Source organism: Zalophus californianus, chromosome 7 (genome assembly GCF_009762305.2).
Source record: "Zalophus californianus isolate mZalCal1 chromosome 7, mZalCal1.pri.v2, whole genome shotgun sequence".
NCBI classification, from domain to species: Eukaryota; Metazoa; Chordata; class Mammalia; order Carnivora; family Otariidae; genus Zalophus; species Zalophus californianus.
In genome coordinates, this window is record NC_045601.1 from 146,005,230 (window position 1) to 146,139,966 (window position 134,737).

Below are 134,737 nucleotides of genomic sequence, written 5' to 3' on the forward strand. Positions count from 1 at the left end.
CAGAAAGAGAGAGAGCATGAGCAGGGGGAGCTGCAGGAAGAGGGAGAAGCAGGCTCCTCACTAAGCAGGGAGCCCGATGCGGGACTCGATCCCAGGACCCCGGGATCATGACCTGAGCCGAAGGCAGACGCTTCACCGACTGAGCCACCCAGGCGCCCCTCTATGGGCTCTCTGCCCACCTTTCTACTCTAAGTAACAACCAGTGTCCCCTGCCTCCAATTCACATACCGCTCTTCAGGTAGCAGTGATCCCTGCAAAGACTGTACCTGTCTTTCTTCCTCTACAGCACCAGCAAGTACTACCCCCACATTTCTCCCCACCCATCGCAGAGGCCACTGTACTGAACACGGCTCTTGCACAGGTTATTTCTCAGGACTTCTCTGAGGGCAGCAAAACTGAAGAAGAATAAAGTTGGAAGACCTTTCGAAACTCTTTTGACTTCAAAACTGGCCAGAAAGTTACAGAAATGAAGAGAGTATTGTACTGGTGAGAGAACAGATGAGCAGAATAAAGAGCACACAAATAGAACCACAGAAATATAGGCGGCAATCTTTGATAAAAATGCAAAGGCAATTCTTTTTTTAATATATATTTTATTTTTTTATGTAATCTCTACCCCCACTGTAGGGCTCAAACTCATGACCCAGAGATCAAGAGTCACATGCTCTCCTGACAGAGCCAGCCAGGCACCCCCCAAAAACAAAGGCAATTCAGTGGAGAAAGAACAGTCTTTTCAACCAGTGGGGCTGGTACAACTAGGTATCCACATGCAAAAAACAAAACAAAAATAAGGAAGGAAGGAAGGGAGGGAGGGAGGGAGGGAGGGAGGAAGGAAGGAGAGAAAAAGAAAGAGAAAAAGAAAAAAAGGAATCTAGACACAGACTTTATAACTAGCACAAAAATTAACTCAAAATGCATCACAGACTTAAATGTAAAACACAAAACTATAAAACTTCTAGAAGATAGCAGAGGGGGAAACCTAGGTGAGCGTGGCTTTGGTGATAACTTTTTAGATACAACACCAAAAGCATGATCTGAGAAAGGAAGAAATTGGTAAGTTGGCTGCATTAAAACTAATAACTCTCGCTCTGCAGAAGCCGCTACTAAGAGAATGAAAACACAAGCTTAGCCTGGGAGAAAATATTTACAGAAGATGTATCTGACAAAGGACTTGTATCCAAAATATACTTAAAACTCAACAATCAGAAGACAAACAACCCAACTTAAAAAATCAGGATAAGATCCAAACAGACACTTCACCACATAAGATACACAGATGGCAAGTAAGCATATGGAAAAGTGCTCGACATCATACGTCATTTGGGAATCGCAAATTAAAACAATGAGATACCACCATACATCTATTAGAATGGGTAAAATCCAGAAAAACCTGATAATACCAAATGGTATTAAGAATGTGGAGCAAAAGGAACCTTCATTCACTGTTTGTGGAAATGCAAAATGGTACAGCCACTTTGGAAGAGAGTTTGGAAGTTTCTTACAAAGTTAAATACAATGTTACATATGGTCCAGAAATTGTATTCCAGATATTTATCCAAATGAGTTGAAAACATAAAACTTACACATAAATATTTATAGCAACTTTATTCGTAATAAACCTGGAAGCAACCAAGACGTGCGTCAAAAGGGGAATGGATCAGCAAACTGTTATATGCATAAAAAGGAATATTATTCAGGGATTTTAAAAAGTTATCAAGCCTGAAAAGGCAGGGAGGAACCTTAAATGCATGCTTCTAAGTGAAAGAAGGCAGTCTGAAAGGCTGTGTTTTCCAACTACATGACAGCCTGGGAAAAGCAAAAGTACAGAGACAGTAACAGGGTCAGTGTTGCCTGGGGCTCAGTTGAGGACAGGGGGAGTGAGAACCCCAGGGCGGTGACGCTGCCATGATGGACACAGGACATTGTGCATTGGTCAAAATCTACAGAACTGTACAGCACAAAGGGTTGAGCCCTAATGTAAACTATGAACCTCAGTAGATCATGTATCAACACCAGCATCCATTGTAACAAATGCGCCAGGCTAATGCAAGGTGTTAGTAAGGGAAATCGTACTGGGAAGAGGAGGGGGTATGTGGAACTCTGCACAGCGGACCCCCCACTGCACATAAAGTCACTCCATGCCATTTCAGCATATGGCACTCCTCTCCTCTCCCACGCTGAACATCTAGAGGACAATCTCCAGTCCCCCACTGTGGTAGAGAAGCAATCGTACCCAGCAGTGAGGAATGGGCCGGAGACCCCAAATCTAAGTGCTTCTTAACCAACTTTAACTTTCCTTGTTTTAGCAGCCTGCTGCACTCTCACTCCCGGACATAGCGGCTATTGTCTTAGGGGATCCCATTGTACGAACTGAGTTTTGTCACCGACAGAGAGTTTGCAAAATCAATTGGCCTTAGTCAATATTCTTTCCTGCTTCTAAAACTGTTAACTGCCCTTCCATTTTTCCTTGCCGTTGTGAGTTTGTGCATTTTTTAAAATCTGTTTTAGTCTTGTCTGGGAGGGAATTAAATTAGTTGCTCTAGTTATCATTATCTTTACCCATATGTTCACATTTCTGGTAATAAATAGTACAATGTGCATTTTAGAACGATACCACACACTCAGCAACTTCCTTTTTTCAACCAACATTGTGCTTTTGAGCCCTATTCTTGTCAACAGCCACATAGTTTATTTCCTTTAATTGCCATATTGCATTCTATTGTCTGACTGTAATAATTTATTCCTATATTTGACATACTTTTTACAAAAATGTTTTCGGGGGCACCTGGGTGGCTCAGTTGGTTAAGCGTCTGCCTTCGGCTCAGGTCATGATCCCAGGGTCCTGGGATCCAGCCCCACATCGGGCTCCCTGCTCAGTGGGGAGTCTGCTTCTCCCTCTCCCTCTGCCGCTCCCCCTGCTTGTGTTCTCTCTGTCAAATAAATAAATAAAATCTTTAAAAAGATAAAATAAAATAAAAAATGTTTTCAGTTTTCATTTTGCACACCAGCACTTGGAGCCTGCCAGGCTTGCTATACATTATACAAGTGTGTGACACACAGACGTTGTGTGTGAGTGAAAGGGAACATGGACAGAACACCAGTAGGAGGAGCATTCAACTCTTGATGTTGGGGTTGTGAGTTTGAGTCCTTAAAGTTTATTTAAAGAAAGCGCTATACCCCTACCTTGGCTATACCTTGGGTATAGCGCTTTCTTAAAATAAACAAACTTTAAGGATTGGGAAAACAAATAAACTCAAATTGCACTAAATACAATATGGTTTAGTCAAAAGGAATAATTCTCACAAGACCATAAGCATTCTGTAATAACAAAACATTATCATGAAGGCAGTTATATTCATTTTCCGTTAAACAAGCTGACCAAAACCTGGAATCCAGTCTGATCCCTGCTTTTCTCTTTAAGTCATTAAATATGAACAATTCCCTTTCCTCTTTTTTTTTTAAAGGTTTTATTTATTTATTTGAGAGAGAGAGAATGAGAGAAAGCACAAGAGGGAAGAGGGTCAGAGGGAGAAGCAGACTCCCCGCCGAGCAGGAAGCCCGATGCGGGACTCGATCCCGGGACTCCAGGATCATGACCTGAGCCGAAGGCAGTCGCTTAACCAACTGAGCCACCCAGGCGCCCCCTTTCCTCTTGAAGAGTCCTGTTAGAGCAAGAGCACCCCACCTGAGGGGAATGCAGACCCTGCAGGAGGGGCCTTAAGCTCCCTTCAGATCCTCTATCAGAGCAAAATGCACAGCTGCTGGCCATTCTGGTGGTTGCTCCGTGAACAGAGCTGCTCGGCATCAGGATCAGGGAGCTCTTCTGCTTTCAGCAGGCACGGGATGTCCCACCCAGCGTCATTCCATAGTAATGCCGACACACTTGGCAAACGTGTGATCGCCCCCACCGCGGGCAGCAAGGATGTCACCGTCACCTGGTGTCCCGTGATCAGACATTCAGTACCCATGAGAAGGGGCCCCGAAAGACAGTATTTTATCTACAGAAAATAGACAGGAATTGTAACTGATTTTTCCCGTATGACATGGTCCTATGTGAGAATTTTAAAAGTAGACAATGAAAGGAAAATATTGAATTGTGATCCCTCATTGAAATTTGAAGGATTACAAAAAAGCTTAGAAAATCTACCCATTCCCCACACAATTATTATTATCTGTGCTTCCAAATGTTACCCAGGAAAATCACTTCTTTGATAAAGCCTGGCTAAAAAAAAAAAAAAAAATTGGGCGCCCGGGTGGCTCAGTTGGTTAAGCGACCGCCTTCAGCTCAGGCCATGATCCTGGAGTCCCGGATCAACGCGGGTTCTGCTTCTCCCTCTGTCACTCCCCCCTCTCATGCTCTATCTCTCTCATTCTCTCTCAAAATAAATAAAATCTTCAAAAAAAAAACCCTAAAATTAAAATAAAAAGGGAACTTTAAACTTTGCAATCTCTGAATTTGGGCATAATATAAACCATGGGATATGAATTTATGAAATCTTTCTGCTGCCAGTGTCGCATCTATAATGGCTGATCAGGTGGTCATTACTTTCTTGCATTTTTCTGTATAACATCATTCATGATCGACACCAAAGTCAAAATTCACGCAGATCACTTAGTTTGCGGACAGTACTTAAAGATGTTAGAACATGTAATGGGAAAAGGATCCCCATTATAACAATAAATGCAAAAAAAAAAACTTAAGAAATGTGGAGGGTCTCTATTGGGAATTTTTTTAAAAAAACCATTGCCTTATAAGAAGGAAGCCTTTAATAAATAGAAATATATGCCTTGTTCTTAATCTAGCAATTCAATGTAATCCAAATATAAACACAAAAAATAATGGATGGACTGAAGGAGGGAGATAACAGAATGATATTAATGTTCATCTGGAAAAACACACACATACTAATCAGAAAAGCACTGTTAGAGAGCAGTGATGAGGACAAGCCTTACAAGATACTAACAATATAGCTTATAAATAAGATGAAAAAGAGGGAGGCAAACCACAGGAGACTTAACTCTAGGAAACAAGCTGCGGGAGGCTGGAGGGGAGGTCGGTGGGGAGATGTGGTAACTGGGTGATGTGATGAGCACTGGGTGTTACACGCAACTGATGAATCACGGAATTCTACTCCTGAAACTAATAATACACTTTATATTAACTAACTTGAAGTTAAATAAAAAAATAAAAATTTAAAGAATTTTTAAAAATGTATTTTAAAGCTATGATGATTACAACGCATTAGTCCTGGAGAGGAAATGGACCAACAGGAGGAAGTGGAGTCCACCTGCCCCCACTGCTCGCTACCAGCTGCTCACCGCGCACTGTGGCCTGGCTGGCTATGGAACTGCAGGTAGTCCAGGGTCGACTTGCTACAGTTACAGTTTGGTCTGCCCTGACTTGTATCAGCCGCCTCCCCTCCTGCCTCCTGGTGGGGTCCCTGAAGTCACCAGGATCTCACTGATCTAACTTCCTCAGTCCAGGACTGTATAGATTTTCCTGTGATTAGGAAAATTCAGTTACAATGACTTTATATCTTTTATAGATAAAGCCTATCTTTCCTTGCAATATGTATTTACAAGTAAGATAAAATCATTCGGGGGACGCCTGGGTGGCTCGGCCGGTGAGGCATCTGCCTTCCGCTCAGGTCATGATCCAGGACCAAGCCCCACTGGGTCTCCCTGCTCAGCAGGCAGCCTGCTTCTCCCTCTCCCTCTGCCGCTCCCCCTGCTTGTGCTCTCTGGCTCTGTCAAATAAATAAATAAAATCTTAAAAAAAAAAAAAGATAAAATCATTCATACTGACTTTTTAAAGCGGAAGAGCCAAATATGTCACTATATTTATGTGAACCCTTAATGAATATTTAGGGCAATGTTTTCTTGATAAAAAGCAAATACTAAAGGCAATGCAAAATAACACAACGAGTTTGGAAATCAGTTTGGCAGTTTTCTTGTAACGTTAAAGTACACTTACACCCAACTCAGCAATACCACCCCTAAGTATACTTACCCAAGAGAAATGAAAGCATATTTTCAGACAAAGACTAGACCAATCCAAATGTCTATTAACTGGCAAATGAATTTGCTATACCCATACACTGAAATTCTACCCAATAAGAGGAAGGATTACTGACACACGCAACATAGTACTACACAGCAGTACCTCCAAAGCATCACTGTTCAATAAAAAAAAGGGTTTCTATGAAATTCTAGATAAGTAAACTAAAGTGACCTATAGTGAGAGAGAGCAAACTGGTGTTTGCCAGTGGTCTGAGAATGGGGAAGGACTGACTTAGAGGAGCATGAAGGAACATTTCTAGACTATGAAAACATTGTGTGGATAGTTTTATGGCCATTGATTTATTTGTCAAAGCTCATTAACTTGTACTCTTAAAATTGCTGAGTTTTATCGTGTATCTCAGTCGAGCCGATTAAAACAAGAGCAACAGGAACAAGCCACTGTCTATGCCTGCAATTTCTCTGGGCAGGACGTCCTAGCCGGGGTTTGTGGTGGCTGTGCTTCTGGTTGCACCAAATGTGAGTCTCTGTCCCTGCACACACTCTAGGAGTTACCAGAACACCGTGTTCAGAAAGCTGACCTTGAGCCTAGTGACAGGAAATGGCACAACAGCAAGAGAGGTTCATTTCCATGCTGAAAAGGTCATTTTCTGTATTCATTTGGTAGCTGGGTATTTGCTCAAGCAATGTTCTACTATTTGCTTCTCTTCCTCAGGACTTCAATTAGAGTGAAGAACCTGGGATGTAAGAGAAAAATCCCTGAAAAATCCTAACAGGACAAAAACAAAATCTGAAGGTAGTGGCTCTACGTTTGTTTAGAGAAAACTGAGAGTTGCCCACTGGGCAACTGCTGGGTAGCCTCCCCCCCCCCCCCCCCCCCCGGCAGAGCAGGATCTAAACCCCTCCCTGAGGACCGGTCCCATTCTCTCCCACCTGTTCTCCTGGCTCATCCCGCACAGCCACCGCCTGCTCCCCGGTCTCGGGGTGCTGCTCCCGCACCCGGGCCTGCAGCTCCTCGGGCAGGATGGTCAGGAACTGCTCCAGCACCAGCAGCTCCACGATCTGCTCCTTGCTGTGCGTCTCGGGCCGCAGCCACTGACGGCGGAGCTCCCGGAGCCGGCTCAGCGCCTCGCGGGGTCCTGTGGTCTCTGGAGAGCAAAACTGAAGCACCTGCAAAAGATCTCCCTGGTATGCGGTTTCTCCCTTCGAATGCTGGAGTCTCCTTTCCAAGTATGTTCATCTTTCTCCACCTTCAGGGTCACAAGCCCCACCGGGTCCTCTGGAACTTGGAGGGTCCAAGGTCCAGCTTCGCTTGCTTCGTGGTCTGCTGGATTGAAATAACCCGACAGAGTGTATTACACGCTCTCCGTTGAGAGATTCCTCTCGAGGTTCTTCAGTGTGGCAAAGAAGTAGGAAACCCTCCGAAGAGCTGGACAACCTAGATGCCAGACACATTCTTACTCACGAAACAATAAGGAAATAGTATTAGGGGAAAAAATACTAAAATTATTTACATGCTACCGAAAGACAATTTCCATAGTAGTTGTCCATAAGCAAAGCAAACTTGTAAGAGACAAGAGATCACCAACTCGAATTCCCAGGTAATGAAAGATTCTCGCTTCTCCTGCTTCCCGGCGAACGGGCGGCCCCTTCCTCTGTGATTGACAACCAGCATTAGGTGCTCAGCACCTGTTGCGCGCTGACCAGGCGATGTTACTAATCGTTCACACGTCTCTCTCCACCCCTGGAGCCGAGGCCCCCGTCTATACGTCACATTTACACTGATGAGTCCCTTAGGGTTTCTGAAGCGCGACTGATACCCAGCAGGGCCCCGGGCTCGCCAGGCAACGGAAATGGACAGGAGGCCTCGTGGGTCCCAGACAAGGCTTTACAGGGACTTTTGCTCCGCACAACAGAGGCCGCCGGAAGGAAGGAATTCTCAGGCTGGCTCCCCGAGGGGAGGTCAGGGAGCGTTTTTTACAGAAACTTCGGTGGGGAAAGGGTTTAGTACAAGCAGGTAGAGGCGGGGATGTATCCGCACCTGCGCGCGTGAAGACCATGCTCCTTCATGCGTGGCATGTCTACTTAACATGTTAAATGTGCACCCGCAGGTGTGACTTCTAATGTCACAATGAGGGGAGCGTCCGAGAAAGTTCAGCGCCGGGGTCGGTCCTGGTGCAGACTGGTTTGGTCCGGTGCTCGCCAGACTCAGGGGTCAGCACCCTCCGTCCGCACTCCTGCAGGGGACGCTCTGCGGACGCACAGAGGTTAGTTTTGTTCTAATGGAGACAGCTACAGAGGCTGGATTTTGTGCTCAGGGTCGAGAGGACCCGAGTCCAGTCCCTGCCCCCTTCCACCAACGTCCTCTTCATGTCACAACCAATCAGGATGAGCGCTAAAAACACAAATACTCCGTAATTCCGAATAACTCCAGGGCTCCGAAAAGGAAGACACAGGAAGGTCCCGACTTCAAGCGTCTTCCTGCGATTCTTGGCGCCCCGCACAGCGCGCGGCCTCGCGGGAGCTCCGGCGGCCAGCCTGGAGGAGGGGGCGTGCGCGGGGCCGCGGGGAGGCCGCGTTCCGAGCCGAAGGGCGCGCCGGAGGGGCCCAACCAGGCTGGGGCGCCCCCCCTCCGGCCGTCCCCCTGCGGGCTCGCGGCCCCCCCTTCCGCGCCCCACCCCCGCAGGCTCGCTCTCCGCCGCCCCTCAGGCCCCCACCCCTGCAGGTTCGCCGCCCCCTCTTGAGGGCTGGGCCGGCCTCCCCGGAAGCCGGGGCCGCGCGCGCCGCGGGAGCGGAAGTAAAGGTGGGCTCCCACGGACCTTGAGGAGGCGGGTCCTAGAGCAGCCGGCGGGGGAAACCAGGGTCTCTCTGGAGGGCTCTCTAGGACGCGGGCGGTCTCGCGCTCTCGGTGGTGCCCGTCTCCGTTGGCTAACCCCAGAGGGCTTCCAGGCTGTCCAGCTAGGAACACTGTGCCCGTCCTTCCAGACTTAAGTTCGCTTCTCCCAGCAACACTACCCATGGCACCTGCAGACCCCTTTCGTTGTGCCGGGAAGAGGTGTGCACGTTGCAGACATTATCTCATTTGATCCTGGAAATAAGGCACGAGGTTAAATGGTCTACTGATAGTCAAAGAACTTTAAACTGGGAGGTGGCCTTTTGCCACAGACCTTCACAATTTTACTGAGCTGCAGTGATTTCGCCCCACCCCTATGATAGAAGAATTCCACGGTGTGATACCTTTGAAAAGCCATCACTTGATTGTCTAACTCATATTCCACAACTTCTCTAGACTCACCTGGGCTCTAAAACCTGAACAAACGTTAATTGCTCCCCTGACTTTAAGTAGATGAAGTAATGGATGAAACTCCCAGAAAAGGCTTTTGTAGAATTTTGAAACTTGTAAGAGAGGAAAAAAGAATTTTCCCTCTGCCCTTCTAAGTTCTTGGCTGGGGTCCCGGTAACAAAAGAGATGAATGAGAGAAAAACACAAGTTTATTAACGTGTATATCTCATGTACACATGGGAGAGACCCAGGGAAAAATGAGTGACTCTCCAAGGTGGCTTAGAATTCAGGCTTGAATACCATCTTCAGCTAAAGACGAAACAAAGAGGGTGTCAGGCAGGTCAGTTACCGGAGCAGGCTGGGAAAAGTATAAACAGGAGTAAGGTCTGTTAGTATCTTCTTGTTTCTTGTGATTCGGGGTCATCCTTCTCTTCCTCATAGAGAGGGAGACACCACTACAAAAAGGGTCACTTGTACTCTGTTTTTAGAGCTTCTCCTGAGTCTGCTGTTTCTCAAAATAATCCTATGCCAAAAAAAAAAGAGCCTATTTTGCTGCCCTTCAAACTCATGCCTTATTCTGATCCCTTTTCTTATTATAATCTCTTGATTTGTGACCAGATTTTGAAAGGAGGGAATAATAATCTTATACCCTCTTCCTTCATAACATGTAAGGACATCTTCCAACTTCCTTGAGATGTCCAGATCAAACTCCCTCTCTAACAGGTTTCTCCAGGTCAAGACTACATATATACTTTTTTGTTTTTTTTAAAGATTTTATTTATTTGACAGAGAGAGACACAGCGAGAGAGGGAACACAAGCAGGGGGAGCGGGAGAGGGAGAAGCAGGCTTCCCACGGAGCAGGGAGCCCGATGCGGGGCTCGATCCCAGGACCCTGGGACCATGACCTGAGCCGAAGGCAGACGCTTAACGACTGAGCCACCCAGGTGCCCCAAGACTATATATACTTTACTTCTAATTTCACTCTTTAATTCTTTCAACTGATACAGGCTGTAGACACAAGATCACCTCACCCAGCCAAAGTCAGGATTACAAAATCAAGAGTTTGTAGGGGGCACCTGGCTGGCTCAGTAAGTAGAGCATGGGACTCTTGATCTTGGGGTTGTCAGTTTGAGCCCCATGTTGGGTGTAGAGATTACTTAAAAATACTATCTTAAAAAAAAAAAAGGATGTCGACCTCAGAGAGTCGGGGACCTGGGGCGGCGAAGGAACTGAGAAAAAGAGACGACAGTAGAGCGAGGCACAGGGGACCCCGAGCTAACAGCCCGAGGTGCCGAGGTTTATTTTCCATAATCTAATATACCTTCTACAACGATACAGATCTATAATGATTTACAGCAGGGGCTTAGTAAGGCACATTCTTCCACGCACACAGGGTTAGTCAAGTGAAGCAGTGGGAGTGGAGAAGGAATAAAGAAATCTGTAACTGGCTGTGATCAGTTAATCGTAAACACCATTGTACTCGGACCTTAACACAGGATAAGAGAACAACGAAGGGAATGCACAGTGTGCTGCTTACAGCTGGCCTCCCATCTACAAAGCATCTTGTACATGCTGTGTGCTTTAGAACAGACCACACACATCCCAAGGGCGTTTCACTCTGATCCTTTCGGGTTATTTTTAACCCTGCAGTCTTGAGTTTTCTCAGAGATCTCAGAGTCTGAACGAGCATGCACCAGTGGTCGTTGTGGCGTTCTGTTTCCCACAAAAGGATATTGATTGACTAGAGAATTATTGCAAACTGGAGGGTGCTTGCCAGGATGTGGTGAGATAAATGCCTATTCTCCACTTTTTCATAAATTCAGATCTAAAACCCAATTCCATATGAGTGTACCAGTGAAATAAGGAAGATGTTTCAGTTTTGAAGGTTGTGATCACATGCACCTCCACTGTGATTTTTGTCAGGAAACATTTTCAAGGAGTTTGAAATGGATGGCACAAAGTTTCCAAGGTACCTTGGGTAGGATGACTGTCTTAGTGTGGCTGCTGTAGCAAAATGCTGCAAACCAGGTGGCTTAACTACAGAAGTTTACACCTTAGAGCACCAGAAGGTGTAAAATCCCAGATCAGGGTGGTCCACGAGGTCGGGTTCTGACGAGGGCCCTTTTCAGTGTTTCACAGGGTGTCTTCTTGCTGTGTTCTCACATGGCTCAAGAGCACAGTGAGGAAGCAGGGTCCCTCAGGATTTTTTTACAATGACCCTAATCCTATTTTGGAGGCCTCTACCCTCATGACATCTAAACCCTACTTACCCTCCCCAGATCCCATCTCCTAATACCATGACATTAGGGGGTAGGGTTTCAACATGAATTTTGGAGGGACACACTCAGTCCATAACAGCGATTTTCATTGGTTTTGAGCGATCTCACAACTCTGAGTTGTAGGAAGCCGGTAACAGTGCAAATAATTTTCATCCACAGAAATGCAAATGAAATTGTGTCCAGGAGAATGTGAATGATCATTGTCCCGGAAATTGACAGTTAAAAACAAATCTATTCGTAAATTTGCTTCAGCATTCCAGATTGTCTACAAATATGTAGTACTTCGAATTTTTTTTTAATTTGTTAACTTATTTTTTAACATTTTTTTCTTTAAATTCAATTCATTAGTGTATAATGTATGAGTGGTTTCAGAGGTACATGATTCACCATGACTTTTCTTTTGAGCCAGTTGTAACATCTTCCTGGTTGTTACATGATCCGACACATACTCATTTTCATTTGTATGAGAGTCACCAATTTACTTTCTTTTTTAACAGTCTTTTAACCCTTTGGAAACTAGGGGTACACACCAGTGGCAGAAAGAAAATACGAACTTGTGGCTGGCAAATGTACGTGGACGAACACGGTTAGGGTCTGAAACTCAAGCGGGCCAGCGCCACCCGTCCGTCCCATGTCTACACCGGGGACCCGGCCGACTCTGAAGGCACAGGCACTCGGTTCAACAGCAGCGCAAAAGCTGAAGACGCCACAGGAGCACAGCTGAGCATCGGTGTCGCCCAGAATGGGGGTCAAAGAAGGAAAACCGATACTCTTCCTCCGATTTTTCTTCCCAGGGGGAGGGTAAAGGAAAGGGTAAAGCCGGTTGAGTCTCTTCCCGATAATTCCAAGAGGCGTCAGCGAGGGAGGCAGGAAGGGGAAGCTCCTCTCCAGACGCAGCTCTGTACCAGTTCTGGGACCCGACCCCTCCAGGGCGCACGGCCACCGTCTGCTCTCCCGGCCACCACCGTTTCTCTAGCTCGGCGGGCTCTCCGGAAGAAGCCCCGAGGCCCCGCCGTCCTCAGAAGTCCCGTCACCCGCCCGACGGCTTCCCGGCGACGGCGGCTACCGTGCAGACGGGTCCGTGCGGGTGCTTCACGGCGGCGGAGTCCCGTCCGCTCGGCCCGCTCTTCCGTCTCGCGCGCGGGGGCGCACCGAGGGCAGCGGCGCCGGGCGGGGCTGTCCGGTGGCGCGCGCCCCCGTCGGTGCCGCGTCTGACTTCAGACGGGCGCCCGAGAGCGGCCCCGAGGTCCCGGCTGCGGGACCAGCTTTCGCGCGCCCGCAGCGGCCCTCGCGTCGGGAGGCTCGTGCGCGCTCGGGAGGAGCGCGCTCCCGCGTGTCCGGACGCCGCGCCCCACGCCCGGGGCCGCCGTTCCCCGGGGACGGGAGCGGGAGCGGGGACGTGCCCTGAGGCTGGCCAGGCCGCGCGACTGTACGACAAGCACACGGGCCGACGTTTATTTGGTTCCTTTCCGAAGTCACTTCCGTGCCCCAGTGTGAACTTTAGCCGCCGCAGCCCAGGGCGGCACCCTCCGGCCCCGAACGAGCACTCGCGGAGCATCTCCCGGACGGACAGTAATCCCCGCTGGGCCTGGCGCCAGCAAAAAGGCTTGACCGGAGTAGGGCCCGTGCAAGGGGCGAGGTCCCGCGGCGAGGAGCCCCGGCGGAGGACGCCGTTGGCGGGGACGGCTCGGGGTGCGGGGCCCCCGCGCGCAGGCGGGCGCCGCAGACGTGGCCACGCGACCGGGAGCTCGGGGGAGGGCCGAGCCGTCGGGCCTGGCCCGGTCAGGGCGTGCGCGGGGCGGACGAGGAGGCCCAGGCACGAGGGAAACCTCGGGCGCGGCTCCACGGACGATGCGCGCGGGCCCTCCTCCGCGGCGCGGCGGCGGGAGAAGCTGCCGCAGGGCGGAGCCGGGCGGGGACGGGGCCCGGGCCGAGCCGGCCGCCCGGGATCGCGAGGAGGGCGCCGCCGTCGCCCCCCCCCCCCCCTCGGCCGGCCGGCCGCCGCCAACCCCAAGTCTCGCGCTTCCCAGACATCTCGCGATGCCGTCCGCTAGGCGTCTCGGCTCCCTTGTAAATCTGCGCCAGATCGCTCGGCTTTCAGAAGGTATCGCGGTACTTTCGCTTTTGCTATTTTCGGTGTTTTAACAGCCCCTGTAAGAAAATTTTAAGTCCGTTTTTAATACTGTAGGTTGGTAAGACCTCTCTTCCTGCTGCTCCGATCGGCGTAGTTGTGTAGGAAATTAGGGGGAGGAGGAAAAAAATGATGTGTCAGAAGTGGGATTCGAACCCACGCCTCCATTCGGAGACCAGAACCCCCAGCGCGGGGAAGCGGAGCTTGAGTCTGGCGCCTTAGACCACTCGGCCATCCTGACACCCTGCGGAAGGCGGGAGATTTTCCGCTAAAGTAGATGTGGAGGAGCGCGCTTCTGTGACGTGCGCGCGTCGGAGGGAGCGCTGACGACAGAGGCGCCGCCGGCGGAGGACAGAGCCCCCTGTGGATCGGCCGGGAACCTCGGCGGAGGAGCGCGGGTGCTGGGGCGCGAACGCGGACACGGCTTCCCGCGGCCGGACAGCGGCGGGCGCGCCTGGAGGACAGGGCGCCGGCTCTGAGCCCTCTGCTCGGCTCCCAGCCTCTCGCCCTCACCCGCGTCCCGGAGCGCCAGTGGTTTTCATCTGACGAGAGAGGAACGACAGCACACGGAACAGAAGCCCCCAATTCCGTGGCACGGCCCCCGCCTCCCCACGAGGGCCCCGCACTGGTCCGGGAGTTTGCTGGGCTCCGAAAGCGCCTGCGCCCGGGCGCACGTCTGCAGGGGCAGGGGCAGGGGCAGGGGCAGCGGAGGGTACAGGAGCGGGAGGAGGGGCAGGGGCAGGTGAAGGGGCAGGGGCAGGTACAGGAGCGGGAGGAGGGGCAGGGGCAGGTGAAGGGGCAGGGGCAGCGGCAGCGGAGGGTACAGGAGCGGGAGGAGGGGCAGGGGCAGGTGAAGGGGCAGGGGCAGCGGAGGGTACAGGCGCGGGAAGAGGGGCAGGGGCAGGTGAAGGGGCAGGGGCAGCGGAGGGTACAGGCGCGGGAAGAGGGGCAGGGGCAGGTGAAGGGGCAGGGGCAGGTACAGGAGCGGGAGGAGGGGCAGGGGCAGGTGAAGGGGCAGGGGCAGCGGCAGCGGAGGGTACAGGAGCGGGAGGAGGGGCAGGTGAAGGGCGAGGCAGGGGCAGAGGCAGGGGCAGGTGAAGGGGCAGGGGCAGAGGGGCAGAGGCAGGGGCAGGGCGAGGCAGGGGCGGGCAGCGGCGGGGGCCCTACTCCCGGTCCTGGGGCCGCTCTTGGCCGCTCGGAGCCGAGCCACGCGTCCGCTGTCGGGTCTGGGACACCGGTGGCCCCGCGCCACACCGCCCGACGGAGGCTTTCCCCGCTTTGTCAGCTGTCCTCCCGCGGGACGGAGAGCCCCTGGGGGTCCGGGACACTGCGCAGAAGAAACCCCCGCAGGCCTGCTGCCGGCCCAGGACGCGGCCTGCGTGCGAGGCAGGGGCTCAATAGATGGATCCGACCACTTGTTTCGGCCGCTCTGCTTTGGGCTAATAGAGACGGATTTGAGAATGTTAAGTACATTTTGTCCCGGTGGGTTATTTTCTGTATTGACACAAAAACGTTTTTCTTTCTGTAAGGCAAAGGTTAGGTCTCTTTTCTTCATGAAAAGAGAAATAATTTGAGTTTTGGTAGCCCTAGCTTAGATTTCCAGATTGCCCTGGGCAACTTAATTTACATTTTCGCAATCTGTGGAGATAACTAAAAGCCCAGTTAAGTATTTTATAATTTGAGGCCACTTAAGCCATGCTTGGGATGCTGTTTGAAAGAAAGAAAAATACACTTCACATATTTCTGCACCTTCACCTTTGCTCCTAAATAAACCCGTGGATGATCTGATGAGGGGTAAACGGACATATTTCGTGTACACGCATACCAAGGACATACTCGTGGCCGAAGTGAGGTGATAATGTTGTGCAAAGGATAGTCGTCACCAACTCATTTCTTTAGGGTCCTTAATGAAATAAACATCTTGTATACTGTTAATTCCGTAAACAGATGCATGTTCAAAATCTCCATCATGATCTTGTAATCTTAATATATTTTAGATATTTTAATTTTTTCCCTCTTGGGGAATACATTCAGTATAGTGTAGAAAGGACTTAATGACATTTTCCTACATAAACATAAAATTTATTGTAGATAATTCTTTAAACCAGACATTTTAATCTAGGACTTCAGTTTAATCTATTCCTTGAATCTATTTTTATGTAGCCCTTAAAAACATATCCAAAAACCCATTACTAATATAGCGATAAAAATACTTTGGGTATTGCAGTGTTTATATATAAAATTGCAAACTTGAATTCATATTCTTTTCTGTAATATGTTATACTAAAATCAAAATGCTTTTGCACCATTTTTTAAAACAATATTTTCTTTTGATGTTGGTACCATATTTACTGTAAATGCTGCTCTGGGAGTTAGACATTTTGTTAGTGAAGATACAGCCAGAACACTAAATTATGGGTAAAAAATTCAGACTAGGTGGCATAGGTAAGTATTTTTAGGCTTCATTCAGAATTTAATTATCATACGATGCAATTTTTTCTGGAAAGGAAAAAACATGGTTTGTTTTTCATTGTTAGGTTGTATTTTTCTGTAGGAAAGAGGAATTTTTTGGTCCATGTTGTAAGCCTCATTCATACTTCAATTTTAAAGTTGTCTTGTGTGTATTTATAGCAAATAGACGACTTTGAGATTGGAGTCTCCTAAGAGTTTGATTTGCTCATTTTTCCCTAAAATAAATACTGTCTTTCAAAAAGAAGGGAAGGAAGGAAGGAAGGAAGGAAGGAAGGAAGGAAGGAAGGAAGGAAAAGAGAGGAAATGGTAGTGAGGAAGACAGGAAACAATGGTTTCCTAATTTCCCTCCCTCAAAGATGTGAGATTTGCTGTACTGTCTTCCATAAGCTATAGTTCTGTAGGAAGGAAGTTACCCCAGAAGTGATTCTAGAGGTGGCAGTTGTAACCTCTTTAAAATGTGTAATTACTACTGCTTTTCTAATTGCAAGCTACTGCAGATACCCCATATCAAACCGCTACAATTGAACATCGCATAATTTCTAACTTCTCTCTTGTCAGCAACACTCTAAAGAACATTCTTATGTAGATAATTATTTTCAAATACCTATAATTATTTCCTTAAAAATTTCTAGAAGTAAAATCCCTAAAGTTTATCCAGTTTTAAAAGCTTTTGATACGTACTGTCCAACTGCCTACCAGAAAATCTGAAGCAATCTAGATATCGCAAACCTGACCAACAAAGGGTACTATGATTAAACAACAAAACATTTTAATGGGTGAAAGGTGGAAAGGCGTTGTTCCATAGCTTTATTAGTGAGGTTCAACATTCGTGTTTGCAGTTAATTGCTTATCAAATTTTTATTGAGGTGTTCATCTTTCCTTATTGATTTGTGAAACTCATTATATGAAAGATAAACCCCGGTGATAGTTTCTATTTACCAAGAACACAGGCAGAAATTCCTTTTGCTATATATATATTTTTTAAAGATTTTATTTATTTGAGAGAGAGAGAGAGAGAGCGCACATGAGAGCGGGGAGGGTCAGAGGGAGAAGCAGACTCCCCGCCGAGCAGGGAACCCGATGTGGGACTCGATCCCAGGACTCCAGGATCATGACCTGAGCCGAAGGCACTCGCTTAACCAGCTGAGCCACCCAGGTGCTCCCCTTTCGCTATATTTTATCTTTTAATCTCATTGTCCCTTATTTACTCAATTTTCATCTCATAAAACTATAAGCTATAAAATTAACAAGGTTCCCTTAACAATCTTTAAAAACCAAGATGTGGGTCATATTTGTTTCTCGTCATCATGCTATACATTTACTTGTACTCCTGGTCACTTTTGTCCCATCCTTATTTCTCTTTCTTCTTTTATGGCATGTCAAACTCCTGCTCCTTTCTGGAATAAGGTGAGGTATAATTAAATATGTAAATATTTCTACTATTTACTAACATTTATTGTGTAATAGGACTCCCCATCCTACGTTTTTATGAAAACATCTTCCACAAGAGGGACTTTGAAGGGCCTGAAAATTTTAAAGGGTAGAGGGAACTAAAAAGAAAACACGCTGACAGTGGTAGTCTATACCAATTTTAAAAAAAGAATGTGATTCCCAACCTTGAAATGAATGTTTTATGTGAAGATCATAAACACATCTGATTCTCTGATTATCATGTCCAAGATTGGCTTTAGAGTAACAGGGATAGGGGTGGAAATTCAGAGGAGGCTATTTTGGAAATGGAATTGGCCATAAATTGATTGTTGAAGCTAGGGGATGCTATAGGGAGTTCACGGCATATTTTCCTCATTTTTGTGTGTGCTTAAAGGTTTCCATAGTGAAGAGTTCAATACAGGGGGAAAAAACCATCCATAATCTCATCAAAAGCATCTGTTAATACTTTGGCATATTTCTTTCCAGTTAAAAAAAAAAAAAACACCGTGTAGGTTGAGAAATGTGAAATCTCTACACTAAAATAAATTATCTCCTCTTTTTCTATTACATTCTTGTGCATCACAAACCCCAAACTGGATTTGGCAGCTGTATCCCACACTATTATCCAGACAAATCCTGTGCGTTCTGAATGAGGAATTGGGGGAGGAATGTACCTCATTTACCTTCAAATGCCCTGGTTACATTTCAATCTTCAAATGTGAAACTAAGCCACCAAATAAGCCAAATCTGAGATATTTATGCTTTCTCTCCAATAGGGAGAAAGGGAATGTAATGGCCAATACGGTCATACTCAAGTACCATCTGGAGTTTTAAACCCAAGCTACTTGATTAACACCCTAGCAAGCCAGTCCCCCGTAATCTACCCTGCTGCGGCCGGGCTTCCTCAGGATTCCTGAGACCTCATGCAGGGGGAACTCCTGGGTTAAAGGAGGTGCACAGGTTTCGTGATTTAGTTACATAATCAAGCAAAACTTTTATTGCCGGCCTGAGCTAGTGAGTACCAGCCTCTCAGCCTAGGAAGTGGGGCCGTGGGATTTCGGCTCCTCAGACCACACCGGTCTGCGGCGCACATTTCACTCGCCCACAAAGCAGCTTTTGTTGCTACTTCTGTTTCATTTTATTTTTTCTCCTAACTGACTTTATTAACTTTTCCAAGAACAGAAGCCACCTTCTCTTGTATCCTCCCGGGGAGTCAAGTTCAGCTGGGGTCCCCAACTCGGGGTAATTGTGTCATTTGAAACAAAGAATCATTGTCCTTCGTTTGTGAAGAGGCAACATGCCCACCCACTGCGCTAGGAAAGAAACTTTGAAGTGTTTCTGTTTTGCTGAGAGGAGGTGTGATTTCCGAGCACACTCTGGTTGGGATCGCAGGTAACGACGGCACTGACAAACGGCGCGTCTACGCTGGTGACAGCGACTGGCTTTCAGTCTCACACCTGTGTTAGGCGGTTATCCCCAGGAGGCCTCATCTTCTCGACTGCACACTCTGGACGGGCAGGATCCACGTTCGGTTTCCTTGTACTCTCTGCACGGGCCTCTTCCACACCTGTCTGCTCTTGGGGGAGGGGCTCCTCTCTGCCTGCCAGGCCGGTGTCCCCAAAACAGGAGCAGCTGAAGATGGACCGCATATAAAGGACCGTTGTTGAGGTCCTAATGTGTCATTAACCTCCAACGTCGAGGGAAGAACCAGACAGGAGCCAGAAGGATGGTACTGGGCCCCCCGTTTGCCTTGAGGGGCCCAAATCCCAGTTCAGCGAATTCAGATGTTGCTTACCTTTCAGCGGATGAGTAAATTTAGAATCATTTACAAGTTCATTGAACCTCATCCAAAATGGCGGGGTTTTTTTTTAATTAAAAATTTAAATAATGTTTAAATACCTAGGAACCCACCACAAGAACCAGAAGATAACCAGTAACATACGAACCTGTCCCTCCAGGTCTTTGCCACCCTCCCACACATCCCACTGGTAACCAGTCCTTTTGTTCATATTATAAAAAGGGTATCGTAAGGTAGGTGGTCTTCTGACTTTTTCTAGCTGCAGCTGAAGTTCCTATAAATGCTGCCCCTAGAGCACTGGGTCCCCTGGGGAGCCCCTCTAAGCCTGGACACCACTCCAACACTGGCCACAGGACTGGGCGTCCACGCCAGGGACACATTTTGCGGGTCCTTATTCCTCCTCCCTGCCCTTGTGCACTAAACTAAGTGAAACTGGAATGCAGGTTTGACTGGGACTCTGCACCCAACTTTCCAACTGCAGACCCTTACATCTCGAGTAGACAGTTCCTGTTTAGGCAGGTACCCGGGTCAATGGACAGCACTTGAAGGCTTCCAGCCAACGCTCTGCCTTCCCACACAGAAAAGCATAATCCACACATCCTGAGGGGAAGGACAAGGCGTATGTGGTTAAGTGTTCCATCTTTGTCTGAATCCTGGCTCGGCTGCTTCCTAGCTGTGCACCTTGGACGAGCCACATGCCCTCTCTGTGCTGCTGTTTCTGCATCTCCAAACTAAGGGCAACCCTACAAAGTAGGGCTGTTAGGACCATTCAAAAACTACTGTGTACCTTGGTCCGTGTCTACGTTAGTAGTATTTTACATACATACACCGTCTCCTCGTGGGAGCCCCTCTCTATAGGTCCTGGTTATGTTATTCCCTTTAACAGAATGAAGAGATGAATAAATTAGGACATGATATCCCAATTCATGATCTTCAGCCATGGAACCTCAATGCTCTGTATAGGACGGAGTATAGACCATACAGTCTTGTCTTCTGAGGCCACGTCCAGATGCAGCAAAGATGCAAATCCAAATCCAAAACAGCAACGAAGCTGTTCTCTCAGCCTGGTCTTGCCTCCTCGGCACGTGGCAGCCTTTGCACCCCCAGGGGCTTAGGCTGGTGGTCTGGGCCCTCTGGTCTCTGCCAAGCATTGCTGCATCATCCCACTGCCAGTGATAAAAAGGACTTGAGAGAACCCTTTCCTGGTGAAATTGTGGACGGACAACACTACCTTCTCAACACCGTGGGACAGTGACGTGGTACTGCAAAGTAGCTTTATCATCCAGTTTGAAGTACAATATTGGCCAGAACAGGATTCTGGACCCTTAGCAGAAATCAACACCATCCACCAACCCCTTCAATCCCATTCCAACCTCTACGAACCCAATCCTACCAAGACCCAGAAAACAACAATGTAAACAACATCCATACTCACTTTATTTTCAAACAGAGGGCCACGTACCCAAAGGGAAGCAGGATTAAGAACCACTGTGGTCATCTGCCTTAGACTTCTGGCCCCAGAATGCCTCGTGACCCAATGGCTATGGGGATGGAACTGCCCCTTGATGGTACACATATCAGAAAGGTCAATTCCCCCATTCCCCAAAGGAAATGGAGAAAAGGAGGCAAGAAGTCAGGGAGTCCCCGGAACACTGCCTCAGGATCATTCCAGGGACGGTGTATGACTGACCGTCAGTCCACAAACGTGAGTGGGAGGGGATCTAGGAACAATGGATGGTGCTGGCAGAAAATTATCCTGGATGACGTGCACCCGACACCAGGATACACCTTTCATTAGAATGAAGGGAGCAGACAAAGCCCTCGGAAAAGACACAGAGGCAGAGAGCACATTGATTAGAACATTATCTCGTAACAGAGGTGGGGCCATTTCCCACCATTATTGTAGAATAACTGTAACTAATCAAAACACATATAGGCCTCTTTAATGGAGTTAATAAAACTACGGCAGAATGGGAACTAGGGGTAGAGGTACTATTCCCAAAGGAAAAACCGGGTTAGAGGGAGCCATGCTGACAGGCCAGGTAGGTCCACTCCGAGTTCTTAGAAAGGAGCCCTGGTCCGGAAAACGGCAGATATCCACGACCACTATGTGGGGCTGAACCGGGGGAGCCAGGCCGAGCCACAGGGAGGCATCCGGATGGCTCTCCAGGGGCTATATCCCTACTCTTTATACCCCTCCAGTAACGTGTAGAACCGGAAGTGTGGCAACACCGGGTTTTTATTTCTGGGCAATCTGACAGTTTGCCTGGGAAGGGAAAGGAGAGTGGACACCCGTCTCCCACGGCAGCTCATGGGGAGTGGCCAGGGCTTCCAGCCGTGACGAGCGGAAGGAGGCAAGGCAACAAGAGGCCTTATGCCTAGGGTAGGATTATGGCCAACAGCCCTCCTGGCCCAGGGTCACCTCCTCAAGGGGAGGTCTCCATGGAATGAGCATGACTGCCAACATGGCCAGAAAACCCATCGATGCCGCTCATGGGGCAGATGATGAGAGGGGCTGCGCTCTTCCCTCCCGAGTAACTCAGACTGAAGTAGGGCCGGACAGGCCCACAGAAGGTAGCGTGAGAGAAAGTAAAGGTGTGACACCTCTCTGTCACGTTGTAGAAGGAGACCTCGCCAGCATCATAGTCCAAGAAAATCCCCACCCGCTGGAGAGGGGTCCGCAGGGGGAGGGCAGTCATTGGGGAGGTAAGAGCCCAGTATTCCTTCCCATACCACAAGGACACTGCCCAGAATCCATTCTGGGGGGCCGAAGTGACTCCACCTTTTCTGCACACCGAGTCTTCACAGACACCTATGGTCCACTTGGCTTTATCTCCCACCTCTACCTCCCAGTAATGTCTCCCAGCGATGAAGCATGGAGAGCCCAAGACACAGGGAAAGAGATTGAACCGCTCGGGGTTGTCAGGCAGGTCCTGCTGGAGGTAACTGTACCGCACTTGCCGCAGGTTATCGGAGAGGATCAAGCTGGGGTAGGCTGTGTCTGGGTCCAGAGTCACATCCACTGCAGAGACACAGAGGGGACGGGGGGAGGGTCAGCCGAGGGCCAGGGGAGCACACCGGAGGACACCCAGCTCGTTCCTACCCCCCCCCGAGAACACAAGCATCCCACGAGAGGCTGCATTCGTCTTACGGAACTCATCCTGCAGTTTACATTCCAAAAATCATCGTCTGGAATAGCTGATTACTTTCCTAAGCCAAGATATATCGAAGGTACTGAGATTTTACCTCCATTCCCTCTCTTTTAAACATCTTAAGCCACAGTATCCATTATAAACTGAATTCCCAACTTAAATTTTGGGGTTCTGGCTATGTGAATTGGGGACTGAAGCCTGTATCACTCTTCCGGGGGTGCCTGGGTGGTGCAGTCGGCGCAGGTCGTGATCTCAGGGTTGCGGGATCGGGGCCCCTGACAGGCTCTGTGCTCAGAGCGCTATCGGCTTGGGTTTCTCTCTCCCCCTCCCTCCAGGCGCGCAGGCACACTAACAAATAATCTTAGAAAGAACCACTGCTTTATATCCTCCATTCCATGAGATCTTTACTCAGCTGTGCAAACCCCGTTCATCTTTTTCTAATGTCCCATGCAACACCCACGTTGTCCTCAAAAAGCCGCTGTTAACCAGCCACCCCACTCTCCCTCTCTCCTAAACCGGCAACTGCCACCCATGTCACGGGCTCGGGTGCTCAGTAGTACAACATCTTGCATCCGTGTGCTGCCTTCCTGCTTTAAAGCCCCGGTGTGATTCCCTCAGCTGCTGTTCAAGCCGTGCTCAGGAGGAAAGCTCCCCAGCCTCTCCGGACCTCGGCTCAGGCAGGCTAAGTGACTCCCACAGAAGGGTCATGACGGGCAACCGTGGAGGCGGCCAAGAGCCCCGGGCACCAGGCTCGTGGTTCAACCATCCGTGCATAGCCGTCACTGAGCTGTCCCCCAGGTCATGGGTGTGCCTCATGCCCCCAATCAGACACCACACTCCGAGCTCTCCTGTTCCCCCATAGAAGCCCGCACAACGTTAGACAGTGTAGGACTTATGCACGGTATCCAGCTAATACTTGCTGAAAGAACAAATATGGATCAGTGGCAGAAAGAACACCTGATGTACATCTCTCTTCACGGATGATTCCAACTAACGATGGGAAGTACACACCTGAGATTGAGTACCCCTGGGACCACGGATGCACCCGGTCTCCCGACCCTTCGGTGACGGTGACCACCAGGGGGAGCTTCGATTCCTGCCCCAACAGAGAGTGGATGACCCGAGATCCCTACGCTCCCCAGCACTCAGAGGAAGAGGCGGGCCCCCTAACTTTCTGGAAGGATGACTGCTTTTTGCAGAGCACACACTGGGGACTGCAGCTTCTACTCAAGCACCTGAGCTTGATTTCCGCCTACTTCAAAGGTCATTGGCTTCAGCTCTGAGGCATTCTGGGAGGCAAAGATATTGTAAACATATAGAAACAATCAATGGTTTTTTTTGTGGTTGCTGTTTATGACTTTGATACACGTAATCTAAAGAACCCCAATTCAGGCAATTTCCAAAATCATTCACAACAGTAGTTAAGTCTTTAGGACTTTTACTCCTGTTTCCATATGGTTTTGTCCCCATCACCTACCTGAGTATAACTGAGCTTCTCTCAATTCTGAAAGAACAAAAGAGAAAAAGTTAGGATGTGTGAGTATTTCCAAGGACTACCTAACTGAAGGAGCTCCCGTTAGAGTTCCCATAGGCTACGGTCGCATTAGACAGCCCGGAACTGCCGTTGTCAGTCGTGTGCTGACTTTATGCACCATCTGACTCCATCGCTCAACCAAGAGCCCTAAAGGAACAGGGACAGCCCTGCAGGGGGAAACACGGTTCCAAGTCCACGTCATACGCAACTCTCGGCTTTCATAAGCCACCTCTGTTCTAGAGGCTGGGTGGATCAACTGGGAGATGCCCACTGCCATGCTGGGGCAAACAAGACCACTCCAGAGGCACTTAAACAGTGGACAAAGCATGTTCACAAATAAGCTCTCACGAGCCTTTTAAGTGGCAGGGGAGAAGGAGAAATCAATGAGAGCCTGATCAAGGAGTCATGCCTTCCGGTGTCGCCCACGGTGTCTAGTGCAGTTTGTCCCTATTTGTTTGATGGTGGAAGACATTCGAGTGTCCCCTACATATGTATCTGAAGAGATAAAGTGCAAACAAGGTCTTAGGATACATCACACACGAAATCACCAGAGATTGTGGGGATTTGTGATGTGTAACAATTAAGAAAAGGGTTTACCTACATACAGAGGTTTCAGATCCTACTAGACTGTCCAGGAATCTTAGCACTTAGGATAGAGCCAACTCCTAACCGAATGTGGCTCATGAACAGAAAATTTCACACGTAGAAGGGCTTCCCTTGAATACCTAAACCACTTTACCTAATAAGCGCTGCTTGATCCCCCTGTCCTGACTGGCACCAAATGCCCACGAGCAGGAGGAGCTCGGCAAATCATAACTTTAAATACCGGCTCAAGTGAAATGCAGCTAGGATAGTTTCTGTTCATTCTTTATTCTGGATTAATTCATTTTTGGACTGCCTGTTTTTACCCCCCATCAAAACAGACTGAAAGCTGAGTACATATAAAGGACTTCATATTCAAAGAAGAGACTATTAACTGAAACTTAAATTAAAGCAAAAGGAAGATGCAGAAGATCCGAGGAGGCTGGCCAGTGAGTGTCAACCCCCCTCACACTTCCCCCCACTTTTAAAGGAGATGTCCATCTTCCCAGGAAACTTCAACATCAAGGGGCGCCTGGGTGGCTCAGTTGGTTAAGCGACTGCCTTCTGCTCGGGTCGTGGTCCCGGGGTCCTGGGATCGAGTCCCGCATCGGGCTCCCGGCTTAGCGGGGAGCCTGCTTTTCCCTCTGACCTTCTCCCCTCTCATGCTGTTTCTCTCTCGCTCTCTAATAAATAAATAAAATCTTTAAAAAAAAAAAAAAAGAAAAGAAACTTCAACATCAAAAGCCCAGTAAATACATGAATTTACCTTGGATTTTCTCCATATCTGACTGCATTTTTTCTAAGGAGAGAAAAGACGACCATCAGTTTGCATCCCACATCTGGCTGGTAAATATATACCCCTCTCAGTCAAGACACAGATATTCAGAGCATGAATGCATTTCCCCTGATGGACCCTCTCCTCACATTACCTGTGAACTGCTTCAGGCTCTCGGTCAAGAATAGACATTTTTGTGCAAAAATGTGGATTTTCTCTTGCAGATCTGGAGGTGTGATCCAGGGCTCAGGGATCCTGATTCTTTCAGCTCTAAGTTTAAAAAAAAAAAAAAATGAGTAACTCCCTCCCCCACCCCCGCACCTTGAGGGGCCCAGACAAAGCCCGGGTTAGGCTGACTGGCGGGTCCTTATAAGCAGCCACCACACTTCTCTGTCCTCCTAGACTGTCATCCTCTAGACAAGAGCGGAGAAACATCTTACTCATTTTCATTGCCCCCATAGCACCTAGCTCATGGATTTTCAAATGGCCTGTCCTCAGAAAGGTTTACTGAATTAAACTGAACGTAAGGCTGACCTTGCCAGAAAGCACTAGATTCCTAGACAAAGTCCTGGAGATTCATGGTGGGCAACAACCCAGAGCCCTCGGCTTCCCAAATAGGGTGAGAAGCCCTCCAGACAGGTACCCGCCCTGCTCAGGGGGTCCATGGCAAAAACCGATTGCCGGCTGCCTCCCCAATACCCCATTTCCCATCTTCCAAGTTATATGGGGTTCGTGGCTGCCCAGTCTAGATGGGACCTTGTGACCGAGTTCTGGCCAATAAGAGGTAAGGAGTGTCTCGTGGTAATTTGAGAAGCCTGCTTAAAAAGGAGTGTGCTGTGATTTACCCCCCCACCCCCCCCCCACCGCCCCGGGCTGGCTGAACGATCTCAGACTGCCAGATCGAGGACCAGGACTCAGGGACGGCAGGAGAGTGAAGGGAAGGAGACCAGCAGCCCAGCCCAGGGCTACCTACCTGCACATTTCCTATATGGCAACAATGTCTTAAATTACATGTAAGTCTTAAGCCAATGAAATTTTGGGTTTCCTCTCTCATATAGCCAAACCCAAGCATTAATGTCACAAAGTGCGAGGCTCTGAAGATCTAGCTCCCTGTGCTGGACCAGAACGAGACTGGCATTGAAAAGCAAAGGTAACATGTCAGGGCAGTAATCTCTGGGGCCATCAGGCTGGGACTGGACACGTTCTAACCCCTCTCCCTCAAACCCCTCAATTTTACCAACATAATCTACCCACATGGCACTCCCAGCCGACCCAACCCATCTACGAGGCCCTGCCCCAGCCCTGCAAAGGTTCCCACACAGCCCGGCTGCATTCCTCTGGAGGGTTTTCACCATTCGGTATCTGCACCAGCTTCAAAGTTCAGCTCCTTCAAAGTCAGTCTCTGTCCCTGTGGGCTCTCCTGCACAAAGAGCATGTTCCCAAGGCCGACCCTGCCTGCCCTCACGTCTGCCCTGCAACACAAGCGAGCCTTGCCATCTGCCCACTTAGAGGTCTCCCTGCTCCCAGAGCTTCTCCTCACCCCCAACCTGATGACACAGCCGAGCAATAATGAGGACGAGAGCCAGAATCCAGGTAACCCAGCACTAATTCTGTAACTCTGAGCCAGTCACACTCTTCTGAGGCCATATTTTCCCCTTTACGGAATTAGGGGGCAGTAGCAGGAGGACTCGGAAACCCTGAAGCAGCAATGACCACAAGAAACCGTGCACTTCGCCCAGGTGTGTGTGAGCCTTCACTCTCCATGGACGCACCCTCACAAACCATGGTAGCCCCAACCTACCCTTACCCTCCCAGTTCGCCAGTAATTCCTGAGCTTTACTGAGAACAGGTCCATCTAGCTCTTTGCACACAAGTGACTTGTTCACAGACGGGCAGGGTATGTGTCACTCTAGTAAGATGTCCTTCTCAGGGCTCCTTCCAGGATTTATGAGCACGAGGGAAACATCCTCCTGCACTTGATTTAACACTGGGGAGGGAGAACACGGTACCTGCTCAATGTGTCCCCGATGTCCTACAAGAGAAAGGAAAAGGGTAACCATGAGAAGTCGTAGAAGTTGTAACTTCAGTCTGCTTTCAGATGTTTGCTGAAAACCCAGCTACTGGGTGGCCCTCCTGCGAGAAGCCAGGGAGACAAGCAACAGGACTCACAGTCAAGGAGCCAAAAATCTGGGACGCACGCTATTCCTACCCAGCCTTTCCTACGTCCTGCTCCTGCCCTACTGGCCAAGGATCTCACGACTTCAAATTTCCAAACAAGTACCCCACCCTTGGACCACAACTGCCTACTTGTCCTGCTTGCTTTGACTTTTTATTGTGAAGTAATTTCAAATACACAGAAAAGCTGCTAGCACAGAGCTCCTGTATCCTCCTTCTCAGACTTACCAGATTATTATAACCACGTTTATATTCAGAACCATTTGAGAGATCACTCTTCCCATTATATAATGTATCTTTGCCCCCTTAGACTTCTGCATTTCCTAAGGGCAAGTACATTTTCTTACACAACTACAGTCCAGTTATCAAATCCAGGAAAAGGAACATTGATCTAATGATCAATAAATCAATGATCTAAATGAACCTTTCTCTAACCCACAGCCATAGTCTAGTTCAACCAATAAAGTTACTTGCAGCTACCCACCTCCCCGCTCAGTAGTCCATGACCATTCTCCACACTGAGCTATCACCACACATACCTGGAATCGTTCCTTAGCACTGATTTCTTTCGTGGCACTGACGTTGGTTTAACACAGGCTATTCATTCTCCAGGAGGCCGTCCCTCCTTTGGAGTTTGTCAGCCATTCCCCTCGTGATTAAGTCCAGGCTGTATCATCTTTGACTAGTGTATGGTATGTCCTTCTAAAGGTACGATACTCACTTGCCCCTTACTGGCCATATTTTGATCACTGAATAGCTACTATCTTTCCTTTTGTAACTAATAAGCAATCTAAAAATGATACTTCGAAATTATGTTAATACTCTAATCCTTATCAAACTTCCTCCCTTACGTTTAGCATGCATTCATAATTACTGTCTGAGTTAGCTTTTACTGCGATGAAAAGGGTCCTCGGCTAGCTTCAAAATCCCTTCTATGTTACTTAGTCAACGTTTACTACAAGGAGTAATTTCCCCATGTGTTATCAGTATGGACTCTGTTACTTAGTCAACGTTTACTACAAGGAGTAACTTCCCCATGTGTTATCAGTATGGACTCATATATTCCTACTTTATTTAACAGGTTATAACCCATCACTGTTCTTATTTATTTTGGTGCTCAAAAAGTCTGAAGGCGGGGCGCCCGGGTGGCTCAGTCGGTTGAGCGTCTTCAGCTCAGGTCATGATCCCAGGGTCCTGGGATCGAGTCCCACATCGGGCCCCTGCTCAGCTTGCTAGTGATCTCTGTGACTGTCTCCGCCCTCTAATAAATAAATAAAATCTTAAAAAAAGTCTGAAACTTGGCCAGAGAGTCTCTGTCACTTTTTAATCCTATCCTTTTCACCCCATTTTCCCCATTCCCATCTGGTCTACCCCTCCACTGTTTCCTCTGCAAAAGTAAGCAGATACATGATGTTCCAATTATCTTTTTTTCTTACAAAAAAGCAGTACAGTCCATATTTTGCACTATGATTTTCACTTAACAACACATTCCCGGAAACCACTCTTATCGGTTCACAGTATCTTCCTTACTCTTTTGTACAGCTGCATATTAGTCCACGGTACACACACACACAGTTGATTCCACCACTCTTCTTGGTTTGGAAGATGGGTTTTCCCCAATATTTTGCAATTACAAACAATGTTACATCAAGTAACCTTGTATGTATGTATTTTTGTACATATTTTCATATCTTCAAGGTAAATTCCTGAAAGGACTCTTGGTCAAATTCTAACTGCATGTATACTTTTGTTAAATGCTGCCAAAACAATGTCTTCTCACCAGCATATGAGATTCACTCTCTCACATCCTTGCTAACAGTATACTGAATTAAGACAACTTTGCTATTCTAACGGGGGAGAAAAGGTATTATAGTATGTTTTTTAATTTGCATCTTATTAAAAGTACAGAACACATTTTCACAAGTTCATGGTCCAATTTTACTTTTCTTTTGCAAATTGCCTGTTCATATCTTTTGCTCATTTTTCTATAGAACTTGTCTTCAACCCCCCTCAATTTTTTGAACGTTCTTTATATACTATTTCTATTATCCCTATTTGTGATATTTGCTGCGCTTTTCTTTCAATTTGGCACTAGTCTTTTGAAGACTTATTTATTTATTATTTTAGCGAGAGAGAATGTGCATGGGAGCAGAGGGAGAGGGAGGGAGAATCTCAAGCAGACTCCCCACTGAGCACAGAGCCTGATGTGGGGCTCGATTCTAGGACCCTGAGATCATGACTTGAGCCAAAATCAAGAGTCAGATGCTCAACCGACTGAGCCCCCCAGGCAGCCCATGACACTGGTCTTCTGAATGGTTACAGTGTCTGTGTTTTTCCGTTGTGCGATTACCAGCTGTCTTAGTTACACAGGCATTATAGTAAAGGCTTGTAATTGTTTTTATCTAACTACCCTGGTTAAAACCTCCAGTACAACGTTAAATAGGGGTAGGGAACAGTGGGCATCTTGCTCTGTTCCTGACCTCAGTGGGGTTGCCTCTAATTTTCCTCTTTAAATAAGATTTAGCTTGCTTTTCCAATGACAGCCACCGTAACCCTCTCTCCCTCTCATTCCACGACCACAACCCCTCTTTCTTCAACAGACCCCATCTGTCCAAAAATGTCCTCACAAGTATCTTCCACCTTAAAGAAAAAAAAAAATTAAAACCTCCAGTGCTCACTTTGGCAGCACATATACTCAAACTGGAACGTGCCCGGCACAGATGATGCCACAAGCTGCCAAAGCATATCATGGTGTTAATGTTCACAGAGCACTGCTAAGAACCACCGAACGGTGGAGACAAAGCAAATGTCCGTCAGCTCATGAATGCAACACAGGGAAACAGCATGTGGTGTTTATCCATACAACGGAATATTAGCCAGCCATAAAAAGGAGAGAAATACTGATCCGCGCTAAAAGACAGATGAACCTTGAAAAAAGTATATGGAGTGAAAGAAATTGACACAAGAGGCCACATATTATAGGCAAACCCCCAGAGACACACAGCAGATTGATGGCCGCCAGTCGGTGGAAAGGAATAAGTGACCACTGAATGGATACAAGGTTTCCTTTTGCGGTGAGGACAGTGTTCCGGAACCACACAGTTGTGAGGACTGAACACTTACTTGCTTACTTACCAAATGCAACTGAGTTGTACACTGTGAAATGGCCGAAATGATGGAGCTGATGCTATATATGTTTTATCACCATAACAGAACAAACCAAACCCTCAACTCCATCTTATAAAGCCCTAATCTGGGATGCACCTCACTATCTACTTTCCCTATGTCTGCACCAGAGCAGTCATGGGCTCAGGAAGCAAAGCTGAAAAGAAAGTCACACAAGGCAGACTGGCCCCAGTACAAACTGACGGTCACCCACCAAGTAATCCTACTGTGTCTCACAAACCACCTGGTTTTCCCATATTCGGAAACAGTAATTTCAAAACTTGCCCGTATTCTTCAAAGCTAATGTTTTCCCTAACTCCTGCCCAACAGCAGCAGGGGATCCTGCTTTCTCACGTCAAGAGAATAGAAACCGCTGGATTTCTGCTACCAAACCTCAACCTGCCTGCATCCACCTCCCCGACCCTCCCTTCCTCCCCAAACTACCTCCTCCACCTGTGCCTTAGTCCCCTTGCCTTGTCTTCTCAGGCACGGAAAGAGTGGTAAGTCCATCAATCTTCCAGCTTCGGTGATTCTCCTCACCCGCATCCTTACAACAGACTCTCCTCCTGCATATTCTTTTCCGGAATGTTCAGCTCGTTTCTTTAAGCATTCCCTCCTCATGAAGCCCCACAATCCCACCTCACCTCTGAGCATTTTCTTACCTCTCCTCATGGTCTTCCTCCTTGACAGTCAACTCCTCCTGCAGTGGCCGCTCACCCAGCCAGTCCCCACTCTCCCTAACGTGGCTCCTGCCCAAACTGCTCACCGCCGGCAGTCCTATCTGAGGGCGTCAGTGATGCCCACAGCTTTAAACCAAATGGATGTCGGCCCTCAACTGCATGAGACTCTGCTGTCCACTCCCTCTTTTCTGGTCACACTCTGCTTCTCTGATCAAGTGTTCCTGTTGCAAACTCTTCCTTTTCTCCCTGGCAGTTAAATATTGGTGGTCGTTAAGGTTCCAGGCTAGGCTTCTTATGAGTCTAAAGCAGGAGTCAATAAACTTTTTCTTAAAGGCTAGACAGTACATATTTTGGGTTTTGTGAGCCATGCATTGTCTTGCAGTTGCAACTCTGCTCTACAGTGCCAGTAGAAAGTAACCACGCGCGGTTCATAACGGTATGCGTATGGCTGAGTGCCAATAAAATGGACAAACGATGGAGCTTGAGTTTTATATAATTTCACATCCTCGAAATAAAATTCTGATTTTTCCAATCATTTAAAACCGTAAAAACCAGAGGCGCCTGGGTGGCTCAGTTGGTTAAGCGTCTACCTTCGGCTCAGGTCATGATCCCAGGGTCCTGGGATCGAGTCCCGCATCAGGGAGCCTGCTTCTCCCCTCTGCTGTTCCCCCTGCTTGTGCGCTCTTTCTCTCAAAGAACTAAAATCTAAATAAATACATAAATCTGTAAAAACCAGGGGTGCCTGGGTGGCTCAGTCATTTAAGCGGCCAACTCCTGATTTCAGCATCAGGTCCTGATCTCAGGGTGGTGAGATCGAGCCCCCAGTCGGGCTCTGCACTGACTGTGGAGCCTGCTTAAGAAGCTCTCTTCCCCTCTCCCTCTGCTCCTTCCCCACTAAAAAACAAACAACAAAAATACCAAGAAAACAAAGAAACAAAAAAAACCCAGAAAAACTCCCCCAAAGCCGTCAAAACCAGGCTTAGCCTGCAGGACATACAGCAGTTTGCTGACCCCTACCCTGTGCCATCAACCCTTTTAACGGCATTTATCAGCACCCGTTGTCCCCGCTGTTCACTTCTTCAACTGTCCGCCCTGGACATTAGAATATAAATTTCAGGAGAGCTTCTTCACCATTTAATCCCAGTGCCTGGAACAGTGCCCGACTCAGGACAGACAGTTCGTATACAGTGAACGCACAACAGCTCACTTCCTGTGGTCAGCCGTGTCACCTGCGGGACACCAAGCTGAAATCACGGGACCTCTCGGGCCAACCGCTCCTGCTCAAGTGCTCCCTGTTTTGTGGCTGGGCCAACACGCACACAGACGGCAGTCTTTAAGTGGCACGGGGCCGAACCCCTCATTCCATGGGGTCGCTGAGGCCCGGGGAGGTCAAGAGCCTTGTGTGTGACCAGACCACGCGGCGCAGGACGGGCCTGGGCCCTAGGACCTCCTTCTGCCCTTTCTGTGAGACAGTGCAACTGCCCGGTCCCAGTTGTGTTGGCCAGAGCCCCCAGGAGGCGTGCTTCCCTTGGCAGGCCCAGACAGCTGAGCCAGGGCAGCAGGGCCCCCCGAGGTACGGCCAGAGAGAAGGAAGGCGCAGGGCCGGGTGCGTGGGGGCTCCCAGCCTACCTGCAGGAGCTCCCTGGTGGGTTGTTGTTGCTTCTCTTCCAGCTGGGCGATCAGGCCGCTCAGGTGGGAGATGTTGCAGGAGAACTGGGCGACAGCGCCATTGATGCTGTTGTAGATGGCCAGATCCAGCTCCTCGAGGCGGGCCAGGAGGCGGTACTCATGCTCCTTCAAGGAGTGATAGAGCTGCTCGAACTCCCAGACAATCTTCTCCCTCTCCATCTGGGTCAGGCTCTGTGCCGGAGACAGGGACGGGCACTGAAGGGGGAAAGGCTCCCTCCTAGAGCCCTCTGCGTCTCCCCCCCCACCCCCCGCACCTTCTCCACCCGCTCGTGCTGTCAGGCTTTACCGACTGGACACTCAGCGCTGAGAGGTGAGTTACCCCGGGGATAACAAAGAACTCTGTCCTGGGTGAGTAAGCACAGACAGTGCGAGGACAGGGCGGCCTGCCCTGGGGGAAGCTGGCCCAGCCTTCCCGGGAGCACGGCGGACACGGGCGTGTGGGAGGACGGGAGTGCACCCTGTGCTCAGAGAGCAGACAGGCTTTCCTGGCAGGAGGAATGACGCTGGCAAGGAGACAGGGCCGCACCAAGTCTGTCCCGCAGAGCCCCTGAGCGCGGAGGGGAAGCCAGAAAACCTAAGAGGGCAGAACAGACCTTGTCTGGCAGGCCGAGTGGGGCAACACTTTGTTGCAACTGGGAGCCATGAAAGGCAGCCAGGGAAGGGAGGGGTTGGCCATATGCCACACGGGGCCAGACTGGAACACTCAATCCTCGCACCATGGCCGGGACCGCGTCCCTGAGGCCCTCCCCGTGTGGCCCGTGCTGGCTTCCGGCCTCTGGGAGTGTTCCTCAACTACCCTCTCCTCACTGTCTGTGGGTGTGGTTCCCTCTGGGTGCAAATTTGTTTCCAAAGCTAGTCTGCCCTTCCTTCCCCACCCCTCTCCCACTGACAGGGCACTCCGGCTCCGGCTCCGGCTCCGGCTCCGGCTCCGGCTCCGGCTCCGGCTCCGGCTCCGTGCTCAACAAAGGGTCAGCAACAACCTTTGCTTACTCCTGGGGAATGTAGTTTTATTGGGGCACGGCCACACCCATCATTCACATCTTGTATTTAGCTGCCTTTGAGCTATGACAACAGAGTTGAGTGGTTGTGACAGAGCCGATGTGGCCCACAGAGCCAAAAATCCTGTCCAGCCCTTTACGGAAGACACCTGTTCTCCACTCCCCTCCTCCTGAGAATCTTCCCCCCATGAATCGTCCCTCACTCCGCCCTTCCTAAGCACTCACTGGGCTGCACACACCTTCGTTCCAAACCCTTTTGGTAAAGTCATAGCTCTCCTTAGCTACAGTCCTTCAAAGACATAAGTGATACAATGTAACCTTAGAAATGGAACATTAAAGCTGAAAGAGACCTTAAGGAGCAACTGATTCTGTGCTTCTGGAAGGGGCTGCCCCAGGCGCGCTGGTGGCGGGACAATTGTGCCCAGCATGGGATGCCCTTGCAGGGCAGGACATTCAGCATCTCTGCCCTCCCCTCCCCACTCAGTTCCTCAAGTGACAACCAAAGGAACACCCACACGCCACAGGAGGGAAGGAGAGGGCAGCACCAGCCTTGCTGAAAAACCACAGGTCAAGCCCAACGTGCCCATTTCACAGAGGAGGAAACAGGCCAGAGACGGTGTATCGCTCTCCCCGTCCATCCAGCTGGCTAGTGTCAGAGCCGAGAAGTATGTCCAAGTGTCTTGATTCTCAGAGAAAGGCTTTTTCTCCTCTGACAGTCCTCCCACAGAGGACACAACGGTTGTGTGCATGGGGATTCCACTCAGGCACATCAGATTATCCGTCCGTCAGCCCTGCTTTCAAGCTAGGGGAGCTGAGGTCTCAGGGAGGTGTGCGGGCAGAACAAATGGTGGTACCTGAAGACATCAGGAGAATAAGTTCCCTGCCCAAGAGTTCCTTACTACCCCCTGGCCATGACTGACAAAATTTCACAAGATGCTGCTAGTCAATGCCAGTCTAAGAGTTTGCTTTTCAGATGCAGGCACCTCTTGGGAATTTCTCTGATTTTATTTACTGTTAAAAAAAATTGCTTGAGCACCTATGTGGTGGATATAAGAATATGTTATAAAAGTCTCTGTACTTTTTGTTTTGTTTTTTTTTTTGGTTGTCAAAACAACAGCCCCAAATATCCCTATCACAAATGAGCACATCAGTCTCTTGCTCAACCACTGTCAGCATCCATCTGCAGAATGTCACCAAAGGAGGCTAACCATGCCCAAGACCCTCACCCACATCAGCGGTGTCAAGGATCCACCCTGATCTATACAAGACTAGCAGGCTAAACGTTTGATAGGTCAGATCCCCAGCGGTTCCAACGTCAGCTCTTCTATCCCTTCCCCCCAGCCTTGTGAAATCCCTTGTTTCTCCAGGTGAGTTCCCCACCGCCATCTGGGGTTGTTTCACCCACACCTGGAAGTTCCGGGTGACCTGACTGGCTAAGGTTAAGGGAAGTCACACCAGCCTTACAAAACACAGAGTGGCTAACAGAAGCGATACTCTCTGTGAATTCCAAAAACCCTTACCAAGAGTTCAGCCCGCGCTTGCTCTCCCTGCGCCCGGCGCCTCTTCTTCAAGTCCTTCACTCTTTTCAGGTGGTCCAGCTGGTTCTGGATTTGCTCCTGAGAAAAGCAAACACAGGTGTACAGTTCAAGATTAGGCAGACCTCAGCATCAGCATGGCTAATGTGTTTATCCCACGGAGCCCGCGTTCCCTGCTCAGAGCCGGTCCTGGGACTTGGGGACATCCGCAGGGCACAGGGGGTCTTGCACACTCTCCTTGGCAGTCTGTGTGTAGCTCGAACTGGTGGGTCACCTGCCTATCCCTGGAAGGGTACTGCAGGGCTCAGTGGAAAGGGGAGTGGCCTACGAGGCTTAGAGTTGGGCTGTGACTCCACAGAAGCATAGAGAGAAAATGCTGTGACCCCTCATTTTCCTCAAAGGCGGCATGGAAACACCACCTTCCCAACCTACTCCAGAGTTATTCCAGTGTAAAATGATACATCCGGAAGTGCCATGAATGCTAAGTGATTAATTATGCACGAATGTACCCACATTTAAACGTCACTGGGCACCTTTCTGTCCTGCAACCCTCCAACACAGAACACAACACAGCGCACGCGTTCCTCCCAAGCTGCCTAACAACTGTTCCCGTCAGCACTTCGCTTCCGTGTCACTGTTTGGCTGTGCGGTCTGCAGATTCCACCGTTCACAAAGGGCTACCCGCTCCTTTTATTTCGTTTAATCTTCATGGTAACTGTGTGATCTGGAGTCTCACGGCGGTTAAATGACTTCAGCAGGAAAGAGCTGCTCTTTTCCGTGAGCTTCTAGAACAGGACGGAGCACAGGCAAGTGCCGGGGAAACGCTTGCAGACTCCGCGATGGGCACCTGCCTGGCGCGCACACAGCCAGTCAACGTCCGTGTGTGTTTTGCGTGAGATCATCTGTGATCCGACAGGCGCACGAGCGTGGCGATGTGTGCTGGTTTTACGCACATCCTTTCCACAGTCAAGGGAGGGAGGGGTCTCCGCGTGTAAGGTGCCCGGGGGCCTGCAGACACCGGGGCACCTGGGGTGGACGGGTGGGGGTAGGGACACCTCTGGCTTCCTCAGCAGCTACAGGTTCTCCCAAATCTGAGTGCCGAGGCTCTGGAGCGGACGGAGAGGAAGTGACGGCTGGGAAGCACACGTCCGGCTCAGCCATTTTCTAGGCGGAAAAGAGGAAGCCCCTGGGCTCTCTCCCCCCTTTGTCCGCCGGCGCTGCCGCCCCTCCCGCGCCGCGCGGCCCTCACCTTGAAGCCGTCCACCGCCTCCTCGAGCGGCAGCACGCTGTGGCCGCGGTGCTCGCGGGAGCGGTCGCACACCACGCAGATGGGCATCTGGTCCTGCTCGCAGTACAGCTTCAGCGGCTCGCGGTGCTTCTCGCACACGCCCATCTCGCCCCCGGGCCCCGACGGCCGCTCGGTGCGCAGCTGCTTCACCAGCTGGGTCACGTTGGCCAGGTGCCGGTTGGGCCGCAGGTGCCGCTGCGGGAAGGTCTCCCGGCACTGCGGACACGACACGTTGGTCTCCGCCGCGCCCCAGCAGCGGGTGAGACACGCGCAACAGATGTTGTGGCCGCAGTCGAGCATCATGGGCTCGGCAAAGTACTGCAGGCACACGGGGCAGGTGGTCTCCTGCTGCAAGCACTCGGCCACGCTCCCGGAGGCCATGGCGCGGGCCCGCGGGGGCGCACGGGCATGGGCCCCGGCGCCCAGCTCTGCGCGGAGCCCAACTCTACAGCGCGCCCTCCCGCTCGCCGCTTCCGGGCGGCGCGGGGAGGCGGGCGGGCGGAGGGCGGCGCCTCCCGGCCCGGATCTCGGACGCGCGCGCGCGGGCCCCCGCGTGTCTCGGCCCTCCCTGCGCCGCGGCGCCCCGCCGAGCGGGCGTGGGGGCGGGTCCCGGGGACCAGCGGAGCCCCGCTGCGGCGCGAGGTGGGCGGCCGAGGGGCGCCACCGGCCGCACTCGCGGGGCCGGCGCTCGCGGCACGCAGGACAACGTGGCCGCGTCCGAGCGGATCCCGGCGCGAGCGGAAGGGGCGGCCCCGGGGCGGGGCTTGGCGCGGGCCCCCCTCGCAACGCGCATTCGCGGCCTCGGGTGCGCACAGTTCCTCTCGTAGCGATCGGGGAGCCCCGCCACCGCCCGGGGCGCGACGCGCGGGGGCGCGCTCCTCGGGGCCCGGTGACCGCGGCCGGGACGCCGTAACCCCGCCTGCGCGCTGCGGGCCCCGCGCCGAGCTCCCGCGGCCTGGGCCTGGACCCCGAGGCTTTTGTTGGGTGTCCTGCCGGGCGCCCAGGCCTCGGCGCCGGTGCCACAGAGTGCGGGCTTGATGTGGGTGCGGGGGGAGGAGACGCCTGGCCTCCCCAGGAGGCCGGAGGATGGGAGTAGCCGGCTGAGTTGCACCATTCAGCAACCCTACTTGCACTCGCAATTTTGTTTTTAAAAAGAAAGTCTTAATTATCTGATGGCAACATTTCTGCAAGACAGAATGAGTCAGACAAGCCCAGTTCGGCTTCTTCCCACTGTGCCACAGCCAACTGGTTTACCCTTCTGAGCTTCGGCTTCCTCTCTGGAGAAACGGGGATGAGCGTATACCCCAAGGAGGAAAACTTCATCACTTCTTTTAGGTTTTCAACCCGAGGGTGTTCATCCATTGGCGAAGAAAATACCCAGTGCGTGGAGTATTGATTAGGACCTAGCTTGCGTGCTCCTTCCTGAGTGCAGGAGAGCCAGAATCCCACTCTGATTCAGGCTCTGCGCCATACGCATCCTTCCCGCCTTGGCATTTCCTGGTCTCCTTTGCTGGTTCCTCGGTATTGTCCTCACCCTCTTGATTTCATTGAATCCAGACAGCCTTGCCTTCCTTATTTCTCAACTTGCCTCTGTTTACTTTAATTTCCATTATTACACCTTGAGCGAAATTATTTCAACACTGTCAGTTTTGCAGATGTTTTTTAGATGAGTTGATAGCCGGGTGACTGTGAGCATTTCCACTCATTTCCCTATTGCGAGTCTTTCCCTCCAGCCTCTTTATAAGAACACCTCCAGGGTGAGAATCATCCTTAGAAAAACCCTAAAATGCTCCTTTCATTCTCTCCCTTCGCACTCAGAAATTTTCAAAGCTTCCTTTTTTGCCACCAGGTCATTGTCCAAATCCTTGAGCGTGGGCTTCCAGTTAATTCCTATGGCCTCCAACATGAAGTAACGCCTCCACTGTCGTCTTAGGAAGCCACAATCCCAACCCAGCCTCGCAGGGCTTGGGCTGTGCCCACCACAGTCCTCTGCAAGCCTGGTCATCAGTCCTACCCCTTCTTCAGAGCATATAGCCTAAACAAACTGACCGCACTGACCTCTCTCCTTTCCAGTCAGCCTCCCATGGTCACACAGAACCTCAAATTCTGAGTACTTAGTTATTTTCTAGGGGAAGACTTTGACTGCCTTGCATGGAACCTTTACCTCTCTCTCAGAGTTCTCAGTCAGGGCATACATTTAAAGTAGGAAGTGACTTTGGTTTTCACATAGTCCAACATACTTCATAAATAAGGAAACTGATATCAGATGCTTAAGTGGGGACAGAGACTCCTCTCCAGACGCTCTATGCTCTCAATTTGGAGTCTCTCCAATCACATTGAAAGTAATCATTATTATTTATTTATTTGTAAAGTGACCAGTGTGCAAACGTAAATGCCTGTTAGAGGCAACAGGGGTACTTAAATGAGCAGCCCAGACTGGGGACCAATAGAGAAAGATGGGGACAGGCACTCATTGGAGGACCGATGTCCTTCCCAAGAGGTGGCTACTTCTCTCTCGCTAAAGATTGCCATTGAGAATCTGGGCCCAGATTCAGCTCAGGAGAAGGCAGAAATCTGAATTTTTTTTCTTCTTTTGATTTATTTATTTTAGGGCGCCTGGGTGGCTCAGTTGGTTGAGCGACTGCCTTCGGCTCAGGTCATGATCCCAGAGTCCTGGATCGAGTCCCGCATCGGGCCCCCTGCTCAGCGGGGAGCCTGCTTCTCCCTCTGACCCTCTTCCCTCTCATGCTCTCTCTCTACCATTCTCTCTCTCAAATAAATAAATAAAATCTTAAAAAAAGATTTATTTATTTTAGAGAGAGGGAGCACGAGGTGGGGGAGGGGCAGGGGGAGAAGGACAAGCAGACTCTGTGCTGAGCGCAGAGCCAAATGCCAGACTTGATCCCAGGACCCTGAGATCATGACCTGAGCCGAAACCAAGAGTTGGACACTTAACCAACTGAGCCACTCCAGAAATCTGGAGGTTTGGTGTTTTTTTAAAGATTTTATTCACTTACTTGACAGAGAGAGACACAGCGAGAGCAGGAACACAAGCAGGGGGAGTGGGAGAGGGAGAAGCAGGCTCTCCGCCGAGCAGGGAGCCCGATGCGGGGCTCGATCCCAGGACCCTGGGACCATGACCTGAGCCGAAGGCAGGGGCTTGACCGACTGAGCCACCCAGGCGCCCCAATAAAATCTTTTTTTTTTAAAGTGAAAGTACCATCTCAAGATGTGAGAGCAAGAGAGAGCAAGAAACAGAGACAGAGAGAGTAGGTGAGAGGGGTGCAGAGGGAGAGGGAAAGGGAGTGTGCAAGCCAGGGAGCTGCATATGCAGCCTGTGGGGTTCACCTTCTATCTTTTACTGATAGTTGTTAACTAGGGCAAGGACTTCTTGGAAGTAGGGTTTCCCGCCTTTTCTTCCCACTTGCTCAGGGGTTTCCCATCGTGGCGCCTCCATCGTGGGCCTGTCTGGTGGGATCCGGCTTCTCGTGGATGCTGCCAGGACAGGCCTCTGACCTTCCCCACAGCGGGCCATGGCCGCCTCCTTGCTGGCCTCCAGGCATCCGGTTAGAGCCTCCCTAACTGTCAGCTCTGACACTAGGATTAACCTTTGTCCTTCTTTCTTCTTTCAGCCTGGAATGTGCACAAGATGGTAGGAGCTTGGGCAGCTGTCCTGGCCCATGAAGCAATCTTGAATGCTGGAAGCCAATTAGGATGGTGTAGTGACAGGTGAATAAGCCTGGGTCCTTATACACTGCAGAGTGCTTGCATCAAACTTCATATATGTGAGAGAGACTAAAGTCAGTGTCTTAAGCCATTTATTTGGTTTGTCTGCATATGCAACAAAAAACTAAACCTAACTAATAAAGGGGTGCCTGGGTGGCTCAGTCATTAAGTGTCTGTCTTTGGCTCAGGTCATGATCCTGGGGTCCTGGGATCGAGCCCTGCATCGGGCTCCCTGCTCAGCAGGAAGCCTGCTTCTCCGTCTCCTTCTACTGCTCCCCCTGCTTGTGCTCTCTTGCTCTCTCTGTCAAATAAATAATATTTGGGGTAATAAAATCTTTAAAAAAAGAAACAAAAACTAAACCTAACTAATAAAATACAATTATTTTTAAATTTTTTCTTTCTTCACATTTTTAAAATTTGAATTCAATTAATTAACATATAGTATATTATGAGTTTCAGAGGTAGAGGTCAGTGATTCATCAGTTGCATGTAACACCCAGTGCTCATCACATCACATGCCCTCCTTAATGTCCATCACCCAGTTACCCCATCCCCCCATGCCCTCCCCTCCAGCAACCCTCAGTATGATTAAGAGTCTCTTATGGTTTGTCTCCCTCTCTGATTTCATCTTGTTTTATTTTTTCCTCTCTTCCCCTATAATCCTGTTTTGTTTCTTAAATTCCACATATGAGTGAGATCATATAATTGTTTTTCTCTGACTTATTTCGCTTAGCATAATACCCTCTAGTTCCATCCACGTCGTTGCAAATGGCAAGATTTCATTATTTTGTTGGCTGCATAATATTCCACTGTATATATATATATATATATATATATCACATCTTTTTTTTAAGATTTATGTATTTATTTTGAGAGAGTGAGAATGAGAGAGAGAGAGAGAGAGAGTACATGAGAGGGGGGAGGGTTAGAGGGAGAAGCAGGCTCCTCGCCGAGCAGGGAACCCAATGCGGGACTCGATCCTGGGACTCCAGGATCATGACCTGAGCCGAAGGCAGTCGCTTAACCGACTGAGCCACCCAGGCGCCCTATACCACATCTTCTTTATCCATTCATCTGTTGATGGACATCTGGGCTCTTTCCACAGTTTGGCTATTGTGGACATTGCTGCTATAAACATTGGGGTGCATGTGCCTGTTCGGATCACTACATTTGTATCTTTGGGGTAAATACCCAGTAGTGCAATTGCTGGGTCATACGGTAGCTCTATTTTCAACTTTTTGAGGAACCTCCATACTGTTTTCCAGAGTGGTTGCACCAGCTTGCCTTCCCACCAACAGTGTAGGAGGGTTCCCCTTTCTCCAAGTCCTTGCCAACATCTGTCGTTTCCTGACTTGTTAATTTTAGCCATTCTGACTGGTGTGAGGTGGTATCTCATTGTGATTTTGATTTAAAATACAATTATTATTAATAAAATATTTTATTTTATTTTAAAGATTTATTTATTTATTTTAGAGAGAGAATGAGCACGAGCAGGGGGTGGGGCAGAGGGAAATGGAGAGAGAATCTCAAGCACACTCTGCTGAGCGCAGAGCCTGAGGCAGGACTTGATCCCATGACCCCGAGACCATGACCTGAGCCAAAACCAAGAGTCAGACGCTCACCCAGGTGCCCCTTAAATATTTTATTTTATTTTATTTATTTTTTTTAAAGATTTTATTTATTTATTTGAGAGAGAGAATGAGAGCCAGAGAGCACGAGAGGGAAGAGGGTCAGAGGGAGAAGCAGACTCCCTGCTGAACAGGGAGCCCGATGTGGGACTCGATCCCGGGACTCCAGGATCATGACCTGAGCCGAAGGCAGTTGCTTAACCAACTGAGCCACCCAGGCGCCCTTAAATATTTTATTTTAAAGTTAATTTCTAACCTACTCCTTTTACTCAGTCTAGCTGCCCTAAGGGTACCATTAACTTCTACTGGCATTAGCTAAGTCCAGAGGACACTTTCCTGTCTTTATCTTAATGGTTTTGGGGCATTTGACACTGTTGACCCCTCCCTCCTTGGACCATTCATCCTCAGGGCACTAAACTGAGGCGGACCGGTGAGGCCTGCAGTGTTTCTGCTTCCTGTAGCCTCTCTTCTCGGCCCCTGCCACGTGACACTGAAGTTAGTCTGGGGAAAGGAAGACTACTCAGGAGAGAAGCACAAGGCTATAGGACAGTTAAAGTAAGAATAGGCTGCGCCGGCCGCGGGATGAAGAGAAGCTGAGGAGTAGACCCACATCTGAGTAAGAATTTAGTCCAGGATGAAAGAGAAATTTCAGGTGGGTGTTTACACATTCAGTAAATGATCCTGGGACAATGGCCAGCCGTTTGGGGGAAAAAAATTCCCATCTTCTTTTTTGTGTGTGTGAGTAAAGCCTTAGAAGTTTATTAAGTGAAGGTAGAGAAAAAGCTCTCAAGAGTGAGAGATAAGGGGACAAATCCGGACCACCCTGCCCTAGGCGTGTATGATAATCACCTGTGACCAACAAAGAATAACCAGACCCTAAAAAGGAAGTAAGCCACTGAAGATGTTATCAGTAGAGATGTTAAAAGGATTTAAGGTCCCTGGTTAGCTTTCTATAAATAAGACCAACCCTAAAGGCCCTCGTTGGCAACCCTGTCAGGACCCCTCCATCTTAGTTCTTATACCAAAATATATTTCAGATCAATGAAAGGTTTGAATTTTAAAAAATGAATCTCTAAAAGCTCTTTTTAAAAAACTGATTGATTTTTTTTTAAATTGTCATCTAGAGGAAGGTCTTTCTAAACATGACCACAAACCCAGAAACCACAAATGAATACATTTGATTACATAAAATTAAAAATCAAATGACTTTTTTTTAAGATTTTATTTATTTATTTGACAGAGAGAGAGACACAGCGAGAGGGAACACAAGCAGGGGGAGTGGGAGAGGGAGAAGCAGGCTTCCCGCGGAGCAGGGAGCCAGACGCGGGGCTCGATCCCAGGACCCTGGGACCATGACCTGAGCCGAAGGCAGACACTTAACAACTGAGCCAGCCCAGGCGCCCCAAAATCAAATGACTTCTATACAGAAAAATACCTTTAAACAGTCGAACAGTAAAGGAAAATGAGGAAAAAGTATTTTTAGCAAATAACACAGTGAATGACTTTCCTTGAGAGACAAAATACTTTCACAAATGTAAGTAAATGCAGAGAGGAAATGAGAAAAGGATTTGAGCATAGGAAAAAGAAAAATTGGTTCATAAATGTGAAAAGAGTTCAAGTCACTCAGTGTTCATGAAATAAAACCATGTGATGCTTTTAATTTATGAGATTAGTGAAGATTACAAGGCTCGGCAATACTCAGTATTGGTGAGAATGGGAGGAAATCAGCACTCCAGTGCACCATGGGAACATAAGTTGGGAGGACATTGTTGAGAACAGTTTGGCGATAGCTAAAAAAATTTTTAATACGCATACATTTTGAACCATCCACTCCACTTCTCTCCCATCTGCACGAAGGTGATGGATGATTTAAGGATTGTAATTAGAGCATTGTTTGGATTTGTAAAATACTGGAACCAATATAAGCATGCTTCTACGGGGGACAGGTTGTTGATAATACCGTGCAGGCATGCATGCAATACTATTACGTACCAAAAGGAATGAGTTAAATCTATATCTACTAATATGGACAGATGTCTGAGATCCTTTCATTCATTCATTCATTCAACAAGTGTTGAGTCTCCAGTATGTGCCCACCTCTCTTCTAGACTCCAGGATACTTCAGGGAACCAGACAAAGTTCTGGGCACATGGAGTTGCTTTCTAGAAGGAAAGATGGACAATAAGCAAACCAAGAAATAAGTGCACAGTGTGAAAGATGCCGTGAAAAATGAATCCAGATGTGGAACGTGGAAAGTGATTGGGTGTTATTTTATACTGGGCAGTCAGGGGAGGTTTCTCTCATGAGGTAGCCAAATGGCTACTTCAGTTTTGAGTCTCAAGTGTGTATGTCATTGGGCATTTATCCCAGAGAAATGAAAACTTACATTCATGTAAAAATCTGCGGGCAAATAGGAAGTATCCCATGATGGGGAGAACAAAGGCAAAAGAAATGTAGAAAAATTAACCTTCCTTACAGCTTACAGCCCATTGATAAGTCCTTGGGATACACAGAGAGACCTTCCTCTGGGAGCTCAGCTGCCTGGATGTGAATACTTTGCTAAGGGCAAAAGGCAAATTTAGCCCAGCCCCCAAGATCCTGTAAGTCAACTTTAACATATAAAAATCCCTTAGAAACTTGTTGGTCTCAGGCGCCTGGGTGGCTCAGTCGGTTAAGCGACTGCCTTCCGCTCAGGTCATGACCCTGGAGTCCCGGGATCGAGTCCCGCATCGGGCTCCCTGCTCAGCAGGGAGTCTGCTTCTTCCTCTGACCCTCCCCCCTCTCATGTGCGCTCTCTCTCTCATTCTGTGTCTCAAATAAATAAATTTTAAAAACTCTTTAAAAAAAAAAAAAAAGGAAACTTGTTGGTCTCTGCCCCTCAAGGTGTATGTTGGCAATCATCCTCCAGGCCCATGGCCCACGATATACATCCGAAGGGTCTCATGACTGATGTGTTACCTGACGGTAGCAAATGACCTTATCTTAACAGCAGCTAGCCCCTCAAGGTCCAGAAAGCCTTGCTTCCAAATTCCTTCGAAACTTGTGCTGTCCCTAACCCCCTCCCAACTTTTTTTTTTTTTTAAAGATTTTATTTATTTATTTGACAGAGAGAGACCCAGCGAGAGCGGGAACACAAGCAGGGGGAGTGGGAGAGGGAAAAGCAGGCTCCCCGCGGAGCAGGGAGCCAGACGCGGGGCTCGATCCCAGGACCCTGGGACCATGACCTGAGCCGAAGGCAGACGCTCAACGACTGAGCCACCCAGGCACCTGCCTCCCAACTTAAAAAGTATATCATCAGTCACTCCTCACCCCAGTGCAGCTTGTCCTCCTCACGGATCCTGTCTCCGTGACGAGGGAGCAGAAGGCTGAAGACCCAGCACGAGCCGACACCCTGCAACCTTGCCCCGCCCCCCACTCCTGGGTGGGACACGTGTGACGTTCCTCCGGGAAGCTCCCAACTGTCTTCCTGCTAATGCCTTGCTAGAGGGAAAAACAACCTTGACTTGACAATGGCAAGGCCTCCGGTATCGGGTAGGTCCTCTTTTGCATAAGAAAGTCCTTTTGAAAACCTCCCTTTTGCCTCACCTCCCCCCGCCGCACAGTATATAATCAGCCACCGCTCACAACCCCGGGGCAGCCGCTCTTCCTGCCCACCGGTCCTGTCTCCGGGCTTTACTAACACCACCATTTTGCACCAAAGATGTCTCAAGAATTCCTTCTTGGTCGTCGGCTCCGGACTCCAGCCCACCAAACCTCCCCTATACTCCAAAACCACATCACCCATGCTTTAATAAAACCACTTGACCGTCGTTCCCCCCAGACCCCAGCATCACATCACATCATCCCAGATAAACCGAGACAAATCATCACACTGTCTTGAAGACCCTATTCAGAAGGTTCTTACCCACAGCAACTCTCCCTTAAATGCCTTTGGCCACTGCAAAAGGACGTCGGCTAGGGCCACCTTTCTGAGCACGTATTGCTAACCAGGGTAAAAACCCGGGTTCGTAAGCAAAGATAGAGGAAGGTGAAAATGGGTATTAGCAGTTTGTCACAAGCCCTGGGACCTAATTTCAGAGTTTCCATGAAACACCTCCTTTTGACTCTTCTCTTCCCCCGTCTCTCTGAAGTCACTCAAAGTAGTAGGTGTAACATGAGCGGGGCCAGACCTAACCGGTTCCTCAACTTGTCTCCACCATTCTCCAGCATCTTCCCTCAGCCCAAAGCCAAACGTCCGCACGAAGCCAACCTGAGGAGTGTGCGCACCACACAGTCACCTGGGCCACACAGACCGTCGTGTGTGCTGGCAGGGGCCCACGGGATAACACGCCACTGTCGCGGGGGCAGTGCCACGTGTTTAGGGGTTACCTCCTGGAGAAGATGAAGGTCAGGCCTCTCTGAAGGGAGGCCAAATTCCTTACTGCACAAAAACCACGAACCCAAGATGAGAAAGCCGCCATAAAAATATTAGAAATGTCTCCAGTTTAGTGTGGGTAAGAAGCCTGTTTTTCCTCAGTCATCTTACCCCAGATGGATGAGCATTTCAGCGCAGTGCACAAAAGGCGACAAAGCAGGGAACCCTACAGCCCCTCTTCAGCTTCTCATTTCCTTCGCCGTCTTGCTGGTCTGGAAGGACAGATAGCCGGGGGAGGGGGGTCCAAGAAGCAAGGTGGAGGGAGGGGCTTGCTAGGTGCACAATTTAAAAATCCTGGAGAGAAGTGGTCAGACTCCCAGTAATCTGGAGGCATTTCTGCATTTCTGCGTTGGGGTGAAAAGTTGGTGGACCTTTTGTATCTTTTGAATTTTGTACCATGTGCATGCCTTCATTATCCAAGGCAAATTAAAAGAAAATAAGGACACAAATGAATTATCAACGATATAAAGCACTCCTTTCTGCACAGAGAAATGGGTATTCTATTTTAAATTTCTAACTGTAAAAATGGTTTTGCCTAAATAAAGGAATTAGTTTTGTTTCAGAAATTTACTTTATGATTTTGAAAAATATTGGTCCATTTACAAAGAAGCTCTGAAATTTCTTTTTTTTTTTTAGTTTTTATTTATTTATTTGAGAGAGAGCGCATGGAGGGAGAATGAGAGGGAGAAGCAGACTCCCCGCTGAGCAGAGAGCCCAACGTGGGGCTCCATCCCAGGACCCCGAGATGACGACCTAACCGAGTCACCCCGGCGCCCTGCTCTGAAATTTATTCTAACAGTAAAAAAAAATGAGGTATTTCATTTTGACATAGCAGAGTCTCTCCATCCCTCAGCGTCTGAAAATTTCCATTATAAGACATCATTCATCTTGCATTTACTATTTAAATCTAGGTTTTTTTGGTCTAGTGAGAAAAACAAGGAGAACCAAAGTAGTTAAAAAGGAAGCAACAGAGGAAAAAATCACCAAAAATGTATTAGTTTAAAAATTATGGTACATGCTACAGTGTGATCCTGTCATTAAGAAGAATGTATGTACTGATTTGAAAAGACTTCCACATTATGTTGTTTTGTTAGGAGCAAGTTGCAGTAGATCGTGTAGAATGATTTTTTTTTTTTTTGTAAGAGAATAACGTACAAATGTACACACTAAAAAAATACATAGAGGACTATAGCCCAAATTAGTAAGGGTGTGATGCATTGTGGGTTCCTGGGTGGCTCCGTTGGATAAGCGTCCAACTCTCGGTTTCGGCTCAGGCCATGATCTCAGGGTCGTGAGATCAATCCCGCGTTAAGCTCTGCGCTCAGTGGGGAGTCGGCTTGGGGTTCTCTCTTCTTCTCCCTTAGTCCCCCCGTGCCCCCCCCCCGCCCGCCCGCTCTCTCTCCCTAAAATAAATAAATAAATTTTTTTTAAAAAATGGGTGTGATGTGTCAGAAGAACTGGGAGGAGGGGATAGATTATGAGTGATGTCTACTTTCTAGGTTGTATTTTTCTGCAATACATGTTTTATTTTTACTGCAAGTGTATGCTACTTTGTACAGATAATTTAAGAGTTACAAAAAGGGAGGGATTTTAGAGAGCTAGGCAAGAGACCAAAGGGTTACAAGCCAAGAACTCGAAGCATTCTCCCTCCTCAGACTTTTTTTCCCCCAAATTTAAAATTCTCATGTCTTGGGGCGCCTGGGTGGCTCAGTCGTTAAGCGTCTGCCTTCGGCTCAGGTCATGATCCCAGGGTCCTGGGATCGAGCCCCGCATCGGGCTCCCTGCTCGGCGGGAAGCCTGCTTCTCCCTCTCCCGCTCCCCCTGCTTGTGTTCCCTCTCTCGCTGTGTCTCTCTCTGTCAAATAAATAAATAAAATCTTTAAAAAAAATTATCATGTCTTATCGGATGATTAGCACCCTTTTCAAGACCCTCAAATCCTTTGCGGCTGCCTACGAAAGTGGTAATAATTAAACCGTCAGGAGGATATTGTAAACTGTGGGAGACTCTGCCTTGCTCTAAGCTTAGGAGTGAATATGTGGAAGAAAACAGGCTGTGCTGATCCATTTGGCTAGGTACCTTTGGGGAAAGAAGCAACAGTGAGGGACAGACTCTGAGCCCTGCACCCTTGCAGGAGGGAGGACCACTGAAGTTTTGTGAGCTGGTCAGCCATGACACCCGCAGTAGCCATTGGAGGCTCCTGCGATGGTACAAGAGGGTGTCGGCCAGGAAGGAGCTGATGGAAGGCTGGAAACGGGACCGGGCCGACAGTCTGGGTAGGACCCCGAGCGCCCCTGCCCTTCTCCTCAGCTGTCTCTACGGAGAATGAAACTGACACCGGCGAGGAAGAAAGAGACTTCTTAAAACAGAGGAATAAAGAAGCACGCGGTAACGACGAGCTAGAAGCAGAAAAAGAGAAGGGGTGCCGACATCTGATAAAGGAGAGGCATCTACTTGCACTTTGGGAAGAGACACAGGTTTTCTCTGGACAGATGGGCTTGGTCGTTTTCCGACCCGATGGCAAACTCTCGGAATGGACTGCTGTGCATCCGGAGGAGGGAAAACATCAGGAACCTGGTAAGAATCCCTGATTTGTGCGAATCCTTCTTCTTCTCATTCAGGTTGATGGAGAAGGAGAGATGCGTTGTTTATTTAATAGGTATCAGAATAGCTACTTAGAAGCTGTTGTATACTGGGCTCTGTTCATTAGGGCACGGAGTCCTAGATCCTGCGAGGTAGGGGCCGTTATTATGATCCCCATTTTCTGGCTGGGGAAATTGGTAAGTAAATTGTCTCAGGTCACAGAGTCAGTGGATGACCGAGCCAGGACGGGAATCCAGGTAGACTGGAGTCTGAGTCTGAGCCCTGAGCCCTAACCACTACACTGATGGTCTCTCTCTCTCTCCACTAATGGCCTCTCTTGATCTGACCCAGGTCTCTGCCAGACATTTTTTTTTTTTCCCAACCGGGTACTTACATGGGTTTAGTTCTCCTGACAACACTCCCTGTATAGGCCATTACTTTGAGGGGCCAGTATGAAGGGTCCTAGATTATAGAGCAATCTAAGACCAGATACAGGGTATGAGAACCCAAGGCATACTCAGGTAATACTGTCACTGAAAAATGTGATCATGTCCAGTCACTTAAATATTAGTTCTTTTTGAATTGGTCATTTGCTTCCCAACTTTTAACTGTATTCTATTTCCTGGGGAAAGATCTTTGGAGGCAATGGAGGAAAAGCTAAGCTGACCAGTCCTTTTTTTTTTTTTTTTAAGATTTTATTTATTTATTTATTTGAAAGAGAAAGCATGGGTGGGGAAGAAGCCAAGGGGGGAGGGGCAGAGGGAGAGGGCCTAGTAGGCTCCCTGCTGAGCACTGAGCCAGCAGCAGGCTGGTCCCAGGACCCCAAGGCCATGACTTGAGTCTAACTCAGACCCTTAACCGACTGAGCCACCCAGGCACCCCTGACCTGTCCTTTTAAAAAGCAAGGGTTTGGGGGATTTCATTGAATACACTGTTTTTTATTAAAAAAGAAAAGCTTTATTGTTTTTTGTTATTGTTGTTTCTTTTTGTTTGTTTGTTTATTAAAGATTTTATTTATTTGACAGAGAGAGACACAGCGAGAGAAGGAACACAAGCAGGGGGAGTGGGAGAGGGAGAAGCAGGCTTCCTGCTGAGCAGGGAGCCCGATGCAGGGCTCGATCCCAGGACCCCGATCCCAGGACCCCAGGATCATGACCTGAGCTAAAGGCAGATGTTTAATGACTGAGCCACCCAGGCAGCGCAAAAAACTTTCCTGTTTATAAAAAGGAAGAAAAAAAGACAAAATATAGAAACAATGAAAAGAAGCAAAGGTACAAATAATGGAAGGCACTACATTTTGTTGTGATTTCCTGACAGATGATGGGAACTCATAGGTTTATCTAGTTTACATTTTATTGTCACTGTACAGAAATTCTTTAGTATAGACTTTTTTTGTGTGTGGCATAAAAGACGTTAACCTTAAGTATTTTAACTTTTATAAGTAATGTTTATCCAGAAACATTTGTCAAGTGAAAACAAATCTGGACTTCGCAGGGACTTTATTCAAAAGGATAATTATAAGGAAGAAAAGGGACTTTTGCAATAGGGGGAGCTCTGTGCAAGCCTCTGAAAAGTTAGAGGTTTTTGGGTTTTTTTGTTTGTTTCTTTTGTTTTCTTGTTTGTTTTATTTATTTCTTTTCATCTTTAATTACACATTTCTTGAGCACGTACCATATTACCGCCCCTGGGATACAACAATAAACAAGGTAGCCATGTTCCTTGCCCTTATGGTTTCTACATTCAAGTAGAGAAGACATACAATTAAGCCAACAATTGAAATCAAAATGTATATTGTAAAATTTTTCAAACACACAGAAAAGTTGAGAGACATGTATAATGAGCATCCAATTATCCATCACTCATTTGGAGAGCAGTTGCCAGCATTTTGCTAGAGTCGCTCTGATAGGAGCAGAGAGCTCCTGGTAATCAGCCTCGGTGAGATGTCTGCCCTCAGGGAGCTCACAAGCCACTGGGGGCTGGGTGGGGGCTGGACGGCTGCTGCCTCCGTCTCTCCCGCTGCGTCCTTGCCCCACCCTTATGACCTCACTTAACTTTAACTATCTCCATAAGAGCCTTGTCTCCAAATATGGTCAGACTGGGGGTTAGGGCTTCAGCACATGAATTTCCAGGACACACAATTCAGTCCATAGCAGTGTGTGACTTCTCTACCATGGGACCCTACAGCGGGGGGAGAGGGGCTCAGCTGGGCCCATCCTTCCAGCCATTCCCGGACGAAGCCTTTAGGTGAAAGAAGAGCAGCCCACCTGCCAGACGGCTACATTCTGATTGACCGTCGATGCCACGTGGAGCAGGGGGATCAGCCCAGGGAGCCCTGGTGTGGGTGTACTTTGTTAGCTGGTTGAAATAGTTATAAACAGGCAATCAGCATGTGGTTACTAATTGTGACCCTGGTGGGTAGGAGTGGCACCCTGGATAGCAAGGAAGAAATCATCGAAGGACCCAGAATACACTGGGCCTGAAGAAGATTACATCACCTCTTTGAGCTCTGGGACCATTTCTCTCCTGTTTCTGTGCTGAACTCGAATAAATGGCTGCCCCCGCTTTCCTGGCAGGCAACCCACTCCCTCCACAACCAACCTCTCAGAAAAATTTATGCATCTTTCCAAGGTACAAAAATTTCTCCCTTCTTTTAATATCTTCAGAGCTTATACTGTGTAGCATCTAATTGACACTGAACAATAAATTGTCTTATATGGTAATTTCAAACTTACGGAGGTAAAATGCACATAACATATGCAAGTTTTCAATGTACAGTGTAATGAATTGTTACGTGTGTGTAGCCAACATTCAGATCATAATAAAGAACATTTTCAGCATCCCAGGGGCTCCCTCATGCTTCCCCTCCATCAATACACAGCCCCAAGAGTTATCCACAGAAAACCACTACTCCAAATTTCCAGAAATATTAATTTTACCTGTTCTTGAAATTCATATAAATAGAATCATGCACAGAACCACAATGAGATGCCACCTCACACCTGTCAGAATGGCTAAAATTAACAGCACAGGAAAAGGAAACGGCAGATGTTGGCGGGGATGCGGAGAAAGGGGAACCCTCCTACACTGTTGGTGGGAATGCAAGCTGGTGCAACCACTCTGGAAAACAGTATGGAGGTTCCTCAAGATGTTAAAAATAGAGCTACCCTACTACCCAACAATTGTACTACTGGGTATTTACCCAAAGGATACAAAAATACAGATTCGATATTTATAGCAGCAGTGTCCACAATAGCCAAACTGTGGAAAGAGCCAAGATGTCCTTCGACAGATGAATGGATAAAGTAGAGGTGGTGTATATATATACAATGGAATATAATGTAGCCATCAAAAGAGTGAAATCTTGCCATTTGCAACAATATGGATGGAGCTAGAGGGTATTAAACTAAGTGAAATAAGTCACTTAGAGAAAGACAAATACCATATGATTTCACTCATATATAGAATTTAAGAAACAAAACAGATGAACATAGGGGAAGGGAAGGAAAAATAAAATAAGATAAAAACAGAGAGGGAGGCAAACCATAAGAGACCCTTAACAACAGAGAACAAACCGAGGGTTGCTGGAGGGGAGAGGGGTGGAGAGATGGGATAATTGGGTGATGGGCAGTAAGGAGAGCACGGGATGTGATGAGCACTGGCTACGGTATGTGAGTGATGAATCACTGAATTCTACTCCTGAAACCAATATTGCGCTGTAATGTTAACTAACTAGTATTTAAATAAGAATTTGAAAAAAAGGAAAGTCTCATCAGAAGAAAAATATTTTGTAATTGTGTGGTGAGGGCTATTAACTGGACTTACAGTGGTGATCATTTTGCAATGTATACAAATATTGAATCATTACGTTGTATACCTGAAACATATGTATAATGTCATATGAATTATATATCAAAAATGTTTAGAAGCCTAAAAATAAACAAATAAACAGAATCATACAATAAACACTTTTTGGTGTCTGGCCTTTTTTTTTTTTTTTTACTCTTTACATTTGTAAGATTTATTCTAATCTATAGCAGTAATTCAATTTTTATTTCTGCTGCTATAGTGATTCACTATGTGACTATATCACAATTTATTTTATTACTTTGCCATCGATGGGTATTGAGTTGTCTTAAGAATTTTATTCTATTATGAATAAAACTGCCCCAAACATTCTTACACATGTCTGTAGATGGACAGATGCACTCATTTCTAGGAGTAGAATTAATGGATCAAGGATAGGTATATGTTCAACTTTTTAGACATTGCCAAACATTTTTCCAAAGTGATTGTACTAATTTACATTTCCAGCAGTAATATATGAGATTTTTAATTGCTCTACATACTCACCAACATTTGGTGTATTTGTTTTGTTTTGTTTTTTTAAAATTTTGGCCATTCAGGTAGATTTGTAATGGTAACTCATTGTGGTCTTAATTTATATTTCCCTGATAATTAATGATATTGAGCATCTTTTCATATGGTTACTGAGCATTTGAATGGCCTCCTTAGTGAAGTGCATGATCAAGTCTTTCACCCACTAAAAAAATAAGGTATTTGGTCTTTTTTTTGTTGATTCTTAGTAATGCTTTATATATTTGGAAAGAGTCCCTTGCCAGATATATATATTGCAAATATTTTTTCCCAGTTTATGGCTTCCCTTTTAACTTTTTAAATGATCTTTTTTGATGAGCAGTCTTTAGTTTTGATAAATTCTGCTTTATCAACTTTTTTCTTTTTGGTTACTACCACTGTTTTTGAAACCTTTGCCTACCCCAAGTTTGTTAAGATATTCTCCTTCTAGAAGCTTTACTTTCCCTTTCATATTTAGGAGTATGATCCATTTTGAATGAATTTTTGTGTTTGATCTGTTAAAAAGAAAACCACAATCCCAAAATGGCGCCACTTAGGTTAAGGCCCCAAGTCATTAACCAAGACTTAATCCCCATCCTGACTGTAATTTCAGCCCCCAGGAATGTAAGCTTCAACCAGTCAACATGGAATTTCCTGGTCAGTGCTGATAAGGTAATCTGTCACATGGGCCCTCTTCATCCCCCAAAAGTCATCCACCTATTAAAACCCTTTTGTCCCCAAATAAAGGTGACTGGACCTCAAATAATCCTTCTTTTCTGTTGATGACTTTCTTGTCCTGCCTTTAAAAACCTTCCCTTTCTGTAGCCCTTTGGAGCTCCCCTCTACTTGCCGGATGGGATGCTGCCCAATTCATGAGTTGATTAATAAAGCCAATTAGATCTTTAAAATTTAGTCAGTTGTATTTTTGTTATTTAACAGGTGGAGACAGGGGTCTACATCTATTTTTTTCCCAGTTGGTCCAGCACCATTTATTGAAAAGCTGGATCATAAATTTGCAAATGCATATATGTCTATTCACTTCATTTTAGCACTGTGTCCTTAAAAGCAGGAAGTAGATGTGCTAATGGAAAACCAGTTCACCAAATTTACTTGTTTCTTTTAACTAATTATAATGTTTACATCAATTCATATACATTGGGGTGGTTTTAGCAGCTTTTAGAGATTTCTGTGAGTTTATAATTGACCATTAAGATCAATATTGGTCTTAACAATGGCATTTTAGGGAAGATTTAATTTGTCCTTAGCCGAGCAGAGAAAGGACAGATTGAGGGACATAAAAAGAATATATTAATGAAGTATATTTATTATAAGAATATATCCACAAGAATCCTTTATATTTAGGCATATGTTCTTCATGAATTGCTTTTTTGTGGATATATTTATTTACTCATTTCTTCATTAATACAACAAATACTTATTAAATAAATTCTCAAATATATATTTCATTTTTAGTTGAATCAGTGCTGAGTTCTCTTCATTATGACTTCATAATATTTTTCAGAGCCTGGCTACATGATCTACCATCATTACTTTTCCCTCCTTTACAACCTTTGTTCCTCCCAGACCTAATTGCGTCCTCTGTCTTTACTTACTTTTCTAAGTGTTTATTCCTAATTCGACAGCAGCTTTCTGACCCTGTTATGGCCAAGCGCCGGGCAAGGTTAGCTACCTCGGAGCTCAGGCTGGGGCCCCCTACTGCCGGCCGCGGTGCCCTGCACCTGCTGCTGTCGCGTGCGCACGCACCCTGGAGCTGGTCCGCACCTCTCTCCTGCGGTGCGTCCCCTATTCCCGATTTCACATCTCTTCTTTCTTACTGGAATTCCATGTTTGGCGGAACAATTCCTCAGAAGCGTCCTGGGAAAGAGGACATGGGAGGCATTTTCTTTTTTTGGGGGAGGGGGGCCTTGCAAGACCGGAAAGGCCCGCTCGCACCTCACTGGCTGCGGGGCTGGGTGCTAAAGTCTACGGGGCACGGTTTTCTTTCACGGACGTGATCTCCGAGATCTGCTCTGTCTTCAGCGTCAGTCCGCTGTGGAGAAGTTACCATCCTGACCCTAGTCCTTTGCATGCCACGTTTTTTTCTTTTCTCTCTGGAAACTTGTAGGATCTTCACTTTATCCCTGAGATTCTGATATGTCATGATGGGCTTTTCTCCCACACCACGCAAGGCACTTCGTGGGCCTATTTTTATCTGAAGATTTAAGGTCTTCGGTTCTGGAAAATAACCTTGGGTTACGTTTGTATCTCCTTTCCTTCATTTTCTCTTTTACTCTTCCTGGGAACCCCGGTGGCTTGATGGCACACCTTTTACCAAATACCTTTTATGTTCTGTTGGACTCTCTCCGGCTTTCCATCTCCACCCCACACTTTCAAGGAGATTTCTGCAGCCTTATTTTGAAATTCTTAAAAAGACATTTCTGCCATCATAATGTTAATTTTCAGCCTTCCCCCTTGTCTCACGAATGCTGTGTCTTCTCTTACCTCACTGAGGACTTAATTTTAATTTTTAAAAAATTCAGTTTCCCGCATGCGTTTGTTTCGCCTTAGTTCTTTCCCCAGATGCTGTCTGTTAGTTTTGGTCTTTATCCTAGAAATATTTTCACAAGCATCCGATGAGTTTTGTTCGCGGTTCCTGGTTGAGGTGAAGACCTGCAGACCGGCTGTGGGGCGGTGGGGGTGGAGCAAGCTCGCGGCTGGAGAGTCTGCGGACGCGGGGACACCGTGTGGTTGCGGGGCCTTCAAGGTCGGCGTCTGTCCTTTGTCGCCCGCGCACCCGGGCTCCCGCGGGAAGCACACGGAGCCGGCGGACCTGTCTTCGGGCTCCGGGACCTGCGGGGAGGGGGGTCGGGACCCGGTCGGGACTCCGCAGCTACCTGCAGCCCCCGGCGCGCTCGTCCCGCCCCTCTGCGGTCTAGACCCGCGCGCCGGTGGTCTCCCAGTCTGTACCGCTCGCCCACGTCCCGGCTGAGCTCCGCGCGTTCTTCCCGAGCCGCGCTGCGGGTACACACAGGGGCTCTCCAAGGTCAGCTGGGGTCGTTCCTGCGCCCCGGGGTCCCGGCGGGGCGGGGAAGGCACAGGGAGGGAGCGGCGTCCCGAATCGCAGCCTGCGCCCGGAGCAAAGCCTCGCGAGTTCACGCGAAGCTCCGGATCCGCCAAGAAAGTGGTTCAGTTCAGTCCCACTTCTCGGACGCACCGTCAGCGACAGAAAATTCTAACGGCCGAGTGGGCGTTCGTTCCTAACAGTGAACGATTCTACTCATTTGGGAGACGCGCCCTCGGGTGTCAGGATGGCCGAGTGGTCTAAGGCGCCAGACTCAAGCTTCGCTTCCTCGGAGAGAGGGTTCTGGTCTCCGCATGGAGGCGTGGGTTCGAATCCCACTTCTGACACACCCTTTTCCCCCGCCTCATCTCAACCGCACTTCTATTTTCTCTGTGCTTTTCCTTTTGCGACCTAAACAGCGGGCCTCGGCAAGGTCTGGCCCCTGCCTCCCCCGTGTTGTTTGCAGTCCACCGCCCTCCTCTCCCCTGCGCCCTCTTAGTGCATCAACACGCCGTTCCCCGAGCGCGTGTGGACCCAGGACCCGAAACGTGGGCTCCCCACGGCGGGTCCTGCGCCCGGGTCCTGCCCCAGCCCATCAAAAATCCACCTGCCCAAAGTGAAGCGGGGAAGTCAGGCAAAAAGACGGGAAAGGTTCCACCGAGATTTGAACTCGGATCGCTGGATTCAGAGTCCAGAGTGCTAACCATTACACCATGGAACCCTACTTACTGGTAGTTGTCTACACGGTCCATCTGAGATCTCTTCTTCTTTTTTTTTTTTTAATGAGTGCTGTATGGAATACAATCGAAAATGAAGCGCCACTTTAAACGGAAGCTCTGCCTCTTTTTCCTACTTGATTTTTTTTTTTAAATCTACGAGGGCATTTTTTTGGGGGGGGGTAGGGGGGATGGAAAATCCCTGCACTTCCCAGCCTCAAGGCTATGGAAAAGCCAAACACCGGAGTGGCAGATGGGTGGCAGGTGGTGGGAAGAGGGCGCTCACGGACCGTTTCCACCGCGCCTAATTCCGGGTTTCTTCCCCTCGATGTCAGGGCAGCGCAGGGTCCGGAGGATGTTCTTCTGGTGGTTTTGATTTTGCCTTCATTTCTGACTCACGCAAAAGGCAAATTGGATTTTCATCTCACTGTTCAAAAGGGAGAAAAGAAAAATATAACATCTCCTTTCTCTAGCTTCACTTACTCAAAGTACCCGCAGACGCCTCTAGAGCAACCTCTCAGGGTCTCGCTGCTTCCCTGCTCAGATGTCCTCGCGGGCTCAGAATCTGATCTGTCGTCCACTCCAAAATGTCTCCAGTGCCGGGCCCCGTCTCTTCCCTCTTTGACACCACAAGTCTGGTACTAACAGAAGCTTCATCGAGCGTGTTGCCTGAGGGCATAGATAAAAGGGTGAGTGCCTGAATATTCGGCGGAAGAGCCCAGGCTTAGACTTTTGGGAGGGTTTCCTTTCTTTCTCCCCATAGGCTAAATCTGACAAGGCTAAGCGGGATGACTGTTGCATCTTTTGTTTTGCTTTGTTTTTGATCTTTCCAGGTCACAGTTCCCAGGTGGACATTCCAGTGTTCATAGGGAACCATAAATAGGGGTCCTCAGGTGTGGTTGGCCAAGAGAAGACATCCTAGTGCTAGGCATACTCATTTAGGTTTTCAAAATCTTAACTTCATTAAGATAACATGATTATTTACCTAGTCACTGTAAGAACAACACATAACAAAGAGATTGTGTGGAGAGCATGACTGGAAGAAATACTCAGGTATAAATGAACCTTCACTCAATCCAAATATTAAGTATTGACCATCTGTTCTCAATGTGCCTCTGGTAGTCTCCCGAGGCTGAATGGCTAAGGAATTCCTGAATCATTTTCTTTAACTCACTCTTTTTCTGGATCTCCAACCAAGCAAGGTGCCGGTCACAAAATAGAGGCTCAATAAACATGGTGGTGGTGGTGGTGGGGAAGCAGTGAAACTCAAAGACTTTTGACCAGGTGACTAAAGTCCTTGTGTTTACACACACACAAGTCTGCATTCCATGTTCATGAGTCTCCTGCCCTTAAAAGATGGTCTAATTGATCTTAGATCTATCTGAGTAATGAACCAAGTCTTTTTTCCCCCATTACAGGTGGCATCCTTTATATTCCCATGAGCCACAACCTTATTCCTTAAAGAATAAGAAAAATGTCCACTGGGTTTAAAAGGATACCAGCACATCAAAAGCCCATTAATTAACCACAGGCTTTCAACTCCTCTCTGAGGATAGGCAAGAGGGAAGGGGTATGAATGACTGCTTTTTCAACCTTAGCACATTTATTCCCAGGGAAAGGATAGTGGGTAAAGACCTGGAAAATGGGGCAGATGGCCATGGGTTGGTTTATTTTTTGAGGGCGGAATTCAAAAGGCTGCACCTTTTCCTTGGATTGCCCATGGGTGGTTCACAAATATGCAGGGTGAATGCAAACAAATGAAGACCACCAAAAGGAATGACTTGGGGAGGGTGGAGAGATGCCTGGGTCCTACAATCCAGAAACAATCTGTTGTCTGGTAATCTAAGCAAGAATGACTTGGTAGCAGAGCTGAACCCAGAAAGAGCAAGCCATTGTGGCATGATCAGCGGTCTACAACCAACCTCGGCTGGAGTGTCCTGGAGAAAGGGGGCTTCAGAACACACGACCCTACATGAAACTGAAGATCTCAGGGTCTTCCTGGGGGCTCAGCTCTGTATACCCTGCTTACTTCACAAATTAGACAGCTATTCTTTCGTATATTTATTCATTGAAATTTACCCAAATTATCTATTCAGTTTTCCTAATATGGGGAAGCCAGAGAAATGTGGTTCTGTATCTGACAAAGCTTATGATGCATGAGGAAAAGCAGGCAATTACACAAAAGTTTCCAAAAGTTATGGTAAATGCCACGTGATGGATAGAGCGATAATGGAACATGCCAACACACAGCGACAGGAATACCCAGTGAAGGGCAGATAGCAAATGAAGAAAGCCTGCGAAGGGACAGTGCTTGTGCTGAGGACTGCTGCACTCTCCCCAGCACGCAGCATTTCTCCTTTGCTGTCTTTATCAGATTGGGATTTTTAAAAATTCATTTATAAATTCATGAATCCAGTTATTTGATTTATGAAGCAAATATCCACTCATTCTAACAACTCAGGCAGAAGTGCAGAAGTGTCTCAGGTAAAATTTATAATCTCCCCCTTTTCTCTGCTCGGACACTGTTACCACCGGGACTAATCTGAAGTGTGTCCTTCTATACGTTGTGCTGTTGTGCTATTCGCCTACATTCTTTGTTCTGGTAACACTGTATCTAAGCTCTCATTCAGAGTTCAAGCTCACTCTCGACGGTAGAAGTTGTGTCCTCTTGGGGCCACCATGCGTCTAATCTTGTCTTCTCTACGAGGCACCAGGGCAGGGAAACTTCCTGTTGTTCCTCTCGATGTTTTCAGTGACTGATTGTAATTCTGGAGGGGGAGATCAAGGGAGACTTCCAGGAGAAAGTGCTTCCAAGCTGAGACCTGGAGCATGAGACGAAGCCTGGAGGCCGGAGAGAAGTGCCTGGAGCAGGAACCGGGGGAGCCCTAGCGCGCGCGCAGGAGCGGCGGTTCGGATCAGCGCCAGGAAGGTTCAGAACCGGAAACCAAAGGCAGCGGGCATGCCCAGAACAGCGGATTCAGGGAGACTGACCGCTATTCCTTCGTCCATCGTTTATTGAATAATAAGTAAGCGCTGCTGTATCTGCAGGGCCTAGGAAAGGCCCTGGCACATAGAAGAGGCTGAATAAGTATTTTCTAAAATAAATGAGTGTATTAAATGAAGGTCTGTTACATGTTGGATACTTCTGGGTGGTGAAAATACAAGGATGGAGGAAGTCAATATCACACACAGTAGGTGCTCATTAGCTTTTCGTTGATTGAGGACCCATCATGTGTTGGGGGCGGTGTGAATGGGCGCTCTCCGTGGCCCCTGGGAAGGGCCCCCGCCTGGACTTGGAGCCTGTGGGTAACTGCCCACGCTGTAAGCGAGAAAGGGACGTGTACGCAGCCAGAGAGCCGTATAAGAAAAGTTCTGGCAGCGGTGGGATTCGAACCCACGCCCCCGAAGAGACTGGAGCCTTAATCCAGCGCCTTAGACCGCTCGGCCACGCTACCGCCGAAACAGCCGCCGTCGCCTGCGCTTCTCCGACTGAGGGTCGCGCGTCTCCCGCCCCTGCTCGCGTCCCCTCGCTGCCCCCAGCCCCCAGCTCGCGCGGGGACCCGGGCCCGCTCGACCCCCCACTCGGCTTCCTCGCAGCTCCAGGCTGGTCCTGAACCGGGCGCCGCGGGCGGAGGCCCCCCGCCCGGCTGGTCACCAGCACTGCAGCGAAGGTGCAGCTGCAGATGGGCTGGAACGGCGGGAAGTGAGCCCCCCGACTCCAGGAGCGAGCAAGTCCGGCCGTTCGGGGCGAGCCTGGGAGCTGCTAAGGGGGAGCAGAAGCCAAGGAGGAATCCCGCCGACCGCGGGCGGAGGCAAGAGCGCGCCCCCCGCCCCTGCGTCCCGCGCTCGCGAAGGTCCCGGCGCCTGCGGGTGGGGCGGCAGCGGGGCTCCGGCTCAGCCCGGCTCAGGTGCGCGCGCGGCCGCGTCTCCGCGGGAAAGGCCGCGAGGGGCCGGGCCCGCCGCCCTATCCCGCCCAGCGCTCGCCCCCAAACCGTGCGCAGCTTGGTGCGAATGGTTCCGGAACCACGGTTCGCAGAACTGGAGACGACTAGGTCGTACGGAGATCATGGTAGGTGTTTAGTGGGGGAGGGAGGGACAGGTGCCTCCTTAGCGCAGTAGGCAGCGCGTCAGTCTCATAATCTGAAGGTCCTGAGTTCGAACCTCAGAGGGGGCAAACACCTTCCTTTTCGCTTTCAATGTTGACAAATCTTCGTTCTTTCTTTTTTTATGCTAAAAAGTGTACAATGTATCTTTTTTTTAAATCTAGGAAATCGCTTGATAAGACTGACGGGCAATTCGCAGTTGTTCAACAGAACCATGTAATGTTTACTTACAAAATAGTGATTTTCCGCTAAGCATTCAATACTCCAAAGTCTTCTGGTTCTTTCTTATACCAGTTGCAGATAGAGCTAGAAGATCTTCAAAACGCCTTTCAGATAGGCTTGACAATCGTTTTTGATACAAAAACACCAGGGTCAGACCCTTACTGGCTCAGGGGCGCTGAGGGGAGGGGCCGACAGAAGGCTGTTTCGGGGTGGGGAGGGTGTAGGATGGTGTGCAATACATTTTTATTATTACTGCTTGGGCATCTCTTACCATTCTTCTGGAATTGCTTACCACCAGATCACCAATGACATCCTATGTGAAAAAAAAAATTATCCCCCCTCAGTCTCATTGCATTGTCCCTCTTTTCCTGCGCCTAGTACTGTTTACTGGACTCTAAGTCACCAGAGAGAAACAGGAAGTGATATTTGGAGTCAAGATAAACACCATCTCAAACAAAAGTGAACATGATGGATATTTAATATCTTGCTCTTAACATCTCAGCTTATGGAGGAGGAATTTACTCAGTAAGGTATTTACTGAGAACTGAGTATACGCCGGGCACTAATCAAAGCTGTGTCCTTCCCTCTGAATCTATTCCCTCTCACCTTTAAATCCATCCCTGCATACTCTGTGCTGTGGTGTGTGGGCTGGACATCCACCAATTACATTTCCGAAAGCTTTGCCCTGGGACTTGAATGCGATCAGTTGAACCACATTTTGGAATCCTGGGCCTAAGACGTGCTCTGCACCATTGTCCTCCTGCCACACGGTCCCTAGGCCAAATCTGGGTGGCCTTCTACTTCACAGTGGCCTACTCTGTGTTCCTATCATGTCTTGCCCCATTCTGGCCTATTCTGTATGTGAGACCAGCATAGTCTCTCCAAGACCATCTCTGATCATGTTGTTTCTCCCTGCTTAAAGTCCCCAGCGACTTTGCACTGCCTCAAGGGTGAGGTCTCCACTCCACACACCTGGCCACAATAACCTCAGAACCTGTCGGTCTCTGCTAGGCCCCTGCCTTCCTTCCCCCTCCCTGCCATCAACTCTCTCCCTAGCCTTCTGCCTGCCAGCACCTGGGGCCTGCCTTCAGCTCTCGGAAGGTGCTGTGCTCTCTGCTTTTCTGGGAATGCTGGAGCCACATTTTTCTCCAACTTATTATATCAAGCCTTCAATTCTCAGTTTAAACAACACTTCCTGGGAGAAGTCTCCTCACCCCCTTGAAGAGATCACCTCCCTTTACAATCCACGCTATTGGAGGTGTGTGTGTGTGTGTGCGCGCGTGCGTATGGGGAAGGGGGGTTGGGGCACTATTTATAGTGTGCATATTTTTTTCTTAATTTTCTACTTCTGTTCTCCCTTTATCCTGATTTAAATCTATTAACTTTTTCCATTTTATCTTATTATAGTACAGTTGTGAAGACCACCTCAAATCTGCCTTTAATGATGGCAGGAATAAACGAAATGAACCACATGACAATCATTGTTTTAAAACAAGGATGGAGGTAACTTTTCCCCAGTGACCTGGGCGCAGAAGTTGTCTGGAGCCATATTCAAAAGGGCAAGGGATGGAGTTGGGAATAAGGAAAAGGAACACAAACAGAATTTAAAAAAAGGGACATTAAAAATATTAACGATAGAATAAAAAGAAAGATATTTGCATTCTGGACATGCACTTTTTTTCACACTAGGACACAGAGGAAAGCAGCCATGTTATGGTGCCCAGGTAGCTCAGATGGTAGAGCATCAGACTTTTAATCTGAGGGTCCAGGGTTCAAGTCCCTGTTTGGGCGTATTTCTTGGTTTTCAGCATCTGACTACACCTTTGGAAAGCTGTCTGTTTTATGCAGAAATGGGACAGGGACAAATTACCTAGGTTGCAACACCAACAGAAAACCTTTAGGGTTAAGTATTTCCAGCCCACAAAATGGGTAAGTAAGTGAAGAAAGATAGTAGTGAATAGGTGGGAGCTTTAGGGTAAGACAGCCCAAATCTTTGTGAAGAGAACTAAATGTGCATAGTCCCAGAGTCACAATCTTTGCCTTTGATCTCATTTAACTAAAACAAATTAGGCCAGAGTGAAGTTACTACCTACCCTTTGTAAAGGACGTGGTTGGCCATTTCTAGAACTCCTGAGTGAAGCACAAGAACTCTACTCAAGAGCTGGTTGGTAAATGACCGGCTGTGGAGGCTTTTTTGGACATTTGAGTTCAATAAGGGTGACAAGGATAAAAATTAAATAGAACTGAAAACTCTCATCTAACCTTGCAGTGTACAATACCTTATAAGGTATCGTAACCTTGTTTAGGAAAATAGCATGCTATGCTTGGAACTCCGTGTTTCCGGAATCCACCCAGGGCCAACCACATGGACCAACACAACTTTAAATCAGCTTGGCTTCGTTTTTGGTGGTGAATGCACCAGACCATTGTTGCTTGATAGCGTAGTCATTGAAATTTTATTACTTCTGGTACTCCTATCACAGATGTATAGATTTGATTTCCACTGTAGAGTTTATTTTACATAGGTGAGAACATGCTAATCAACCACAAATATGGCTATAATATATTCACATTCTGGCTTGGAATGTCTCTGACATTTGGTTACTGTGTGTCAGTCCTGCAAGCCTGAAAAACTCTGGGTTAGATTAAAAAATAGTTTCTGTTTCTACAAAGGAGGACAGATTCTGACTAGTGATGGCTCCGGCCAGGATCAATCATTCTCTAAACAACTGCCTGACTAGCCCATCCTGTTCTTTGGCCTCTCCCGATCTTTTACTGCATCTCTTAAACGGTGGCAGATGCAGGCTTCAGAACCAGAGGCCGAGGGTCCGGAAGACACTGAGATGAGCCGTGTTATATGCCTTCTTGAGTCTGCATCAGAATGAACTGTTGACAGAGCTCTCCTGAAATACAAATTCTCAGGTCCAGACATTTTGCAGGAGCAGTCCAAGTATTGCCCTCTCTTTTTCCAGCACTGACTGAATCAGAGAGGTATGGCCTGCAGGGTGAATTTCAGTAGGTGTGTCTCTTGTGGGGACTATTGCAAAAACCCAGATTTGAGACCTTCATTGCCTTGAGTAACAGAGTGATAAGGAATATGGAAGAAAAAGATTTAATATGCTAATGAGTTCATTGATTTAGTTGACAAGTGTTCATTGTCAGATGCTGAGTTAGGCACTGGGAATACAGGAGTGGACAAAACAGACCAGTGATGACTTTCACATAATATACAGTCTAAGCGGGTGGATGGGTAATAGACAATAAGGGTGTTTAAATAAAAGGACAAGGCAACTCATATAGTAATAAGTGCTCTGAAGAAAACAAAACAGGTGCAGCAATGTAGTGGGAGTTTGGTGGCTGAGAGATGGAATGGAGTATTAATTTCCTAGGGCTGCCTTAACAAATCGCCACAAGCTAGAAATCCAAAATCGGGGTATTGACAGGGCTGTGCTCCCTCTGAAGTTTCCAGGGAAGAATCCTTTCTTGCCTCTTCCAGCTTCTGGTGGGAATCCTTGGACATGTTTTCGTGGGTCACTGACCAGTGCAGTGGGATGGAAACTAGTTAGAACCAGATTTTACAGGGAGGCCACGGCAAGAAGATAGCATGCATATAAGAAGAGGAAGCCACAAGACGTGCTGAGAAAATTCAATATCGGGTTTTCACTTATCTGTCCATTGGTTTTTTCAATAAATTAAGTTGCATCAATAGGGGGATAGCCTCCCAAGAAGGAATCGAAATGAGAGGAACTTGGACAAAAGAGCTTGTTAATTGGAAAGAGACGAAGTCATTGCACGTATAGAACTAAAGAAGAATCTTCATATGTACATATGTACCCATCAGGAGGAAGAAAGTTGAGACTTAGCCTCCCTGGCAGCATAGCGTCAAGGAGGGGTGTTATTCCCTGATCGGGTCAGGGCAAAACGGAACTGCCCCCTCTGAGGTTCGAACTCAGGACCTTCAGATTATGAGACTGACGCGCTGCCTACTGCGCTAAGGAGGCAGGTGGTAGAAGCTACTCAGCACATGGTTTTAACTGTGGGTTTTACTTTGCTTCAACTTAGTTCAGCCCCGGATTACTCTCCCCCAAACCTTCGGAAATGCTCTCCGGCAACAACAGCTTCCTAAACCCGAGTCAGGTGGACAAAGTAGCCGTTGATGCTCCTGCCTTCGCTCCGCTTCCTCTGAGCTACGACCCCCACCCCCGGCACCAGAAGGAGACTTCCTAGATGTCGGTCCCGGAGGCCTGCACTCCACCGGCCCCCGCGTCCGACTGCTTGCGCATCCGCAGTCCACGCGCTCGCGCGCGACCGTCTCGCACAACACGGACAGGCTCCTCCTGAGGACCGCGGCCGTCCGTTCCAGGAGACAGCCCCAAGTCCAGGGGCCGCAGGCGTCCGGCCCGGGCACCCGCGGGACAGCACACGGTCCGGAGGGGGAGGGGTCCGGAGCGCACGGCGAGGGGTGCCAGCGCCCGGCCGGGGGTGCGGGACCGGAGGAGGGCCGCAGGGGTGTCCACCTGCCCGGAGACCGCTTCGGTGCGGAGCTCGGCGCGCAGGGTTGCCACACCCTGGACAGCCTCACCTCTCCAGCCGCCCCGGGGCTGGAGGCACCGCTGCGTCAAAGTCAAGTGCACCTGCCCGCGTCATCCCGCTTCGGCACCTGCCGTCCTGACCCCGCGCGGATCCCGCGAGCCGTGCTCTGCGGCTCGCGGAGGCGCGCGCTCAGGGCTGAGGCCCTCGGTGACTTGGCTGTGCCAACAAGCGTGGCGGTAGCAACGTGGTTCTGCCTGGAGATGAACTGTTGTGCTTGAGTTCACATAATGCTAGTTTAAGGACTTGGAATGACGCGTAGCTGTCGCACGATGGGTGTTGGACAAGTCCGTACTCAGGCTGTGCTCCCATCCCGCCGCGCGGCGCTGTTACGGGACCCCCGGCCCTGTTCCCTGCGCGGCGAACCTTCCCCCCCGGCCCCGCTTGTTCATTCCGATGCTGGTCTCATTGTTAACCTTGTGAGCAGCGTGACCACATTGTCTAAGGCTTTAGATAGTGGAAATGAGCATGGTTGCCACAGGGACGCCAGCCAGAATGACCCCAACACTCAGCTGAAAATAGCACTGGGTCTTATCTTTTTTTAGAAACAAAAAACACGCATTATCTTTTTTTGTTTTTTAAAGATTTTGTTTATTTATTTTGACAGGGGGAGACAGGGAGACAGGGAGACAGGGGGGGAGGGAGCACAGGCGGGGGGGCGGGGGAGGGAGAAGCGGGCTTCCCGCCGAGCGGGGAGCCCCACGCGGGGCTCGATCCCAGGACCCTGGGATCATGACCTGAGCTGAAGGCAGACGCTTAACGACTGAGCCACCCAGGCGCCCCCGCGTTATTTTATTGATTACTCTATTTCCTGATTCAGAGGTTGGGTGGACAAACAAAACGGGGCATTTCCATACCGTGTATTGGCCCCTTGCAGCGAGGAGCTGATTCCAGCAGATGACCTTGCTCTCTACACTTAAGTTGACACCTAAGTCATGTGTAAAAGCAGGGCAGCAACAACAAAAATCCCGCCTCGCTCCTACCTACTTTTACTTGAAGCATAGCATCCAGAAACTTCTTCCTGATCAGTAGGCAGCTTTAATGAGACTACCAGACACATAAAACAAATGATTGCTGGTATCTTGTTCAAATACAAACTGGACCTTGCTTGCCTATCTGCATATTTGGCAGAAAGTGCAAATGTAAATTTGGCAAATTCCATTTAGCCTATAAACTTTTTACCAAAGAAAATGAAAAGACATTATCTGGTGAATGTTCCCACATCTTGTAGGCAACACTGCTAAAAAAAAACAAAAACAAAAACAAAAAACTTATGGTTTGTTTACTCATGATTTTGAGGCCATCACGGTTTATTGAACTTTAGGGTCACTGTTTACTTTCTTCAAAATGCACAGAAGCACTTAATGAGATTTCTGACTTTATAACAATGGAAGGAGATAGCCTTCTTAGGTGTGCATCTCCATGATGGCTTTGGTGGTCAGCTCTAGGAAAAATGTTAAAACGTTGGCCTTCTGTAAAACCTTTACTTCCGAAGTGTGGGATGAAAAGAATGTCTTCTCTGATTTGGAAACACTTCGAGGGTGAGAATGGCAAAAAGGACCACAGCCAAACAAATTTATATGCTCTTTCTCCAACGTTGTTTGGTGGTACGTGATGTAGATTGTGGCAAAGGCTTATACACACACACACACACACACACACACACACACACACACACACACACACAAGACTGCTTCAGAAAGAAAAAGAATGGTCACAGGAAAGGACAGCCAAGCATCAAGTGGAATAGGACTTCCTTAATTTCTTAACTAAAAGTATAACTTACTTAAAATCCATGTTTTATTTCACAAGTTCAAATTCCTGCTGTGCTTTTATCAACATGAGGAGAACTGGAGAAGGAGGAGGTCTGTAGGCTGGAGAGGAGATCAAGGCATCTGTGAACATGGTCATGCTTTTTGATATTCAGGGGAGATGTCAGTCACATCACTGGCTGTGCTCCGTGGGAAATGGGGTTGGAGGCGTAAGTTGAAGGAATCATCAGGGTGTGGAGGGTACTTACAGTCATGTGATCGGTGAGCTCGCACAGGCAGAGGGTGCACATGCAGAATATTTGAGGACTCAGGTCAGAGCCCTGGAGAACTCCAACATTTAGAGGCTGGGAAGAGGAGGAGATAAAGAAGGAACGACACTGAAGTAGAAAGAAAACTGAGAGGGTGTGGTGTTCCAAGCCAAGTGAAGAATGTGCTTCCATAAAGAGGAAATATCAGCTGGGCCAAATGCTCCTGAGAAGCAGAGCAAACTGAAGACTGAGAATTGACCACCGATTTCTCAAGATGGAGTCTGCTGGGACTTGACCAGTTTTCCGTGGAGGGGAGGCTGAAGTTTGGTTTAGAGTGGTTGAAGAGAGGAGCACAGTTAGGGGGATTCTCTTCCTGTGTAGACACTCAGGTTTTGGAGAGAGTGGTGGTGTGTTTGATTTGACCAGGGCTTGGGAGTTGGACAAAGGACAGGAAGGCTATCCAAGTTAGTAATGCTGGTGATTACCCATGAAATCTAGGTTGCATAAGGAAGGAGGTAAAGAGGTGAGGAGGAAGGAGATGCGTTAAAAAATTTGCCAGGAGGCAAGAGAAATTGAGCTAAAAAGACAAGAAGTGGTCAGCATAAGATATGCTTGAAATGTACATCTTGGGTGGGTACTGGAAATTTAAATTAAGGGGCGACTGGGTGGCTCAGTCGTTAAGCGTCTGCCTTCGGCTCAGGTCGTGATCCCAGGGTCCTGGGATGGAGCTGCATCGGGCTCCCGGCTCGGCGGGAAGCCTGCTTCTCCCTCTCCCACTCCCCCTGCTTGTTTCTCTCTCTCTCGCCGTGTCTCTCTCTGTCAAATAAACAAAATCTTAAAAAAAAAGAAATTTAAATTAAGTGTAAGGTCAAAGGTTGTGTGTTTTTCAAATTGCAGGTTGTGATGCCTTTGTGCATCATGAAATCAATGGATAGGAATTAGAATTTCAATTAAGGTGAAAGAGAATTGAGTGCAAAATGTCAGCATGCATTACAAGTAAATAAGGGTTGTGATGTGAATGGTATTTCTAATTACGGATCCCACTAGAAAAAGTTTGAGAAACATCAGGGTAGGAAGGGAAAGGAAATAATCTTTTTTTTTTGAAAAAAAAAAAAGATTTCTAATCTTTAGAAATGAAAAGCCTAGGGGGAGATGGGGTGGGATGGGCAGCAAGGGCTGAGGGAACCCACATCCCACTTGCACACTTGGACCCCATTTGTTCACCAAGGTTTGGAAGGCTCTGTGGTGTCCCCTCTGCAGACGAGGGAAAGGAAGATAGTGTGGTAGGATTTTTTCTCACAAGTTTCCTAAATACCTAGAGAGGGTGAGAAGTTCAAGCTCCTGACAGAGTAATGTGGGCAAATTTACTGAAACTGATTTTTAAGCAGAAGAAACCACAGTTCTCAGATTAGGGGAACTGTTAAGATTTCTTTCCTTTTGACCAGAAGACTAGCCTAGATTTTATCCTGTTACCATCTTCTCAACCTCCCACCCTGTCCTCCTCACCTGCTGAGACCCCTCCGTTCTGAGCCAATTCTCCAGTGTGTTTAGGAGGTGATTCCCAGCAACACGTCCTCATCAGCTCTGTTGGCTTCTTTTTATTCACCTCTGGACCCCATCTTGCTGACCCTGGGGACTCCCCGTGCCAGCGTGCAATGGCATTTCTTCCTCTGCACAGACTCAGGCCTGTTGTTTTCACTGTTTTCTCCCTGGTTTTCAAATCTCTCTTCTTCACAAGAAAAGCATCCCCTCGGAGAAGACCGGCTCCTCTCCTGACAGGTGAGCAGCGTCATCCCGTTCCTGCTCGCCTCAGCCCCCCGCTCTGTCTTCCTTGCCACATTCTACCAGCGACAGAGTCCCGGGGGTCTCCCTCTGCTGTACCCCCTGGGTCTGTCTTTGTCCTGCTGCCAGCTGTGTGTCTTCCTGCTCCTCCACCCCGGCGTCTCTCCTCCAGTCCGCCAACTGCCTCCAATCTGGCTTCTTGGCTTCTATTCTTGCATGTCCTGTGCTGTTTCCCACGTGAGGTGCCCTGCAACACACTGGAGGAGCAGGTGAAGAGGGGCTGAGGTCGGGCCTGAGCCCTGAGAGCCGAGCCACGAGTCCTTAAAGATGGGTGACCTTTTCCCTTTGTGGTACTTCAGCAGGCCTGAGGGCTGCCTTTCTGGAATTCATCCAACAAAGTGGGTCATTCTTACATGATTTGCACAAAGGCACGCCGTGTGCTGGCCGTGGGCGCCCTTGCACAGTCCTGGCATGACAAGCTTGCCGCAGTACCAGCCACGCTGACCCCCTGGCTCAGAGGGACCCTTCTCTGGCTCCCCGGAGGCTCTTGTCAAGTTCAAAGTCTTGAGCACTGTCAGGATACAGCTCACAATGTGTTCTTCCGATGTACTACAAGGTAGCACAGAGTTCCAAAGCAGAGTGGTTTGGGGTGGGCGGAGTAATGCCCCCCACAGACACCCACTAATTCCTGGAACCTGTGAATGGTACATGGTAGAAGGGGCTTTGCCGATGGGATTAAGGTTAAGGACCGTGAGACGGGGAGGTGATCCTAATCACAAGTGGCAGGGGAAGTACCGAGTAGGTCAGAGAGGTGTGATTTAGGAAGGCCCACCACTGATGGGCTCCCAGCAGCCTGTTCCAGCTGGGACTGGCCATCAGCTTACAGCCAGCAGAAAACCAAGACCTGGGTTTCGAAAGCTTCCCAGAAAGGAATGCAGCCTGCCAACGCCTTGATTTCAGCGTGGTGAGACCACACCAGACTTCAGACCTACAAAACTCGAAGCTAATCAGTTTGTGTCAATTAAAACCAGTGTTTGTGGTAATGAGGCTATGATTGTTAAAAAGCCATTTTAGTGTCTTTCTTGATTCTGTGGGCTCACGTGGGCAGTTCTGTTTCCCGGGGTGTCAGCAAGAACTCCAGGCCTTCAGGGCTTGACTGGGCTGGGACGCCTCAGGGCATGGCTGATGCTTGTGATCTGCTTGTGATCTCCCCGAGCTGCTGCCCTGGGTGCGCTGGCCTCTCCACGGGGCTCAGTTTTCTCACAGTCTGGTCACTGGGTTCTCAGACAGAGCTACCCAAGATGGAGCATTCCAAGAAACCGAGTTAGAAGCTGCAAAGGTTCTTATGACTCAGGCCTAGAACTGTTGCCCGGTGCACTGGGGAGACCCTGGGCCCTGGCGCCTCAACCCAGCCTGTCCCAAAGAAGTCGCCAAGACTCTCGGTCTCCTCAGAAAGAATTCAAGGACAGACACAGCCCAGCGGACGGTGGGTTCAAGCAGGAACTTTTATTAAAGCAAAGTACTGTCTGGAGATGTGAGAGCCGGCCGCTCCAGGGAGACGCACTGGGGTTGGGCTTCCATCTTTCATTGACAGGTGTTCACGAGGGGGCGGGATATTCATCACTGGAGACAGATTTCTTGGAAACAAGATTACGTGCTTTTTTTCTAGTTACTGCTCCCCCCCCCCCCATTCGGTTAGGGGTTTCTAGTCTGGCACGCTTAGGGAGGAGATGTTAGTATGTTAATGTAGCACAATGACGGATAATGTGAACTGTGGCCTACCTTGTCAGCCATCTTGGGCCTGTCTGGGCTAATCCAGTTTCTTGTGGCTTTGCTGTGGATGCTGCCAGGACAGGCCTCTGACCTTCCCCGCAGCCGGCCACGGCTGCCTCCTTGCTGGCCTCCGGGCATCCCGTTAGAGCCTCACTAACTGCCCACCCTGACAGAACTGTCACAGGGTCCCTTCAATGACACTCCATTAGGTCAGCCCAGATCCACTGGGACTGGGCCATGGGGTGATCACTGACAGATGTGCGACATTCGGGTCACTCTTCGGAGACTGGCTGTTACACAGGTAAGTCTTTCTCTCAGCCCCCGCACTGTTGACTCTCTGCTCGGCTCTTGTTAAACTAATAACTAGTGATTTTCAAGGTTGGTTTCCCTGGCAACCTGTCTCCTTCCTCAGGGGACCTAGAGCTTTCCAAAAGTCACCTCATTAACATAACAAAAGGCACCTCCATCGTTCTCCTCACTTAGGAAATTTCAAGGGCTATTGGAACTCTGCCAGCTACAGCACAAATAAATATACATTTATTATTGTTAAAAAATAAAACCACAGGCCCCAAATGGCATCATTTAGGCCAGGTCACCAAACCTGGGCTTAATACCTAACAGTTTTAACCTCCCCCAGAAATGAAAGTCTTAACGGGTCAGTGGGGAATTTTCTGATCTGCACCAAACAGATAGTCAGGTGGGCCTTCTCACTCCTCACGAACGAAGGAAGTTGAGGTATTCCACCTATCACGACCCTCCTGCCTCTTCTCCTGTGGGAAGGCTAACTTCTTTTGTGGGGGGATGGGAGCGTGTCTACCAGGCAGGTTACCTCACTAATGCTGATCAGGCGATTCCCAATTGGTTGGTTTAAGATTCCATTTCTGGGAAAGCCAAAACCGTCCTTAAGCCTTGGTTTGGTGACTTGGGGCTTAGCATAAGTGACTCCATTTTGGACCTGTTGTCTTTTTTTTTTTTTTAAACACTATCCTACGCTTGACCTTTAGGTTTTGCCGCAGGGAGGGGTGGTGCGATCCTTTGGACTGGAAGAAACTCCTGTTACTAGCCTACTATCCTGGGGATTGCTCCACTCTGCCCTGGGCCTTTCCCAAAGCAGGAAGACCATGTCACATTTTGTAAATGGTGCTGCATAACAATCGCATGTGTGACAACTATATAATCCAACACAGATTTGCAACACGTCTGAACTTCAAGTTTTTTCAGGGACTTCTCACACAAAAACCTGTGCACGAATGTTCTTTTTGGATTGGACAAAAGACCTACAGAGATATTTCACCAAAGAAGATACATAGATGGCAAACAGGCAGATGAGGAAGGTTTCAACATCATTAGCCACTAGGGAAGGGCAAATTACAAGCACAAGGAGATGTCATTATATACCTATCAGAATGGCTAAAATAAATCCTGACACCGCAGATACTTACGAGGCCGTGTATATGGCTGGTGGGAGTACTAGCCTGTGCAGCTACTCTGGAAAGCTGTTTGGCAGTTTCTTTAAAAACAAAACACGCAAGTACAATGCCACTCAGCGGTTGCACTCCTGCTTATTTATTCCAGAGAAATGAAGGCTGGTATTTATACAAAAACCTGTACACAATGGTCTACAACAGTTTTATTCACAGTAGTAGAAATCTGGAAACAACCCAGATGTCTTTCAGCGGGAGGATGTTCGAAGTGTGCTAAATTCACACCACAGAATACCACTCAGCAATAAAAAGGAACCAACTATTGATACCCTCAACAATCTGGATGAATCTCCAGAGGATGACGGTGGGTGCAAAAGCCAACGGCGACATCTCAACAGGTTACATGCTGTGTGAGTCCATTTACGTCCCATTCTCGAAATTGCCAAGCTATAGACATGGAAAGCACATCAGTGGCTGCCGCATGCGGGGGAGAGGGGGAAAGTGGTTGTGGCTAGGAAAGGTCAAATTAGGGATCCCAGTGGTGATGGAAATGTTTTGTGTCTTGACTTTATCAATATCAGTATCCTGCTGGAGATGCTGCACTCAAGTTTTGCAGGATGTTACCACTGGGGGCACCTCGGTGCCTAGTCGGGATCTCGGTGTATTATTTATAACTGCATGTGAATCTACAATTGTCTAACAATTAAAAATTAGTTCAAAGAAGATGGAGGTCAGGGGCTGAAAAGTAGCCATTTCTAACGGGTCCTTACAAGAGGTGAAGAGGGCACTCAGAGACAGAGCATCCAGAGCACAGGGAAGAGTGGGGGGAGCGGGGCCCCAAGAACCAGAGCGCCTGCTCCAGGAAGGAAGGGTTGCCAGTAGTTAGCAGCCTGAACACAACTTGAGGACCACAGTGGCCCAAGGCATCTGAAGGTTGGAGGGTAATAGCGTCCCGGGATTGGGAGGCCGGCCTCAGCGGGCGAGGCAAGGAAGGGAGACAGATGCTGTTCTTGCAGCGCGCTTGGCGGTGGGTGGAAGGAGAGCCTGGGCGAGAATCAGGAGGGCACGACGGGAGGGCTGGCTTTTGTCCCGGCCGTCTGAAGGGGGAGACCGCGGCGTTCCGGAATTTGAAGAGAGGCCGACACGGGAGGGAGATGGCAGGGCGGAGGGCAACGGCGCAGACGCGGCGCTCAGCGGGCCGCGAACCCAGGGAACGCTGCTCCTCGGAGACGAAGGCGGAGCCTGGGGTCTGCGCCGAGCCGGCGCGTGAGCAGGGGGAGGCGGGGCGAGGGCGGCTCGGGCGGAGTCGCGGCCCTCCCGCCGCAGCCCCGCCGCCGGGGCTCCCGGGGCCGGCCGCCCTTGCCCCGCGGCGCTGCGGAGCGGCGTGGGTTTGCTGAAGGACCGTGCGGGGCGGGATACCTGACGCTAGCCCTTCCCCAGGCACCCGGAGGGCCCGTCCGGGCGGGGAACGGCCTGGGGAGAGCGGGCCGGAGAGGACCCCCGCTGCGGGGGGAGCTCCGCGCGAGGGACGGAGGGGAGCGCGGTGTCGGCGGAGCCGAGCCCGAGCCCGGGCCGGGCGAGGCGGCGTAGCGCTCGGCAGAAGGGGGGCGCCCCGCGCCTGTCGCCCGTGCACCGCCTTCCCGTGCTTCCCGCTTCGGGAAAAGGCCGCCCCGCTCCCCGGCTCTGTCTGACACCGGCGGCGTTTCCAGGACCGCCTCCCGCCGAGGCCGGGGCGGACGCTGTCCAGCCGAGCGCGCCGAACAGCCCGGACGACTTGGCCGCCCAAGTCTTTCTCTGCACCGCACAGTATTTCCTTGACAAACGCCGCTCCCGGAGGGAACCGGACATAAATTAGGAAACGGTTTTCCCCTTCGAACGGCTCGCCGGTCCCTGGGAAACAGGAAGACCGGCGCAGATCGCGGTCTGGGGCCCGCCCTGAGGGCCTCGTCCCACCTGCCGGTTCTCGGGCGGGTCCAGGCGCCCCCGCCGGGTCGCTGCGGCCGCGGTCCCGGGCGGCCATCGGTGCGCGGCCGGGAGCGCACGCAGCCTGTAGGCCTGTGCAGAGGAGGCTCCGCCAGCGTCCCTGGTGGTCTAGTGGTTAGGATTCGGCGCTCTCACCGCCGCGGCCCGGGTTCGATTCCCGGTCAGGGAAAGCGTCCTTTTGCTTCGCGGGCCCGGGGGGGATCCTGCAAAGACGGCCTTGAATCGTGTAAGACTTAACTCTTAATTTTCACACGAGGCGTCTTGTGCTTAGAAATTCTCCAACAGTGTTGATAACTCCAAGTGCAGAATGACAAGCAACGTAATTGCTCTAAAAATGTAGTCACAGAGCACTTGCCCCGGCTGGAGCGCGAGGCGGCAGTACGGAGTGCTGGGCCCTCTCGAGTCGGTTGGGTGGCCCCGTGAGCGGGGAATTCCGGAGAGAAGCGGTCACCCGCGGGGTTGCTCGCGAGGAGCAGAGCGCCTGGAGGACGCGCAGGAGGAGGGGCGGGGCGGGGCGGGAAGTCACCTGGCGGGCGCGGCGGCAGGTGCGCGCGGGGTCGCCCGGAAGCCCCCAGGCCCCCAGCCCCGCCGGGCCGCCGCCCTGCCCCGCACGCTGGTGGCGGCAGCTGCCCGAGGCGGGGTCCGGGGACGGGGAACTGCTGTGCGACACCCGGACGCTGGCACGCGCGGCCTCAGCATCCCTGAACGCGCACCCGCGAAATCACCTTGCTACGGCGCGGACTCTGTAAGGGTTCCGGGTCTCTCTGGGCTGCCAGGCTCCCGTCTGAGCGCCGTGGCGCGAATCTTCGCTCTTTGCTTTGTCTAAATAGCAGCCACATTGTATTGCTTATTTCCTTCTCATTTCTTATAAAAGTTCCAAGCACGTTTGACCTCCCTGCAAGCTGCCGAACAAAGATCCTGGTGCCTCTGATCTCACTTCACCACCAGATGGAGACATGATCTTTACCTGATCATGTTAAATGAAACAGTAGTCTTTTTCTGGTTCATTGCACATTCCCTGCCTCCCCCTCCCCTACCCCATATATAAATTCATGATTTCCAAAACCTCTGTGAGCTGGGACACTCCTTTGTCATCTTGCCAATACTCTCCTTCAGTTAATAAACTTTGACACATGTATAAGATTCAGTTGTCTAAGAAATTTGCCTACAATGGACCTGTGCGCTTGGCTTGGCACTGAGTGTATGTACAAACCCCAAATCCACAGGTTGCAGTCTGGTGGGCAAACAAAACGACATCTACTGTGTTAAGATAGAGATGAGAGAAATATTTTTTTTCTCCGTGGAGAAAGAGTAACAGCCTATAACAAAAGGAGAAAAAACAAATAGCTTTCAAAGAAGAGTCCCTTGTCTCTAATCTCATTAGCTTTATGTGGAGAAGTTTAAAAAAAAAACAAAAACATTAAGCACATTCAGGGGTCCCATCCAGACTGCTCCCTACAAAGAGAAGTAAAAAGAAATGAGGCAAAGGATTGTTCCTACGTACAGAGAAGACAAAATATGACAACACGAAAAGATGATGGTGCTCAGGAAGCAGTTGCCATCAGGCCTGGAGGGCTGATTTCTCCTGAAAGGTTAGGCAGCTAACCTTCAGTATATACTGCAAGTTGACAGACGGTACTGTCTGCACTGGCACTTGGTCAGTCTTGTTGAATGAGTGAGTGGACTGCTGATACAGTCCCTTTCTCTCAACTTGCTTCCTCATCATACATTTCCCTCTCTGAGTTCATCATGCAGGAATGCAAACACGGGAGAGAAAACTCCTTCCTGGACTGATGTCTTGACAGATCATGATGAAGTCTGGGAAGCACGGACTCAACATCTAGCAGGAGGGTACTCTCGCTCTATATCTCTGAGGGTTAAAATGGTCACCAAGTGGTTGGTCTGTACCAAGCTCTGGCCATCTTGCCCTCAAAGATCCAGAACCCATGGGAATACACAGTCCTGACAGTGGAGAGGAGTCTGCTGCTGTGGTGAGGGATTGAGGAGAACCAGACAGAGAGCCCAGGTGAGGACAGCAGACACCGCAGGTAAGGAAGGAGGCTCCGAGCTTGGGATACAGGGAGGAACCGGGGACAGTGAGGCTTTGGAGAGGAGGAAGAGAAGGGGGTGACTGTGTTGCTTTTCTCTTGATAAAAGATTATCCCCAGGAAAGAACATTTGGTAATTGCTAAAGTATTGCAACTAAGGATGATGAGATTCCAGTGAATCAATTTGTGACCTTTTAAATTATTTATTTTTTGTAGCCACACTAACACTTTTATTGGTTATTCATCCATCTGTCCTCCTCCTCCCACCTGCTTCCCAAGGAAATCCTCTCATTCCATAGTCACTGGCTGTTTCACGAGCCACCTTCTCTCCACTGAAAGGAGGGAGGAAGATGGACAAACATGAACCAGCCCCACAGACGGCACCTCCTCAGGGAGGGGTGGGCAGGGCTCTCTTTGGGCAAATTGTGACTCTGAGTTGTGATCCTAGGGTTGTTTAAAAAATGGACTGGAAAGCGATAACGCCATGGCCAGGATGTGAATGTGCCCAATGCCACTGAACTCTACACTTGTAAAATGCTAAATTGTGGGTGATGTCTACTTTTAACCACAACCGAACACAACAAACGCCCTGTCCTGGGATGGGAGTAAGGGAGTTCCTGGCTCTGGTGGGAGAGGGTCCTGTCATCCACAGGGTGAAAAGCCAGGGTTCAGCCATCTGGAAAAGTCTCTCCCCCTGCAGGTGGACGAACATTGTCAGTGGTGCAGGTGCTCTGCTACCTGGTGAGGCTGCTGAGAACTCTGCAAGCAAGGATCAGGCCAACATTTCCAAGGGGCTTCCCTGGCTCCCTAAGCCAAGCTGCCTGGTGTATCTGAGTCTATGCAGGTCTCCCAAAGATGGCATTCCGGTCAAAGCCCTGGTGACATAACCGAAGCTGCCCCGGGGCTCGGGGGGGGTGGGGGGTGTCTGAAGTGGGCGGAGCTCCTGGGCCCCTTCATGCTTATGTGGGAGGCGCTCCAGTTGGAACCTCAGAAGGAGCAAATCTGTGACGTTTTATGGGAGGCGGCGGCCTGCGAAGACCGAGCAGAGAGCTTTGCAGGTGCTGGCCGTGAAGAACGGAGACGTGGCAGAAGCAGGGCGTGCCAGCCGGGCCGGCCGGGCCGGCGGGGAGGGCGGCGGCCCCGAGGACACCGCGGTCCTGGCGTCCGGAACGGCGAGCGCGCGGGCCGGGGTGGCGGTAATTCCCTACCGCGCAGCGCGATCCAGAGCAGTTCAGGTGGGGATTTGGAAGGAAGGCCAGTCTTCGCTGTAATGTCCGCTAAATACATGCCCTGAATTACTGAGGATGAAGGGCCGATCAAACGGAAACGGCAGCTGCTAACTTGACTGCGACCTTACTTCTGACATAAAACGCGTACCGCACGTTCTCACGTCCCAACAGCCCGGTGGCAGCGTTGCGTCGCGGCAGGCCCGCGCCTGCGCAGAGGAGATGCGGCGCACACAGCCGGCGTCCTGCGCTGTGACGACATAAGGATGCGACGCAGCCGTCCGGCTGCTCGGTTGGCCGGGGCCCCCCGCGAGAGGCTCTGGCGGGGCGGTGCTCATGTCTCTAGGGGGCGTGAGGGAGACGTTGAGCCGGAAGTGGTAGCGTGGCCGAGCGGTCTAAGGCGCTGGATTAAGGCTCCAGTCTCTTCGGGGGCGTGGGTTCGAATCCCACCGCTGCCAAGTTTTTTTTTTTTTCTTTCTTCGCGCCCAGCGTGGCCGCATCCTCCAGTCAGACCCCCTGTTCTGCTGGGACCGCTGTTGGCGCAGAGGCCGGAGAGGGCCGCCCTGGAACTTTCGCCCACACTGTCTGCTCGTCCACGACGATAGGCCGGTGCAGGCGCTGCGGACGCGGCAGGCCCCCGGCCGGCAAGTGCTTTCGTGCACGCCGTCCTGGACGTCGGATCGCCGCAATCCTCTGGGAACTCGGGACCGAGCCTCCTGCGCCTGCGAAGTCGCTGATCTTCCTGCAGCCTCTGCCGCGGCCTGACCGGTGTCTGGGACCCTGTCATGCAGATCCGAGAAGCCACACCGCGGAAAGCGCGGGTGCTGGTCCCACGACTGCGGACCCCCAGCGTCGGGTGCCCCCCAGCGCCGAGTCTCTCCACCCTCCGGTGCCCTCTAGCGCCGGGTGCCCCCCAGCGCCGGGTGCCCCCCAGCGCCGAGTCCCTCCAGCCTCGGGTGCCCTCTAGCGCCGGGTGCCCCCCAGCGCCGGGTGCCCGCCCCCCCAGCACCGGGTGCCCCCCAGCGCCGAGTCCCTCCAGCCTCGGGTGCCCTCTAGCGCCGGGTGCCCCCCCAGCGCCGGGTGCCCGCCAGCGCCGAGTCCCTCCAGCCTCGGGTGCCCTCTAGCGCCAGGTGCCCCCCAGCGCCGGGTGCCCGCCCCCCCAGCACCGGGTGCCCCCCAGCGCCGAGTCCCTCCAGCCTCGGGTGCCCTCTAGCGCCGGGTGCCCCCCAGCGCCGGGTGCCCGCCCCCCCAGCACCGGGTGCCCCCCAGCGCCGAGTCCCTCCAGCCTCGGGTGCCCTCTAGCGCCGGGTGCCCCCCAGCGCCGGGTGCCGTCCAGCCTCGCTGCCCCCCAGCCCAGTGCCATGAGCCCTCCAGCTTGGGCTGCCCCCCAGCGTCGGGTGCAGTCCAGCGCCTACCTCTGTCGCCGGTTCCCTTGCCCTCTGCGTGCTTTTCTGCTTCCGCTCACCTGTGCCCCACATGTCTGCGGCTTGCGGGGCGGGGGCTCCCTGCCCTGAGCAGATCTTACGCACACATGGCATCTCTTTCTCATCTTCTGGTCCTCAGCTTGGAAGCTGTTTCCTCCTGGAAGCGTCCCCGGGTCTCGCCTTCTCCCTCCTACCAGCTCGAGTTACAATTAGGGAGTGGGTGAGGGGATGTGGACGAGAAGAGCGCGGAGTACCCAACCCCACCGCGAAGCTTAGAGTCCAGTGGGTTCACAGGCATTAGGTAAGTCAGTGTGCAGACATGGTATGATTTCTACCAAAAAAGATAGCTCTCTGCTTGTGGACTTCGAAGTCCCAGATTTTAAGGGATAGAGAAGTTGGGAGAGTAGCACAGACGGCCTGCGGGCGGGAAGCACGCGCACCACGCTGTTCCCAGAGATTACTGGCGGGATGGCGGGCAGGTTTTCACCGATTCTCAGTTTCTGCATGCGTCGTGAGGATCTTCATCATTTTCACGCACCAAAAACCGATTCTTTGCAGACACCAAAAAGTCGCACAAGACTGTACTCCACTTTTTTTTTTTTTTTTTTTAAGATTTTACTTATTTGAGGGGCGCCTGGGTGGCTCAGATGGTTGGGCATCTGCCTTCGGCTCAGGTCGTGATCCCGGGGTCCTGGGATCGAGCCCCACATCAGGCTCCTGGCTCGGTGGGGAGCCTGCTTCTCCCTCTCCCTCTGCCTCTCTCCCTGCTGATGCTCTCTCTCTCTCTCTATCTCTGTGTCTCAAATGAATAAAAAAATCTTAAAAAAAAAAAAAGATTTTACTTATTTGACAGAAACACAACGAGAGAGGGAACACAAGCAGGGGGAGTGGGAGAGTGAGCAACATCGAGCCCGATGCGGGGCTCGGTCCCAGGACCCCGGGATCATGACCTGAGCCGAAGACAGACGCTTAACGACTGAGCCACCCAGGCGCCCCTGATTTTTATTTTTTTTGTCTTTTTTTATTATGTTAATCATCATACATCATTAGTTTTTGATGGAGTGTTCCATGATTCATTGTTTGTGCATAACACCCAGTGCTCCACGCAGAATGTGCCCTCGTTAATAGATTTTTATTTTTTAAGTAATCTGCACACTCAATATGGAGCTCAAACTTATAACCCCAAGATCAAGAATCACAGGCTGTAGGGACTGAACCAGCCAGGCACCCCGACTGTGACCCACTTTAGATGGAATTTTAAGTCCCAGACTTCCCTTACTTCTGACCAGCTATAAATCAGGGGTTCCAAAGACCCCCTCCTCAGGTTGCATAATTTGCTAGAATGGCTCATAGAACTCAGGCACACATTTGACTTTCATTTACTGGTTTATTATAAACGATGTAAACCAGAAAGAGCCAAATGGAAGAGATGCACAGGGCAAGCTAGGCAGGGGTGGGGGGATACCGAGCTTCCATGCCCTCTCCAGCGGGGTCACCTTCCCAGCACCTCCATGCCCTTATGAGCTCTGAGGTCTCCTAATTCTGTCATTTAGGGTTCTTTTTTTTAAATGACAGTTTCATCACGTAGGCATGACAGGTTATCATCCCCAGCCCCTCTCCCCCCCTGGGAAGGCTGGGGATGGAGGTGCAGGCTAAAAGTTCTAGGCTTCTAACTATGGCTTGATCTTCCCAGCTACTAGTCCCATTCTGAAACTATCTAGGAAGTGGGGACAAAGACCAAATATATCTTTCTTATTATCCCACAGAGTCAATAACTGTCCTTTGTCCTAGACTGTCTTTCAAGGATATGCATATAAAGAACAGCGTTGGAAGACAGAGATAGTGTCTCCATCTGGTGCAAAGGACAGGTGTTCTTTCTGAGTTCCGGGGGCTCAGGGTTCCTCTCCTGCAACGCTACCCACTCTGTGTGCAGGCATCCATCTAGGCCCGTCCGAGCCACCCTTGTGGGAATTGGTGCTTTTGAGGAATCTGCAGGGAGGCTGATAATCTGGCTCCCACTACTACTGTGAGAAATAAAATGTCCCTTATCTCTGAAGGGTGGCAGAATATGTCACTTTGGCATAAGAATTATTTTGAGCTAAAGGCACTTAACAATACAGGTGCAAGAAAGGTGCTCTGACCCTCTCCTTTTTTTCTGGAAAGCAGGAGATATGTGGAAGATGTCCTCCCTATATACTAAGATGAAAGCAATTTTCGTAACATCAAGGGCAGGAAGTTGAAGCTGAGAGGATTCTGTAAAGACCTTGTTACAATAATTCCTTTAGCCTCCTCATCTATTTAGTTACTTTCCCACCATTGCCTCTCTTTGTTCAACCTCATATAAAAGCACTTCAGTTTTGTCACTTCTTTGGATATTCGTTCCTTATGAGGGTTCACATGCCATGTAAAACTTTTATGAAATAAGTTTGTATGGTTTTGGCTTGTCATGTCCTATGTCAGGCCCAGATGAAAATCCTGAGAGGGTAAGGTAAATTTTTGCCTTACATCTCTGACCCAGGAGTCTCTTGTGTCCCACAAGCAACCTTGGAACTGGCAGGTTAATTAGTTACCTTATAAACACAGTAAAATATCAGAATGTTCACAGTTCTTGAAAGATACATGTTGTCAACAGGCAGAGAAAAGGAGACACTTTGGTGTTTAAATTGTTACCACTTAAGTGTAAGTTACAATTCACATTTAGGAATTACAGTGCTGTGAAGGGAAGGGATGCAGGATATGAGATTGCATAAAGCCAAAAAATCAGACTCCTATTGTTATTTCCTCATTTGCCCTTTCAGACACTTGTCTTTTCTTCCCACTCTGGAATTCGAGAGTTGACCTCTGGTGCGCATTATCCCACAGTGGACCCCGTCTCCTCCTCTCGGTACAACACATTTTTTTCATGCTGAGACATGTATGAAATAATGATACTGATGAGCTCTCTGATGCTATTTTCCATTTTGTAAAATTTGATCATATTGGGTTTACTAATTGCCTTCTCTTGTCACTTGATTAATTTCCTGTCACTATTGCATATTATTCCCTAATTCTTCAAAATGACAGTGAAACTCCAAATACTCTTTCTAACTACTCAGTGCATTAGGTATTATCCTTCCTTGGAGACCTTCCTCCCAGACTGCTTCTCTGTCATGCTCGTCTGGATTGATTGCACAGAAATGGGGGTTTGCCTTTGCTGCCTCCTTCCTTTTGCTGTAAAGTTGCTTCTTGGATCCCATCTCTCTTTTTTAATTCTTGATTTCACTAATTTGCTTGGGTGGAGTTTATGATAAGATAAGCATGTGAGGTAAAATTTTTGAGACCTTTCATGTCTTTAAAAATCTTTATTTTACCTAATATAGTTTTAATCATTTGATTATAGAAATCTAAGTTAAAATTGTTTCCATTAGGATTTTGAAGGTATTACTCTACTGTCTGTCATCTTCAAGTGCTATTCTTCATGATTACAATGCTAATTTATTTTCTTGTCCTTTATATTTGACTTTTCTTTTTCCTGCCTGAAAACTTTGGCAATCTTTCTTTTATCCATGGTATTTTATGCAGATGTTTTGCCATTCTTTGAGCCATGTGCATGGCAGGCATTTCCCTCTAGGAACTGATTTTCTTACATGATTAGATAATTCCTGTCTCTTTTGATCATTTCATTCTCTCATTGATCATTTGGAACTTCTACTAATTGGGATTCCTGGATTGCTTCTCTAGATTTTTTTTTTTTTTTTTTTGGTTTCCCTTTTATACATTTGAAAAGATATGCAAGTATAAAAATTTTGAAGCACAATATCAAAATGAGCACTTTTGAACATATCACTCAAAATCTAGAATTGCGCCGTCCAATAGAGTAGCCATTAGCTCCATGTGGCGATTTAGTGTCTCAAGCGTGGCTCGCGTGACTGAGGAAGTGAAATTTTAATTCTAACTATTTAAAATTTAAATTTAAAAGAGGGTTCTGCATTGTTATTGAAAACTTCTAAGTATGTTTGGGACAGCTTGGCCTTATGAATTTATTTTTTCAATTGTAAGTTTTATGAAATCCAAGTACAGACTTTAGTATTTCTAATAAAAATTTAGCATACAATCTGAGGGGTGCTGTAAACGTAGAATACAGCACAAAATAAAATACTTCATTAATATGTTTTTGATTGTGTATCGAAATGATAATTTGAACACACTGGGCCACGTAGGAACACACTACTAAAACTTATTTCTTTTTCTTTTAATGAGGACATTTTAAATTATATATGTGGCTGGCATTAAGTTTTTCTTTTTTTTTTTAAGATTTTATTTATTTATTTGACAGAGAGAGACACAGCAAGAGCAGAACACAAGCAGGGGGAGTGGGAGAGGGAGAAGCAGGCTTCCCGCCGAGCAGGGAGCCTGATGCGGGGCTCAATCCCAGGACCCTGAGAACATGACCTGAGCCGAAGGCAGACGCTTAACAACTGAGCCACCCAGGCACCCTGGCATTAAGTTTCCACTGGACAGGTCTGGGCTGGAATATTACTAAGACATTTGCATCAACTTATGTGCCTCTCTCCTATCCCATCACTGTGACTCCTTTTCAGAGGTAACCACTATGCTAAATTCTGTGTTTATCATTCCTTTACTTACACAAATAATACACTTATGAATAGATCACCAATCAATGTATTATTTTGTCTTGTTTCTGAACTTTATACAAATGGCACCAAACTGTATGCTGGTTTCTGGGCCTTGCTCTTTTTCTTCAACCGGGATTGTCCACTGTCGACCCATGTTACCATGTAGACAACTCAGTCAGATCATTCATGTTGCTTCTATAAGATAAACTGTTTAAAAATGGCAAAATATGTTCTTCTACTTCCTGTTGGTGAACACTTGGGTTGTTGCTAGGTTTGGCTATCATGAGCAAATACGCTGTGAAAATCCTTGTATGTGGCTGTCAGTGCTGGTGGGGGCGTTTCTCAGAGTGAGTCCCTAGGAATGGATCTGTAGGGTTGTAGGGCACAGGCCAGCTTTACAGGATAGCATCTATTCACTTTCCAAAGATTACAGCACCACCCGTGAACGCTGCAACTCCTGGCCCAAACTGGCGAGGCCCGTTTTTACCTCTCTGTCTAGCAGGAGTCTCACATGGTGTCCCTGTGCAGAGTTCCTTGTCATGGAGACTGGACTCCTTTCTGTGTTTAGTCATCGTTTTTCAGTTTTCTGTGAAGTATTTCTTTATGCTTTCTGCCTTTTTTGGGGGTTGTCTTTTGCTTATTGATTTAAAGAAATTTTTATATAAGGTCAAACCATATTAAACTGCCTCTATTCAACCTTTAGATACGGCAATTCATATGACTCAACCTCAAATATATATATATATATATATTTTTTTTTTTTTTTTTGAGAGAGCATAAATGGGGGAGGGAGGGGCAGAGGCAGAGGGAGAGAGAGAATCTTAAGCGGACTCCACACTCAGTGCAGAGCCTGATGCAGGAGTGGATCTCCCAACTCTGAGATCATGACCTGAGCCGAAATCCAGGGTTGGACGCTTAACCAACTGAGCCAGCCAGGAGCCCCCAACCTAAAACATTTTAGCTAACAATTATTTGCCAAGTGTATGTGTTCAAAATATATATTTTCAAGTCATGAGAAAATTGTATTTTCCCTTTTTTATGGTGAATTTGATTAAAGAAATTCATTTTAATCTAGTTGAATTTATCAGAAAAAAAATTTTTTAAATTAACCTTTTTTGGTGTCTTGAGAAATCCTTTCTTAACCTTAGGGTACAAATATTGTCCAAAATTTACTCATAAAAGGATAAAAGTTTGCCTTTCATAAGTCTTGGTTATTCTTGGCTAAGAATTACACTGCAAAATACGTTTCAGAACCAGTTTGTCATTTTCCACAAAAATGCACTCTTGTGATTTTTACTTAGGTTGCAATGAATCTATTGATCAATTTTGGGAAGAACTGACATCTTTTTTTTTTCCCCATCTTTCTTTTTATTCTCAAGATAGGGTAATACAAAACTCCAAGGGGTATTGGACTGGGCTGGCCCTCATGTGGGCTCTAGTGCTTTGGAGGAGGCAGAACTGAGTCCGCAGGAATGTGAAAGCATGACATCAAAAGGACAGCAGTAGCTACTGTGCCAAGTTCAACAGCCCAAGTCACACCCAGGCACAGACACAGCAGGGCTTGGGTTCTAGCTCCGGGGGGTGGGGTGGGGGATGATAGCTGCTTTGAGATAACTGAGCAAAAGAGCCAGTGCAGAGGGGTCTGGTGGGAGAAATGGGGAGGGTGAAGGGTAGGGCTCTTCCTCTCTCTTGCACTACTGAAGGGCAGAGGCACGTGACCCCAGCAAGGGGCCGAAGTCTGTAGTGGCTACTTGGAGCCCATCACGGAGAAGCCAGACCACTCCAGGGCTGGTTAGCTGGCTTCGGCAGGTGGTGGAATACTGGTCATAAGAACAGAGACCAACCGTTCCAATTTTTGTGCTGCTTGTCTCCCGGCTCTAGTACCTCCTCAGGACTGACCTTCTCCTTGGCGTCATAACCCAAGACGACTTTGTTAGTGATGAGGGAGAAGCCAAAGCCTCGAAGTCCACAGTGCCTCGCCGCTGTAACTCCTGGTACTGTGTTCATATGCCGACAGCATCCGCCCCCACTCGGCCAGTCTCAAAGGACGGCCCTGCCAGCGTCACACAGGTGCCGTCCTTCCGCTCTCTCTGCTCCCCCATCTGCGTCCAGGCCCCGTGAGCCTTCTCCATATCCCGGTCATAGGCATCGGACGCGGCAGGGAAACCAAGGCCAGCCTTCCGTCATTGGGCCCTGTGAGAGGGTTCACACCACGGAAGCCGGGTAAGTTGATGTGATCACGGACCAGCACTGTATCTCCGACCTCAAACTCAGGGTTGAGTCCTCCAGCGGCACTGGTGACCACTAGGGCGTCCGCGCCCGTAAGGAAGAACGCCCTCACTGGGGATGTCACCCTCTAGATCGAGTGGCCTGCATACATGCGGACCCGGCATCATCACACAGGCCCTGCCGTTCAGGACCCCAGGCACCAGTCGACCAGCATGACCAGGCGCTGCGCGTCGGGGAAAGTTTGGAATCTCGCTGTAGTCAAAGCTCTGGGTGTCACTTATCGGCCAGATTTCCTAACCCAGAGCCACAGATGACTGCACTTGAGGTCGGTGCTTGGCGTGGCGCAGACGCCGTTCGCTCGTGTTCTGATCATCATACGTAAATCGGTTCTCCACGGTGCCGCCGCCGCCCTCTCGAGGCGCCCCGCGCGATGGCCTCCGGGGTCCGGTCCGCGGAGCCGCGCCGCCGCGCGCCGTACTCGCTGTGCACGGCCTCCGCACAGTTCCTCGCGGCTGGCTTCTCTCCCAGCCCGGAGTCCCCAGCCGATGGCAGCCGAACACGCAAGCCAGCCCCCCTCTGCATGGTGACACGGCCCGATTCAAGAACCGACATCTTTGTAACCCTGAGCGTTCCAGCGCATGAACGAGTACAGCCTTGACCAAGAACGGTCACGTCGGTCTTGAAGAAAAAGAAACAGGACTTAACTCCACCAGGTGAAAAGGTATTTTAACGCTATGGTAATTAACCGGTTTGGCACTGGTGTAAGCAAAGACAGTAGACCAATGGAACACAAGGAGGGGCCGCGACTTCTAGACACCACCCTCCCCGCGACAGTCTTCCTAGAGCTCCGCTGTGATCCAGACACCTGGTCTAAAGGCTGCCAACGGGCTCAGTCCTGCAGTAAGAAACCCCAGAGGACTAGCTTGACCTCCAGGAATCTTCGGACGTTTCCTGAACATTTTAAAAAGTAAACTGCGAGAAAGCACTAAAGAAATTTTAGGTATTTTGCCTTGTGGAAAAAGAAGTGCTTGATTTGTCTTGAAAACTGTGGAAGACTATCTTGTGGGCAGGGGCTGAAACCTGCTCTGTAATCACAGGGAACCCAGCTGCACCCGTGTGTAGAAGCTACAGAAACACACCTCTGTTCACCGATGGTTCAAAATCTTCAACCTGTATCTTGTTCCACTTTTTAAAACTCAGTGATGTGGGCATTCTCTACTTCCGTTGTGAAGGTAAAGTGAAAACAATCTCATTGTATTGATGTTCAGAGTGACTTTTTTCTCAGATTTTGCATTAAGGTAATTAGGTTAAAAAAGTGTGTTACCTGGTGAGTTTCTAAGTAAACTGTAACTAAATCAGTAACTCTAGTTTTGGTAACTCTTCAGAATTAGTTACAGAAACCTTAGGGTTTTAAGTACTAATATGTTTTATTATTCAACTATGCATCTCATCTTTGAACCCCTTCTACAGTATTCCTGCCAAATTTACTACCTTATGGCAGAGTTTATTCCAGTTTAGGACCCCTTTTAAAAGTACAGACTTTTCCACAGGTAAAATATCTGAACTTTCTTCAGTGTTTCCCCCGCAAAGCTCTTTTATTATTTATTTAATTTTTATTTTAAATTCCAGTTAGTTTAACACTCAGTAAACCTCTTAGTTTTGGGGAGAATTCAGTGATCCATCACTTAGATACAACACCAGTGCTCATCACAACAGGTGCCCTCCTTAATGCCCATCCCTTACCCCCCTCCCTCCATCAACCCTCAGTCTGTTCTCTATTGCACAACACTCATTTAGATGTTCAGGAAACATCCGAAAATTCCTGGAGGTCAAGCTAGTCCTCTGGGGTTTCTCACTGCAGGACTGAGTCCGTTGGCAGCCTTTAGACCAGGTGTCTGGATCACAGCGGAGTTCTAGGAAGACAGTGGTCGTGGGGAAGATGGACAGGGGAAGGTGGTGTCTAGAAGGCTCGTATTTGGGCTCCATACAGAGGCCTTTAAAGTTTCACAACAGAGTGTCGGGCCTGCTACCCCCTCCAGTTAACTGGTGTCTGAAGATGTAAGCTCTCCAGTCAACAACACAACACATCCACACTTAAGGATGGTCCAGAATTTAAACTGGAACTGCCATCTTGCTGCATTCTCAAGCTGGGATGACTTTGAGTCTAAAGTCCGAAAGCACACCATAGTCTGTGGGTGAAACAGACGTTCTGAACATGTACATATATTTTCTAAAAGCTTACACATGCTGTTGTGAAATATAAAACCTCAGATTTTCTAGGACAGCATGACAATATTTTGTCGAGCATTAAAGTACAACTATTGCTGTGTGTGCATGGGTGGGAGAGAGCATGTTGCTGAAATTTGTTGACCACCAAACAAGGGGTTCTCATCCTCAAAAATAACTGGAAAACCACTGCCAATTCTCCAGACGTATCTGAAATTTGTTGACCACCAAACAAGGGGTTCTCATCCTCAAAAATAACTGGAAAACCACTGCCAATTCTCCAGACGTATCCTGAACTCTGTCCTTATGTCATTTTTTTTCCTCACCGGAAAGCCACATATCCATAATTTCGTCCTCCACAGAGGCAATTCCATTGAGTTATGTCTTCAACGTTTTCATCTTGGCTTTCACAAACAGTGTGAGAAACGGCCACATAATAGTTTCCTGTAGAAACTGAACCTAAGGAACAATGTTTCAGTCCACCCTTGTTTAAAAACAAGAGACCATGTAATCCCCTCTGGAATTTTACTAGAAAATCGCATCTCTTGAACACCTTGTTTTTCTGTATTAGATAATGTATAACCATTTCCCAAAAGGTTTTTTTTTCTGAAACAAGAGCCCATGAAGAGGCTTCAAACAGGATTGTGTTGTCAATTACTTTTGGAAAGCAATGCTTTATTGCTCCTTTAAGATTTAGATTAGCATATTATACACTCTGAGAAGTCTTTAAGGGAATTTAAAAAAACCCACCTAGCTAACATTTCCTAAAGTCATTATTTTAAAAGCCTTAACTTGTAAAACACCTTTGAGAATGTTGGATAATCCATTGCTCATCTCTCTCTCTTTTTTTTTTCTACCAACCAAGGAACTGAGAACTAAATTTAATTCTCAATTATGGTCATTAGGTTAATTAGGTTGACACATTTGCATCTTCTTCTAGCATTAAATTTTTTTTTTTTTTTTTTTTTTTTTTAGAGTGGAGGGGAGGGAGAGGAGGGAGAGAGAATCTCCAGCAGACTCTCCACTAAGCGGGGAGCTCTGTCTCAGGATCCTGAGATCATGCTCTGAGCTGAAATCAAGAGTCTGACACTTAACCAACTGAGCCACCCAGGCGCCCCTAGGATTTTCAATCTCTAGTTAGCAGCTTTGTTGACTGTGGGTATTTATTTTAATTCTACCTATAAAAAGTACTTGTAACATCTGAAAGAGAAAGGGGATAATTTAAGAGATACTGAAAGACTTGAAAAGATAGAGGCAAATTTCTAATACATTTGAAAGCAGCATTTCATACCTCACACAAATAAATATAGCAAGTATTTAAGAAATCAACACAATGATGTTTTCATGTATTTGTAACAAAGGAGACGGGCTTCATGCTCTTCCTGTACGTAAACTGTTACTGGAGCAGCATGTAGCTGAATCCCACTTATCTCTAATTTCCGAATCTGCCCCTGTCCTTTTTTTTTTTTCTTAAGATTTTATTTATTTATTTGAGAGAGAGAGACACAGCGAGAGAGGGAACACAAGCAGGGGTGGGTGGGAGAGGGAGAAGCAGGCTTCCCGTGGAGCGGAGAGCCCGATGCGGGGCTCGATCCCAGGACCCCGGGATCATGACCTGAGCCGAGGGCAGACGCTTAACGACTGAGCCACCCAGGCGCCCCGTGCCTTCCTTTTTCATCCCCGTCTCAGAAATCCCGATCCCACATGGAAAAGTTCCATTCAGTCTTTAAGTTAAAACAAAACAAAAACCTTGCTAAACAGGATCAGTATTTTATCAACCAAAACATGCTCGGTGCTGAACTGAGTCGTAGCCTCCCATCTAAGGGGTGTGTTGCAGGCTATGGGAAAGGTGCAGGCCCGAGCCCCTGGGGGCATTTCTGCAGACCTTGCTAGCTAGTGATCCTCAGCGGGTTTCATCTTTTTATGCCTTAATGTCCGCATCCTGTAGGGACGTTTTATGGATTAAATGAATTAAAACAACGAAGTCGTGAGAAGAGTGGCCGGCATGCGGCAGGCACTAGAAGCATTTGATACTATTATTCCTGAGTGGAAGTGAACGTGCTCGCTACAACACTGCAGTGGAAGGTCCGGCTCTGGGGCGCTCGGTGCGGGGGCCAGCAAGCCGGGAAGAACCAGGCTCCGGAGCAGAAGGAGAAACGGGAAAGTGCACACACAGAATGGCCTCCCCAGGGGTGGCCGGTCAGACACCGACTACTGGGAAGTGTCGGACGGGTCCTGGGGAGAGGGCCTTCCCACTCTCATCAGTGTGGGGCTCCCCCTCCGCTGTGCCTTCTTTTCTTATGTCCTGTGAGGTTTGCGCTCACTCTGAAAGCTTTTCCACACTGCTCGCACTCATAGGGCTTCTCCCCCGTGTGAACCCGCTGGTGCCCGACGAGAGCCGAGCGCTGGCGGAAACACGCGCCGCACTCGCTGCAGGGGTAGGGCTTCTCCCCGCTGTGGATCCGTCTGTGCTGCGTCAGGACGGAGCTGTGGTGGAAGGCCTTCCCGCACGCCGCGCACGCGTACGGTTTCTCCCCGGTGTGGATTCTCTGGTGGTTGGTCAGGTTGGACTTCCCGCGGAAGGCTCTCCCACACTGGGCGCAGGCGAACGGCTTCTCCCCGGTGTGCACCCGCTGGTGCACGGCGAGGCAGTGCCGGTCCTGGAAGGTCTTCCCGCAGTGCGCGCACGGGAACGGCTGCTCCCCGCTGTGCGCGCGTTCATGAGCCCGGCGCCTGCAGCTGTGCCGGAAGGCGCGCCCGCACTCCCTACACGGGTAGGGCTTCTCCGGAGCGTGGGTCCTCCTGTGCCGGGCGAGCTCCGCCCGGCTGCCGAAGGCTTGGCCACACTGCGGGCAGCCGCCGCCTCGCTCCCGCGCGTGCGTCCTCACGTGCTTGCTGAGGTCCGAGCTCCGGCTGAAGGCCCTCCCGCACGCGCCGCACGCGTAGGGCCGCTCCCCGGTGTGGATTCTCGCGTGCTTGCTGAGGTCCGAGCTCCCGCTGAAGGCCCGCCCGCACTCCGCGCACGCGTACGGCCGCTCCCCGGTGTGCGTCCGGCTGTGGAGGGTGAGGCAGTGCTTGAACTGGAAGGCCTTCCCGCAGACAGCACACCCGTGCGGCCTCTCCCCGCTGTGGACCAGCCGGTGCAGACGGAGGCGGCTCCTGCTCTCGAAGGTCTTTCCGCACGCGCTGCACCCGTGAGGCTTCTCCCCACTGTGCGCCTTCCTGTGGCGGCAGAGTGCGGATGGGCTGCCGAAGGCCTTCCCACACGGGGCGCAGCGGAAGGGCTTCTCCCCTGTGTGGGTGATCTGGTGCACCGCAAGCTGGCTTCTGGTCTTGAACGCTTTCCCGCACTCGGGGCACGCACGGGGCTGCTTGCCAGAATGGACGCGCTCGTGGAGAAGCAGGTCCGCGTGCCACCTGAAGCTCTTGCCGCATTCGGCACACGGGTGGGGTTTCCGTTCTCTAAGGGCTCCACTATACGGAATACGCTCCGAGTCTGCATTGAAGTTTTTTCTGAGGACCTTTCGGGCCTTTCCTTCATTGTAGGTCACCTGCTCCCCGCCCAGGGTCTCCATCCCGGGCGTGTCCTGTGGATTCTCTAACTTGACATCCTCGACATGAGCTCCTCCAGCCTCAGGGTCCTGGGACAGGGCTTTCAGGAGACTTTTGACTTGGACCCAGCAGACTTCCCCGCTCTCAAACACCTCCTGTTCTGAACTTGCCTTCTCAGTCCCCAGCCAGGTCCTGTCCACTGATACTTAAGGAAACAAATGTCACACGTTCAGAGGTCGGGAAACATGGGAGATGGGAGAGGTGAACGGGTGAAGCCCTATGAAGAGTACGTGACTTTCCCAGGCTGGAAGAGTGCTAGGTTATGGCCAAAGGCTGCAACAGGTTGGTATAATGAGAAGTACCAAGATAGCTCAGACTCTGCAAACTTTACAAAAATCCTTAGAAACCTACTTGTTCTCGAGAATCTCACGGTACGCCTAGTCACCTCGGTCAGGAAACTGAGTCACATCCAACCCTCTCCATCCTTCAGATTTGCTCAGCTGACATTTTACAAATTCCACCTGCGACATGGACTGCAGTCTAACGCCCAGGGACCCATCTGCTCTGCAGTGTGGCTCTGCCCACCTGGGTGCAGGGCACATCCGGTCTGGGCCCCCCTCACCCAGACCAGGCCAGGTTCTCTCTCCTTGGACTCTGACTCAGGCTCTGACAACAGCCAGTGCTGGGGGGATGGTGCACCGCCCAGGGGAGGGAGCGTCCTGCCATCGGCAGCAAGCAGAGCGGGGCAGTCAGCCAGGAAGGAGGGAAGCAGACCTGCAGAGGCGACGGTGGGGCGACGGGCCTGATGTTCCCCTGCTCTTGGCTTCCATGACACCCCTGAATAATAAATTCTCACTGTTTTGCCCAAGTTAGTTTGAGTTAATTTCTACTGCTGGCAACCAGAGTTCTAGTAAGTCTTCTCTGTATCTCAGCTCACCCCTTCTCTCTATTCTCCTGCCAGAGCATTCTTGCTCATTAACTGCCACCCCACCCCCTACTGTCCTTTAATCTGCCTCCCCTCGAATCTGTGCTCTACTCTGCTTCCAGATTTTTCTTTCTAAAAATCCAATCTAATCATGCCACTCTTCAGCTTAAAATGTCTCAGTGGCACTGTGTAGTTAAGCAGACAGAAAGGAGGTAGAGCGTGCAGGTCAGAGCCCCAGCTCTGGAGTGGGGCCATCCAGGCTGAAATCCTCGCTCTGACCCCTACTGACTGTGCAACCTGCGAGGTTGGCTGCATCTCCCTGGGCCTCAGTTGCTCATCTGTAAGATGGGATCATTTTACATACACGAAGGTGTGTAAAGCACTTGCCACACGGACGTGAATGCTTCATCAGTGTCTCACTACTACTGTCAGAATAAAGTTCAAAGTCTGCAGTTTGTCAAAACCCCTCTGAATCGTGACCTTGCTCCTTGTGCTCCCCACACCTCCTGGAGCCCACTGCTCTGGCCACGCTGCGCACACTTCATGCTTTTCCTCCTCAGCACTTCCCCACGTTCTCAGAATGCCTCTTCCCTCCTTCCACTAAACCATCTGACTTATGCTTAGTTCATGGTCATTCCTTCCACAGCCACCTGGTCCCCAAGTCAGATTCAGACGCTTCTCTTCCGTGTCTATACATCCCTGGTACATATCTGTGACTCTCGCTATTCCGTGTCATCACTCACTACCTGCCTTCCCTGCTAGGCAATAATATTTGACACCATCTCTAGTACCTTGTCGAGTGCCTGGTATACAGTAGTTGCTCAATTAATGTTTGTTGGGGGAGGGCAGGAAGAGCAGGTATTGTGACAGGGCAGTTGGGTTGGCCTACGGATAAGGGACACTTTTTTGAAGGACGAGTGGAGAAAACAGTTTGAATGAAGAGCTGGTACTGTTCACGACCGACCAGGTACGCAGGTCAGGGAGTGTGAGAAAGAGGTAGACCCAGGTACAGAGACAGGGAGGGCTCACTGGAGACAGGCTGTGGGGAGAGGTGCGTTTGCCTTCAGGTGTGCCGCTCTCCAGGGGACGATGGGATATCCAGTAAGCCGGGAGTTAGAAACAAGAGTGCTGCCCAGGAAAGGGGAGAAGTGAGCCGTGTCCATGCAGCCAGCCCCTGCCGCCGAGCTGAAGCCATGAGGGAAAACAGAGAAAGGCCAGGGTCAGAGGCCCGAGGCTCAGTGTGGGGAAGGTCCTGAATGAAAACTAGGGGCAGAAAAGCAGGGTTCTCTGAGCGCTGGAGTAACTGATACACAGAAGGGAGGTGAACTCACTGAGCTTTCTCTGAGGACCAAATTGCAAAGGGCCTATTAGGTAGGGTGCAAAGAAGCAATCAGATCATGACAGAGTATTTGCCCAAACAGTTTGGTGCTGTTTGTTTTCTCTTTGTTAGGGTGCCCGGGCGGGTGAGGATGGATGACCCGGCACTAAGAACATTCTACAAACACCTGCCCCAGGGCACCCAGCAGGAGGCCGGAGCTCCTCCATCACTCACCTGGGAAGGAGCAGCTCAGGAACCCCCCGTCCTGCAGATCCTGAACGCAGGGCTCGGCCCCTTGCTCCAGATGGGAGATCAGAGGAGGCTTAGGGACCGCAAAACCTGGTTGTGGAGAAGGAATATGAGTGTGCAGAGCAACATGACCAGGGTCCTAATACCCAGCCTTGACCCCTCTGCCCACGTAGGGCAACAAGAAACAAATGGCCATTGGGGTAGAGAGAGGGTTTGTTCGGAGGTCTGGTCACATGGAAACGTGTACGGATATTCGCAGAAGAGTCATACTCAAAAGGCAGAGGAAGAGACCCTGGGGGACAGTCCCTGCTCTTGCAATGATCCTGCCATAAAACAGACGCAAGAATATGAGGCCTCACATACATCAGTAAACAACACAACTGAAAGGAAGAGCAAACAGTGCTGAGCCAAGTGCAGGGATGTCCTTACCGACCGAGATCATGTTCCCGTAGTTCTCCAACATGACGTCTGCATAGAGGTGCCGCTGAGCGCGGGTCAGACACTGCCACTCTCCGCTACTGAAGCGCACCGCCACGTCCTCAAACGTCACTGAGTCCTGAAACAGTGCATTCCCGCTGTCCTGGAGAAAGCCCCACAGTGCCCTCAGGACAGAGGCGGGAGGACTTCTGGGAGGTTTATAGAAACGAGAGGTGGTTATTGTGTTGTGTGTATTTGGGTTGAGGTGAAAGGAAGTGAACACCCATGGCAGAGGGAACAAGGAATGAATGGCGTGTCATCCAGTGGAATGTTCCTCGAGAGGGAGCACCTGCATTTGGGGGGTGAGTCAGGGAATGAGTGGAAGGAGGCAATGCTGTATTTCCAGGAAGGATGGAGGGGCCACAGCTTACCTGGGCCCAGCTCATCAGTGTACTCTTTGCTCCTGGATGGTCTCCTTGGCTTCCCGCTCTGCGAAAGGCAGGATGCTGAGGGGTTGGCAGGGCTGAGAGAAACGAGGCGGGTCAATTTGGCACAGCTTCCGCTTTCCTCCTCTCTTCCCCAGTGTAGAAGCTCCTCAAGCTCCGCCTTCCCCGTTATTTCTCCAGCCTCGGGCTCGGCACAAAGTCACACAGATGGCCAGTGCTCTCTCCCTCACCTTCTACGGGTTTTTTCCTCTGGTCTCTCTTCACCCTAGAATGACCTCACCCCTCCCCTCCCCAAGCCCACATCACTGACTCCTGGCTTGTGGGGTAACCTCTCCTCCAGTATTTGAATGTTGAAGCCACTTCTTCCAGAAAGACTTGGGGTGGGGTGGGGTGGGGGAAACAGAAAGGAGGAAAGTGTGGAACAGAAATATCCAGGGACAGGCCCAAAGCTTGCTCCTTTCGGTAACTTAATGGCTGCTCTACCTCCAGTTAGTTTCTTAGAAAATTTTCTTTCCTGTTCTTTGAGAAACACCACCTTCCCCTGCGATTCTGAGTCTCTCCTATTAATTCCCGAGCACTAAACCACCCTCCCCACACCAGTGCAGTACACAGCTAGTTAACGCGGCCCTGATTCCTTCCTAGTGGGCCAGCCCAACCTTCCTCCAGCTGCAGTGTTTGCGGCAACTCACCCTTCTAGAAAGTTCATCAACACATCTCAAATCAGAGTCTGAACAATTTCTTTCAGAAGATACCAGTGGGGTTAGTCACCAGTTGGTAAGACCCAAGGATTACCCTGTGGCCTTAGGTCCCCCAAATTTCATTCCAATTTTACCAAAACTTCAATTTAGGAGCAGACTGGTTTCTTCCCAGAAAAACTCCCCATGATTCTTCTTCGGTTTAGGCTACTCTTCGGCTTTTGACCAAGACCCGGGCTGTGTTTTAGTCCCTGTGGGCCCCACTCTGTCACTCTGCATCTCCCTCTACAAGCCCACGTGCTCTGTAATTCCTTGTCGCACACAGTCCCACACCCGCCTGGCCTGCACACAGCTCCCAGCAGATGATCGGTCTGCTCTGCTCCTTGTGACGTCAAAAACATAAACCTCCCAACTGTTTTTTTTCTTTTTTCCAATCCACACTTTATCATGAACATTTTCAAATACAGAAAAAAGCTGAAAGAACTGTTTAGTAAACATCCACATATTCACTTCATCGCGTATCTGTCCACCTAACTAGGCCTCTATTAATTCACTTTAATCGAAAATACCAGCATACTGTACCCCAAAACACTTTATGGTACACATCATGAGCTACAGTTCAAGATTTGTTTACGTTCTTGTTGAGGTAAAATTTACTACAGTAAGATAAACAAGTCTTAAGTGTACTATTGGGTGAGTTTTGACAAAGCATACCCCTATTTAACCCAAACTCCCCTCCAGACATATCCCAGTTGGATTTTTACTATACCCTCTTCACAGACTGGGAAAGTTTCGTTAACTCACAGTGGTTCTTCTTTTTTTTTTAAAGTGCTCATCACATTAAGAATTTTTTTGAATTGTGGAAAAAATACGTAACAAAATTTACCATCTTAACCATTTTTAAGTGTACAGTTCAGCAGTGTTAAAAATACTCACAAAGTTGTGTAATCTCCAGAACTTTTTCATCCTGCAAAACTGAAACGCTATACCCATTACACAACTTGCTATTTCTCCCTCCTCAATCCCTGGTCACCACAGTGATTCTTAGGCTTCAGTTTTTAGCTTCAGATTTGGAAAGGTCAGTTTCTGCCCTCAAGTTAAACATGAAGTTGGGAGACAGGCTATGTACACAAACGGCACGAAACTACCTTTGCCAACTCAGGCTGCCATAACAAAATACCACAGACTGGGTGGCTTACACACTGGAAAGCTACTTCTCACGGTTCTGGAGGCTGGAAGTCGGAGATCCAGGTTCTGGCATGAGCCCTGCCCGGCTTGCCATCCTCTGTCCTCACGTGGGGGATGCAGATAGAGTTCTGGTCTCTTCCTCTAATAAGGACACTAATCTCTTCATGTGGCTCCACCCTTTCTCTAAACCAAATTACTTCCCAAAGGCCCCACCTCTAAATATCATCACAATGGGGGTTAGGGCTTCAACATGTGAATTTTGAGGGGACGCAAACATTCAGCCAGTAACTAAACTATTTGTTAAAGCAGTGTACAGATATTATCCAGGATGAGGTTCATTCATTTATGTTATATGTTAGATAGCTATGAACTTTATGGTCCTGAAAATCACCAATGGGAAGAGAATTTAAGGTCTTATGAAAAAAAGAGGACTGGGAGATGCAGGTCAGATGTGAACCATAAGAGTGTGTATCATTTTATATTTAAAAAAATGAAATTAAACACCCAAGTTAAGCAGTGTCGATTATCTTCTACCTCAAATATGTTCTATATTACTAATTTTCATTTATGATTCCTTATACAGTGGAAATTTCAGGATTTCTCCTCTGGAAGTTCCAATAATATACTTTTTTCTTCTTTGTAGATAATATGTACTAAAAGCCTACTTTTGGGGTGCCCAGGTGCCTCGTCCTCTGTCCGAAAGTCTGCCTTTCAGGGTCTGACTCTGGAACTATAGAACTGCTGAATGCCGTGTCCTGGGTTTTACCTCCATCAGCCACTTCTCCACAGTCTTGTCCACTTTGCTCTTCACACACGTCACCACTCAGCACTTCTAAAGCCCAGCCTCACATTTCCCCATCTACCTTTATTTTTCCCAAAGCTTCATGACAAAACCTTTGCTCCTTCTTTGCCGCTGTTTCATCTTCTGTTTCTCAGGGACTCATTTTATACTTTTAAAATCTCAGGGTTCCAGGGCGCCTGGGTGGCTCAGTCGGTTAAGCGACTGCCTTCGGCTCAGGTCATGATCCTGAAGTCCCGGGATCGAGTCCCGCATCGGGCTCCCTGCTCAGCGGGGAGTCTGCCTCTCCCTCTGACCTTCTTCCCTCTCGTGCTCTCTCTCTACCATTCTCTCTCTCTCAATAAATAAATAAAAATCTTAAAAAAAAAAAAAATCTCAGGGTTCCAGAAAGGTCTACAGAAGTGAAATTACATACACTCAACATGGACGTGTTGGCAAAACTGGTGGGGTAGGAGTTACTGAATGATGCCACAGGTTTTATGTACACACATATAAGTTATTTATCGTATGTGTCAAGTTGTACATATAATAAGTGGTGGAATGCAATTTCCTTGATAAGTTGCTTTGTAGAATTTTTTCTTATGAATCTGAATATTTTTTCCAAATTTGGTGTAAGATGAGGGCAGAAACTGAATAATTCAGTTCCTCTCAATACTGATCCAAGCCTAGAATAGACTTCCAATAAATGCTCAGTAAGGAGGGGACTTCCAAGCCCCAGGAAGCATCTCCTCCCTGCCTCCCTCCACCCTTGTTGGCACAATACCCTGTGTGCCTCACCTCTTTCCTGCAGGAGCTCAGCACCAGGGGTCCCAGGCGGCGGGCGTGGTGGGCCTGGACTCTCATGTGACAGCACTACCTATTGCGAGGCACAGAAAAACTCAGGGAGCTTATGGACAGGAGGAAAACAAGCTGTAACCAACTGCAAACTATAAAGCTCTGTCCGTGGGAATCGACGCCCAGACATACCAGGAGGGGAGGGAAATTCAGGGACCCAGTCCCTGATAAACCTTATGAAAAACAGAAAAGTCTTCCTCTCTGTCACTGGAAAGTTTCCATGGTCACCAAGCCATCCAGGAAAAATAATATTTTGAGGTGGGAAACTTCCACCACGGCCCCCACTGCTTTCCTTTTCTGCACTCGCCTCCTCCTCCTCGAGACACGCTGCAGGCCCTCCTTTCCTTACCTGCCGCATCTTTTTGCGCAGCTTTCTTTCCAGTCTTCCACCGCGGTCCAGATTCCTCCCTGCTGCTTGCGTCAAACTCCCAGAGTCAGTTCTGGCTCTGCTCGGACAACAAGTTTGGGAGTGGCCGGGGGATGCCAGCCAGAGGGCCCCCGATGCCCCACAGGGCAGCTGCTGTTCGGCCCGATGCGTCACACAACGCCCTGGACTTGGGGTTCATCAGCAGGATCGCGCCAGCTGTGGTCTCACACCTCGTTTTCCCGAATAGTCCATGAAAAGGGAAGAGGGCAGGGAACACAGCGAAAAGAAGCCATCGCTGGGGATTATCTGCCGGAAGACACGGAAATGCTCCCAGTCTGGAACAGGACCTCCACAGCGGCGCTCCCGGTCCAGGCCGCCAGCCCCCGCCCGGCCCCCCGCTCTTACAACTGCTCTCCCTGCGTCTGCCCTTCCCCTGCACCTCCTGTCAGTACAACGGCCGGCGCGGTGTGCTTGAAACCCAAACTGGGCGATTTCGTCTCTGCTTAAAGCCTCCCAGTCTCCAGCTTACTCAGAACGGGGCTGCGCCCTCCCTCCGGCCGCCTCTCCCACGCGCTCCGAGGAAAGCCGCGGCACCCAGTCTGCACACGGGCCGCGCTCGCTCACCTTCTCCGCCACCGCGGGCTTCTGCACCGGCTGTCCCTCCGCCTCCAGCAATTCCCAAGGCCAGGGACGAGGCTCACCTCCCCGGGACCCACGCGAGGCGCCCTCTGCTGAGACCGCCGGCTCCCTCTCCCTCCCCGACGCCTGGCCGGGCTTTACCTTCCTCTGTTCCTTCGACGGCACTCGCCCGCCTCCCGACACGGGGAGTCCCGCCAGGGCGTCCGTTCTGTGCACCGGGCGGGCTCCCGAGGGCAGGGAGCTCTGGCCGCCGCGTTCGCAGCCGTACCGGCCACGCCTAAACAGCGCCCGCCGCAGCGGCTCAGGGAACGGATCCGCGCCGGGCGCCGCGGCGGGCGGCGGACGCGGGGTAAAGGAAGGCAGCGAGAGGAGCGGGAGGGAGCCGGAGCCGGCGGGAAGGCCCCGCCTGGGGCCGACCCGGCTCCAGGGCCCGCCCCTCCCGCTGCGACCCCGGAGGAGCCGGCTGGTAGCTCGGGAGGCCCGCCGCGCGCGGGCCGAGGGCGCAGGCCTTCCCGCGGGTCTCGCCGCAGGCGACCGGAGACCGGGGGAAGCTGTCCCCGCCCCCCTCCTAGTCCTCCCCACCCACTTCCGGTGACTTTCTAGGAAACGCGGCCACTCGCTGGTCGGGACTTCGCCGGAAATGCCCCCGGGCCCTCTCGCGCGGGCGTCCGGGAGTTCGCGCGAGTTCCTGCGGCCGCGAGGGCGGCGGGTGGCGGCGCGTGAGTGCGTCGGCATGGCGGCCGGCGGTGGTCCGGCCTCGGCCTCCCCGCTGCAGCGCGCGGGACTTTTGTGACACAAATAGGTGAAAATGTCACCTTTTCAGTGTTAGCCAAAAACACAAGGTAAATGATGGGCTGCTCTTTTTTAAGACATGAAAACAATCGTTATGAAAAATTGAAGCCTACACAAAAGTTGGGAGAAGACGAGTGCGCCCGCGTACGCCCCCCGCTGGCGCACTGGCTGCGTCCGGTCCCGCCAACCCTGTGCTTCTTGCTGAAACATTTGAAAGCAAAACCCAAAGATGTTATTTCAATATTATGTTTTTAAAAAATAAGGACATTTTCTAGCAGGACCACAGTGCCGTCGTCCCACCTAAAAAATTTAAATAATTCCTGGTCACCATCTAGTATTGAGGGCGTACTAAACTTGCCCAACTATATAAAACACGACTGGCGATTGGCAAGGAGCTTCAATTTATACGTTTATAAAACAAAAACATGCTTTTCTGAATCAAGATCCAAAGTCTACATGCTTTTTTTGGGTTATTTCTTTAAATTTTCGTTTAATTTAGACCTAGAATAGTTCCTCCTTCCATCTCTCACTCATCCTCCTTCCCCCAATTAAACAAATTGGGTTATTTGCCCTGCATTTTTCGCATGCTGGTTTTGTCCATTTGCATCTTCATTTAATTTATTTCTCTAGCCTTGTAGTTCCTGTTAACTAGATGTTAGCTCCAAAGTTTGATTCGTGTTTGATTTACCTTTATGGGTGAGAATTATTCGTAGGTGGTGCTGTGTACTTCTTGTTTTGTATCAGGAGGCATGTAAGGTCTGACGAGTCCACTCTTTGAGATGCTAAGGTTGATCTATGAGTACAACCCTTGACAGCTGGATCTTTCCAGGTAAGTTCCCCAACAACCTTTCATTTGGTGGTTTCACCTACTGATCTTTGCCTAAGTCAACCATTTCATTAGGGTTTGCAAAACTGTGATTTTTCTAATTCAATAATTTTTGTCATATTGAACAGGAATTTCTTTTAAAGGATTTTCTCTCAGCAACACAAATTTAGGCCTATTTGGTTGTCCTGAAATGTAGTTCATACAGGAAAGACAATAAATGTTTACTTTTCAATTTAATTGCCAGTGTTCAGAGTGAATAGTTGTTTGCCCTAGGTGCCATGACCAACGATGTGTTGGCTGTCCTTTGAAATGGCCATCAATGAGCCCTGCCTTCCAGGATTCACTCCATGTGCAGCTCCCTTTCACATTGTACCAGAGCTGGTGTGTGTAACCAGTTGAACATGGCAGAAGTGATGTTATGTTACTTCTAATGTTAAGTTATAAAAGAGACTGTGCCTTCCAGCTTTGTCTCTCTTTCTCTCCCTCCTCTCAGATCACTCACTCTGAGGGAGGTCAGCTGTCACCTTGTGAGGAGGGGCCCATGTGGTGAGGGATTGAAGCCCTCTGCCAGTAGCCATGTGAGTGAGTTTAGAAGTGCATCCTCCGGCCCCCAGTCAAGCCTTCAGATGACTACAGCACAGCTCAAAGGCCCAAAACCAACAGCTAAGCTGCTCTCAGATTCCTGATCTGCAGAAACTGCAAGGTAATAAATGTTTGATGTTTGATTCTAAATTTTGAGGGAACTTTTTGTGCAACAATTGATGAATAACAGTTTTGGTTTGGGTTCTCCTTTTGAACTTCATTACAAGCTCATGGATTTTTATTTTTATTTATTTACTTATTTTTTAAAAAGATTTATCTATTTGGGAGAGAGAGGGAGAGACAGAGAGTGGGAGAGAGAGAGAGAGCATGAGGAGATGCAAGGGGCAGAGGGAGAGGAAGAGAGAGAATCCTCAAGCAGACTCCCTGCTGAGCACAAAGCTGATGCAGGGCTTGATCCCAGGACCCTGAGATCATGATCCAAGCCAAAATCAAGAGTCAGCCACTAGACCGACTGAACCAACCAGGTGCCCCTACAAACTCATGGATTTTTAAAAAAACATTCAAGGAGTCTTAATCAATTACAGTCATTATTTATGATGTTCAAATAATTCCATCTTTGGCAGGTGGGAGTGCCTCTATTTTGTCTCCTGTGTCCTTTTCATCTGAGAGTCTTTTTTTTTCCTTTACATTTTTTATTGTTACGTTAATCACCGTACATTACATCATTAGTTTTGGATGTAGTGTTCCATGATTCATTGTTTGTGCATAACACCCAGTGCTCCACGCAGAATGTGCCCTCTTTAATACCCATCACCAGGCTAACCCATCTCCCCACCCCCTCCCCTCTAGAACCCTCAGTTTGTTTTTCAGAGTCCATCGTCTCATGGTTCATCTCCCTCTCCGATTTCCCCCCCTTCATTCTTCCCTTCCTGCTATCTTCTTTTTTTTTTTAAATTTAATTTAATTTTATTATGTTATGTTAGTCACCATACAGTACATCCTTAGTTTTTTATATCAAGAGAGCTCTTTCTTTCTTTCTTTCTTTTTCTTTCTTTCTTTCTTTCCTTTTCTTTCTTTCTTCTTTCTCTTTTAAACTTTATTTCATTTTATTATGTTAGTCACCATATAATACATCATTAGTTTTTGATGTAGTGATCCATGATTCATTGTTTTCTTTGTATAAAACCCAGTGCTCTGTGCAGTACGTGCCTCCTTAATAGCCATCACTGGGCTAACCCATCCCCCCTCCCCACTAAAACCCTCAGTTTGTTTCTCAGAGTCCATAGTCTCTCATGGTTCACCTCCCCCTCCGACTCCCCCCCTTCATTTTTCCCTTCCTTCTCCTAATGTCCTCCCTGCTATTCCTTATGTTCCACAAATAAGTGAAACCTTATGATAATTGACTTTCTCTGCTTGACTTATTTCACTTAGCATGGTCTCCAGTCCCATCCATGTTGATGTAAAAGTTGGGTATTCATCCTTTCTGATGGCTGAGTAATATTCCATTGTATATATGGACCACATCTTCTTTATCCCTTCGTCTGTTGAAGGGCATCTCGGTTCTTTCCACAGCTTGGCTATCGCGGACATTGCTGCTATGAACACTGGGGTGCATATGGCCCTTCTTTTCACTACATCTGTGTCTTTGGGGTAAGTACCCAGGAGTGCAATTGCTGGGTCATAGGGTAGCTCTATTTTTAATTTTTTGAGGAACCTCCATACTGTTTTCCAAAGTGGCTGTACCAACTTGCATTCCCACCAACAGTGTAAGAGGGTTCCCCTTTCTCCACAACCTCTCCAACATTTGTTGTTTCTTGCCTTGTCAACTTTTTCCATTCTAACTGGTGTAAGGTGGTTTTGATTTGTGGTTTTGGTTTTGATTTGAATTTCCCTGATGGCTAATGATGGTGAACATTTTTTCATGTGTCTGTTAGCCATTTGTATGTCTTCTTTGGAGAAATGTCTGTTCATGTCTTCTGCCCATTTCTTGACTGGATTCTTTGTGTGGTTTTGATTTGAATTTCCCTGATGGCTAATGATGGTGAACATTTTTTCATGTGTCTGTTAGCCATTTGTATGTCTTCTTTGGAGAAATGTCTGTTCATGTCTTCTGCCCATTTCTTGACTGGATTCTTTGTGTTTTGGGGTTTTGAGTTTGATAAGTTATTTATAGATCTTGGAAAGCAGCCCTTTGTCTGTAGTGTCATTTGCAAATATCTTCTCCCATTCTGTGGGTTGCCTCTTAGTTTTGCTGACTGTTTCCTTTGCTGTGCAGAAGCTTTTTATCTTGATGAAGTCCCAAAAGTTCATTTTTGCTTTTGTTTCACTAGGCTTTGGAGATGTATCTTGAAAGAAGTTGCTGTGTCTGATGTCAGAGTGGTTACTGCCTATGTTCTCCTCCAGGACCTTGATGGATTCCTGTCTCACATTGAGGTCTTTCATCCATTTTGAGTTTATCTTTGTGTAGGGTGTTGGAGAATGGTTGAGTTTCTTTCTTCTGCATGTGGCTGTCCAATTTTCCCAGCACCATTTATTGAAGAGACTGTCTTTTTTCCATTCCATATTTTTTCCTGTTTTGTCAAAGATTATTTAACCATAGAGTTGAGGGTCCATATCTGGGCTCTCTATTCTGTTCCATTGGTCTACTATATGCGTGTTTTTGTGCCGGTACCATGCTGTTTTGGTGATCACAGCTTTGTAATAAAGCTTGAAATCAGGCAACGTGATGGCCCCAGCTTTGTTTTTCTTTTTCAACATTTCCTTGGTGATTCGGGGTCTTTTCTGATTCCGTACAAATTTTATGATTGTTTGTTCCAGCACTTTGAAAAATGTCATTGGAATTTTGATCGGGATGGCATTGAAGGTATAGATTCCTCTGGGTAGCATAGACATTTTAACAATGTTTATTCCTCTGATCCCTGAGCATGGAATGTTTTTCCCTCTTTTTGTGTCTTCTTCAATTGCTTTCATGAGTGTTCTGTAGTTCCTAGAATATAGATCCTTTACCTCTTTGGTTAGGTTTATTCCGAGGTATCTTATGGATTTTGGTGCTGTTGTAAATGGAATCGTTTCTCTAATTTCTCTTTCTACAGTTGCACTGTTAGTGTATAAGAGAGCAACTGATTCTTGTGCATTGATTTTGCATCCTGCCACATTCCTGAGTTGCTGTATGAGTTCTGGTAATTTGGGGGTGGGGTCTTTTGGGTTTTCCACATCAAGTATCATGTTGTCTGGGAAGAGAGAGTTTGACGTCTTTGCCAGTCTGAATACCTTGTATTTCTTTTTGTTGTCTGACTGCTGTTGCTAGGACTTCTCGTACCGTGTTGAACTTTTAAGTTCTTCTTTCATTTCCTGGTTGACCCGTTCTTTCTTTAGTAGGGTGCTCTTTAACCTCCGTGTATTTGTGACGCTTCCTAAGTCCCCCTTGTGATCTTGTTCAAGTGTCGGAGCGCGGTGCTCCGCAGGGGTGGCCCCAGTCCTTTTTATTCCTGGTTTGTGACCCGCGTGTGGTCTGGAGAACGTTCCCGGTGCGCTCAAGAAGGACGGGCAGTCTGTTGCTTTACGGTGGAACACTCCGGATATGTCTGTGAGGTCCGTCTGGTCCAGTGTGTCATTCAAAGCCCTTGTTTCCTTGTGGATCTTCTGCTTAGATGACTTGTCCATTGCTGTGAGTGGGGTGTTGAAATCCCCTACTATTATTATATTACTATCAATGTGTTTCTTTAATTTTGTTATTAATTGGTTTAGATAATTGGCTGCTCCCAGTTTAGGAGCATAAATATCTATAATTGTGAGATCTTCTTGTTGGATAGACCTTTTTATTATGATATAGTGTCCCTTTTCATCCCTTACTATGGTCTTTGCTTTAAAATCTAATTTGTTTGATATAAGGATTGTCCTCCAGCTTTCTTTTGTGTTCCACTGGCATGATAAATTGTTCTCCATCCCCTCCCTTTCAATCTGGAGATGCCTTTAGGTCTAAAATGAGTCTCTTTTAGACAGCATATGGCTGAGTCTTGCTGCTTTTTTTTTTTTTTAAGATTTCATTTATTTATTTAACAGAGAGAGACACAGCGAGAGAGGGAACACAAGCAGGGGCAGTGGCAGAGGGAGAAGCAGGCTCCCCGCCGAGCAGGGAGCCCAATGCGGGACTCCATCCCAGGACCCTGGGTTCATGACCCGAGCCGAAGGCAGACGCCCAACGACTGAGCCACTCAAGTGCCCCTGAGTCTTGCTTTTTTATCCAATGTGATACCCTGTGTCTTTTGATTTAGCCCATTTACATTCAGAGTAACTATTGAAAGATATGAATTTAGTGCCATTGTATTACCTCTAAAGTGTTACTGTATATTGTCTCTGTTCCTTTCTGGTCTATGTTACTTTGGGCTCTCTCTTTGCTTAGAGGATCCCCTTTAATATTTCTTGTAGGGCTGGTTTAGTAGTCACATATTCTTTTAGTTTCTGTTTGTCCTGGAAGCTCTTTATCTCTCCTTCCATTCTGAATGACAGCCTTGCTGGGTAAAGTATTCTTGGCTGCATGTTTTTCTCATTTAGTGCCCTGAATATGTCATGCCAGCCCTTTCTGGCCCGCTAGGTCTCTGGCTATGTCTGCTGCCAGTCTGATGTTCCTACCTCTGGGCATAAGGACATTTTGTAGCAAGCTGCTTTCAGGATTTTCTCATTGTCTCTGAAATTTGCAAGCTTCACTATGGTATGTAGGGTGTTGATATGTTTTTATTGATTTTGAGGGTTTCTCTCTAACTCTTGGACTTGAATGCCTGTTTCCTTCCCCAGATTAGGAAGTTCTAAGCTATGATTTGCTCAAATATACCTTTTGTCCCCCTTTCTCTCTCTGTGTGTCTTTCTTCCTCCGTTACCCCAGTAATTCTAATATCGTTTCACCTTATGGTATCGCTGATTTCTCGAAGCCTTGCCTCATGGTCCATTAGTTGTTTTTCTCTCTTTTCCTCAGCTTCATTCCTTTCCATCTTCTTGTCTTCTTTGTCACTGACTCTCTCTTCTGCCTCATTTACCCTAGGTGTTAGGGCATCCATTTAGACTGCATCTCAGTTAAAGAATTTCAGCCTGATTAGATTTTATTTCTGTACTATGAGATTCTCTAGAGTCTTTTATGGTTTTTCCAAGCCCAGCTAGTAACTTTATAATTGTTATCCTAAATTCCAGCTCTGACATTTTGCTTATATCTATATTGATGAGATCCTTGCCAGAGAGTAATACTTCTGGTTCTTTCTTTTGTAAATTCCTCCTAGTCATGTTGCCCAGAGAAGAATGGATGAACGAGAGAACAAAATCAACAATATCGCCCACTCTCCAAGTGAAATACACACTAGACAAATCCTAGTAGGTCAGAAACCAAAAAAGGAAAGAAAAAGAAAAAAAAAAGGGAAAATAGAATATAATCTCCCAGGTCAACAAAACAGGGTGATCCCCTTGGTCCTGGATATATTTTGGTCTGTTTGTTAGAACACCCCAAAACCCAAAATTGTAAAGAAAGAAAAACTTATGTATATACAAAAATAAAATTGAATACAGTTAAAGGAAGCCAAAAATGAAGAACATATCTATAAAGTGGAAATATAAAAGTGAAAGTTTAAAAAAGACCTACAAAGAGTTGAGAAAATACAAAACTAGTTGAAAAGGAAAAAAAAGGAGAAAAAAAGGAAAATTATAAACTGAAAGATAAAGGAATCATGAGAAAAAACCTTGAATTCTATATACTATTTTCCCCTAATGCTGGTGTTTTGCAGTTCTGTGTGCTCCATAAACTTGGTATTTGCCTGATGTTCCAGCTTCTGGGGGGTGGACCTTCTGTGCTGATTCTCAGGTGTCTTTGCCTGGGTGGAGTTTCACCATCCCTTGCCTGGGGGCTGGGCTCAGTGTAAGCTGCTCTGGTTGCTCTGTGTGCCTTTTGTTCCCTGAATGCTTTCAAGGATGAAAATTACAATGTTGGCACCCTGATCTCCAGCCCCAAAGCTGAAAGTCTGTGGCCTCCTCTCTTAGGTAAACCCTCAGGGAAAAGCGGTCTTCACTTTTGTGTGCACCAAACTCTGTAGACTCCTGTGGTGCGCACCTGCGCTGATTCTCCTGGGGGAGCAAAGGGGGACTTGCCTTGGTTCTGTTGCTTGCTGGGCCCCTGCTCTGAGAGCAGTAGCCCACTTGGGCCGTGGTAGGCAGTTCAGTGCAACACTGAGCTGAGAGCCCACTCCTGGGGCTTGCTGATTATAGCCACTTCACCATTCCAATACTTGGGAACTCTGCTGCACTCAGGCACGCCCGTTCTTTCTGTGACAGGGGGGATCCTGAGGCCACACTGTCCCACCTAGGATTCTGCCCCGCTTTTTCACCTGAGCACCTTTCATACAGGGACATCTTTCACTGGAGCAGACTTCCCAAAGTTCTGATTTTGTACTCCACTGCTATATTACTTTCTGGTAGCTGGCTTATGGAGGCTCCTTCCCCCATGGTTTATCTTCTGATATAGCCCCTCAGATTCACTTCTCCTCACCTCCTATCTTATAAAAAGTGGTCGCTTTTCTATTTGTGGAATTGCAGCAATTATTTTCTTACATCTCAGGATTAATTCATAGATGTTCAGATTGATTTGATAGATATCTAGCTAAATTCAAGGGACCAGATGAAATGAGGTCCCCTACTCTTCTGCCATCTTGCCTCTCTTCCATTCTCTAAATAACATTTTATATTGATTTCATTTAGGTGAAACTCCTCATTTCCTTCATTTCTCTTATCTAAGAGACTTGAGAAACTGTTACTCACCTCCTTTCACACATGTATAGGAAGGAAATTAATTAAAATCCACAAGACCATTTTAATTTTCTTTATAGAGACTCAACATCTCCCTATAATCTGTAACAGTGGTCATCAAACTTTAGCCTGATTACCTGTAGTGTTTGTTAAAAACATTAGTTGCTGGGTCCATGCTCAGATGGTTGGCTCAGTAGGTCTGAGGTAAACCTAAGAGTGTCCATTTCTGATAAGGCCCAGGTGATGCTGTTGCTTCTGATCCAAGGAGCACACTACCTTTCAGGAAAAGCCCAAACTCCTTATCAGGCCATGGAGGGTAAAAGTTAAGCTATTCTAACAGAGAGACCCCAAAGTAGAATGGCTTAATTAATTTTAAATGATATAGAACCCTTTTCTCCTGTATAGTGTGGAGGCATTGCTGTGCTGGAGAGGTGGATCTGTTTCCATGTTACTGCTCCATTCCCTCATAGGGTTTGGTAAAGCTGGGTACCCTCCACATTCACATTCCAGCCAAGAGGAAGGGAGGGGAAGAAGGGTGAGAGCAAATGGCTTCATATGTGAAGAGAGAACCCAGGAGTTGCCCACATTACTTCCTTGGCGTTGTGTTGGTGTACGCCAGGCTCAGAAGTGCAATATGCACATTGTGGCCCTGTGTCCAGTTCAAACTAGAAGCCAAACATGGAATGGGTATCAGTGGGTAGTTGGTCTCCAGCACAAAGGCCCTGCTGGCAGGATCGGGTGCCTGAAAAGGAGTGTTGTTTCCCATGAAGGTTTTAATTCTTGGGGGAAGAAATCAGTGTCCTGGGTAATCCTACATTAAGATAAATTTCCCTGTGAAATATTTTCTTAATACTTTGTACATATCTCTATTATTATACTTCGCCACATTTCATAGTTATATGTTTAGTTATCTGTAATCCTTGAGTAGTCTTGAAGCTTTTTAAGTGTATGAAGCTTCTTTATGTGTCTGTATCTTTCTCCTTGTAATTTCTGTCTACTTCCTACTTATTTACAAAGTTAGCACCACAACAAATCTTGTTACATGGTGAACACCCATTAAAAGCTCTTTGCGTAAATGAATTGGCTTATCTTCTGTTGGTAAAGGTCAGTATTATTTCCTAGCTGTCTTCCATCTAACTTATGACTTTGCTGACCATTTTTCTACTATTTTTCTATCATGACATGTAGTATTCTCTTTACTGCGCTCTTTACATCTTTGTTTCTTAAAGTGTAGATCAGAGGGTTAAGGGTGGGTGTGATGATTGCATAAAACAGAGTAAGGAACTTCCCCTCATCTTGGGATGTGCTATTCTGTGGCGTCATATACGTGTAAATGATTGTTCCATAAAACAGAGTTACTACTGTGAGGTGGGAACCACATGTATTAAGGACCTTACTCCACCTTGCCTTTGACTTGATCCTCATGACAGCTTGAGTGATAACTCCATATGAGATGAGAATTAGTGATATAGGTGCTAGAAGAAATATCACTCCAAGAGCAAAGACAGTGATCTCAATTACTTTTGAGTAGACACAAGCCATCTTGACCAATGCTGGCATCTCACAGAAAAAATTATCCACTTCCCGGTGCCCACATCTGGGTAACTTCAAAGTCAAGGAGCAAACAATTAAGGCGCTGCCAAGGCCACCTAACCAGGCGGTGAGCACCATCTTCTGGCAAAGCTGAGGGTGCATTATTACTGTGTAGTGAAGAGGTTGACAGACAGCGGCGTAGCGGTCATAGGCCATCACAGCCAGGAGAAGACATTCTGTGGCTCCAAGGTCAAGGGCAAAGAAGAACTGGAGCACACACCCTGCATAGGTAATAGACTTTGTCGGACCCCATAGATTTACCAGCATCTGGGGGATAATGCTATTTGCATAGCAGAGATCCAAAAAAGACAAATTGGATAAGAAGAAATACATGGGAGTATGCAGCTGGGTGTCTAGGTAAGATACAAGAATGATGGTTGTGTTTCCTACCAGAGTCACAACATAGAAGATGAAGACAACCCCAGAGATGACGCGTTCTAATTGGGGCCGATCAGAAAACCCCAGCAGGATGAAATCTGTAGTGGAACTTCCATTGTTTTTGTCCATGGCTCTTTAGGGAAGTCTAGGAGACAAATCATTGTAATCAAAATAGCATCAGCCCTAAGTAGAAATAAAAATCTCTGTAGTTTGCCATGAGTATCCCAAATTCACTTATTTGCGTGTTTTTTCTCATTTGAAACACCTCTGTTAACACTTTTCCTGTGTTCAGTGCCCAAAGCCTCTCCATGTTCACACATAACTAGAGTGGTTTTATTTTTATTTATTTATTTATTTATTAACTTTATTTTATTATGTTTTGTTAGTCACCATACAGTACATCATTAGTTTTTGACGTGGTGATCCACAGTTCATTGTTTTCGTATAACACTCAGTGCTCCGTGCAGTACGTGCCTTCCTTAATGCCCATCACCAGGCTAACCCATCCCCTAGCCCCCTTCCCTCTAAAACCCTCTGTTTGTTTCTCAGAGTCCGTAGTGGTTTTAACAATAATGTGGTAAACCTAGTTACACTGAATTGTAAATCATTGAAAGGGCTTAATTTGCCATGACACCTATGGTTCTGTGTATTTTGATTAAGAAATTCTTGTAGTTAATGATATAATTGAAGAGTGGGATATATTTTGAGGGGTTGTTCCTTCTTGAATGTGTGACATAAGCATCACTTGATAATGACAAATTTTTCCCTTGTCAAAGGAATGGAGTTTGAGATAAAAAATTAAATGACCCATTTTCTTGGAATAAGCTCCACCATTTGGTAGCAGGATCACTTTTCATATTCACTTCTAGATGTGTTCATTGCAGCCATTGTCATCACCATCACCACCAACCTTCTCCTCTTGTCTCCCCTCATATTCATCATTGCACACATGGCCGTTCCTGTATATTTTGGTGTTCCCTATTATAGTCACCTTTTTTGGTGCCAGGAAAATATCATCTTTCCTTTTAACCTTCATTTCCATGCACAGAGGCCATGTGTTTCTTGGAATACCTTTCATGACTGCTATTACACCATATAAACAACCTATTTACTTGTTGCAGAGTTAAAAACTAATTCCAGGAACATTTGGTTACCACATGTACACAGCAACCACCTGTGTCAGCTCCTACTCACCTGGCCATTCAGCAAAATTAGCAAGGTGGGTAACTCGAACAAGAAGCAGCTCAGTAAACAGTCAGTGAGTTGTTTTTCTGCATGGCCTTTACCAAATACATGAGTCAATCCTCTGGTTGCTTTGGAACTCTATAGGTAAAGCCTCATTTCAATTCTGAAAGATTACAGAAAAGGGATAAAGAAAACATAAATTTCACTATTTTTGAAGATGTTATCATATCATTAAATAGATGGAATGTTTAATGATTGAATTATTTATAATTTTTTAGTTTTTATTTTTTTTGGTTTATGAATGTTTTATGCATATAATTTCTGACCATGAACTTTAGACCTATGGTACTTTGTATTCATAGTGTTTGGGGACAAGGACTAATAAATTTATTTGCTGCAGTTAGAGTAAAGTAAGGTAAATTAAATTACCTACAGTATATGATTGTTACAGGCAGTTTAGTTAGAACATGAAAATGTTTAATCATGAAAAGGAACTGTTATTATCAAGTGGTGTGAGATAGGGGTATAGTTTTTCTCAATACAACATAGAAATTTAATTTGAGTGTGAAGTTTTTATGTGGTGGATGTCATCTAAGTTTGGCATAGTGCTTAAGTGCACAGATTCTGGACTCAGATCTTGGTGTCAAATCCCAGCATCACTACTCGGAGGTAATATGTGCTTGGGCTGTTATGTAACCTGTACACCAGGTTCTCTATATGTTCAGTGAAGATAATAATATTCTTCAAAGGGAGGTGGTGTGGGTTAGTATTTGTGAAAACACTAGGAACAGTGCTCAGTTTGTATTAAATTCTCAAAATTGAAAATTGTATTCATCTACCCAGAAATTATTATTATTCTATTTACCCCTGTTCTCTTCATTTTTCACACGGGTGATGTTACCATGATAAGCTAGAACTAAACTTGGAATGTTTAAAATTTACGTTTGCATAACTTTTTAAATGCACAGACACAAATACACTTGCATAACTTTTTAAATGCACTTTAAATACAAAAGTGCGCACACACACGATGTACATACTGAACTGATAAACAGAGGCAGGAGAGGACAGAGCACTTAGCTCCCAGCACACCTTGATCACAAAATGCGCTGGGGTTCTTTGCCCACTTACGGTGGGATAGATTGGGGATTAAAACAGAATTTTAGAGTTGAAATAGACTCAGAAAGCATGATCCAGACTTCTGCCCCAGGAAAGAGCTCTCCCGCAGGATGTTCACACAACTCCTGTTTTCAGAGTCTCATAGCTGTCCTTTAATCATGGAATAGGTCAATTCAACATGACTTCATTAAAAGAACAGTTTTATTATACAACAAAACATAGATACAGAGAAAAGCAAAAGTTTGATGAGTTCAGGTGAATTTCTTGTAACTAACAGGCAGGTCAGGAAATAGAACCGTGGCGAGCACCCCAGGAGCTTCTTTGTGCTGCATCCCAATCATTCATTACCTTTCCCCAAAGTATCCACTGTCCTGATGTTTACAGTAATCACCTCCTTGTATTTTTTTTTTTTTAATTTTATTTATTTATTTGACAGAGACAGAGACAGCGAGAGCAGGAACACAAGCAGGGGGGGTGGGAGAGGGAGAAGCAGGCTTCCCGCCGAGCAGGGAGCCCGATGTGGGGCTTGATCCAGGACCCTGGGATCATGACCTGAGCCAAAGGCAGTTGCTTAACGACTGAGCCACCCAGGCGCCCCCACATCCTTGTATTTTAATAGCTTGATTACCAAAATATGCATCTCTAGACAATATTGTTTAGTTTGGCTCATTAAAGATTGTTTATATGTCGGAGTGCCTGGGTGGCTCAGTCATTAAGCATCTGCCTTTGGCTCAGGTCATGATCCCAGGGTCCTGGGGTCGAGCCCTGCATCGGGCTCCCTGCTCAGCAGGAAGCCTGCTTCTCCCTCTCCCACTCCCCCTGCTTGTGTTCCCTCTCTCACTGTCTCTCTGTCAAATAAATAAATAAAATCTTTAAAAAAATTGTTTATATGTCTTTTGAGTTTCCTTCAATATTAGAACTGACTATCCTATATGCTCTTAGGTTTATGTTCCCATACTAAGTGCTTGATGGTGGTCAGCTCTTCCTAACACTGTACGATGTTTGATTACCATGCTTCTTTGGTTGGTATCAATTGGACTTACCATGGTTTATTGAATGCCTTCAATTAGTGAGTTGGGAAGTGAGCACGTACTCTAGGTACACTGTACAACCGAAGAAGACCATGAGCATCCATATTGCACGTACAGTTTCTAAAATATATGTTAGCTAGGTTTTGCAGGTTAAAAACATTACTCGCTCAGTTTAAGCTTTGGGTCACATAAGGCCCCAGGAATCCTTATCAGATGTGTCAAACCTGAAATTACACATTATGTAATTTAATATTGTGATTCCAAATATAGGACTTTTCCTTTATGCTTATAAACATTTCCATATTGGTTTAAGCCTTGGGTTTCAATTTATAGCTATTTTTGTAATTTTAATATACAAGTGAACGTGATATTAAAAAGGAGAGAATGCAAGCTGAAGAAATGGATGTTAAAAAAGAGGCTTGTGATATTTCCACTGAAACAGGTTTTCATTTTTCATGGTATGGACTTCAGTTTCTAATAGCATAGCATGGTATGGACTTCAGTTTTTTCTTTTTTAAAGATTTTATTTATTAGAGAGAGAGAGAGAGAGAGAGAGCTTGAGGAAAGCATGAGCAGGGGGAGAGGAAGAGGGAGAGGGAGGAGCAGGCTCCCCACTGAGCAGGGAAGCTCAACGCAGGGCTGGATCCCAGGACCCCAGGATCATGACCTGAATCAAAGGCAGATGCTTAACCAACTGACCCACCCATTCGCCCCTGGATTTCAGTTTCTAATGTTCCTTTGTTTAGTGAAATGTAAGAGAATAGAAGCAAACATATTTAAACATAATTTGAATGTACAGAATGATGTAGAGAGAAAACTAGAAAGAAAATTAGAACATATTTACGTTTCAGGAGGGAAGAATTCACAGCTGCCTTGTTCTTACATAGTCCAAAGGTACCCATGTTCCCATGATGATGAACCTTCATTTCACGGGTAATCAGAAGGATTCTTCTTTGGCAAGTTACTGAGTCCATGAAATACTGATTAGCCCCCACTGTCTTGTACTAACACCACAATCACGTTTACATTGAAATGCAACAGCTGAACTAAGATTCAGTGAATTCTTTAATGTGGATGTTGGAGAAAAACTACATGTGGGACTGGTGGAAAATTTGATGCATTTGGTTTGTTGAATGTATTTTTGATGGGATATTTGTAGTCTTTTGTGTACCTGTTGAACCCATTTATAGGTGTATCCCTGCCCAATTAAACCAGGAGAGCCCTCTGCTGGTCTATGTGTGCTCCAAAAAGTGTTTTTGTAGGAATCTAAAGGTTAATGTGGTGTAGACCTGGGGACTGGTGCCCCACAGAGGTGATTAACAGATCTTAGACCATGGTTGGAGGCTTATCTAAACAACTATTTTAGGAAAGGTTCCCTTAAGACATTGGGTTTCACCTGTTCCTTTTTTCTTTATTTTTCCTTTTAGATTTCCTCCATGGAAATTAATTTCAGAGATGAACTTATTTATGTATGAAATTACTATTGAAGATTGAAAATATAATGTAAACCATGTCTATCAAAATTGAACTTTTTTTTGAGTGGGTATGACATCAATCAAATTGGAGAATAGTAGGCAATTATCTAGGTGTTGTGTTTGGAAAGAAAATGTTTGTTTTTTTAAAAATTAATAACATGTAAATAATCATAAACATGTGGGTCATGAGCCATATCATCACTGTTCCGTTTTCAGTGAGTTAAAAATAGTACCATGAACATATTGTAGCTACCACTCAACTCAGGAACTGGGATCTTATACCAGCCTATAGCTACCTCTATGCCTTTACACTCTCTTGTTCCCACCTGACCCCCAGGGTGATCTTGAATTTGGTGTTCATCACACACTTGCATTAGAATATAATTTGTATATCAACCCACTCACACACATATGTCAATGTCTAAATGGCATGTATTTTAAAGATTAGTTTATTTGAACTTCACAAAAGGAATCACATCTTATATGTGCTTTTGGGACTTTCCTTTTTTCACTTAACATTTTGTCAGTGAGATGATCCAATATGTTTTGTGTTGGTGTGGTTCATTTATTTCCACTACTGTATAATATTCCATTTGTGAGTATATTACAATTATTTTGTGTCTTTACTTTCTGATTACAGTTCTTGGCTTATATGAAAGGCATTAGGATGAACAATTTTTTTTTTATGTCTCTTGGGTCCTGTATGCAGGAAGGTCTTTTGGGTGTATGCCTAGGACAGGAATTGCTGGTTATGGGATAAGCAAACTTTAGAAGGCATTTTCCCCCAAAGTGGTTCTATCAATTTATCCTATGCTAGTCTTGCATAAATTATTCCATTAATCTACATTTTCCCCAGTGCCTGGTGTTGTGGACTTTTAAGTCATTGTCAACCGAAAAACTATAAATGCCATCTAGTTGTGGCCTTGATTTTCATTTCCCTAATAAGTAATGAGATTGACTATATTTTCATAAACAATTGCTATGTACAATTGTTTTTCTATGAAAAACCTGTTTGTAGATTCTGACAGTTGTTCTGTGGTATTGCTTCTGCTTTTTTCTTCTTAATTTATAGGGTTCTTTATAATTGCTTTTAAGTGTCTGTTAGTTGTGTGCCATGTAACATTTTCTCTCAGTTTGTTGTTTGACATTTTACTTTAAAAAATATGTCTCTTGGTCATCAGAATTTGTAAGTTGAAACATGGAAGAATCTTTTAATTGGTCTTTAAGAAATTCTTCTCTAGGGGCGCCTGGGTGGCTTAGTCAGTTAAGTGTCTGCCTTCAGCTCAGGTCATGATCCCAGAGTCCTGGGAGCCCCACGTTGGGGTCTCTGTTCAGCGGGGAGTTGCTTCTCCCTCTCTCTCTGCCCCTCCCCCTGCTCATGCACGCTCTCTCTCTCACTCTTTCACTTGCTCTCAAATAATTAAATAAAATCTTAAAAAAGATCTACTCTCTGAGCAACTTTCAAATATGCAATATAGTATTATTAACTATAGTTGTCATTCTGTACCTTAGATGCCAATCAGTTAATTGTTTTATAACAATTTTTGATCCCCTTCACCATTTCACCAACCTCCGCTTCTGGCAACCACTCCTCTGTTCTCTATGTCTAAGCTTTTTTTTTTTTTTTTTTAAGATTTCATACATTGTTGAGGTTATATGGTATTTGTCTTTCTCTGTCTGATTTATTTCACTTAGCATTATTCCAAGATCCATCCATGTGGTCACAAGTGGCAAAATTTCATGTCTAAAAAAGATTTTATTTGTATATTTTAAGAGAGAGAGAAAGAGAGAGAGAAAAAGAGAATGGGCTGGGGTAGATCAGAGAGGGAGGGAGAGTGAGGAGGGTAAGTAATCTGAAGCAGACTCCACACTGAGGTTGGAGGCAGACCTGGGGCTTGATCTCATGACCCCGAAATCATAACCTGAGCTGAAATGAGTCAGACCCTTAAATGACTGAGCCACCCAGGCACCCCAAAATTTCATTTTTTTATGGCTGAATAATATTCTGTAGAATATGTAATACTACATTTTCTTTATCAATGGACACTCTTGGCTATTGTAAACAATGCTGCAATGAACATGGGGTGTGTATAACTTTTCAAATTAATGTTTTTGTTTTCTTGAGAATAATACCCAGGAGTGGAATTGCTGGACCATAAGGTAGTTCTGTTTTTAATGTTTTGAGGAACTCCATACTGTTTTCCATGGTGGCCACCCAGTTTACATTCCCACCAGCAGTGGATGAGCATCCTGCTCAGCTGGGGAAGCCAGGTGCTCACTCACTTGCTCCCACTGCCCCTGAAGGAAATGTTGCAAACTGAGAAGGTCTCTCTTGGTGTGGAGCTTTGCTGTCGTGGGTTTGAGGTGACATGGGTACTAAAGGGAAGCTGTTCTTCAGGGCATCCAGTCTTGGATTTGTCTTTGCTCTGCAGTGTGCTGGGACTTCTCTGCTGGACTGCCAGAGTGCACAAAGGCACTGTTATCTGTTGTTTGTGTCACAAGCAGTGTTCTTTGGGTGGAAGATGGTAGAAAGCTCTTCTTTTGCTATATTGATGATGTCACTCTTCTGATTCTAGGCATTTTCTTTTCTTTTCTTTTTTTAATTTTTTAAAATTTATTTTCCTTTGTTTCTTCAAAAATTAACTCCCATTGGGTTAGCCTGGTGACGGGTATTAAAGAGGGCACATTCTGCATGGAGCACTGGGTGTTATATGCAAGCAATGAATCATGGAACACTACATCAAAAACTAATGATGTAATATATGGTGATCAATGTAACATGAAAAAAAACTCCAAAAAAAATTCACTTCCATCAAGTAACATATTCAAACTATGTTCTTATTCCCTGAAACATAAAGTTAGACAACCAACAGAAAATCTGTTAGTGGTAGCCCTGAAAATCTTTACATTTGGTTTGGAAAATGTGCTTTGATAAGTCACATATGAAAATTCACAGAAAAAAATATACAAAGCCCACATTCTGAACACCTGTTAAAGACTGAATTTTTGCTGAATCTTTTCCTCTTTTTGAGGATATTTCACTGCTGGCCACCCATCTTCCTTACAATTCAATTATGTTGCCCTTTTTAATATCTATTTCTGGCTAAGCACATTTCCCAAAAAGATGAACCATCGAGTCCTTCTTGCACATTTCAAGAAGCTAATAAAAACATATAGAATTATATCCTAGTTTAAAGTAATATAGGCTCAAAGGCACAATTTGCATTAAATAATCTATAATTCAGATACTCAAACATAAGTTTCCTTGTATATAAAACATCTTGAGAAAAAATATAATTCTTTGTTTAGAACTTCACCTTTGGTTTTTGGTTTCATGTTGACCTGCAGACACATTTCTATAACTTCTATAGGTAACATTCTTCAAAATGTAAGAAAATAATAAGCAGCTTCAGTAGTACTAGCACTGTTCATAAAGGTAATAGAAACAGTAGCTATTTTCTTATAAAAGACTATTATTTACTGAGTACTTCATTTCTGTTAGCTCATTTTGTCAGCATAATACTTTTAAAAAAATTTTTATTTTATTTTATTTTATTATGTTATGTTAGTCACCACACAGTACATCATTAGTTTGTGATGTAGTGTTCCATGATTCATTGTTTTTGTATAACACCCATTGCTCCACGCAGAATGTGCCCTCTTTAATACCCATCACCAGGCTAACCCATCCCTCCACCCACTCCCCTCTAAAACCCTGTTAGTCTCTCGTAGTTTGTCTCCTCTGATTTCTCCCCCTTCAATTTTTTTAAATTTAAAATCAATTAATTAACATGTAGTATATTGTTAGTTTCAGAGGTAGAGTTTCGTGATTCATCAGTTGCATACAACACCCAGTGCTCATTACATGAAGCACCCTCCTTAATGTCCATCACCCAGTTACCCCATCCCCCCACCCACCTCCCCTCCAGCAACCTCAGTTTGTTTCAATAGTTGAGTCTCTTATTGTTTGTCTCCCTGATTTCATCTTATTTTATTTTTCCTTTCCTTCCCTTATGTTCATCTGTTTTGTTTCTTAAATTCCACATGACTGAAATCATATAATATTTATATTTCTCTGATTCACTTATTTTTAAATTTTTTTTTTATTTTTCAAGATTTTATTTATTTGAGAGAAAGAGCACAAGCATGAGCAGTGGGGAGCAGGAGAGGAGGAGAAGCAGGCTCCCCACTGGGAGCAGGGAGCCTGATGTGGGGCTCGATCCCAGGACCCTGAGATCATGACCTGAGCCGAAGGCAGATACTTAACGACTGAACCACCCAGGCGCCCCTCTGATTCACTTATTTTGCTTAGCATAATACCCTCCAGTTCCATCCACATTCTTGAAAATGGCAAGACTTCACCCTTTTTGATGGCTGAGTAATATTCCATTGTGTATATATACCACTTCTTTATCCATTCATCTGTTGATGGACATCTGGGCTCTTTCCATATTTTGTCTATTCTGGACATTGCTCCTATAAACATCGGGATGCAGGTGCCCCTTTGAATCAGTATTTTTGTATCTTCTGTATAAATACCTAGTAGTGCAATTGCTGGGTTGTAGGGTAGCTCTATTTTTTTTTCCTTTCTGAGGAATCTCCACACTATTTCCAGAGTGGCTGCACCAGTTTACACTCCCACCAACAGTGTAAGAGGTTCCCCTTTCTCCACATCCTCACCAACATCTGCTGTCCTGAGTTGTTAATTTTAGCCATTCTGACTGGTGTGTGGTGGTATCTAATTGTGGTTTTGATTCATATTTCCCTGATGCTGAGTGATGTTGAGCATTTTTTCATGTGTCTGTTAGCCATTTTTGTGTCTTCTTTGGAGAAATATCTATTCATGTCTTCTGCCCTTTTCTTGACTGGATTATTTTTTTGGGGGGAGGTGTTGAGTTTGATAAGTTCTTTATAGATTTTGGATAGTAGCCATTTATCTGGGAAGACATTTGCAAATATCTTCTCCCATTCTGTCCGTTGTCTTTTGGTTTTGTTGACTGTTTCCTTTGCTCTGCAGAAGTTTTTATCTTGATGAAGTCCCAGTAGTTACTTTGTATTTTTGTTTCCCTTGCCTCTGGAGACATGTCTAGTAAGAAGTTGCTATGGCCAAGGTCAAAGAGGTTGCTGCCTGTGTTCTCCTCAAAGATTTTGATTGTTTCCTGTATCACATTTAGGTCCTTCATCCATTTTGAGTTTATTTTTGTGTATGGAGTAAGGAATTCGTCTAGTTTCATTCTTCTACAGGTTGCTGTCCAGTTTTCCCAACATCATTTGTTGGAAGGCTTTTTTCCATTGGATATTTTTTCCTGTTTTGTTGAAGATTAGTTGACCATACAGTTGAGGGTCCATTTCTGGGTTCTCTATTCTGTTCCACTGATGTATGTGTCTGTTTTTGTGCCAGTACCATACTTTCTCGATGACTGCATATTTGTAGTATGGCTTGCAGTACAGAGTCGTGATGCCTCCAGCTTTGCTTTTCTTTTTCAGGATTGTTTTGGGTATTTAGTCTTTTGTGATCTTATACAAATTTTAGGATTGTTTTTTCTAGGTCTGTGTAAAATGCTGGTGTTATTTTATTGGGATTGCATTAAATGTGTAGATTGCTTTGGGTAGTATAGACATGTTTACAAAGTTTGTTCTTCCAATCCATGAGCATGGAATGTTTTTCCATTTCTTTGTGTCATTTTCAATTTCTTTCATAAGTTTTCTATAGTTTTCAGATTAGAGATCTTTTACTATTTTGGTTAAGTTTATTCCTAGTTATCTTATTGTTTTTGGTAGCATTGTAAATGGGATTGGTTCCTTAATTTCTTTTTCTCCTGCTTCATTTTTGGTGTATGGAAATGCAAAAGATTTCTTCTGCACATCAATTTTATATCCTGCAACTTTGCTGAATTCATGTATTAGGTCTAGTGATTTTTTTGGTGGGTTCTTTTAGGCTTTTTACATAGAGTATCATGTCATCTGCAACTAGTGAATGTTTGACTTTTCCTCCCTGATTTGGATGCTTTTATTTCTTTTTGTGGTCTGATTGCTGAGGCTATGATTTTCAGTACTGTGTTAAATAACTGGTAAGAGTGAATATCCTTGTCTTGTTCCTGACTGTAGAGTTAAACTGTTTTTCCACATTGAGAATGATATTAGTTGTAGGTCTTTTGTATATGGCCTTTATGAGTTGAGGTGTGTTCCCTCTATCTCTACTTTGTTGAGGGTTTTTATGAAAAAAGGTTGCTGTACTTTATCAAAGGCTTTTTTCCCCCATCTGTTGAGAGGATTGTATGGTTCTTATCCTTTCTTTTACTTATGTAATTAATGTATCACATTGAGTGTTTTGTGAATATTGAACCACCCTTGCAATACAGGAATAAATTCCACTTGTTTTGGTAAATGATTTTTTAAAAAAATATTTTATTTATTTATTTGAGAGAGAGAGCACAAGCTGGGGGAGTGGCAGAGGGAGGGGGAGAAGCACACCCCATGCTGAGCAGGGAGCCTGATGCGGAGCTTGATCCCAGGACCCTGGGATCATGACCTGAGCTGAAGGCAGACGCTTAACTAACTGACTGAGCCACCCAGGTACCCCAGGGACTGATTCTTTTAATGTACTCTTGGACTCAATATGCTAGTATTTGTTGATAATTTTTGCATCCATGTTCATCAGGGATATTGGCCTCTGGTTCTCTCTTTTTTTTTTGGTATTTGTCTTGTTTTGGAATTAGGATCAATCTGGTCTCATAGAATGAATTTGGAATTTTCCCTTCCATTTCTTTTTTTTTCTTTTTTTTTTTTTTTTAGATTTTTATTTATTTATTCATGAGAGACAGAGAGAGAGGGAGACAGAGAGAGAAGCAGAGGGAGAAGCAGGCTCCCAAGGAGCAGGGAGCCCGATGCGGGACTCGATCCCAGGACCCTGGGATCATGACCTGAGCCGAAGGCAGACGCTTAACCATCTGAGCCACCCAGGCGCCCTTCCCTTCCATTTCTATTTGTTGGGATAGTTTGAGAAGAATAGGTATTAACTCTTCTTTAAATGTTTGGTAGAATTCCCTTGTGAAACCATGTGGCCCTGGACTTTTGTTTGTTGGTAGATTTTTGATAACTGAGTCAGTTTGTTTGCTGGTTATCAGTTTGTTCAAGTTTTCCATTTTTCCTGTTTTAGTTTAGGTAGTTTACATGATTCTAGTAATTTTTCCATTCCTTCTAGATTGTCCAGTTTGTTGGCATATGATTTTTCATATTACTTTATAATTCTGTTTCTGTGGTGGTGGCTGTGAATTAACCTCTCTAATTTGTGATTTTATTTATTTGGGTTCTTTCTCTTTTCTTTCATGTCTGGCTAGGAGTTTATCCATTTTATTAATTTTTTTTAAAGAAACATTTCCTGGTTTCATTGATCTGTTTTGCCTTTAATTTCTATAACATTGATTTGTTTTAAAATTTATTATTTCTCTTCTGCTGGCCTTTGGATTTATTTTTTTTTCTTTTTCTTTTTCTAGTTCCTTTAGGTGTAAGGTTTGGTTGTGTATTTTTTTTCTTGCTTTCTGATGTAGGCCTGTATGAGTATGTTTCCCTTTAATGAGTGCTTTTGCTGCATCCTAGAGGTTTTGGACCATCATATTTTCAATTTCATTTGTTTCCATGTATTTGTTAATTTCTTCTTTAATTTCCTGGTTGACCCATTCATTCTTTGGTAGGATGTTTCTTTAACCTCCATATATTTGTGATCCTTCCAAATTTCTTCTTGTAGTTGACTTAAAGTTGCATAGCATTGTGGTCTGAAAATATGCATGGAATGATCTCAATTTTTTGTAATGGTTGAGACATGACTTGTGACTCAGTATGTGATCTATTCTGGAAAATGTTCCATGCGCCCTCGAAAAGAATGTGTATTCTGCTGCTTTAGGATGAAATGTTCTGAATATATCTGTTAAGTCCATCTGGTCCAGTGTGTCAATTCAAAGCCATTGTTTCTTTGTTGATCTTCTGCTTAGATGATCTGTCTATTGCTGTGAGTGGGGTGCTAAAGTCCCCTCCTGTTATTGTATTATTATCAATGTATTTCTTTAATTTTGTTATTAATTGGTTTATATATTTGTATGCTCCCATGTTGGGGGTGTATATATGTATAGTTGTTAGATCTTGTTGTGTAGACCACTTTAATTATGATATAGTACCCTTCTTCATCTCTTGTTACAATCTTTGGTTTAAAATCTAATTTGTCTGGTATAAGTATTGCTACTCTGACTTTCTTTTCACATCCATTTGCACAAGAAATATTTCTCCATCCCCTCACTTTAAATCTGCAGGTGTTTTTATGTCTGAGATGAGTCTCTTATAGGCAGCATATAGATAGGTCTTCTTTTTTTCTTTTAAATCCATTCTGACACCCTATGTCTTTTGATTGGAGCATTTAGTCCACTTCCATTCAGAGCGGTAGTTGGTAGATAGGAGGGTGGTGCCCTTGTATTATTTGTTTTGTTATTGTCTCTGGAGATTTATTTATTTATTTATTTGACAGAGAAACAGTGAGAGAGGGGACACAAGCAGGGGGAGCAGCAGAGGGAGAAGCAGGCTCCCCGCTGAGCAGGAAGCCCGATGTGGGACTCGATCCCAGGACCCTGGGATCATGACCTGAGCCAAAGGCAGATGCTTAATGATTGAGCCACCTAGGCACCCTGTTTCTAGAGATTTTCTCTGTGTTTTCTAATCTTTGTTAGTTTTGGCCTTTCTTTCCCCTGAGAGCGTCCCCTTATAATTTCTTGCAGGGCTGGTTTAGTGTTCATGGACTCATTTTGTTTTTTTTCTGGGAAAGTCTTTATTTATTATCTATTTGTCTTATTCTTTGATTCTGAGTGATAGCCTTGCTCGATAGACTATACTTGGCTGCATATTTTTCCCATTCAGTATGTTGACTATATCATGCCGCTGTCTTCTGGCCTGCCATATTTGTGGAGAGATCTGCTGCTAACCTTATTGGTCTACCCTTGGAAGTTAGGGACTTCTTTTATCTTCCTGCTTTTAGGATGTTTTTTCATCTCTATGTTTTATAAATTTAAGTACACTTTGTCTTGGTGTTGGCCTTCTTTTGTTGATTTTGATGAGAGTTTCTGTGCCTCCTGGATTTGGATGTCTGTTTCCTTTCTGAGATAGGGAAGTTTTCAGCTATAATTTCCTTGAGTAAAGCTTTTGCCCCATTTTACCTCTTTTCTTCCTCTGGGACGCCTGTGATAGAAATGTTATTCTTTATGGAGTCACTGAGTTCTGTAAGTCTACTTTTGTGATCAAGGTTTTTCTTTCCCTCTTTTGTTCACCTTCATTATTTTCCATAATTCTATCTTCTGTATGACTTATTCATTCCTCTGGTTCCTCCATCTTTGTGGTAATTACATCCAGTCAGTTTTGAATCTTGGTTATTGCATTTTTCATTTCAGCCTGCTTAGTTTTTAGCTCTTTTATTTCTGCAGTAAGGGACTCTGTTGTCTTTTATGCTTTTCTCAAGCCCAGGTAGTATCCTTATGATTGTTGTTTTAAATTATTGATCAGGCATATTACTTATATCTGGTTCTATTAGATCCCTCTCTCTGACCTTCCTTTTTCTTTCTTTTTGGGATGAATTCCTCTGTGTTGGTATTTTGTCTAGTTCTCGGTCTTCTCTGTGTTAGGAAAGGCTGTTATGTTTCCTGCTCCTGAGAACAATGGCTTTTTTTTTTAAGATTTTTTATTTATTTGACAGAGACAGTGAGAGAGGGAACACAAGCAGGGGGAGTGGGAGAGGGAGAAGCAGGCTTCCCTCCTAGCAGGGAGCCCAGTGCGGGGCTTGATCGCAGGACCTGGGATCATGACCTGAGCTGAAGGCAGACACTTAACCGACAGAGCCACCCAGGTGCCCCAAGAATAATGGCTTTATAAGAAGAGATCATATACCGTCCAGAGCCTGGTGCTTCAGGAAGTGTGTCTGGTGTGTGCTGTGTGCACTCTGCTGCTATGCTGTGGTGCTCTCTCCCTCAGGTCAGTCGCCTGCAGAGTTTCTCTTTGCCTGCTGTGGGAACATTTGGACCTTGGCCAGAGTGTGGCAAGTCTTAACTCTGTGCGCTTTGGTCTGCTTGTTAAAAGAGACATGATGCTATTTCCAGTAAAGCTGAAGCTTTGCAGAGCTCTGTGGTTGGTACATATGGTGTGTTGGGGGGATTGTGCTGATCTTCTGGGGAAGGGGCTCACTGTGCTGGTTCTTAGGCATACTTGCCCTAGAATAGGAATATTACCAGAGTGCAATAGGGTGGTGCTTGGTGTAAGACACCACAGTTGGTGCTGTACTGCTTACTGGTTAGTTTTTGCTGAGGGTCAGGGGGAAGGATGCCACCAGCCCTCTCTCTCATCTCTAGCATCAGGCATTCATACTTGCTGCCCAGGAAAGGCCTCCTGGAAAAGTAACTTACCTTTGTGTGTCCTGGGTATTTTTCAGATTTCTGTTTTCACCCTGTGTCTGGGTTGCTTGCCTGCCTGCAGCAGTGCAGTGCACTTTGAGCTCTATCCCAGCCAGGCCAGCTGAGTTTTCAAACTCCAAACATTAGGGACCTGGTGTTGTGGGGACCTGGACTGGTCTTCTGTGGGATGGTTTTGCTGTGCTGGGATTAATTGCAGGTTTGACCCAGATGGGCAGTTGTACCAGAGCACAGGAGTGTGGGGTTTGGAGCAAAGTGCCTTAAAGAGCCCGGGTCCAGGTTAGCCACACTCAGTAGATGACTCTGTGCCTATGCTCAGGGGATGGAAGGGGTAATGGTGACTGCAGCCCTTTTGTCCTCAGGGAGTCGGTACCACCTTACTCAGTCATGCAACAAGAAGAAGGAACGTCTCTCCCAGTGCATCCTAGGCATTCCTCAGATCACACCATCTGACCCTAGGTTACCTGCCTGCCTTCCCTGCAGGGGCACTGAATCACCTTCAGGGCTCTATACTAGCCACTCTATGGACCTCTAAAACTCCAGTCTTTGAGCCCTGCTGGTTCAAAGAACGTCCCAAAATCAGCCCCTCTTGTTTTCCCAGTCAGTGTCTTTGGGGAAGTGTTTGCCTTTTGTGATTCTCTGTGTGTCCCTCTCTCTCTCTCGCTTCTCTCCACAACCAGGGCTCCCTATCCTGCACTGTACCCATGATCCATTTCTACCTCAAATCATGTCTCTGCACCTCCTACTTTCCACAATGTGGCCTCTTCTCTCCCTCTGGTTGTATAATGTGTTCTGGCAGTAATCAGATTTTCTGGGTATTCAGTATGATTTGATTTTTATCTAGCTGTGTTTGGTGGATGAGGCAAGCCTAGGGTCCTCCTCCTACTCCACCATCTTAGCTCCTCCCCTGAAATGCTTTTTAAAGATCAAACACCAAAGCTTTTGTAGAGATGAAACCAAATAAGAATTTGATGATTAAATTCAGGATAATTTCTATGATGTGCCTTGACTGCATGTGCTTTATTTGGGATGCAAAGTTGGCACTACCCAAATGTTTATTCACACACACAAGTTATTGGTCTGTTGAAATGTCAGTTTTTTTCCTGCTTAAAAGTGCATGGTTTTATTTTTTTGTCTTTGCTTTTTCCTTTTTTTAATTGAAGTATAATTAACATACAGTGCTATATTAGTTTCCGGTGTACAATATAATGATTCAACAGTTCTTTTTATACATTTCTTAGTGTTTGTCAAGATAAGTATACTCTTAAGACCCTTTATATATTTCACCCATCACCCACCCCCCTTCCCTCTGGCAACCACTAGTTTGTCTTCTGTATTTAAGAGTCTTTTTTTGTTTGTCTCTTTTTTCTTTATTTGTTTTGTTTCTTAAATTCCACATATGAGTGAAATAATATGGTATTTGACTTATTTCACTCAACATTACACTCTCTAGGCCCATCCATATGGTGAAGGACCTGAATAGATATTTCTAAAGAAGACAAACAGAGGGCCAAGAGACACATGAAAAGATGCCCAACGCCACCAATCATCAGGGAAATGCAAATCAAAACACAATGAGATATCACCTTTCAACTGTCAGAATGGCTAAAATAAAAAAGAAAAGGAGTAACAAGTGTTGGTGAGGATGTGGAGATATAGGAACCCTCTTACACTGCTGGTGGGAATGTGAATTGTTCAGCTATTGTGGAAAACAGTATGGAGGTTCCTCAAAAAATTAGATCTAGCATATGATCCAGTATTTGCACTACTGGGTATTTAACCAAAGAAAACAAAAACACTTCTATTTTACTTTATTTTACTTTATTTTGTTAATTCTAGTGTAGTTAACCTACAGTGTTACGTTAGTTTCAGGTGTACAGTATAGTGGTTCAACAATTCCATACATCACCCAGTGCTCATCATGACAAGTGCAAAAAAACCAAAAAAAACCCCCAAAAAACAACACCACCAAAAGGAAAACAAAAACACTAATTCAAAAAGATATATGCCCCTATGTTTATTGCAGCACTATTTTCAACAGCCAAGATATGGGAGCAGCCCAGGTATCTATTGATAGATGAATGGGTAATGAAGTTGTAGTGTATATATCCATGTGTATGCGTACATACGGTGGAGTATTACTCAGCCACAAAACGTGCATGGCTTTAGACTTAGAAGACAGAGTAGATAAAAACATACGTGGATGTTTAAATGTTCAGGTAATTCTCTATATGACTGATGGATGGATGAATCTAAATAAAGGCAGCATTTTGCATGTAAGTGCAGTTATATGGCATTTGTCTTTCTCAGTCTGACTTATTTCATTTAGCAGAATACCTGCTAGGTCCATCCATATTGTTGTGAATGGCAAGATTTCAATCTAAAACAAACAAACAAACAAACAAACAAACAAACAAAACCAGAAACAGATTTATAAATACAGAGGAGAAACTGTTGGTTGCCAGAGAGGCAGGTAGGGAGATGGGTGAAATAGAAGGGGATTAAGAGGCAGAAACTTCCAGTTCTTAAATAGGTCACAGGGATGAAAAGTACAGCACAGGGAATGTAGTCAATAATATTGTAATAACTTTGTATGGTGACAGTGGTGACTACACTTATGGTCAGCATTTCATAATGTATATGATTGTTGAATCACTGTATTGAACACCTGAAACTAATATAACATTGTATGTCAACTCTACTCAAAAAAAAAAAAAAAAAAGGATTCCAGAGTTTTGGTCACTTGTATTTTTCTTGCTTTTTCTCTGTCCTTTAAGTGAGGAATAGAGTTGGTTCTTAATCCCTAAATAAGTACCTTATTTACCCATATAGCAGTTATGGTCTAAAAGGGTAGAGAGGAATGACCAGAGCACTTTGGTTTGATTTATTGATGGTGGTCCCACTATTTTCTGAGAAATCAGAGACCTGTTACATTTGCTTATCCTTTCTCCCAGAATTGTGTGGACATCTCTGTGGACCCTGTTAAAGAGCAGTGTTTGTTGTTTAAAGTTAAAAATGTAGTTAGGGAGATTTTCAAAGTATGCACTTCTTACTGAGTAGGAAGGCAGACCCTCAGGACCTCATTATTGAACTGGCTGAGTACAGGGACTGATAATGAGGAGCTCATTTTCTCCAGGTCCCCAAGGATTCTGTCATATTTGGAAGAGAGATCTAATGAGATGTTTTGTTTTCATGCTAAGTAAAGTTATTGAAGTTTCCAATATTTCATTTCTGTTCACATGGCAATGTAACCTCTGGGGTCATCTCTTTCAGAGAAGAAAGAGACAATTAAGGACTCTTTATTGTGGAAGGCTAATTGAGTAGGTCATCCCCCTCCCTGAGCCTGTCCCTTGTGGACTGTGCCTTGAGTGATGGTGCCACCGGGCCATCTCCTCAATGCTGCCACCACCTCAGTCCTCAGACATTGTCAATAATCAGCATCATTCACTCCCCTAGAATGGCAGAAGGTGAAGGATTTGGTAGGAAACTCTGTGAGAATAGATCCTAAAAGGGGCAGTATGTTTTTGTACATTCCAGAGATAATGACCACAATGATCTTTAATGCACAATTCTTCCTTTTTTCTTTAATTTTTTTATTATTATGTTACTTTAATCACCATACATTACATCATTAGTTTTTGATGTAGTGTTCCATGATTCATTGTTTGCATATAACACCCAGTGCTCCATGCAGAATGTGCCCTCTTAAATACCCATCACCAGGCTAACCCATCCCCTCACCCCTCTCCCCTCTAGAACCCTCAGTTTGTTTCTCAGAGTCCATCATCTCTCATGGTTCGTCTCCCCCTCCAATTCCCCCCCCTTTATTCTTCGCCTCCTGCTATCTTCTCCTTCTTCTTTTTTTTTTTATTTAATATATAATGTATTATTTGTTTCAGAGGTACAGGTCTGTGATTCAACAGTCTTGCACAATTCACAGTGCTCACCATAGCACATACCCTCCCCAATCTCTATCACCCAGCCCCCACCACTCCAGCAACTCTCAGTTTGTTTCCTGAGATTAAGAATTCCTCATATCAGTGAGGTCATATGATACGTCTTTCTCTGATTGACTTATTTCGCTCAGCATAATACCCTCCAGTTCCATCCATGTCGCTGCAAATGGCAAGATTTCATTCCTTTTGATGGCTGCATAATATTCCATTGTATATATGTACCACATCTTCTTTATCCATTCATCTGTTGATGGATATCTTGGCTCCTTCCACAGTTTGGCTATTGTGGACATTGCTGCTATAAACATTGGGGTGCATGTACCCCTTCGGATCCCTACATTTGTATCTTTGGGGTAAATACCCAGTAGTGCAATTGCTGGATCGTAGGATAGCTCTATTTTCAACTTTTTGAGGAACCTCCATACTATTTTCCAGAGTGGTTGCACCAGCTTGCATTCCCACCAACAGTGTAGGAGGGTTCCCCTTTCTCCGCATTCCTGCCAACATCTCTCGTTTCCTGACTTGTTAATTTTAGCCATTCTGACTGGTGTGAGGTGGTATCTCATTGAGGTTTTGATTTGGATTTCCCTGATGCCAAGCGATGTTGAGCACATTTTCATGTGTCTGTTGGCCATTTGGATGTCTTCTTTGGAAAAATGTCTGTTCATGTCTTCTGCCTATTTCTTGATTGGATCATTTGTTCTTTGGGTGTTGAGTTTGATAAGTTCTTTATACATTTTGGATGCTAGCCCTTTATCTGATATATCATTTGCAAATATCTTCTCCCATTCTGTCGGTTGTCTTTTGGTTTTGTTGATGGTTTCTTTTGCTATGCAAAAGCTTTTTATCTTGATGAAGTCCCAAGAGTTCATTTTTGCCCTTGCTTCCCTTGCCTTTGGCGATATTTCTAGGAAGAAGTTGCTGCGGCTGAGGTCGAAGAGGTTGGTGCCGGTGTTCTCCTTTAGGATTTTGATGGACTCCTGTCTCGCATTGATGTCTTTAAACCATTTTGAGTCTGTTTGTGTGTGTGGTGTAAGGAAATGTCCAGTTTCATTCTTCTGCATGTGGCTGTCCAATTTTCCCAACACCATTTGTTGAAGAGACTGTCTTTTTTCCATTGTACATTCTTTCCTGCTTTGTCAAAGATAAGTTGACCATAGAGTTGAGGGTCCATTTCTGGGCTCTCTATTCTGTTCCATTGATCTATGTGTCTGTTTTTGTGCCAGTACCATACTGTCTCGATGATGACAGCTTTGTAATAGAGCTGGAAGTCCGGAATTGTGATGCCGCCAGCTTTGCTTTTCTTTTTCAGTATTCCTCTGGCTATTCGGGGTCTTTTCTGGTTCCATACAAATTTTAGGATTATTTGTTCCATTTCTTTGAAAAAAGTGGATGGTATTTTGATAGGGATTGCATTAAATGTGTAGATTGCTCTAGGTAGCATTGACATCTTCACAATATTTGTTCTTCCAATCCATGAGCATGGAATGTTTTTCCATTTCTTTGTATCTTCCTCAATTTCTTTCATGAGTATTTTATCGTTTTCTGAGTACAAATTCTTTGCCTCTTTGGTTAGATTTATTCCTAGGTATCTTATGGTTTTGGGTGCAATTGTAAATGGGATTGACTCCTTAATTTCTCTTTCTTCTGTCTTGTTGGTATATAGGAATGCCACTGATTTCTGTGCATTGATTTTATATGCTGCCACTTTACTGAATTCCTGTATGAGTTCTAGCAGTTTTGGGGTGGAGTCTTTTGGGTTTTCCACATACAGTATCATATCATCTGCAAAGAGTGAGAGTTTGACTTCTTCTTTGCCGATTTGGATGCCTTTGATTTCTTTTTGTTGTCTGATTGCTGTGGCTAGGACTTTTAATACTATGTTGAATAGCAGTGGTGATAGTGGATATCCCTGCTATGTTCCTGACCTTAGGGGGAAAGCTCTCAGTTTTTCCTCATTGAGAATGCTATTTGCTGTGGGTGTTTCATAGATGGCTTTTATGATATTGAGGTATGTACCCTCTATCCCTATACTCTGAAGAGTTTTGATCAAGAAAGGATGCTGTACTTTTTCAAATGCTTTTTCTGCATCTATTGAGAGGATCATACGGTTCTTGTTCTTTCTTTTATTAATGTATTGTATCACATTGATTGATTTGTAGATGTTGAACCAACCTTGCAGCCCAGGGATAAATCCCACTTGGTCGTGGTGAATAATCCTTTTAGTGTACTGTTGGATTCTATTGCCTAGTATTTTGGTGAGAATTTTTGCATCCATGTTCATCAAGGATATTGGTCTGTAATTCTCCTTTTTGAATGGGTCTTTGTCTGGTTTGGGGATCAAGGTAATGGTGGCCTCATAAAACGAGTGTGGAAGTTTTCCTTCCATTTCTATTTTTTGGAACAGTTTCAGGAGAATAGGTATTCTTCTTTAAATGTTTGGTAGAATTCCCCTGGGAAGCCATCTGGCCCTGGGCTTTTGTTTGTTGGGAGATTTTTGATGACTGCTTCAATTTCCTTAGTGGTTATAGGTCTGTTCAGGTTTTCTATTTCTTCCTGGTTCAGTTTTGGTAGTTGATATATCTCTAGGAATGCATCCATTTCTTCCAGATTATCTAATTTGCTGGCATAGAGTTGCTCATAATATGTTCTTAGAATTGTTTGTATTTCTTTGGTGTTGGTTGTGATCTCTCCTCTTTCATTCATCATTTTGTTGATTTGGGTCATTTCTCTTTTCTTTTTGATAAGTCTGGCCAGGGGTTTATCAATCTTGTTAATTGTTTCAAAGAACCAGCTCCTAGTTTCGTTGATCTGTTCTACTGTTCTTTTGGTTTCTATTTCATTGATTTCTGCTCTGATCTTTATGATTTCTCTTCTCCTGCTGGGTTTAGGCTTTATTTGCTGTTTCTTCTCCAGCTCCTTTAGGTGTAGGGTTAGGTTGTGTATTTGAGACCTTTCTTGTTTCTTGAGAAAGGCTTGTATTGTTATATACTTTCCTTTTAGGACTGCCTTTGCTGCATCCCAAAGATTTTGAACAGTTGTTTTTTCATTTTCATTTGTTTCCTTGAATTTTAATTCTTCTCTAATTTCCTGGTTGACCATTCATTCTTTAGTAGGATGCTTTTTAGCCTCCATGTATTTGAGTTCTTTCCGACTTTCCTCTTGTGATTGAGTTCTAGTTTCAAAGCATTGTGGTCTGACAATATGCAGGGAATTATCCCCATCTTTTGGTAGTGGTTGAGACCTGATTTGTGACCTAAGACGTGATCAGTTCTGGAGAATGTTCCATGGGCACTAGAGAAGAATGTGTATTCTGTTGCTTTGGGATGGAATGTTCTGAATATATCTGTGAAGTCCATTTGGGCCAGTGTGTCATTTAAAGTCTTTATTTCCTTGTTGATCTTTTGCTTAGATGATCTGTCCATTTCAGTGAGGGGGATGTTCAAGTCCCCCACTATTATTGTATTGTTGTCAATGTGTTTCTTTGCTTCTGTCATTAAGTGGCTTATATAATTGACTGCTCCCATGTTCGGGGCATAGATATTTACAATTGTTAGATCTTCTTGTTGGATAGACCCTTTAAGTAGGATATAGTGTCCTTTCTCATCTCTTATTGCAGTCTCTGTTTTAAAATCTAATTTGTCTGAAATAAGAATTGCCACCCCAGCTTTCTTTTGGTGTCCATTAGCATGGTAAATGGTTTTCCACCCTCTCTCTTTCCATGTGGGGGTGTCTTTGGGTCTAAAATGAGTCTCTTGCAGACAGCATATTGATGGGTCTTGTTTTTTTTTTTTTATCCAATCTGATAGCCTGTGTCTTTTGATTGGAGCATTTAGCCCATTTACATTCAGGGTAACTATTGAAAGATATGAATTTAGTGCCATTGTATTTCCTGTAAGGTGACTGTTACTGTATATTGTCTGTATTCCTTTTTGGTCTATGTTGCTTTTAGGCTCTCTCTTTGCTTAGAGGACCCCTTTCAATATTTCTTGTAGGGCTGGTTTCGTGTTTGCAAATTCCTTTAGTTTTTGTTTGTCCTGGAAGCTTTTTATCTG

General features: G+C 46.9%; 4 protein-coding genes, 1 long non-coding RNA gene, 9 other non-coding genes and 2 pseudogenes across 19 annotated transcripts; 7 read left to right on the top strand and 9 right to left on the bottom strand.

The window, feature by feature from the left end:
- Window positions 1-3,592: 3,592 nt before the first annotated feature.
- LOC113918066 lies at window positions 3,593-7,373 on the bottom strand (annotated as a pseudogene).
- A 776-nt stretch (window positions 7,374-8,149) lies between these two features.
- LOC118357143 (translation initiation factor IF-2-like) lies at window positions 8,150-17,246 on the top strand. The gene is made up of 4 exons (XM_035728358.1): window positions 8,150-8,285; window positions 8,705-8,821; window positions 12,431-14,454; window positions 14,839-17,246. The coding sequence occupies exons 1-3, from the start codon at window positions 8,150-8,152 to the stop codon at window positions 13,633-13,635; spliced, it is 1,458 nt and encodes a 485-aa protein (XP_035584251.1). The 3' UTR covers window positions 13,636-14,454; window positions 14,839-17,246.
- TRNAL-CAA lies at window positions 13,848-13,953 on the bottom strand. Its single transcript has 2 exons — window positions 13,916-13,953; window positions 13,848-13,893 (listed from the first exon to the last, which is right to left on the bottom strand). It is a non-coding gene; the product is annotated as a tRNA-Leu (tRNA).
- Window positions 17,247-20,120: 2,874 nt separating the features above from the next.
- Window positions 20,121-37,367, bottom strand: TRIM27 (tripartite motif containing 27). Its single transcript, XM_027601645.2, has 8 exons — window positions 36,948-37,367; window positions 35,684-35,779; window positions 33,106-33,336; window positions 27,466-27,488; window positions 25,611-25,726; window positions 25,448-25,480; window positions 24,043-24,069; window positions 20,121-22,435 (listed from the first exon to the last, which is right to left on the bottom strand). The coding sequence occupies exons 1-8, from the start codon at window positions 37,365-37,367 to the stop codon at window positions 21,840-21,842; spliced, it is 1,542 nt and encodes a 513-aa protein (XP_027457446.1). The 3' UTR covers window positions 20,121-21,839.
- Window positions 37,368-56,989: 19,622 nt separating this feature from the next.
- On the top strand, window positions 56,990-57,095 carry TRNAL-CAA. Its single transcript has 2 exons — window positions 56,990-57,027; window positions 57,050-57,095. It is a non-coding gene; the product is annotated as a tRNA-Leu (tRNA).
- Window positions 57,096-57,397: 302 nt separating this feature from the next.
- TRNAQ-CUG lies at window positions 57,398-57,469 on the bottom strand. Its single transcript has one exon. It is a non-coding gene; the product is annotated as a tRNA-Gln (tRNA).
- Window positions 57,470-60,837: 3,368 nt separating this feature from the next.
- TRNAL-AAG lies at window positions 60,838-60,919 on the bottom strand. Its single transcript has one exon. It is a non-coding gene; the product is annotated as a tRNA-Leu (tRNA).
- Window positions 60,920-61,565: 646 nt separating this feature from the next.
- TRNAM-CAU lies at window positions 61,566-61,638 on the top strand. Its single transcript has one exon. It is a non-coding gene; the product is annotated as a tRNA-Met (tRNA).
- Window positions 61,639-63,507: 1,869 nt separating this feature from the next.
- On the top strand, window positions 63,508-63,580 carry TRNAK-UUU. The gene has a single exon. It is a non-coding gene; the product is annotated as a tRNA-Lys (tRNA).
- Window positions 63,581-65,717: 2,137 nt separating this feature from the next.
- On the bottom strand, window positions 65,718-65,790 carry TRNAM-CAU. The gene has a single exon. It is a non-coding gene; the product is annotated as a tRNA-Met (tRNA).
- Window positions 65,791-75,458: 9,668 nt separating this feature from the next.
- Window positions 75,459-75,530, top strand: TRNAE-CUC. The gene has a single exon. It is a non-coding gene; the product is annotated as a tRNA-Glu (tRNA).
- Window positions 75,531-79,011: 3,481 nt separating this feature from the next.
- TRNAL-AAG lies at window positions 79,012-79,093 on the top strand. Its single transcript has one exon. It is a non-coding gene; the product is annotated as a tRNA-Leu (tRNA).
- A 6,443-nt stretch (window positions 79,094-85,536) lies between these two features.
- Window positions 85,537-89,475, bottom strand: LOC113928045 (annotated as a pseudogene).
- ZNF311 (zinc finger protein 311) lies at window positions 87,503-101,117 on the bottom strand. 6 transcript variants are annotated; one of them, XM_027601067.2, is made up of 7 exons: window positions 100,701-101,117; window positions 99,903-100,150; window positions 99,497-99,575; window positions 96,023-96,114; window positions 95,604-95,754; window positions 95,160-95,264; window positions 87,503-92,887 (listed from the first exon to the last, which is right to left on the bottom strand). In XM_027601067.2, exons 2-7 carry the CDS (start codon window positions 99,909-99,911, stop codon window positions 91,392-91,394), a joined length of 1,932 nt encoding a protein of 643 aa, XP_027456868.2. In that variant the 5' UTR covers window positions 99,912-100,150; window positions 100,701-101,117; the 3' UTR covers window positions 87,503-91,391. The 6 variants fall into 6 exon arrangements, with proteins under 6 accessions (XP_027456868.2, XP_027456865.2, XP_027456866.2 ...); XM_027601064.2 differs by having other exon boundaries at window positions 99,903-100,226; XM_027601065.2 differs by lacking the exon at window positions 100,701-101,117 and adding an exon at window positions 100,545-100,694.
- Window positions 101,118-101,914: 797 nt separating this feature from the next.
- Window positions 101,915-104,349, top strand: LOC113926292. The gene is made up of 3 exons (XR_003521272.2): window positions 101,915-102,180; window positions 102,671-102,880; window positions 104,293-104,349. It is a non-coding gene; the product is annotated as an uncharacterized LOC113926292 (long non-coding RNA).
- Window positions 104,350-110,667: 6,318 nt separating this feature from the next.
- Window positions 110,668-111,603, bottom strand: LOC113928046 (olfactory receptor 2W1-like). The gene has a single exon (XM_027604126.2). It carries the CDS (start codon window positions 111,601-111,603, stop codon window positions 110,668-110,670), a length of 936 nt encoding a protein of 311 aa, XP_027459927.2.
- Window positions 111,604-134,737: the final 23,134 nt, after the last annotated feature.

Bases quoted from the DNA above. Each gene is read 5' to 3' on its own strand.
- ZNF311 (XM_027601067.2), bottom strand. The intron at 96,115-99,496 runs GTGAGGCACACA...CGTTTCTCTCAG, and splicing joins TGAGCTCCTGCAGGAAAGAG to CCCTGCCAACCCCTCAGCAT. The intron at 95,755-96,022 runs GTAAGCTGTGGC...GGCTTTCTCCAG, and splicing joins CACTGATGAGCTGGGCCCAG to GACAGCGGGAATGCACTGTT.
- LOC118357143 (XM_035728358.1), top strand. From the start codon at position 8,150: ATGAGGGGAGCGTCCGAGAAAGTTCAGCGCCGGGGTCGGTCCTGGTGC. The intron at 8,286-8,704 runs GTTAGTTTTGTT...CCACCCCCGCAG, and splicing joins CGCTCTGCGGACGCACAGAG to GCTCGCTCTCCGCCGCCCCT. The intron at 8,822-12,430 runs GTGGGCTCCCAC...GATAATTCCAAG, and splicing joins CCGCGGGAGCGGAAGTAAAG to AGGCGTCAGCGAGGGAGGCA.
- LOC113928046 (XM_027604126.2), bottom strand. From the start codon at position 111,603: ATGGACAAAAACAATGGAAGTTCCACTACAGATTTCATCCTGCTGGGG.
- TRIM27 (XM_027601645.2), bottom strand. From the start codon at position 37,367: ATGGCCTCCGGGAGCGTGGCCGAGTGCTTGCAGCAGGAGACCACCTGC. The intron at 25,727-27,465 runs GTACCGTGTTCT...TTTTAAACTTAG, and splicing joins ATCGGGGACACATTGAGCAG to AGCTGAAAGAATCAGGATCC. The intron at 24,070-25,447 runs GTAAATTCATGT...TTGTTCTTTCAG, and splicing joins AGATATGGAGAAAATCCAAG to AATTGAGAGAAGCTCAGTTA.